At 49.0% G+C, this 143,643-nt stretch overlaps 1 protein-coding gene across 3 annotated transcripts; it reads right to left on the reverse strand.

Annotated features, from left to right (window-relative positions):
- Nucleotides 1–48,865: 48,865 nt before the first annotated feature.
- Nucleotides 48,866–111,892, reverse strand: Fam83b (family with sequence similarity 83 member B). 3 transcript variants are annotated; one of them, XM_070017210.1, is made up of 6 exons: nt 101,769–101,791; nt 100,984–101,157; nt 93,315–93,838; nt 58,423–58,587; nt 57,762–57,886; nt 48,866–51,585 (listed from the first exon to the last, which is right to left on the reverse strand). In XM_070017210.1, exons 3-6 carry the CDS (start codon nt 93,756–93,758, stop codon nt 49,380–49,382), a joined length of 2,940 nt encoding a protein of 979 aa, XP_069873311.1. In that variant the 5' UTR covers nt 93,759–93,838; nt 100,984–101,157; nt 101,769–101,791; the 3' UTR covers nt 48,866–49,379. The 3 variants fall into 3 exon arrangements, with proteins under 3 accessions (XP_069873311.1, XP_069873313.1, XP_069873312.1); XM_070017212.1 differs by lacking the exons at nt 100,984–101,157; nt 101,769–101,791 and adding an exon at nt 111,843–111,892; XM_070017211.1 differs by lacking the exons at nt 100,984–101,157; nt 101,769–101,791 and adding an exon at nt 110,854–110,897.
- Nucleotides 111,893–143,643: the final 31,751 nt, after the last annotated feature.

A 143,643-nucleotide genomic window follows, 5' to 3' on the forward strand; every position in this document is an offset into this window, starting at 1 on the left:
TGCTAACGGCACCACAAGAAGGAAAGTATGCACTCCAAATTGTGTTAGCTTGCCTCAGGCAAGTTAAAATAGGAACATCCTCAGCAGATGTAAGGCTTTATTATATCATACGTAGGAGAAATTAATAAGATTAATATATGTTTTCAGCCCTGCTAATTGCTACACATATTTGCACCTTTAATTTGCTCAGAAAATTCTAATATCAGCACTGTGATGCTTGCCCCTTTACCATTCCAAAGGCATTGCTAGCATCTGAATATCCATCAGCAGCTGCTCAAGGCACATTTGTTCACAAGTCGGACAGCTATTTCTTCAACTGCGTTGTATTTATGAGGCCCCCCTCGACTTCAGTGTGATCTATATCAATACATCTTCTGCAAAGGGTATGTGAGTTCAGAGACACCCAGGGCAAGCTGACAGCATGAGAGGATCAGTAAGTTTATGCTGAGTTATTCAATTTAAAGATAACTCAGTTTTTTTTCATTTATTTTGTGATATAAAATATGCTATAGCTGGGTGCTGTGGATCATGCCTGTAATTCTTGCTACTAGGAGACTGAGATCTGAGGCTCATTTTTGAAAGCTATCCTGGGGAGAAGAGTCTGTAACACTCTTATCTCCAATTAACTTCCAAAAAGCCTGAAGTGGAGATGTGGCCCAAGTGGTGGAGCATGAGAGTCTTGGGTGAAAAAGCTCAGGGACAGCACCTAGGCCCTGAGTTTGAGCCCCAGGGCTGTCTATGTCACTGTCTCTGTCTCTCACACACACACACATACACACACACTCACACACAAAATATATGATTCATATTTAACTAGGCAACTTTTCTAAAGTAACTTAAAGTTTTACCCAAATATAATTGTCTGCATATAAAAGCTTTAAAAACAAATGCTCAGGAAAAATCAAGACCTACTTTTAAGTTTTAGTAACTCCAAATAGAATTGTGGAAAGTATTACATTGAGAAAGCTCCAGTGCTGTGTATACCATGACAATATATGTTAGTGTGTATCCAGAGTTCTAGGAAGAAATGTAATTTCTGTACTGTGATTTGTGCACTGTGATTTCTGAACTATGTACTTCTTTGTAAACTGACTGTTCTACCAAGCACAAAGACTAATTCTGACTTCTGTACCAATGTCTTCCATAGTGTATTAAGAATAAAGAGGAAAGTAAATAAATCTTAAGCTTTAGTATTTCCATGTTTTCTAATATTATTATAAATCAATTGGTATACAAGCATTTCATGAAAAGTAGTTATTTCAATGACGTGTATGCTTTTGAAAATTAAGAAACATCCTATTTTCTTCAATATGACTGTAAACATTGCAACTTTAACCTTTAAAACAATGCTGGATTTGTTTCTGACCATGAAGGAATATCAAGGTACAAAACAGGCACACAGTACGTACCACGATGAGACTCTTTTTTGCAATTAATTTATACTAATAACAATAACAATATCCAGCATCCTCTCTATCTTTCAAACAATTAAAAACAGAACCAGCATCAGTGAGAGAATAGTTTTCCATCACTGGGCAACAGAAAACATAGAGCTGCTCTCCCTGAGGGCCGCCAACCGAATGTCCTGGGGGAAGACTTTGCCTTCCAGCTCCAGCACCGGGCAGGAGAACCGGAGCCGAGTAATGCTGAACTGATGGCAGAGAGATTCAATTCCAGATGGGCTGAAGTATATAGAATTTGGGAGGCAGAATCCCACAGAAGCAGTCACCGAGAGAACAGCTTCAGAGATGACAGAGCATGCTCTTGGGTGATTTGCCTGAGGAATGATCTTTCCAGAATGATCAGGAAAGAAATAACACAGGGTCATCAGGAAGGGTACCCGGTGACAGCTTGCTGGAGCTCCAAGGAGAAAAGCCATGCCCTGCCACTGGAGGGCTCTGGTGTTGAAAACTAGGAACTAGGAATAATCATGTGGAGGAAGAGCGGATCCGAGGAGGGCAAGAGAACATCATGGCAGCTGGGTGGGCAGGAGACAGCTGCCACCGTGAGGACAGATTGCCTCCCGCATGATGACTTGAGCAAGCAGACATCCACGGCTCTGGTTCACAGGGTGAACACCAAATTACTAGGGGGAGGGAGAGAGTCAGGAGCAGCCTCTAGAATGCTGCTCTAGAATGACTGGCAACCCTCCCAAATCATGACGGAAGTTCAGCCCATGATCACCTCAAGCATGACCCCGTGTCTCAAATAGCTGTTACTGTGGTTGTGATGTTGTGCTAGGTGATTCTGATACTAAATGTCACACTCTACCGTTTCCATCACTGATACCTCACCAGCCAGTGCCAGCCCAACCCTGGGTGGTGGGTGGAGAAACGAGACGAAGAGCCTGCTGGTGCTGCTGAAGCCAAGTGTGCAGTCTGCACATCACATCTACCCTGGGCTGTGGCTTAGGACTAACGATAATGATCACACACCTGCTCACCCTTCCTTCCTGTGTCAATCCGCTGGTAGACCAATGGATGCATAGGCCTGAAATAAATCCTGCAGGAGCGCTGTGGTCTGGAGTTGGAGGAGGAGAGATGAAATGACTGTCCAAGGTCAGCTCCCAGACACATAGCCTCCACAGACATACACACAGCCTCCATAGACACACAGCCTCAACAGACACACAGCCATCTGATCCTGAAACGCTCTCCCTGAATGTTTTGGTCCAGGCACTGATTTGGAAAAAGAAAAGAAAAGAAACCATGTGGCGCCCCCAGGATGGGGCTCTAAAGTATTCAGATTTTTTAATCCCATCCATTCACCCACAGCCGCTGGCATTGCTGGGACATCTGTGCGTGTTTCCAAGGAGTCTGTGGTGTGACGCTGCGGAAACTGCTCTTCACTTCCTCCACCAAGCCCCAGCTTCCTCAGATGCCAGTGTGACTCATCCCAGTGGGAGGCCCGGCTACACTCTGCACACCCTCCTTACTTTTGCTTTTGTTTGCTCCTGTCAGCATTTGCACACATGTGCACACACACACACACGTGCGTGCACGTGCACACTGGCAATTCATGATGTTTTGTTCTTTCCTTGTGCACTTCCATTTGTTCTTTCCTTGTGCACTTCCATCGTAGTTGGTAGAGAACATGCTGATGTGCCCAACAGCATGGTCCCTTTACTTGTGAACCCCTCAGCATGATGTGATACTTGCTGTGTCACGTGTTTCTGTACCCAGGGCCCGAGGGACCCCGTGACCACTTCAGACCAAGAGCAAGCAAGAGCAAGCATGCTTGAACCAAGGCATGAAGAGCAAGAATAAGCCGATGGGTGCCCCTCTGCAGAGAGCATCTCAGATAACAATGATGAAAGATGGACCTCGGTGTGATTAAGACACATCAAGAGGCCCTTATGTCTGGGACATGGTGAGCAGGAAGAGCGCAGAGGGAGACCTAATTGGAGATGGAAGTCCTAATGAGCAGAGCCTGTACTAATTGCCTGGAAGTCACGGCAGGATTTTCGAAAGGAAGGAACCATCATCCAATTTCTTTTTTTAGAAAGCTCATTCTGGCTGTCACCTAGAAAATGTCGTGCATGGAAGGCAGCTGGCCCTCAGAGAGCACCAGATACCGCGGTGCCGGGCCACACGGGGTGCCAGGCTGAGGCCCCACATCCTACTCCCTGCCAGATTTAATACGACTTGGATTCTTGCACAAGTGATGTCATAAATGGACTGCGATTCCCAAAGGCCTTGGGGAGAAGAGGATTGGGGGTGAGAAGGAAGGGTTTCATTTGAGCTAGACTAGGTTTGACATACTTGCTAGACTGAAATTAGAGGCAGGAAGTAGGAAGTGGACGTCATCAGCTGGAAGAACAATTCAGTCGAGAGACATACAGTTAGAAGATATTCGCAATTGCATGGCAATTAATGTCATGGGACCAGATATTAGAAGAAATAAAATGATATAGGAGTGTGGGTCTCATCAAACAGAATTTCTCATTTTTCTCTGTATTAAAATGTGTATGTGCACATAATTGTAATGGTTTCAAAGGCATGATGTACAGGGGTGATTCATCCAGTCCTTCTGGGTGTCTCTCCTCCTGCTATTCCCCATGCTCTTCTAGGAAACCACCCTCTGTCCATTGATTCTGGTGTTTTCTATTCTCTCTGAATTGAATGAACATCTGAAATTAAGTGACTTAAACTAAAATCTGGGGATGACTGAACCGGAGTCCTTTAATAAAAACAGGTTTCAAAAGTTTTTGTCTTAAAACCCAATTGGAAATAATAGGATTTATTATCAAGACATCACAGCCTCTGCTCAGCTTGGCAGGAAACTCCTGTTTCCGGGCTGTGCCCCCAAATGCTGGGAGCGGGGCCGAAGTGCATCCTGAGCTTGGATCTGCGTGGGAGCACTTTGGGGAGGCACCTAGAACCGACTTTCCTGGGCAAAGTCTGAGGAAGAGCATGAAGTATTTAGCTCAGACACAGAGGAGTTCCTGAAGAGAAATCTGAAGATTTCAATGTGCTAAGCATTTATGAAGGACTTCAGTCTATCTTCCACCTGACGTTGCACTTTAAAAAAATTTTTTTAAAAAGGAAGAAATAGTGGGAAAGTTTCTGTAAGACAACAATTTTAAGCTTTTTAAAAAAAAGTTATGAGAGAAATAGGATAACGAAGTCAGAAAACTTGTGGTTGGAAAATTGTGACCTAAGAACTGAATTCAAAAGAAAGAGGAAGTTAAAGCACCTTTCTCCCTGTTTTTCTCAGTTCAACACTTAGAAGAGTCACGCATAAAAGATGGTGAAAATAAATAAATTACATTCCGTGAAGCAAGCCCAACCCGGAGAAGCACAGGCTGCATCCTTTCCCCCATTTGTGGTAGCTAGACAGTACCTGTAAGTCTACAAATAAACACCCTGGGTCGTAAAGGAAGGGGTTAAAAATGAGTTAGCCTGGCACCAGTAGCTCACTCCTGTCATCCTAACTATGTAGGAGGCTGAAATCTGAGGATCACAGTTCAAAGCCAGCCTAGGAGGGAAAGTCTGTGAGATTCTTATCGCCAATGAACCATCAGAAAACCGAAGTGGCGCTGTGGCTCAAGTGGTAGAGTGCCAGCCTTGAGCTGAAGAGCTGAGGGACAGCTCCCAGGCCCAGAGTTCAAGCCCCACAACCGACCAAAACAACAACAAAAATAATCATTTTAACTGATGTGTCAAAGACTCCATGGAGAGTGCAAATAGTGCAATTCTTTAAAAAGACTAAATCAAAGCTGGACAAAATAAGTACCAGGAGATGGGTACTTGAAAGAGAGGAGGGTGGTGCAGGGGAGAGGAGGAGAGGGTGATGAGGGAAGGGGGGAGTTCAGGCAGGAACGCATTGCGTGTGCCACAGAACTGAGACATGCCAGCGGAGGGGTGGGTGGAGGGCGGTGAGGACGTTGGAGGGGGGAACAGATCCAGATGCATCGCATACATAAACTGCTTCATTAAGTGGGGGAAAAATCGACGCCTAACCCAGACTTCAGTCCGCGTGGGTAAGGCGGGCAGCGAAAGCCTTGAGTGGAAGCCAGGCCTGGAGAGGCAGGGTCTCATAGCCTGCTTCCGCACCGAGCAATTCCTCTGCACAACTTAAAGATGATACCAAAAAGCAAGGAAGAACAGAAGGAAAGCAACAGTGAGGAGGAGCCACGCTTCGTGTGGCCGCGGCACCGCGCGGTGCGCTGGTGCTGGAAAGCAGAGCTTCGGGAGGTCCCTTCGTTGCCATCGATCAGTCTTCCCCGGGTGATGAGACAGAAGGAAAGCAGAGCCGGCTCTGAGGACATACCCCGGACACCGCAAGGAGGGGCTGTGCCAGGGACCTGTGCCAGGTCCACTCCACCCACACCGTGGCCCGGGTACCTGTCTCAGGAGGGAGAGGAATGGAATGCCTGGGCTTTAGCTTCCCGGCCTTGGGTATTTTCGTATAGCAGCCTGAGTGGACAAGAAGCACCCAGGGAAAAAAATCACCCGAAAATAATAAATGACCCTTCCCATCCTGGTTTTCAAACTCCATGGCTTTTCCTCCAGGCCTTGGCATTTATCATAAAATGTGCTAAGAATAATTTATGTTTTATTCAGCATGAAGAAAACATAATAATAAAGCCTCCAGTCAATGAGTGAACGAAGACAAGGTCATATCAAGTGCATGCCCAGATCTTTAGAACGGCAAACAATCCCCATCCAGATAACGCACAGGCCAGGTCTGTCCTGAGGATGGAGCGGAAGCAGTCCTTCTGTGTGGGTTCATGGTGTGAGGTGACTGAGAAGCCACACAGAGCAATTGCAGAACCATTTTCAAATCATGCATATTAGAAACCAGAAAGAATAAGCCGGGTGCTGGTGGCTCGCGCCTGTCATCCTAATACTCAGGAGGCTGAGATCTGAGGATCGTGGTTCAAAACCAGCCTGGGCAGGAAAGTCTATGAGAGTCTTATCTCCAATAAACCACTAGAAAATTGGAAGTGGCACTGTGGCTGAAGTGGTAGAGTGCTCGCCTTGAGCTGAAGAGCTGAGGGACAGTGCCCAGGCCCAGAGTTCAAGACCCACAACTGGCAAAAAAGAAAAAAAAACAGAAAGAATTATGTAAAATAGAAAACGTACTCTACGTTGCAGCTATTGTTATTATTATTTAAAAAATCATTTTATTTCTAGCATTAAAGATTGAGCCCAGGGACTCAGTGATCCTAAGAAAGTGTTCTACACCTTTAAAAAGTTTTAATTTAATTATTGTATTTGAATATTTCTTTTGAGACACAAAGTGGTGGCCTCAAACTCGTGACCCCCCGACTTCAACCCCCTGAGTAGCTGAGATCACAGGTGTGTACACCCACACCCGGCCGCATGCCCTTTAACAGAAATTTTCATCTCACACATGCAGTTAGTACCACTGTGGACACAGATTCGAAATCTTCCATCGTAAAGGACAGCAGGCTCTGTCCTCACAGGAGTCTAGACACCATCTCCACCTTTCTGCTGCCTTAGACTTCGTTTTGCTTTCTGTTGTTGTTTTTCCCCTATGTCCCCAGGACTAAGTTCCTTTGGCTTCTTAAAGCTCTGCGCCCACCTGACCCCTGGGCTCCTGGGCTTCCTGTGTCTCAGCCTCCCTCGTGGGGATCTTTTCACCACACATGTGTGTCTGCTGCTCATGGCCTGTTATCTACAAACATCTCATGTTGCAGATCCTCAGCTGACCTTGCAGCTTTAATGTCGTTGCTCTTTGTTTGAGGTGCAAGAACATCATCATTCAGAGATGTCTTTGTTCTGAACGGGGGAGATCGGGTCTGGCCGGTGCCATCTTGGCCACACGGTGGCTGGTGAGGCCCCCACCTCCCAGGTGATGGATGAGCCTGAGTCCCAGGAGGCAGGCCGGGGACTTGGATGATAGGGAGCCGGACCCCTCACCTGACCCTGTGTAGGTCTGGGCCGCTCAGGCACCATGCCACGTGTCCCTGTGTTCATCTCCTGTCTCCAGCGGACATGGCGTCTCACTTCAGCTCTCGTTGGGGCTGAGTTGGTTTGTTGGCACTCTGTTCTTTCTTTCCCCTCTGGCCTGTTTCCTAGCCGTGTCAAGTGTACTTGCGCTTCAGGCCTTTGTAACGACTGGCTGCCTGCAGGCCGCCCGCACTCCAACAAACACTCCGAGATTCAGTCCTTCAACACGTGGCTTCTCTGAATTCTCACCTCAACGCTGCCGGTCGGTTGCGCATCTTGTCTCGGTGGTGGATGGAGTACTCTGTGAGCTGCTCTGGATGCTCGTCCTCCCGGGCCATTCTTTCTGTTTCTTGCACCCGTTGTCCTGGTTGAGACAGACGCGATAACAAACACCCAGTCTGTTCTTGTCTCCTGTAACCTGTGTTTAATCGCGGACACTGCCTTCACGGCCAAGGAACATCCATTTTTATCAGCCTTGCCATTCTTTTTAAGCAGACATAAACACCAAGAAGCTGACGCAAGGTAGAGTCCTGCCCTTTGTCCTGTGAAGTCCGCTTTCTTCCTTCTCTCTTCACGGGTTCTTCTTTGCAGTATTTAACGAGCGGGGCCAGTCCTGAGTTGTTTGTGCACAGAAAGAAGGATGGAGAGAGAAACTGGTGGATCTTATTTTTATTCACCCCTCATCATACACAAGTATGCCATGTTACCTTTCATTACAGTCAGACCATTGGCTTCTTAACCAAACCTTGGCGTTAGAAGAATAATTTGAGTGGAAGAACAAACACCAGGGTGTCATGGTTTTTACAAGTGAGCAGCCTGCAATCTCCCTGCCTACCTCATCATTGCATTAGAAATTTGGGTCGTCATCTGTAAGTGTGACGTGGGTGCTTGGGTGCTGTCGGAGGGGTTTCTTTTAAAATCCCCTTTGGCTTTTCCAGGGGGAAGGGCCCCTTTAAGAAAAAAAATGTAATGTAAATATGTAAAATGTAAAAATGTAAATAACACTTCCTGGTATATGTTACTGATGCTATAAAGGTTGAGAACTGGAACGCGGCCAGCTGGAAAATGGAATAAAAAATATACGAGCACATCTGCAGCCCCAAATAAAAATTGTGTGGCATGCTTTAGGTAGCAAAGGGAAGTTCTTATCTCTTCTACCCCAGGCTAGAAAACATGCACGGCATCACGTGTATGAAGATCCCTGTGTGAAGGATGATGCTGTCCAACGTTACATTGCATTTATTTGTTATACTGATAAAATTCCTTGGGACAAAAGCAAGGTGACTACAGGGCAGAAGAAATCTCATCTAAGATTTCCATTTTATATTGACATTGAAGCTACAAAGGTAGTAATAATTCTCATGTGCAAAAAGAAAAAAACAACCCAGGAGTCTCAAGATACATTGTACTCATAAGTTGACACGGTGAACTGAAATCTCTTGGTACAGCTACTTAATGATCATGAAACAAGTTTTTAGACATAGTCCGTTACTAAAGAACTCAGTTATTAAGAAGGTGGAGTTATTAAGAAGGCCTTTCCTCAGTCTTCTGTTAAGCTGTCATTTGCTGTTGAAATTGTGAATGAAGGCAAACAGAAACAAATAAAGCTGGAAAGAAGAGAATAAGAAAAGGCCTGGTCTTTCTCAACACGCTCCAACTCCCAGCGCTAGCCTCTGCTGACCTTTCAGCTCTCCTCATTCTGAACTTTTCTTTGCAGCTCTCTGAGCCTCTTAAAACACTGGTCAGGGATAACTCAGTGGTGCTGTCCTAGATATGACATGTCACACTAAAAAAAGTGTGGAACATACTGAGATTGTCTAGCCATTTATGATACCCCTAAAATAGCAGCAGATAGCCCAATGATTATCACAGGAAACAATGGTAAGTGGTGTGCTAGAGGTAATATTTGAGACATCCAGTTTTCTAATCAATATTCAACACTTTCATAGTCATTCTTAAAAGCATTCTAAATGTTTTTCAAATGTGTTCCATTTTTATTATAGCTGCCAACAATACTTGTATATGCAGCTCACTTCTATATTATTTCAATAGCTTTATATTTTTCCTGGTTTGAGTTCTTCCTGGAAAACAATTCGTAAACCAGATCAACCTGTGTTCTGAGATGCCATCTTGGTCTCCAGGCCCTGCGGTGAAGCCGACGCCCTGGCTTGAGATGTTCACGCATTGCAGCTTCTCCTCTGCCATTGAGCCGGGGCTGGGTGTCCTGAACGGTGCCTCAGCCATGCCATCGCCCCTTTCACTAAGTTGGTGCCAGAGCAGGCTTGGATGTAGGCCCAGATTGTGGCTCATGACTGGTCACCTGCTGCTTCAAACATGAGGGGTACACATCGCCCTGTCCCCTGCTCCCCGGGCCGCCCGGGACTGCAGGAAGTTCAGTGGCAGGTGTGGTGTGGCTATCACATGACTGTCCAGGGATGGAGGGAGGAAGGGCAGGCAACCCCAGCAGCTGGCCTTTGTGTGGAATAAACAGCGAAGCGGCGAAGCACGCGTGTACCGCATGATCTTCCTTACGGACGAGGGCTCTCGGTCTTTTCGAGTTTGCACGTGGCAGGGTTTCTTCTGGGGGTGCCATGGTAGGGAATAGTGATCCTGAAGCCCATTTAGATTGCAATGACATTCGATATTTGCTTCTCTTTCACTTTTATTTCCCAGCCACTGCTTGTAAACTTCAGCTCATCTGTGTTCAAAGACAGTGGGTGGCGGTGGGGTGAAGATGATGGTAAATTCAGCAGTAAACCTTGGGGCAGGGAAAACTTACCAGCAAATGAAACGTTCGCACTGAAGGCTGCAAGGAAGATGTGACAACTTGGAGTAATGGAGTTTAACTCACACGAGATGCAAAGTTGCTTCCTTACCTTGACAGTGTCCTCAGAAGTCTACTTTAGGACTGTAATTTGGAAAAGATATCTGATGTTAGTTGATGCAGGGTACTCAATATTTTAAAAATTAGTTTCTTTCCTGAGTGTTGTGTAGTATTTCCATGCGTCACAATTTTCCTTAGCTTCTCATTACTGTAGAAGACACAAGGCAGAGCACAGAGCAGAAAGAGACAGAGCTTCGAGCAAAACTGAGGACCTGAAATGTTCACATTTTGTGTTTCTGGCTCTTCATCAAACAGACACGCTGCGTCATTGGCTCTACTACTTTCTTTGGCTGCCGTTTAGTAATGCGTTGACCCCGTCTGGGTCTCAGGCTGCTTCGCTCCATAGATGGTACTAATGTTCTCTAGTTAAGATCTTTGGAGCTGGACCAACAAACCTGTGTTCAAAATTTCTCTACACATCACATTTTAGCAAGTTTTTTAGCTTGCTTTTCTTCCTCATTCCTAATTACAAGAACAAGAGCAACAATAATAAACAATATACTTACAAGCTGGTTCTAAAAATAAAACTCGCTGGCTTTGAGACAGTATAGCATTAGCATATCTAATTCATTACGCTTTGTTTGCATGTGTATGTGTATACACACATTGACAGCAAATACACATGAATCATAGGTATTAGATGCTAGAGTGACACCAATGAATGGAAGGGGGTAAAATCCCAGCCTTTCTGGAGTTTATCCTTCAGCATTACCACACTTCCATTCCACACCTCCGCACTTCCATCCGGTGGTTACATGCTCACTTGACAGGTAAGGAAACTGAGGGATGAGCTTTGCTGTGGTGGCTGCCAATCGCTAATCACTTAAAGAAATGATTAGCAGAGTCGGTGATCCAGGGAGTCTGGTGTGGCTGTGGGGCACGGTCACGGCTTCACTCCATGCTCGGTGAGCGTTTCTGAGCCTCAGCCCATCACCAGGAGTGCAGTGAGTCACCCTGGACCTGCAATACAATGTTTCTGAGGCTCTGACATTCCCTTCTGCCTGGCAGAGCCTGGGACACATGGGCACAGGCTGCGATCTCCAGGCTGGAAGCTCCTAAATGAGCTTGCCGCTAGGCTAACCATATCTGTGACTGGAAAGAAATTAATTAAGAAGCAAATGATGTCTGTCGAAATGAGTTGAATGAAGAAGGAGTGATTTCCAATGATTTGAATGAAGAAGGAAGGATTTGCATGGCGAGTAGAGAAAGGAAGAATTAAACCTCAGGCTGAAATTCAAGGGTGGAATCAATATTCCTGGAGGAACACATGAGTTCTTTCACTGCGGTGCTGTGTCTAAATATAACTCCCTCATTTTAATGGGCTGGCTCACACCGGGAACAGAACATGCCACTGATTAAATGAAGCAATGGAGTTTCTGTGGCTCTACTTTTTACTACAACTTAAACGCCTCCTGGGTTCCTACATTGCCTTTCTCATTTGTGTAAAGATTTTAGAGGCTACAGATATAAAAGGAGTTTGTTTATATGTGAATCTCTAATGTTAAAGAGAAGAAAGGAGTTGCTGAAACCCTTATCCAGATTGCTTGGAAAATAGATCATCTATTTAAATGAACATTCTGAAACTGTAAATATCATGCACAACCTTAAAAAATATGTTTAACAAAATGGTTAATACTTGTATAACAATAACCCTACTTGAATTATTCCTTGGTAATTTAAAAGGAAATCCGGGGCTGATAATGCCATAGTCATTGTTGATATGTTTTATTTTGAGGAGATGTAAGTTTACCAAAAAAATGAGCCAAAAAAATATGACAGGTTCCCACATAGGGCCTCAATTTCTCCCCCCAAACACGACTTCTGTGAGGGTAGAATATTTGTGGGAGATAACGAGCCAATGTTGAAACGTTATTAGTCACTCAGTCTGTGATGACTGCATGATCTGCTGCTCCAGCTCCTACTGCAGCCCTAGAACTAGTGAAGACTGTGCAGTGACACTCAGTGATTATTGTACCCACACCTGGAATGCCTTCACTGCCCTCCAAACGCCTCCTGCTCCTCCCTTCCTCCTACTTCCTCTCTGCAGAGCCATGCCAGCCACGGGCCTTTGGTTTGTCCACGGTGCTGTCTTTCACAGTGCCACAGCGTTGGAGGACCGTGCAGCACGTGGCTTCTCAGACTGGCCCTACTGACGTAGCAAAGGGCATTTTCCTCGCTCAAGAGCTCATGCTGTTTGATCACAGAATCATCTCTGTTGTTTGGATCTACCGCTGAGGATCTGTCCACACACGGAAGGTTTTTCTGGTGGCTTCCAGATTTTGTTACTTGCGAATGAAGCTGCTTTAAAAAAAATAACAATCAACCAAATTGTCATGGAGAGTTGCTTTCATTTCACAGTCCTGTCGATGTATGCATAAGAAGCTAAAGAGCTTTCCATAAAACACCAGGGCCTGGCTACAAAGAACAAGTTCTCAGGCCTTCCCACTTTTCAGTAGGTTACATCTTTCTCAACAGAGTGAAGCAATGATAAATTCCTGATAAATGAGGTTGAATAGCCTAGCGATGACTAGAACAATTCAAATCATAATCAATATACTACCTATTCTTCATTGAGTGAGCAAGCCAAGGCCAAATTTGCTCTATGAATCAGTTTGCATGATATAGGATATTAATGTGGTGACTTTTTTTGTTCTGCAGAAGAAGAGTTGTAAAAAAAAAAAAAGCAGGTTTCCACTGGCATGGAGTCTGGCTCATTTTCCAAGGACGCTAGCAAAGGAACTTCATAACAAAAGTGGTATTTTGAGCCACAAAAATATTATGATCACAGACTCATGGTAAATTAACCTTGAAATTCTCCTTAGAGCAATGGTTTAGTATTTACTAAATCACTGTTCACAGTGATTTCATAGAACATAGGTAACATGAACAGTAAGAAAACTGTGTGTATATATTCATATATGTGCATCTGTATACATAAATCTGTATAGATGTACACATATATATGTGTATATAAACATACATAGATGATATATTATCTCTCTCTCTCACACACACACATACACACCAGTCTGTTTCTGTTTCTGACAATTAAGCAATCCTATGAATACATCAACACACAATGTCAAAGATTAAGTTGGAGTTCTCTTCATATGGTTTGCCAACCAGAGAAGGTTATCGGCTTTCATCAATGTATGAATCTTCCAATTTCCTTCTATCATAAAACTTGACACATCTTTTCAATTATATAGACAAGTGGCACATATTTTGTTTTGATTTACATTTCCAGTCAAGCAGCGCTCACGTTCTCTAACCCCTGCTGTGTGAGATTCTCTCTGTGGGGTTGGCTTATACAAGGCACCCTCAGGTTTTATTTGCTCATAGAAACAACTTTGTTGATCTTTTGGGACTTATTCTTCACAATTCTATAGCAATGTTACTTGAACCCTACGCGACTGGAAATATTTAAATAAACCTCACATAGACAATTCATCTGGGTCTAAAAAGTTGTAAACTTCAGATCTTTTTAATAAAATCATAAAGACCATTGCATTTACTGTTTTCATACAGAATTCTGATTTCCATATAACCTCTGCCCTTTAAAACCTTTATCTCCTCCGGCTTTGAAATTCATAATGTTTTTCACTGTATTCTGTGCCTTCTAAAACATTACCACAGCGTGTCTTACTCTCCTTCCTTCCTACCCTACTTCTCTCCCTCCCTTCCTCCCTTCTTTCCTTCCATTTTTCTTCCTTCTACCTTCCCTCCTTCCCGTCCTCCCTTCCTTAATCCTTCTTTCCCTCCTTCCTTCCCTTCTTTCTTTCCTTCTTCAACTTGTTAAGTACTCAACCAGATTAATGCATGCCTTTCTTTTCAATTCTGGAAGAGGTTATTATTTCTCCATTTTCTACTCTGAGTATTCTGTGGGAGCAAACTTGTCAATCATTCTCTTTGCTTCCTAAATTTTATGCTCAAATACTTCACTTTGCTGTGCCTTTTGAGTAAAATTGGAAGGACATTTTTTTAATCCATAATTTTTTTTCTTCACCAGTTCATCCATCATCTGAGTTCATTCTGATATCCAGTCTGTCTGTTGAGTTTTATTTGCTTTCAAAGACTTTATTGCTTGTGTTTTATCTCATTTATTTTTATTTTTTGGCAAGGTAAGGCTCATCTTCTTCCCTTTAGGACCATGGCTTTATCTGTTCTAAAGTTGGTTTCCTTACGCTATATAAATGTTCCATTAGGGTTCATTCTATTCCTTGACCTTCAGACTTCCTTCTTACTGAGTTTAATGCCTGGGGCCTTTTCTTTATGTGCTTGTTTTACTCCCACCCTAGACAAGCCCTGACAAGTAGAAGGCTGCACAAGAGTCTTCATCACAAGATAACTTTCTGATGACAGGGTTTTTCCATTTCCTCTTTGTTGTCTCTAGTCACCCACGGATCAGCCCACGTGATTAGCCTGATTGATTGTTCATCTGTGTCCTGAAGGCTTTGCTGGTGTGATAGGGAGGGAGGAAGGGAGGGAGGGAGGGAGGGAGGGAGGAGGTGGGACTTCCTGGGGACTTCCCAGAGCCCCTCTCTGGGACTCTGGCCTGACAGTTGGCTCACGGCATTTTCCTCTTGCGCACACACATCACACCTAGGTTTGGAGCCCCTCCCACCCCTGCCCCACATCTGCTTACTTCTTCCGTCAGAAATCTTGTGGTGCACAGCTTTTGAGTTGTGACTTCCTCCTTTAATTTCATTCCACTGTCTGCCACCTTCCGGTGATTCATTTCTGGTCCGCCCAGCCGATGCCTTTTCTATTTCTAGTTCCAGTCTAAGCTTTTTAAAAACTCACGTGTTAAAGAGGAGAAGTAAGTTCTGGGGTTCTCTTCCATATGAGGGTGGCTGCAGAAAATAAGGATAGGTATTGCAAAAATAAAACAATAAAATCTGGAAGCCAGGGTCCCAGCTGTTCTCACCACAGACAGAGTGGACAGACAGGCATGCAGGACAGACGCACCTGTACCAACACAAGCGCTACCCAGCGCACGCACACGTGAGCCCGCACGCGGGCGTACATACACACAGGCACGATTTTGTGCGTCAAGAAAAAGACGTGCATGTATGTTATAGATGTGCTCGAGCATTTAATGTGAGAGGGTTTCTAGCGTGTATGTTGAGTGAGCCATCTTAAAATATACCCAAAGCAACATTTCAAGTTTGAAACTATCTGGAAAAAAATAAAAATAAAATCATTTTTAGATGGGAATTTTTTAAGTTAAAAATCAATAACGGAATAGAATAAAAAAAAGTAAAAGGAAGGCAGCAAAAGTTCCTACAAAACTATTATTAGTATAGTAAGGTATAATAGTGAAAGACCCCCTCCCCAACCAACCAGGCCCTGAGCCTCTTTGTAGGGGAACAGAGTTTTGTATCTAACCAAGCTATTTCTGGCTTCTGTAACATGCTTTGCTAAGAAAATTATATTACCCCCACACTCCCCCTTTGATAACTAACCTCACCATTTAATCAATAAGCCCACACCCTACTAACTAACCCCACCCCGCAGTCAGCCCCCTGGTGTGAGCGAACGACAGGCGTTGACTCGGACAAAGGTCAACAGGCGCTGACTCGGACAAAGGTCACTTCCTCATACCAAGGTCCGGAGACACACAACTCAGCATGTACACCGAGGGACCCCCTCGAACAGTGATTGGCCAAAACATATGATTTGTTTTAAAAGGATTGGCTGCCTGCGTGCAGACCAGGTTGTAACACTTTAAATTTACTGGCTGAAAAAGCGCGGGCTCTACTGTAACGGACAGAGGGGTCCCATAAAAGGACCATCCCCGGTACTGCTCGGGGTTCCCAGCCACTGACCCGAACCTTGCGGATCTCGAGGTCACGTGCACCTGGGAACCTGGGCATGCCCAAATAAAACCCTCTTGCCTTTTGCATCTGGTGTCGTCTGACTGGTGCTTGGGGCAGGGAGGTCCTGATATGGGGGACACCCGAAGTCGGGGGTCTTTCATCTTGGGGGCTCGTCCGGGATCGCCCCCTGACCCACTCCAGCTCGGACCCACCAGGAGGTAAGCCGGCCTTTGTCTTTGTCTCTGTCTGTCTGGTGTTTGTCTCCGCGCAGCGTCTGTACTATTACGCGTAATAGCTCTGTATCTGGGCGGCTTGAGAAGGAGCTGACGAGCTCGGACTTCTCCCCCGCCACCCTGGGGGACGCCTCAGGGATTAGAGGGGCTCGATTTTTCGGAGCTCATGTCTGGAGGAAGGAGGGAACGTGGAATCTCTCTCCTTCCCGGGGAAAGGAGGGAACGTGGAATCTCTCTCCTTCCCGGGGATTTTGCTTCCCCGTCTGAAAATCTGCTTTCGGTTTGTGACCGGAGCCGCGCAGCGTTTGTCTTAACCTGTCCGTTTTTGGTTCTTTTTGTGTTCAGTGTTGGTTTAACTCTTGTTCTTTCTAACATGGGTCAGGCTGTTGTTACTCCTCTGTCTTTAACCCTAGACCACTGGAGAAGTAATCTCTCTCTTCCTGGCCATGCCCTGGAGTCCTACTCCAGGGTGACCTGGAGGAAGGAGGGAACGTGGAATCTCTCTCCTTCTCGGGGAAAGGAGGGAACGTGGAATCTCTCTCCTTCTCGGGGAAAGGAGGGAACGTGGAATCTCTCTCCTTCCCGGGGAGTTTAGCCGTGGTCGGCCACTCCCATCTGAAGTTGCTTTTTCTGTTTGGCGCCTGTCTGTTTTTGTCTGTTTCTGTTTAGTGTTAATTGTCTCTGTTGTCTGTTTTGTTGCCCTTAAAGGGATGGGGCAGCAACTAACAACCCCCCTTAAGTCTGACTATAGATCACTGGAAGTTACAGCCTGAGCCGAGATTGTCAGGTTTTGGGAACTTGCTTGTTTGTCAATTATGAAATTGCCACTGACCACCTGCGAGTGGCCCCAGTCAGATCTCAGCCTCAGGCCTTGGCTTAGGGGGTCTGAGCGTGGGGGAGAACCTGTCAGTCTGAGGGGACGGCCGCTAGGGACCTCTTTCCCTTGCCCCAAGATGACTGGGAATTCTCCTCTGCCTTGGAAGGCCCCTGGGTCAACGTCTGCAGGAATCTAAGAGAAAAATTTCTCTGGAATGAGTAGAGGGGGTGTTGAGTCCCCTGGTAAGTGGTGAGATGTCGCCCCATTCACTGAGACCTGATTTTGTCTTTGTGACCACTTGTTTGTCTTGTTAACTTTAGTGTGTTTGTTTTATGTTTTCTGGGGTAGGAAAGTTCTGGGTGAGTGTGGCAGGCTCACCCAGCAGACTCTGGATTCAGCTTGCTGAGTGAGAACAGCACAGAGTTCCGGTAGGGATAAACTGGGGCCCATTAGTCCCCAACTCAGCCTTTGGTTCTTGTCTAGTTCTGTTTTAAAATTGGTACCAGTTTTAAATGTGGATCCTTGGTTTTTGTGTGTATCTGTGTTTTTGTTATTTATTTATTTAAACATCTCTGAGGGAATAAAAGTTCCAACTGGGCTTGGTCACAGACCTGCTATGCCCACCCTCCCTGCGAGGCATGGAAGGTTACTGGGCTAGTTTGGTTCCCTTCAAGCCTCAGGCTGCACCTTCTCCCAGTGGAGGCTGCTGGAGGACAGGCGAGGGCGTAGAAGGCTGTGTGCCTGGTTTGGACTTTTCAGCTAGTTCTGTCTAAAATTGGGTAAAAAAAAAAATAAATAAATAAATCAGGCCAGTTTTGTTTTAGGTGACTCCCTCCCCCAGCCCTCCTCCAACTCAGAAGAGATTCAAAAGCCTTGCTAACAAGCAAGCTCTGTGAAAATGAAGCCCAACAAAGGTACCTAGTTCTAAAAGAAATACTGTCTTAAATTTTTGTTTAAAAACTTTAGAAGGCGTACATACAACTGATTTTGATTTTTGCACACTTTAAGATCTGTGTGAGTGTTTTGTGTGTGTCTGTGAACGTGTTCAAAGATGAAAATTGTCAGCATACTGTAACAATTGGGTGAGTTTAAATTTAAAATTCAAAAGATTATGAGGTTTGGACATTACCAAAAATTTTAAAGAATCTTCACATTGTTTTAAATGGCTTTTTAAAGATTCTTTAACTTGCAAATTAGAAAATCTGGTATTTTAAAATGCATAAGACTGTTTATACTGTAATCAAGTTATCTGGCTTAACAAAAATGCATTGGCAGTTTGGCATTTAATTCCCTTGGCTAAAATTTGGGGATAAATATTAGAAATTTAAATGTAAAAGTTAGTTTAACACTGTCAAAGATGTTACCTGTTCTGTCTGTCTAAAACTGTATTTCATTCGAGAACCAAGAGAAGAGACAGGGGGAAAAACTTAGAAGCCAACAGAAGACCTATCTTTAGGGGTAAGGGGTGAACAAGCAGAAGTGCAGTTCAGCTGGTCATGCATGGTGGGACAGGCCCTGGGAGGAGTCCACCCATGGTGAGGCAAGCTGGCACAAACGCAGTTCATCTAACCCTAAAGAGTCGGATTGGGTGTGTGCCTGCCTATTCCATAGGAGGGGCCAAGTGGCCCATCGTTGTTCTGTCTCTTTTCCCTGTGGATAGCCACTGAAAACATGATTAAAATGAGTGATGTGATGATCTGATTAGTATTGCTAAAACTTCCCCTTGGATGTGTTAACATTAAAATTAGGAAGGCCTTAAAAAGAGGGTTAAAAAGTTATTTGTATAATGTGACTTGCTTTTAATGTTTACAATTAGGATGTTTTTAAAAGTCATAAAGACACTAAGTCTAACTTTTTGGTTCAGTTATGATGATTGTTATTTTCTCATTAAGGAAAAATTGTCATCTGAGTTTAAAAATCTTAATGTATGTCTGTTTTAAAACAAGAAGCCAAGAGGCAATGAGTGACACTTGGCCTCAAGATTTCAAGGGATCTTTTCAAAACGCAAATAATAACTAAAGTATAAAATATTAAAGGTGGTTAATAAGAGGTTTAAAAAAAAATAGGGAATGGATTTTTGGATATAAAGTTTAAATGTAAAATTGTTCTTGACATTGGCCTCAATGTGCACAAAGGAAAAATTAGGATTACCAAAATAATTGCTATTCTAGTTTGCTCTTATAGGTTTTTCGAGTTTCCAGCAAAGTCCAGAGCAAAGCACAGAGGATTCCTACAGTTTGTCAGATGTAACTTTGACTCTTAATAAGTTTCAGGTAAGAGCATGCTTAAAAGCTACTTCTATGTTGACCACCTTGTTGCTTTCAATTGGAGTAAAGTGGCCTTTTATAAGACTCATTGATCTGCAAACTGGTTCAAAGCCAGCCCGGGCAGAAAAAGGTCCCTGTGAGACTGTCACCTCTACTCAGCCAGCAGAGTGCTGAAAGAGCAAGCAGAGATGCTTTGGGACTCACAGTGGCAGAGTACTAGCCCTGGACTGAAGAGTTAAGGGACAGCATTCAAGCCCCGAGTCTGGGACTCAAAGTGGCAGAGTGCTAGCCTTGAGCTGTAGAGCTGAGGGACAGTGCTCAGGCCCCGAGTTCAAGTCCAGCAACCAGCTAAGGAAAATGCCAATGAGGCATTTATCCAGTGTAGAGAAGACACTCCTGGGACAAAAACAATGGAGGAACATCCAGAGGCGGTAAGCCACTGCTTGGATGGCAGAAATGTCAGATCCTAGAGTCATTTGTGCGTGGCCCTTCAAAACTGATCAGAGCCGGGAGGTCATAGGAAGATAGTTTGGAAGCATGCCTAATGTTCATGACTACCTTGTAAGGGACAGGAACTTGCCAGTCCTCTGTGATAGTAAAAAAAGCTAATGTTATAAAATATGGGGGGTAGTTTAAATCTTAACCCCTTTATGTGCCAAAAGCTCTAATTGGCAGTAATATTGAGCTGACACCAGTTACATGAAATTCATCTTCTCAGGAAAAAGTTTGTAAACCTGAGAGTGTGTTTCTATTGATATCTGTCTAAAGGCCTGCAAAGGTAACTCAGGCATTGTGTTAGGGTCACTAGAGATCACATTCCTAAGTCATCCAGAAAGATGCTTTTACAAACCAGAGTGCTAAACAAGCTACACTGCTATAGCTGGAGAAAAGGTCTGTGCAGTTGTCAAAAGTTAAATATTGTTCTTAATGACATCTAACCCTGATGGCCTCTTTGTAAAATAGGCTAAGGTTATAGGCTCCTGGCTAGGTAAGATCAACGCCCCTAAAGTCAGCTTGAAGAAGTTACAGAAGATGGACCTTCGCCCTTCTACCCCCATTTTAAGATCAAGGGTCCAGAGTCAGTTTTGGAAAAATGAGGCAAAATAGATAAAATAATTTTAAAAAAGGGCATAAAAAATAGTGTTAACTCTTGTAGGTGTGCAAGGTGTGGAGACTGCATTTGTCAGAGATGGTTACAAGACTAAGCCTTCTGTGTCTATTTACTAAAATATCTGGTTAGTAAAAAGTTGTGATTTTGGTAAATTGTCCTGAACTATTGTTTAAAAGATCTTAAAAACCAACAGGATCAAAGCCTGCCAAGCCTATGCAATGTATCCTTAACCAGTCTGTGTAGGAATTTACAGCCGAGCATGAGGTGTGACAGTCCCTTGGAGCCACTGAGAGATCCTGCTGTTGCTGCTGCTGCTGCATACCCTAATGGGTAAAGTTCAACGACGGCCTGACAGTCACTTGGAGGAACTCCTGCTTGATTCCATCACCTGAGTCTGCTTCCTGGTTGACTGCTGCTAAATCTAAGATCTTGTGGGACATTCTTTTGGGTGATATCCAGAAACCCTCTCTTCCCACAGTGGATATTGGGGACAAGGATATCACTGGCTTGCTTGTCTTAGGCACTTCAGTGCATAATGACTGGAAATCCACTCTATGGTCACAGCCTAGTTTGGCTCTGGTATGGTAATAACCTGAGTGTGTTATCAATGGAGGTAATACTCTTAGCCTTAAAATCTAGCAAGCTTCTGCATCACAGTGGTACCTTAAGGCTGTTCTAAGATAAAGGTTCTGCAAGCCAAAGGAAAATTGGGCTTGTAACACTGGAATTACCCCGTGTGTGTCAACAGCCGTTTTTAACCCAACTAGGGATTATTGTGTACTAGTGCAAATTTGGCCCCCCATCACCTACCATCCCGATGAATTTGTCCTCCAGTATTTCGAGAACCCTGTATACAGGGACAACAGAGAACCTGTAACTCTCTCCCTAGCTGTTCTTTTGGGCCTTGGAGGAATAATGGCCGGAATCGCCACAGGAACCACAGCCCTGATGAAGGCAGATCAATACATGCTCCTACATCAGGCTGTAAATAAAGACTTCAAGACCCTAGAAAAGTCTGTCCGGGCGTTGACAGACTCCGTAAGCCCCTTAGCTGAGGTAGTCCTCCAAAATGAAGGGGGTTAGACTTGCTTTTTCTAAAGGAAGGGGGCCTATGTGCAGCCTTAAAAGAAGAGTGTTGTTTTTACGCTAACAAAACAGGAGTAATAATCGAGACCCTAGACAAACTCAAAGAGAGGCTAGATAAAAGAAAGCGGGAATTTGAGTCCCAACAGAGCTGGTATGAAGGATTATGGAACAAGTCTCGGTGGTTCACTACCCTATTATCCTCCTTGATGGGACCACTTATACTACTAATGCTAATCCTTACTTTAGGCCCTTACATTGTGAACCGCTTGATACAACTTGTAAAAGACCGCCTATCGGTAATACAGGCCCTAGTTTTGACCCAACAATATCAAGCCCTCAGGCAACAGGAAACTGGTAGTTAATATGAAAAAGGACAACACCGGCCTCTAAGGTTAGAGGCACTAACAAAAGAAATGGGGGAATGAAAGACCCCCTTCCCAACCAACCAGGCCCTGAGCCTCTTTGTAGGGGAACAGAGTTTTGTATCTAACCAAGCTATTTCTGGCTTCTGTAACATGCTTTGCTAAGAAAATTATATTACCCCCACACTCCCCCTTTGATAACTAACCTCACCATTTAATCAATAAGCCCACACCCTACTAACTAACCCCACCCCGCAGTCAGCCCCCTGGTGTGAGCGAACGACAGGCGTTGACTCGGACAAAGGTCAACAGGCGCTGACTCGGACAAAGGTCACTTCCTCATACCAAGGTCCGGAGACACACAACTCAGCATGTACACCGAGGGACCCCCTCGAACAGTGATTGGCCAAAACATATGATTTGTTTTAAAAGGATTGGCTGCCTGCGTGCAGACCAGGTTGTAACACTTTAAATTTACTGGCTGAAAAAGCGCGGGCTCTACTGTAACGGACAGAGGGGTCCCATAAAAGGACCATCCCCGGTACTGCTCGGGGTTCCCAGCCACTGACCCGAACCTTGCGGATCTCGAGGTCACGTGCACCTGGGAACCTGGGCATGCCCAAATAAAACCCTCTTGCCTTTTGCATCTGGTGTCGTCTGACTGGTGCTTGGGGCAGGGAGGTCCTGATATGGGGGACACCCGAAGTCGGGGGTCTTTCAATAGAAAAAATATATATTTCCTGGGCATTTAAATAACAAAAATAAACACAAATCGACACAAAAGTCCGACATTGATTGTAAATGATATACAGACTTTCAAACCAAGTGTGTGGAGTGCGATCTCGGGGTGGGATCGCCTGGGGCTCTCCCTGCAGACCTGCCTGCAGGGCCTTCGCTGGGTGGCGGCCTGTGCTTTGGGAAGTAGGGCCTGTTTGGGAAAAGTGGACCCTGGAAGAGTTCGTAGGCCTTCTACACTCCTCCATTCAAACCAACAGCTCCATGACAATCCCTCCGGCTCAGACGCAGGCTTTCCATTACTCCCAAATTTGGAATCCAGATGCAAAATAAACAAATAAATAAGGAAAACATTCTTCCTTCCTAAAAACACATGCTGTTGGTTAATAAACAGGCTGGTCTGTCTCCAGTGTACCCAAGACTGACGGTGCGATGGACTGTACACGATGCTGTCTGTCTGTCTCTCATCCCTGTCCTCTAGTCCAGTAGTAGGGAAGGAGAGAGGAGGCAGGTTTGTAAACAAGAGCCCATCCTTACCAGTAAGATGTCTCCACCTGACTTCAGGCTGATGGTGGCCTTGGGTGTGGCCGTGGGTGTGGCTATGGAGCTGTTTTTTGTTTTTTGTTTTTTTGTTTTTGTTTTTTTTTAATGCCCTTTTAAAACTTGTGGCTGTGAAGTCCTGCTGGCTGGCATGTGAGGTGGCTGTGCGCATGTGTGGGTTCTGTTCTGATGACTTTCTCCACGCTGCCCACAGCTCGTAGTGACCGCAGCCTCGCTCCGCTCCTCTCCACTCTGCCCCACCCTGCCTGGCTGGGCTCCTCCTCCTCCAGGCTGCTGCTCCTCGTGGATCTGACCCAAGCAATCTCCTCCTTCCCTATCTTGTCCGCCTGAATCTGCTGTTCCCAGACTCCTTGTTTCCAAGCCCCAGATTAGCTCTATGTCAGACAATAAGCTCCTTTTCCAGATGGGGCCTGGCTTTTCTTAGATACAGGGAGCCACAAAGTTGGTTTCTTCCCTGTTGTGCAGAAGTTCCTCACGCTGAATTCCAAGGCTCCGCTCCTCCTCTGCCTGCCTCCTGCTCCTGGTGCTGCCTCGGCTGACCTCCTTTCCCCCAGGAGCCGGGCTGGGGCTCTGAACTGTGTCTGATTTCTCTCTGGTGGTTGCTTCTTTTGTGCCCCCAGGGCTCTTCTCTTCCTCTGTTGGAATGTGCTAGCCCTTGATGAGCAGACTTCTCAGCCCTGCATGTGCACAAGAGCTTCCGGCGTGTATTTTCTGCCATGTTACCATGGAAGTGTGAGTACTTATAATGGGAAAAAAATCCCAGTGTGAAATGAAAGGAGAAGAGCTAAGCAAGCTGCGCTCCAATCACACGATGTGGTATTCTCTAAAACTGATGGCTCTGCAGATGCTCACAATGAGTTGTTGGTAAAATAAAGTTTAATTGTGCATGTATAGTTGGCTTTTTACACCAAACTGTGCATGCAAATAAAGCAAATTAAAAAGACGTTGTGGAACTATCACAGAAGTCTTAATTTGATACATTACTTTAAACTCTGAAAGCATCTTCAGTGAGTAGGTACCACACCAATGAACAGAAGAGTTTGAAAATGAATCCTCTGAAAGCTGTTTTCCTTTATTTCTTGACTTTTATTTTCATGTTTATTATATTCTTTTGTGTGTGTGTGTGAAAATACTGTACAGAGGGGTTACAATTACATGGACAAGATAATGAGTACATTTCTTATCAAGCATTGCAGCCTCCTCCTTTGTTTCCCTTTCCCATCCCATCCTCCCCCCAACTCCCCACCAAAGTTGTAAAGTTCGTTTTTGACATATGACTTGTACGTCTCATTGTTGCAATGGGTCCACCTGTATCCCTATTTAAACAATTTGTTTTTTCCCTTCCCCTCCACAAATTATAACAACATCAAATACAATGAAAGCAGGGGTTATACTGTGGGGGAGGGACATACAAAGCAACAAAGAAATAATCTTATATATGTGTTAGAAACAATCGCATGAAAGAAAAAAACATTTGAATACATATCTTAGGGTTCATTTCCCTAATATCAACTTATCTGACCTTTTCTGCTTGACTCAGACATATACTAGTTATTGCAAATAAGGGAAACCATGGAACCTATGTTTCTTTGGGTCTGGCTTACTTCACTTAATATAATTTTTTCCAAGTCTTTCCATTTCCTAACAAATGGGGCAATGTCATTCTTTCTGATGGAGGCATAGAATTCCATTGTGTATATATACCACATTTTATTGATCCATTCATCTACTAAGGGGCATCTGGGTTGGTTCCATATCTTAGCTATGGTAAATAAGGCTGCAATAAACATAGTCGTGCTGGTACCTTTAGTATGGGCTTGTTTGTAATCATTTGGGTAAATGCCCCAAAGTGGGATTGCTGGGTCATAGGGGAGCTCTATGTGGAGTCTTTTGAGGAACCTCCATACTGCTTTCCAAAGTGGTTGAACAAGTTTACACTCCCACCAGTAATGTAGTAAGGTTCCCTTCTGTCCACATCCCCTCCAGCATCTGTTGTTATTAGAGTTCTTGATTTTAGACATTCTAACTGGGGTGAGGTGGTATCTCAATGTTGTTTTGATTTGCATTTCTTTTATGGCTAGCGAAGTTGAGCATTTCTTCATGTGTCTATTGGCCATCCTTCTTTCCTCTTCAGAGAAGTTTCTCTTTAAGTCTTTAGCCCACTTATTTATTGGGCAGTTGTTTCTTTGAAGATTTGTTGTTGGGGGAAGAAAGACAGCCTCTTCAGTAAATGGTGCTGGCAAAATTGGTTAACTACTTATAGAAAACTGAAGCTAGATCCTTCTATATCACCCTGCACCAGAATCAACTCCAAATGGATCAAAGACCTTGGAGTCAAAGCAGACACTGTGAAAACATTACCGGATGGAATAGGAGAAACCCTAGGTCTCCTTGGCTCAGGCCGAAATTTTCTTAATAGAGACCCAGAAACACAACAAATCAAAGAAAGGTGGACAAATGGGATTGCATGAAATTGCAGAGCTTCTGCATGGCAAAGGACATAGCTAGCAAGATCAATAGAAAGCCCACGGATTGGGAGAAGATCTTCACTAGCCATACAATGGACAAGGGTCTCATATCTAAAATATACCTGGAACTCAAAAAATATTTCTTGACTTCTATTTCCATCTCTGATGCTTTTCTCCCTCTCGCTTTAGTTTCTCAGATGGCTACAACAAAATACTGGTAAAAAGGTGGCTTAAAGTACAGAACTTGATGGCATGAGTCTGGGGGGCCGCTGAAAGCAAGACGGTGGCTGCGGCCCCTTCTGACACCGACGGAAGAACTGTGCCTCACTGCTTTCCAGGTCCTGCTGGGGCCCGTGGGTCCTCCGTGCGCTCTGGCCTGCGACGGTAGCACAGCCCTCGTGTCTGCCTGGAATTTCACCTGGGGCTCACCTGTATCTTCACTAAGTCTCACTTCTGCCCATGTCTTTTTCCACTTACAGGCTACTGCGTTTTACAAACAAGCCATATTGCATGAGGGCCCACCTTAGTATTATGACTTTAACTTGATTGTCCTTAACAATACTCCCCTTTTTAAAGCGAAGTCTACTTCCAAGGTACTGGGAATTAGGACTTGAAGATATGTCTCTCAGGGGACAGGATTCAAACCAGAATCAACCAAAAATTCTATATCTATTTTCGTCTTCAAAAGACTGTTGATTCTAATCTTCTTCCCCCTCAAACCGTATTGCATTTATACATCATATATACATATACATTATATCTACATATATAAAAGTGTCTTCTCAATACATTGGTGATTCTTATAGGAAAGGGTAGAGTTAATGAAGGTACGGTAATATCTCTTTAACATTTTTAAAATTATCTTTAAGTCATTGTACAAAGGAGGTGCCATCGAACAATGCAGTTTCTGAACACAATGCCTCTTCATTAGTGTCACCCTTCAACAGTCTCACCCCCTTGGCCCCATCCCTTCCCTTATTTAATTTTGTGGTAGTTACAATCAATTCTTGACTGCATTCTTCCCCTCTCCCTACTTCATACCTCTTCCCTTCTACTCTTGCATGTTGATTTTGTTGGGTTTTGACCTAGTCTTTCTAAAGGATTATACGTTTGAGCTCTTCAAAGAGTCTATTATACTTCAGTTAATTCATTTGTAACCATTTGCATATCAACATGTTTACTTATAGATTTATAGGCACCTCCTAACTACCACAAAAGAGAGAAACCATGCAAACTTTGTCTCTCTGGTTCTTACTTTACTTAAGTAAATATTATATTAATTATATTAATATATTATATTAATATATTATTTTCTAAGTATTTCCATTTCTTTATGAATGGTACAATATCATTCTCTCTAAAAGAGGAGTAAAATTCCATTGTGTACATATATCCAAAAATTAAGCCCTCAAAGAAACAACAACCCAATCAATAAATAGGCTAATGACTTAAAGAGAGACTTCTCAGAAAAAGAAGTAAAAATGGCCAATAGACACATGAAGAAATGTTTAACATCTCTGGTCATAAAAACAATGCAAACTAAAACAGCACTGAGATTCCACCTCACCCCAGTCAAAATGGCCATTATCAAGAAAACAAACAGACACTGGCAAGGATACATCCAAAAGGAAATGGTACTACAGTGTTGGTGGGAATATAAATCACTCTGGAAAGCAGTATGGAGGTTCCTCAAAAGACTAAACATAGACCTTCCCTATGACCCAGCAATCCCACTCCTGGGCATTTATCCAACAGACACAAACAAGGCCACACTAAAGCTACCAGCACAACCATGATCATTGCACCATTAGTTACCATAGCCAAGATATGGAATCAGCCCAGATGCCCTTCAGTGGATGAATGGATCAAGCAAATGAGGCACAGTAACAACTTATGGGCTCAGAAAGTAGTGACAGACTGGAGTTGTTCTGGCATTTGTCCAAGTCCATCTTATAGAAGTGACAGAATATTTCTGTTTTGGGAAGCAGATCCAGGTATCAATCACAACTTTAGCTCACTAGGGGTAACTGAGCCAGGCAAGGTTCAGGTTCACAGGGAATAGCGGAAGTATCACCTTGGTAACATGCCTGGAGACCCTTCAGTTTTCTTCTTGGTTTCACATTGTGGTATTGTGTTGAAAAGAACCTCTCTTGGAAGCAGTGTTAGTAATTTCAAGGCAGAAAATAACAGCATGAAACCTGAGTCAATTTTACCGCTTTCGTCCCAAAGTCTATATTCAAAATATAAGAAAAAAAAGCACATACAATAAATATGATAATTTAGGTGTTCTGGGAAATTAGGTACTTAAGATTGATACTTGTGTTATCCACTCACTGAATGAGTTATAGGTTTAATCTTCAAAGCAGATCTTTTTAAAAATTTTAATGTTGAAGATGGTAAGTGGGAAATCTGTGAATAGAAAGCTATTATATAATTTTTCTCCCAAACACCTGTTCCTGATGGAAAGAACCATTCTGCTTTGCCTGATGAATTTACATTGAGGGAGATGTTTTATTTTAAAGCTACAGTATGAGTGTCTATTGTTAGGAAGCATGCATTCAATTGCTAAGCACTCCAGCCCATCCACATTGGAAATGTGCATGTTGTCTGCAGTTGCATCTAAAGGCAGACCTGGAGGAACTAATTCCAGAGGCCGTCTAATCCATTACCCCAGCAGGACCCTGTGGCTCGGTTCTAATGGAAAACGTTCTTTCTTTTAGGAACAGCTTTGGCTCTGTCCAGTCAAAGCTGATGGCGGCAGAATGAGTCGCTGTGACACAGCATTATTTAGACCCAATTCCACATCACGGTCTTGGATCTGCTGAGCAGAAACACCACTCTTCCTCCAAATGGAGGGTCTAACCTCGCGCTCTGCTCTCCCAGATCTCAGTACTGTGATTACATTCAAGCCTGGACGCCATTAGACCAGCATCTTCCCTGCTGTTTTATTCTGAGTGAAATGAAGATTTAACATGAAATATTCTTTGGTCTAAGTGTGATTCAAGCAAAACCCAAGTCATAGATAGGTTTCTGAAATTCCTGCGCAGGCACTCCTGCAAGCGGCCAGAAAATCATCCCTGCCACGTTGCCCTCTCGAGACTCTTCTTCCTCTACTTCCCTTCATCCACCACACTGAATTCAGAGAAATGGCACGGGGTTTCTAAGAAAGGCACCAGTGGCAATGCTCCTCAGCACCTGCCCAGCATCAGCTTGTTTGCAGAGCAAGTGTCCTACGGGAGGCGTTGATCACCTTCATCCTACCTTAGCCACCCTCGTAGGTTGAATTCTCTGCGCTTGATTATTCTTCGTAAATAAGAACGTCCCCATGTACTACTTTGTAATCTGAAGAATTCAGAGTTCTTCAAATGTTGTTGGCAATTTCTCTTGTTTGTCCTAATTTATATCTCACCAGAATGACATCCCTGGTTTCCACCCTAATCTATGACAAGACAACCACAAGGGAGATGGCAGAGACTGGGCAAAGGCTTTAGGCTTAGGTTCTGTTAGGCGATGATGTATTGTTTCACACAGTGCTGTGCTTGCTATATATCTTTACATCCAGGAACTTAGAGATAAAGAGAAACGGACAGGCTCAGGGCTAACATTTGCATCTTTAGAACAGGTGGGATAGACGGGAATGGCCCCCAGGGACTCAGGAGACTGGAGTTCCCTAAAATAAACTCTGTTCTGAGAGGGGAAATCTGGCCATCGCCCATTTTCACTCTCGAGGAGGTGTAGCTGTCTAGCCACCTTCCACAGACAGCAAGCTTGAAGGGCCTGAAGATGAAAGGCCATGGGTACGAATCCAAGCACCGCTCTAACCCTGAAACAAGCATTTCTCTTTGGAGTGTCTCCTCTTTGAAAGGATCAGATGAAAATGAATATTCTCTTCTCCTCTCTAGGGATAAACATGCAGTACAAAAGTTGTTGTTATTGTAGTGGCATTTTCTTGCATTTTTATATCATTTCTCTATAGCAATGTTGTGCTTTTACTTCTTCGAGCTGGATATTATCTCCTGGTGAACAAGAACCATATTTTTTACATCTTCATGTCTATGATAGCATCGTTAATTTTAGTAATTTGTCCATCGTGAACAGCTGAAAAGTGACTGTTGACAAAATGGTGCATCTGGAATCTCTTGTCTTTAAGATGTTTTATGGTTCAAGATGTGCTTTTCACGCAGGCAGAACAAGTTCGACAACTGAACAGGGACGTGGATGTGCTGAAGACAAACATTTTGTTTTTTTCTAAACTACAGAGGAGTGGGGACTTGTCAGTATCTAGTAACTGAGAGAATCAGAACTCAAGTCCCAGGTGAAATTCTCCAGGTCAATCCCCGCCACTGCTGCGGGGGTACCCTGGTGGTCTTCAAGAGAGATTTGGGACTCAGGCTCTTCCCTTTGCTAGCGTTGAGCCTCTCTCCAGTGGACGCCGGTGCTCAGCACTTGACGTTAAACTGGGGCTCACCTCCGTCACTGACTCCGGCTCCAGGCCTGGTCCCGAGCCCTGCATGTCCTCAGCTCTGTCACATCTCAGAGCAACACGGACAGCTTCGATCTCAGCTTGGGGACTTTCCTAAAATTAAAAAAATAAAAAGCCATTGCTATTTGGAAGGAATAGCATGAGCCAGAGAAGGCCCAAAACACTATAGATGAAGCGAGGTTATTTGTTCTAGGACATTCCTTGAGACCATCGCAAGGGGCTCTGAGGCCCGTGAAACAGAAACCTCTTTTTTATTGAACTCAGAATTACCAATGTTGAGGTCCGGTTGTGAGCAAAGAAATATCTGTTCTCTTCATCTCCTTGCCCAGAAAACCGGGGAGGGTCTCCTGCGGCCCACAGCCCTCTCGGTGAACGCCCCCAGCTTCTTGTTTTTGAAATCGGTTCATGTGAGCTCAGGTAATTATATTTTGGATCATATGCAGAGAGGAACTTGATCCTCAGCAGGAGCTCTGCTTGAAAGTGACCAAACGCTCCATGGCATCTGCCCGGGGAAGGCGACGGAGGGAGTCTGACGCATGTCTACTTCACAAAGAGATCCTGCTGCCCGGCAGCTGTGGGCAGCCCGGCCGCGTGCAGGCTCGACAGCTCTGTGAAGTCCTGCCAGTTGGATGTGCCCCACTCCAACTATGGGAAGCACCCTGGGCACACCTCCTCTCAGAATTGATGGCTCAAGAAACCAAACCCAAGCCAGGCAAAGCTGCAGGCAGAGCTAATAACTCTGTAATACGTAGACTTACATTTAGTGGAGAATTGAGGAATACGCCATCCCTCTGTGTCTATTTTTCTGACGTTTCTGCCTTCTTTATGCCCAAGCTCAGAGCTGGGAAACACCCTTAATTTTCTTAAAGGAAGATTGATGCTCTGATTCATGCTGACATCCTTTTAATCACTGAATTGCCTTAAACTGTATCACTTTTATTAAAAGTCGGTCCCTGTCCCTGTCTCTTTCCATCTTCTCTAATCCTGGTGGCATTTTTCAAGACTATATAAGAAGTCTACAAGCTCCTTAAAGAGCCCTTTGGATAAAAGGTTCTTCATGTGGAAAATAGGTTTTTAAGATTTAAGGTTTTTTTCCCCCTCTTCTGATGTATTGGTAGTACTCTGCTGTAGCAGTTAGTTAAGAAGAGCTTTAGAAGAGTTTTGAGATCAGTTTCTCTCTCTCTCTCTCTCTCTCTCTCTCTCTCTCTCTCTCTCTCTCTCTCTCTCTCTCTCTCTCTCTCTCTCTCTCTCTCAGAGACCTCAGAGAAAGAGTGGAGATAGAAAGGCCCAGTATTGGCCAAGATCATGCTGATAATCTGTATGCGATCCCAGGGCTCATGTGTCACGCAGGCCCATAGTACTGGGGGCTGCAGGGGTCTCGGTTAAAAAAAAAAAAAAAAGTAAAGGCAGGGCCAACTCAACCGTGAAGCTGACAGGACCCCAGCAGAAGCAACCTCTGGGAACCATACCGGAGCCAGGAAGGTGAGGGACACGAAGGCTAAATCTGTGAACCCATGGGCCCCACGCTGCAAGACAGAGAGTGAAGTTATCCACAGCGGTGCGAATGCGGCGTGCGAATGCGTGGCTCCTGCCCGGAAGGGCGGAACCTAGCGATGCAGGGAACTGTGAGTCTGGAGTAGAAATTGAAGTGGAAGGGAAGTCAGACATGGGATGAAGCTAGGAGCTTAGTGACCGGAACATTCAATCAGCAGTTCCACATGGCTTGCTTCTATCCCAGCGGCCCCATGCTGCCTGGTGCCTGGTAGCAGGTGGGGTGGATTCTTGGGGTTCAGGTGAACTTGAACCCCACCCCCCCGCAGCGCTGGGGTGGCAGTGGAAGTAGATCTGCTTCTCTGAGCCTCCAGGGAAGTGATACTCACAGACCCAACTGCAGCGACAACTTCGAACCCAGTCACCAGCCCATCCCTGGTAACAGTGGCAAAGGACAGGGCAGGCTGTGATACTCACAGACCCAACTGCAGCAACCATTTCAAACACAGTCACCAGCCCATCCCCGGTAACAGTGGCAAAGGACAGACAGGGCAGGCTGCAATGCCACTCAATTTCTGTCACTCACACATCAGTCATGCTAGAATGCCGTCTTCTCCACTAAATCAGCTTTGGTTTTTCTCTCTCTCCTTTCTTTCTCTCCTCTCTTTCTCTCTTTCTTTCTTTCTCTCTCCTTTCTTTCTTTCTTTCTTTTTTCTTCTTTCTCTTTCTCTCTTCTTTCTCTTTCTTTTTTTCTTTCTTTTGTCCTTTCTTCCTTCCTTTCTCTCCTGTTTCTCTCTTTCTCTCTCCTGCTTCTCTCTTTCTCTCTTCTTTCTTTCTTTCTTTCTTTCTTTCTTTCTTTCTTTCTTTCTTTCTTTCTTTCTTCTTTCTCTCTCTTCTTTCTTTCTTTCTTTTCTTTTTCTTTCTTTCGACCTTCTTTCCTCTTTCTCTCCTGTTTCTTTCTCTCTTTCACTCTCCTCTTTCTCTTTCTTTCTTTCTTTCTCTTTCTTTCTCTCTTTTTTTCTTTCTTTCTTTCTTTCTTTCTTTCTTTCTTTCTTTCTTTCTTTCTCTCTCTCTTTCACTCCTCTCTCTCTCTCTCTCTCTCTCTCTCTCTCTCTCTCTCTCTCCCCCCCCCCCTTTCTTTCTTGCATAGGTCCGGCTTTAGGGAGAGCTGCTTGTATACCAGGAATCTAACCCAAGAAGCCTCCAGGGGTCATGGAAGGTATTGTTATGTGAATAAGGCCTTTGTTCTGCTTATTGGAATCCTCTTCATTTATATTTCCAAGGTTTGTGATTTGAAATTTTGTTTCAACTATTCAAGCACTGTTAATAAAAGAAGGGCTATAAAGTAAACACTACTCTGTGCAGGAAGCAGAGACATACTTCACTATTACCTAAAATACAAGAGAAAAGAAGGAAGGGGGTGGACAGCTACCCAGGACTGGAGCTACTCTGGGATGAACGCACCTGTGAAGCCTTCACCGTTGAGTCCTGCCACAGCATAAAAAATGACAGATGTATCTAATTTAGACAGCTGCTCTAGCTGGGGTAGTTTTTGTACTTGATTTCTAGATACCTAAATCTGAATATTAGATATATGGTATGTAAATGGAAAGGTCAGATATATTATTTTAAAGGCAAAGCTTTAAGTTACTCTGAATTTCACAGAAACGATTATCTCTGTCTTTGACACTGATTTGCTTTTTCTAAAAAGGAACATGAACATGGCCACTTCTGTAATGAGGTGTTGTTCCATGTCCACATTCATATAATTAAGATAGGAAAACTATGTCTCTTGGCTTATTGGAGAATGTGTGTGGTGAATGCTGTATTTGCTGTAAAATGTAACTTTTACAAGACATGGATTTGCTAACTTGATAGGCTTAACTATAATTTAACCACTAGATATATATATATTATGAAAACATAAACAAATAATGCCTACATCACCAATATTACTAAGGTATTTGTTTATGCTGTGTGAATGCTGTTACCATTATCTTATCCAATCCCACGGAAGTATTCGTTTTTCATCCTTAACTATGAATTCAGATATAATTTTAAAAATAATACAATTTAATTAAATACAACATCCGTTGCATACAACGCAAGATTGAGATTCATTGTTCTTTTCTATTGTGATCTCAGTTTTAACAAAGCATCGGGAAGGAAGTGAGGTTTAAGGCTGCCCTGAATTTACAAATCAGTTACCTTTCATTTATGGGTACGAGATGCATGTCAGCTGCCTTCTTGACTGAATTCCTTTACAGGCTAAGATGAGCCTCGCAGAATAAATTGTACCCCTCCTGCTCTCTAGCCAAGGAACAAGCAGAACTGGGTGGACTTGCATGAGTTCTGAGCGAGATTAACATAATGAATCTGACCTGCTATGAGACTGTGTTGGTGGAACCTCCTGGAAGCAGTCACCTTCAGAGAACCAACCCTGTAGGAAGCTGTACTTTCATCGAGTCCCTTCGTTGGTAAAGGGTCCACGTCCTCTGCTCTCTTCTCCATACAACACAGCTCTTATTATGATCATCCATCTATGGAATCATCACAGATGAGGGTTTGTGTTGGCACTCGACTACTCAAAGAAGGAAAACCCAACTCCAGTTCCCACCGCCCGTTCAACAGAAATGACGTTCACACGCCTAACACTGGCGAACAATCCGCTGAAAAGCTCTTGTAAGCCGTAAACCGTTCTAAAGCCTTGATCTGCACCACATCACCCAGTGCTCTCCCAGCTCGGTGGGATAGGGGTTGTTATCTTCCAGATGGACGACTTGCAAATAAGATCTCCAGAGACCTCAAGATACCACCATAGCTAGAACAATGCTCCCTGGAGGGGACTGACATCCCTTCCTTCCAGTCATTTCTGAACAAGGCAGGGACGCAAGGAACACAGACACCCTCATGGACTTTCGATGGAACAAATGACAGGCAGAGTTATCCATAGAGAGGATGCGCCCCCTCCCCAACCCTGTCCAAGTGGCAGGAGGGCTCGAAGCCCTGGCATGCCAAAGCAGAGACTCTAGCCTTTGACTCCGGCTGGTAAAGGCTGTGTGCATCTGAGAGCACAGGTGATCTGGAAGTCTACCTCCTTTTTAAGAGAGTGACAAAGTATAACTAAAACAGTAAGAGATGAAGGTGCACACTGGAAACAAGGAAAGACACTTTAGGGGATAGACGGAACGAGAATCAGCCATTCAGCCGCACGGTGTGGAGAAGAGCCGTGCGCAGCTTCTGTTCAGGGCGCTTTGTGCTGCTGCCACGGGGCCTCTCGATGTGGGGGAGCCTGCTGCCTGCCCTGGTCTTCTCGGCTGGACTTTCCTCTGCCACTTTCTGGTGGCTTCTCTGGAGCCTACGTCCCCTGGCGCCACGAGGCCGTCTCCAAAGCCGGGCCAGTTGAGGTCCCCCTCAGTCCTGTTCTCCTCTTGAACAGTGGCTCACCTGCCAAGCTCTCCCCAAGATGGGAGGGCAAATGCAGTCTCTAGACGTTTGCTAAGAGGTTGCACAAAGCCGTCCTCAATGCAAGGCGAGTGACAATTATGCCTTGGGCTTGTTATGGTCTGGATCCCTGTGCCCCCCAAGGGGCTGTGCGTTGCTGGCTGTGCGAGATGCCAGCTCGTCGGTACCTTGATGCTCTGTGAGCTCTGAGATGGAGTGACAGCTCAAGGGCCTCCCTGGAGGAGGGACAGCACGGGGCCGGTCCCTGGCAGGGTCAGCACGGGGCAGTCCCCGGCAGGGTCAGCACGGGGCCGGTCCCTGGAGGAGGGACAGCACGGGGCAGTCCCCGGCAGGGTCAGCATGGGGCCGGTCCCTGGAGGAGGGTCAGCACGGGGCCGGTCCCCGGCAGGTGCAGCTCCCATCCTGCTCCTTTCTCACGCCCCCTCCTCCAGTCTGCCATGTGGCCAGTTGTTACCCAGTGCTGCAACTCCTTTTGCCAGCCAGGGAGTCCTCGCTGGCCACAGGACCACAGCAGAGGACCAGCCGTCTGGGGAGGGGCACCTCTGAGGCCATGAGCAGAAAGGATCCTATCTTCCTTTCAGTCTTCATGTCAGGTGTTTTGAGAGAGGGGCTCAATGCGGTGGACACAGGCTTCCACCATGAGTAGGGGGAGGGGCACGCTCTCCTGGTTAAAATTGTAGGAGTGGAAAACATGCTAGGAACTCTAGTCGCAGTCTCTCTCTTACCCTTCCCTCCTCACACCCTTCAGAACAATGCCCTAAGAGTGCTCATGGTCACAAAATGTTAAATTGTCTTTAATGAGTTGCACGTAGGGGTTTGGATTCCACATCTCAATTTATGAGTACAAGGCATTTAGGGATCCTATTTTTACGACCACTTTCCAGTTCAGATTTGGTGACCCGTGGCACATGGCTTTGGCTTGCTGCCTGTTTCTGGTTGTTCTTTAAGAGGTGAAGGACTAATGCTCTATGAAGTAGAATGGCCTTTGCATTTTAAGTGTTTAAACAAAATCAAGGGCATAATAACCTTTTGTCACATGAACGTTCTATGAAAATTAAAGTATAAAGTGTGAGTTTGTTAGGACATAGCCATGTTCATTTGTTTGCCTACCTTTTATGGCTGATTTTGCTCTACAAGAAAGTTGGGTGGTTGTAATAGAGACCACACAGCGTGCAAACTTATAGTATTTTCTGCTCCTTCTGCACAGAACCCTTTGCTGATTCCATGCACAGATGAAGATGCCGAGGCCTGGAGCATGATCTCAAAGCCACCCCACACACACACACAGAAATAAGTGTTTAGAAGATTCAGCTGCAAGTAGGGTTGATCCGATGGGCCCTCCTCTACCTCTCCTGGTACCCCTGCCACACTCCTACGAAAGCTGTGGATCGCAACATGGAAAGCAAGCCACATTTCAGTGACTCTGCTTTTATTTTCTATCTCGACCCCTGCACAGAGTTTTGGCCGGAGGTGACTGCTCTCCACTGCTCCCTGTTCTGTGGAATGCTGTGCTGCTGAATTCAGAGGAAAGCATTCTACTTAGCTGACATCTGCACAGGGCAGCCAGTCTCCAGTCCCATTTCAAGTCGAATGCCTGCCAACCTTCTCTCCACTTCTAGCCCAACTTGAAAAGCACAGCCCATATGCTAGGCTTCTGGAATTGGATGAGAGGTAGAAGGCCTCTGTCCAAGAAATAATTACAAATGATTATTCAAAATTATACATTCGGTTAATTGCCAGTAAAGAGGAAAAAAAAGAATTCCTTCCTGGTTTGAAAAGCCTGAAATAGTGGCAAAAGAAAATGCAGCTCCTGAAAGGAATTATTTAAACAAATCACATTTCCAGAATAACATGTTAGTATCAAAAATTCACTTTAAGATCCACTTTGAAGGGCCTATATTGTTTCAATTTTTAATGGATATATATTATCTTAATATTCCTTTCCATGCTTTACATTTTAGATGTCGTGGCTTGAAACAACGGTGCATCTGTTTTTTTCTCTTTTCTTTCTACTACTTTAACGAATGAGCGTGCCGTTTCAGGAGGAGAGAAGGCTAGAGGCAGGAGGAGGAGGGAGTCTGCGGGGCACGGGTTGGGAGCAGGCTCAGGGGAGTTCGCGGCTAGCTAGTTCTGGACACCGCGAGGATCATCTGCTGTAGTAGCCGATCCGACCCTCGCCGTCCTGCGACGCACATCACGGATGGCGCTAAGATCTTTAGACAGAAACGTGCCATACGCTCTTCTTGCCAGGCTTCATCTCCCGACTGTTCCGGAGCTGGTCTTAGAAGGTCTGTCTTGGTGGCCTGGCACTGCGCTTGTTGCAGGGAGAAGACTGCTCTTCCTGCCACGGAAGAAGAGCAAAGATGGTACTAGCAAACCTTACAGGGGATGTTTCTTCCTGGAGGATTATAAAGTTAGTCGGATATTTCTAAACCTTCACCTCGCACACCGCCCCCCCTTTTCTTCTTTGGGGTGTCGTCAGTGTTTTCTGGTTGCATGTGGCCTGTTCCGAGCTTCTGAGGACAGCACGGGGGTTTCACCCGGCGATGCCTGCTCCACGCTGTCTTCTTAGCACTGGTGTGTGTCACCCACATGTCTGCGGTGTGAGGTCCCGAAGGCTGACACCAACTCTACGCAGCTTCGCATATAAACTTTGTGAAGGCCAGTCTTGACTCTTCAAAAATGCTTAGTTCTGAGTGATCAATGAGAAGGTGTGAACTTGAACTGGGTAAAACACTGAATCATGAAATCGTGAATGGCAGGCACAGATGTGTCTTTGTTTGACAGGGAAAATCTGGGACAGGGTACATCAGTTTCCTCATGTCCCATTAAAGCGAACTTGTCCATTCATGATGCTTAACTTGTATGGCACCTTTGCAAAGATAGAAGAGAGGTAGGCAGCAATGCGATGAATTGATTGGTTCACTTGTTTATTTGAAGGAAAGCACTGGGGTGAAAGGGAACTTCAGGATGCCAGAGAAGAGCTGCAGCTCCTCAGGCAGAGGGAGCTTGGGAAGTAAACATTCCGAGAGGGAGAGAAGGCTGTCCCTGCTCCGATGTCAGCTCCGCTTCAAAACGGCAGCACTCAGCAGCCTTCTAACATTGATCAAACATTTATTACATGCAGAGCACGGTGCTGGAGCCAGTTCTATGTTCTGTATTATAAGTCCCTCAAGTTATTTTTGGTAAGGTGTATAGATGAGTACAATTCTTTATTTAATTTATGATGATATATCAGGCTGAACAGACTTTGTGGTTAGGACAGTGAAGGACACATAATGAGTTCTGAAATAAAGTAAGTTTCTCCAATGAAAGATGAGTCTGTTTCCAAAACCTTGTGTATGGGCCTTAAATTTCCTCAGTTCCAGTCCTAACTTCTCATTTACTAGCTGCTCCCCTCAGGTGAGATCATTAGGCCCTAAGCTACTGTTTCCTCATTGGGTGAATGAAGATGTCAGAAAAAAACAAAGCTCTGGCAGGAAAGTCCATGAGACTCTTATCTCCAATAAGCCACCAGAAAACAAGATGCGGTGCTGTGGTTCAAGTGGTAGAGTGTCAGCCTTGAGCTGAAGAGCTGAGGGACAGCACCCAGGCCCAGAGTTCAGGCCCCGCAACCAAAAAAAAAAAAAAGCCAATAAAATGTCTACGAGAACGCATTACGATAAGGCATTGGAGGTGTCGCACATTGTAGGCACTCAGGATCACTGGTGATTAGCACCGAAGACACACATTCCTCTCCCGGGTCTCCTCTGCCGGGAAGACATTGTGAATGGATGATTAATTCTACTGTGGGGAAAATTCATGAATTGGTTTCAGTATACAAGAACTTGTGCCCTTGGGTAACTTCAGGAAAAGAAAACTCCACCCAGGCCCCAGATCCAGTACATGCTCACCAGTTCTGAATATCTTCCCAATTTTAGTCTTCGATCCAGCTCTGAAGAGTGAGGGGTATTCAACTACATCTACAATTATTTAGTTACTTAAAATTCATCTGAACAAAACACACAAAACCAAGGGTGTGTCAATACAACTGTGCAAAGTGACTTTCCTACGGTTTGTACAATGCCAGTCCAACACAGGTCCGAGGGGCAGCTGGCAGATGGCTGGAATGGTATTTTTAATGGTTTTTTAATGGTTTTTTAAAAAACAAAAACAAATGAGGCTGTTGCAAAAAGTATTTTATTGTCTTCTACTCAAGCCCGTTCAATGTTTAGTAGTATTTTCCCATTTTAGTTATTTTAGTGTCATTGCTTCTTTATGGCTAGAATTTTCTCAGAATTTGAAAATTCACATGTGATGAGGTCTCTCTTCCTGTAAGGTGCTCAGCTCAGTCACTGCAGACAGAGATGAGGAGAGGCAGCGAATCTGACCATCAAATACAGCTCCTGTGTGTACGCGAAGGTCTGATACAAGCTTGGGAAGAAGACAAAACCTGACGAGAGGAACGTTTCATATTTTAATACTGCTGTGGAACTACCATGGTAAAATGCTATGCCTTGAGCAGGCTATTCCTGCAGTACGGTGTTTTCTAGAATTAAGCATCATTTTCTTGGCTTCACTGAGAATGTAGCACTCACACTGCTGGGCTGGCTGGGAGAGTGCTTCTGGCCTCCGGCCTGCAGCCTCCAGCCTCCGGCCTCCAGCCTCCTGCCTCCGGGGCCGCACCGGCCGTGGGTGTTCTTGGATTGTCTCCAGACCAACTCCAGCCTCAGGAGCCCCGCTCGCCTCCAGCGGAGCACGGGGGCGGCTGAGCCCCAGAAATCTCTGCTTGAGTGAGCTCTCCAACAGCAGAGGCAGGCTCCAACGTCAGGGCCTCTGGGCTAAACCAGCTCCTCTCGAAGAGAGAAACGTGGCGTCTGTGCCCAGGCTGTCAGGAGCGGTCTGTGGAGATCATCAGCGACGTCCACATTTCCAGGTGCTTGGGAGTCACCTGCTCCGCTCGGCTGGCCCTGACCGATGAGCGGCTCTTCTGCTTCCATCCACTGTTGCTGTCGGACACCAGGACTGATCATGTGATGGGATGTTCGACCCCTTGAGACACAGCATCACGACAGTCACTGCGCGGAGGCATCGACCCGCTAGAGTTTGGCTAAGGACCCAAGTCCTTATTTCTGGAAAAGAACAAAACTTACGCCCTTCCTTCACGGCACAAGCCCTCTCCCGCAAAGCTGTGCTCTAGGGTAGACTGTTACTAAGCCAATTTGTCAGGCACCAAAGGACACTGGGTTCGACCAGAATTCTGGGTGTTGGTAAGTAGGTAAAACGAGGCCAGCCAGAGGGCAGGGATGTCACAGGAATCATCCCGTAGCGTGCGGGGTCTAAGGTGAACACTATTCCAGCTATGCCTTGCAGGCGGTGGAGACATAGTGGCCGACAAGCAAGTCACGTCCTTGTCAGAAAGTTCCAGAAGGTGGAGCGAGTTGTATGGTAAACGGGGTCCGGGCAGAACTGTGCCACGGTGCCACTGCTGAGATGACCCGGCAGTCCACGGGCTCCATGGCCAGTGGAGGACGCAGCCTTCGTCCGTGCTGCGAGCGTCCGGTGCTGCTTTGGATCATCTGCTGCGATGCTCTACGCAGATTCTCTCTCATCACCAGGGCTGAGGGAACCACTTCCCTCTCCTGGTTCTCTATCACAGATCTTGCTGTAAAACTCTGCTCTTGCTACTCTCAGCTAGTCCTATTGTGATGATCTATCTATCTATCTATCTATCTATCTATCTATCTATCTATCTATCTATCTATCTATCTATCTATCTATCTATCTATTCATTCCTGTACTCAGCAAATACTGTTAGCTAAACAGCTTTTTTTTCAAAATGTTACACATCTGTTTGTTTTCCTCATGAAAAGCTGGCTGGAGAGAGAAATTCTGACAGACGCACAGGAGCGTCAACAGGCTCAACAGACGGCCCAGGAAGAGCTCAGCAACCGCTGTGGCTGGTCCCTTCAGGCAAAGGCAGTCTGGTGGTCACCACCATTTTGAGGAATGTAGCTGCATATTTGTTCTCCTTTCTAACTCCAGCATAAATGTAGAAGCAGTATTTAAGATGCGCAGACAGACTCCTGGATTTTAATCAGGAGTTTCAAAGCAGAGGCTTCAGAACTGGCTTGGACTATTTAAAATACACAACAAATCTTCAGCAGGGAAGACCCATTTATTTTGTGGACATGAGCGGAAAATAAAAGGGCTGGAAAAGCACTGCTTTCCTCTCTTCTCTCATCTTTTGTCCTTCTTTCTCTTCTCTCTCCACCTGCCCCTGGGCCCTGTGTGCTGGTTCACGTCCTTTGCCTTCTTCAGCGCAGAACACGCCCATGCCTACCGCATTCTTCTCCCTTGCGCTTCAGGTACATACTGGTAAAGCAAACTTAGAAATAAGTTTCTCTGGACATCTGACCTGCAATGCAACTGAGAAAGACTCATCAGTGGCCTGGCGCGTGCGCATGCATGCGTGTGCGCACGCGCACACACACACGCACACACACACATATGCACACACACACACATGCATACACACACACCAAACTTGGTTCTTTTTCGATGCACGTCAGTAAGGATGCTATGAACTTCTCCAAGCCTATAATCTCTAGTCATCTAAACTCTGTCCCTGTTCTGCAACAAAAGTAAATATTGTTAGCTAGACCCACCCTGACCCAATCAACACACCTCTGAATCAATCAGTCCATCAAGCAATCAATGTTTTCATGGTTATCTCCCATGGGGGAATCTCAAGCCTAGTTTAACTGATCCGTTAAATAGCGAAAAAGTGGGGACCAGTCAGTTCTTACAGACAAGCCACACAGACATCTAAATATTGACATCCTAGCTTTTGAACAGTCTGAGGTCTTCATACACATTACCACATTTAAGAACCAGAAGACAAGAAAAACAAATATATAAACACAAATTGCTAGAGTCTACTTTTTCAGTGTTCTTGTGCGGTTACATGATTTTCTCACACGTATTTGTGAGAGCCCCGAGTTCTGGTGGAGTCTTTGATCTGTGCTAGGTAATTTAGACGATGCCTATTCAATTAAACTCCCACTTCATTACTCTTCCATAGTGACAAGTACAGATAAGCTCATTTCTAGGTGTAGAAAATGAAGCGTTTGGTGGTAACAGATCAAAGAATATTATGGGAAACATTCCTTGTGTAAATCGGATGAGTCAGCATGGATGTGTTCGTCGAACCTGTACTCTGCACCTCGGTGATTGTAATCGCCGGGCCGGCTGCGCCGCTGTAGGAACTCCCATGCCGCTGGCCACCCTGCGGGTGAGCTGTCAGAATTAGAAGCATTCTTAGGATTCCCACTGACATGAGAGAAAGATAATATAAAAACAGCTCGCCAGGCTTCTCCTGTCTCTGTCTGGTGAATGATGGACACCCCGCCCCCCCACCCCAGGTCACTGCACTGCGGGTGTGGCTGGGACCCCCGGGCAGAGGGGGCCCTGGTGAGCTCGGGAACAGCGCCTCTCCCTCTGTCCCATGCCTGGGCCGCTCCGGTCCACCCAGTCTCAGGCCTGGGGTTTTATCCACCTTGGATCTCCTACAAAAGCACTTTAAGCAAGATGACATTTAAAAATACATTTTGCTCTCCAATACTGGAACTTTTAACTCCCAGCCTCTGAGAAATCTTTCTGTCAAACTTTGAATTCACTAGAGAGGGCAACTGGGAGTTTAAAAATTATTGCTACCATTTCCTGAGTAGAAATCAATGAAATAATGCGACGGGACGTGAGGCTCTCCTCCTGTTCATATGTAGCTTGTGCCCTTATTTCCAGGGGACTCGGACTACAAGGTGATATTCGCACACCCCCTGGAATAGAGCATCAGTTTCAGTTAATAGGGAGGAAGCCAAGCACAAAGAGACGCCATGTCAGAGCGGCTTGTCAAAGATGAACGCGTCCCCTTGCTCTTGGTTTTTTTGTTCTATTTTTATCTAATTTTATTTTAACGCACTGTCTTTCACCTTCCCGTGATTAGAATGGGAAACGCAGCTCTCAGGTTCTTCCTCTGGAACCCGCTGAGCTGAGCGGAAGCTGTCGTTCCCAGGGGCCAGGCAGGTGAAGGCACAATCCGAACCCGCTGCTTTTGTATCACACGAAACTGATTGTTACTAATGTTTGGAAAAATTAAATATTTATTTTCATACTTCAATTAGTAAAATATAGCATAGGATTTTTTTTCTGTCTTTAAAAGAGCAATATCATATTTTGCCTGGAAGAAAACTGAGAAATCAAACCAAGAATATGAATGCTCCCACTTAGGGAACCTACAGCTAATTTTGAGTGTGGTTAGCTTCTTATGAATTGGGATGCTTGTTTTCACTCAGTATTTAATTTATTAAACAAGTATTTAATTTGATTAAAATGAAAGTTTGGTGGGTTGCAAATCAACCCAACAATCAAAAGAACTTAACAAAAACTAAAGAGACTTAAAAAAATCACTAGCTTATCAGGAAGGATTTCACTGGGTTGTAATTAGTCTTTCCCCATCCCTCACACTCTTTTTTTCCAAAGATTCTTTTTAAAAAAAAATTGCAGGTACTGAGTGTAATTGAATCTTCCTGTTGATTAAGACAGATGGAATGAATGTTAGTTACTAATGTTATAGCTAGAAAAGAAAATTAGAGACAAAATAGGCTCAATAGCAGAACTCACGCAGAATGCTATTTTTCTGAAATAAATTCCTGTTAGTTTTCTCGTTACCTACCTTTTCTCGTGAAAGCACACGGGCCTCGCTCACATGGTACCTATGGCCTGCATTTCCTCAGCCATTCGGCCTTGGAAGAGCCGAGGATCCGGTACACTCCCCCCAAGTCTAGCTGTGATTTCTGCACACGACCCACCCAGTGCCAGGATGCATGTCCCAGGTGCTCTAGAATGAAGTCATCTGAAGTTTTCTTCCTGCCACAACAGTAGACTCTGGGGGTCCTGTCCTGCTGGACCCTTGAAGACGTCCAGACTCCAGATGGCTGAGATGTGGAGCAGGAGCCCAGATGTGTTTGTGGCTGTCGGCAGAGTCCTGGGCGGTCATCTTCATGTGTGGATATTAAAGGAGCTATCCTTTTCCTGACCGCAGCTGGGGAAACACCGGGCTCGCCACACCAGGCCTGGGGTCTCTGTGCGGCCCGCGTGGCTCTAGCAGCACACGCGCAGGACACACCGATTCCCACGGGAGATGGGGGTGTGCTGCTAGTACAGGTCCTTTTAAAAAACATTTGTGGAAAGCTGCTGGCAGCCTGTGGGTAGCCAGGCCTTCTCCTCTCCCCACACCTAACATACACTACAAAACACAGTCTCGGTACGGAGTAGGTCTCCATGAGTGTTGACTGAGTCAAGGAGCTGAGCTGTTGAGGCATGAATACCGGGAGAAAGGTCTGAGCGGACACCTCGTCCTTACCTGGGCTAACACAGGGATCCTCGCTGTCTCACCTCTGCTCCTCAGCGCTTTCAGCTCGGGAAATGGCCGCATCTGACCGATTTCCCCGGGAGGATGCGCAAGCATCGCTTCCGCGTCTTCCATCTTCTCAGGCTCAATGCGGAGTGCGGGCTTGGAACCCAACGGCCGCCAGGGCGAACGCACGCGTGTTTATTACACTGGTTGAGTCAGGGTTTTCCGAAACATTGCCACTTAGGATAAATTCATTTTTATCATTGTATGTAAGTGGTTCAAAAATCACATTCGCCTTTCACGGGGCATTGCTCTTCATTCATGGGAGACAATATCTCAATGATGCCGTCGTATTTCCCTTTAATGTGCAGTTTCCAATCGTCTTCACGCCGCAGGCAAAGGTGGATATACTAAAAACACACCTTTAAAATACTTTACTCAGAACTAAATCCTGTCGAGTTCCATGAAAGTTAGGTTCTATGTTTTCTTACAGAAATAGGTCAGTTTGGAGGAAAACGTGTTCAGTGCAACTGCTTTGTCCAGTAGAACGGGAAGCAGCACGAATCCCGAGTTGTTCCATAAAGGGCCTACCCACTACGAAGTGCGTTGCTGGGGGTTTCTTGGCTGAGTGAGCAGCATGCAGGGGCCGCCCGACCCCCCACGGTCCAGCTAACTGCACACCCCTGCCGTACAGCGCGCGGCCACTGGCCCTGGGCTACAGTCTGCGCACATGTCACTCGCAGTACCGTAGGCAGCTGTAGCCCAACGGTCTGTGTGTGTACACACTGCTGAGCAAAGAAAGGTACAGTGGAAAGACCAGACAATGGAACTGTCCAGTTCCATGTATGTGACTCACTGTTGACCAAAATATAGTCATGGTATAGAAGAAAGTGCTGCTTCCCTTTTTACTGAACAAAACAGTAGCATTAAACACTTTTTCCTCCAAACTGACCTAATTCTGTAAGAAAACGTAGTACCTAACTTCAATGTAACTTGGTAGGATTTGGTTTTGAGTCAAATATTCTAAAGGTATATTTTTATTACACCCACATTTGCCATATTGATATATGGATAAAATAGAATTATAGAGTGGAATTGCTAATCAAAATAAAAGTGTTTTAGCTAAGATTTCAAAGTTTATGAGGAAGCTTTTTTTGGGGGGGGGAGGGGTCCAGTCATGGGGACTGAACTCTGGGCCTGGGCGCTGTCCCTCAGCTCTTCAGCTCAAGGCTAGCGCTCTATCACTTGAGCCACAGCATCACTTCCGGCTTATTTCTTTTTTCTTATGTGGTGCTGAGGAATCGAACCCAGGGCCTCATGCATGCAAGGCAAGCTCTCTACCACTGGGCCACCTTCCCAGCCCCTGAGGAAGCATTTTAAACTGTGTAATAATCTAAATTATTGGCTAAAATTTCTAAGTGCAGAAGTGCTTGGAGAGCAAAATAAGGAGTATTAAAATTTAAAAAGAACTTATAGCATATGAATTTTTGTACAAAGTCATTTAATATTCATTAAAAAATCTAAAACCAAAAATAATTTGGAAGAGCATTTCTTTACCTCATTATGTATGTATAAAAAGTTAACAAGATGACTCCCCGGCCCACTATTTCCTCTTTTGGTTTTAAATATTTTAGAACCAAACTGAATCTCATTGTTGTTCTTAATGGGATCACATATAATTTTCTGGCATCAGTAACATGATGCTATTTTATATCCCTTAGCCAAAGCTGTGTTGAGAATTAGGGGATATTCACAAAATACAAATGCCGCGGAATAGTTGAATGCTAGGCCTGGAATGAGGACCCGGCCCTGTTCCCCATTTACCTAGGTCACCCTGGACATCATTTTGGAAGCGTTCCCTTCTACAAATGAAGACACACCTCTCTTGTCAGAATGGCAGGCACTACCCCAAAGCCATTGACAGGAGCTATTCCAAATTGTCCTGAAGTTCTGCTTATACAGCAATGTACTTTCTAGAAAACAGAAACCATATCACCAAACTTTACCATCAAAGTTCATCTAAGTGATTAATATTAATACGGGGAAGAAAATACAATGTCTGAAATGATTACATCTCCAAACTTGAGTATTAGCTATTTAAAAAGTGTTTTTTTGTTTGTTTGTTTTTCTGAAGTATTAGGTGTTATCCCAGCCTTCACTTTGGGAAGTTTCTCAGCCCAGTTTGGAAAGATATTTTGTATGGGTTCTGACATGTATGTGTTTCTGGGAAAAGCTAGGAGGAAAACAATCAAAGAAAAAGGGCAGAGGAGAAATCTGAAGTAGATGAAATAAAGCATCCTGTTTTCCCCAATTTCACCAGGAAAAAGACCACAGGGTCTATGTGAAAGGATTTCCCACAAGCCAACTGTTTCCAGAAGCTATGGAAGTCTTGGTACAAAATGGCAACAGGCTTTTTCTGATGAGGACATATGATTGAAGATCTCAGTCTTTACATTGTCTCAACTTAAAAGCTACATTGCAGGGAACTTTCTAGCTTTCAGCTGCCAAACAACAATGTGTTCATTGTTCTCTCTGCTCTGAAAGATTCCTGGGAGGAAGCTAACAAAATCCAGGGTAACTGTGAAGTCATTTCATGGTGCTTAACCATGAGTTCTAGGTATTGGAATGCAGGTAAAGAACTCTGGTCCAGGATGACTGAAGGGAATTTTGCTAAGGGCAAAATGAGTAATATCTTCTACCACTGAGCCCCAGTTATAATTTTTTAAAATAATCTGGTAGTTTTTTTATAAAGACTCTAGAGAACTCTAAAATTAACCAAATAATAATATTTCTCTTAGAAGCAGAATGCTTCATCTGATTACAAGAAACTATGTATCCCTAAACTTTTTAAGAAAAAAAAATCTATGAGCATAATTGACTTTCTTGTGATCAGACAGTTTTCTCTTAGTGTGTTTTTAAGGTAATCAACTCATTGGGGAGTGTGCAAAATTTGAGGAGATTCCATTTATGTCTCCCAAATAAGAAATGCCTTACGTTGCAGCACTAGAGAATTTCCTGTTAAAATGGTAACCTTAAAAATGCTCTGTGAGTGATTTTTAAGTGGGTATATATTTTGAATTTGTATGTATTAAGTGCAATTTCCATACAGTTGATGGCATATTCCTGCAGTTTGTAAAGAGAGGCAAATTACTTTCAATGTGCATTCATCAAGCAGAGTAGAAGAGAAAATAGTAAGGTATGGTGTGGGAATGATACCAAAAATATTATCTATATTTGTGTTCAGATCCCGCTCTTACAGCTCTGGAAACGCTGGATCTGAGCTGGTTTTCACATGGTCATTGGACATGCTTGCTGAGATAATAAATTCAACATGGTGCTCCACCCCCCCTCCCAACTTCCAACTCACTCCCGGCTCCCTGCCCCTGCCTCTCACTGCTTCAGGAAAGCTGGGGGGCGGCTTCGCTTTCAGGACTAGAAGAGTTCTGGTCCATGCCATCTACCCTCACCTCAGCCCCAGTGTCTGCACCTTGGCTGGCTGCTTGTTACTGAGTCAAGCGGTCAACGCTGAATGTGACAGCGTGGTACAGACAACTTAGCACCCTTACTCACTATGCAGTGATTTGGAGCACTCTCTGATTCAGTGCCTTCATCAGGGGACCATGCTACCACAAAACACTGCTGCCTCTCAGGTGTCCACAAATAGAGCCCGACACTCAGGCAAGGTTGTCGAGCTCACGACCTGGTCAGCCAATGTAGACCACCTCTCCACGCATGCTAGATTTTCTTCTTCCTCTTCCTTTCTCCATGCCACTTGTCATGGAACTTAAATAACAAGAAAAACATTTTTGTGGTTATGGATATTTTAACTTAATGGTATACTCAACTGAATCTTACTCATTACGTCCTGTCTTGGACGGCCATCTAGATGTTAAATAGTAGATCTGCAGTGTTGTAATCACTTTGCTTTTCTCTTGTGATCCACTGCTCCTTCGATTCTGGCCTTTGTGCACAAAGCAAAGCAGCCAAGTCTCTACACTGAATGTAAAACTTTTCTTTCCTTACTCACGGGAGGGCAGGGGGCTGTTTATTATCTGAACACCACCATCAAACTAATCTAGAGAAAGACTTAAAAACCAACCAGGACCTAGAGCAATGGAAAAGCCAAGCCTAGATCTCAATTTCAGCCTAGGAAAAAATGACCATTTCGAACTTGAAACAAAATTTACTGAGATGCCTCAGCATGGCTCTGCTACTCAAATGCAAGCATGAGGCACAAGCAGCCTTTTCTTTAAAGTTTGTATTTTATTTTTTTGTATAGACAGGAGAAAAGACCTTCCTTACTTCGGATCAAGTAAGGAATGGCTGGCTGAGAGCAGAAGGCAGGCTCGCTGGCCCCATTCTGGAACACATCAGATTCCAGATGGTTCTTAGAGGGCGAGCTGTAGGCGTGCAGCCGCGGCACAGGTGGCTGAGAGTGCACGCGTGGCAGGTCCGGCCCGAGGGCGCGCAGAGCCGCGTGGTTTCCGCGAGGCTCTTCTTGCTTGAGTTGTTCAGGGCTTCCCAGGAAAAACAGACTCAAGAGGCCGAAGTCACAGGCGAGGGGCGCTCTGAACCCTCCACTTTCCTGGAAACACCACGAAGTGGGCAGGCTTTGCTCTCCTTTTCATTGAAAGGAGAGTGTCCAGAGCAAGGTCTCCATGTTCCACTTGGAGCAAGGGGACCGAGGGCACGGGGAGGCCTGGGGCTGTGCGGGTCCCCGGGCTGTGCGGGCCGGGGCTGTGTGCACGGCTTCCCGTCCCCAGGGCTAAGGGCCCAGGCGGGATCTCACTTGTTCTTGGTGATGAGGTTCCCGAACCTGTGCATGAAGCCCCGCAGCTTGTTCTCGGGGGGCGTGTAGGTGGGGAAGGTGCCGGCGCCAGCGCCATAACCCAGCCCGGGGCCGGGCCTGCCGAAGCCGCTCCCCGCCGAGGCGGCCGCGCGCTCCGGGCGCAGCGCCTGGGCCCGGACGGCGCCCCCGGGCGCGGGCATGGCGCCCTCCAGCTGGCAGAAGGGCTCGAAGCGGCTGTAGACGCGGCGCTGGGCCGAGTGGGAGCGCAGGAGCTCGCTGGGCCGGGGCCGGGGCGCGGGCGAGGCGGAGGGCGCCGCGGCCGGCCGGGCGTCCCTGGCGTCCCGGTACTGGATCTGCTCGGTGTTGAAGCGCGGCGCCGAGGCGTCCCCGGGCCTCTCCAGCGGCGGCCGCTCGCCGGGGGCCGCGCGCACGTCCTCGCGGCTCCGGTGGACGCTGCCCGGGGAGGGCGAGGCGCGGGGCGGCCGCGCGGCCGGCGGGGAGGGCGCGTCCGCCCTGGGCTCGGACCTCCGGGGCGCCGGGTCCTCGCCGCCCTCGGAGGCCAGCGTGTCGGAGCTGCTGCAGAGCCGGTAGAAGGCGGGCGCCTTGCCCCTGGCCAGGCCGTCCTTCCGCTCGGGCGCCAGGCTGAGCAGCGAGCGCAGCTTCTGCGAGCCCTTCTTCAGGAAGCTGGGCGAGCCCCGGCCGTCCTTGCGGGGGCTCGGCGCCCCGCGCGCCTCCTCCTTGGCGTCCAGGAGGGCGGCGATGGAGACGGACTTGGTGGCCGGGGCGTGGCGGCCGGGCGCGGGCCTGGGCGCGGCCCCGGGCTCGCCGTCGGCGGCGGCCGGGCTCAGGGTGACGTCGAGCAGGCTGCGGGCGCCCGTGAGCGGCGGGGCGGCGGCGGCGGGCGCGGGCGCGGCGGGCCGGGCGCGGCTGCGGGTCAGCGTGCTGTAGGCGCCGCCGTGCCGGGGCTCCGCGCCCGCGCGCGCGTGCTCGAAGGACGGGAAGCTCCGCCGCTTCAGCAGCTGCGGGTCGAGCGGGGCGGTGGGGGGCGCGAGGGTGGCGGCGGGGATGGCGGTGAGGATGCGGGGGTTCGGCTCCGCGTGGCCGTTCACGCCGCGGTGATCGGGCGTGGCGGGCGTCGGGGGCGCCGGGGGCGCGGCGGGCTCGTCCTCGGGCGGCCCCTGGGGGGCGGCGGGGCTGTCGGGGGCCCGCCCCGGGGTGTCGCTGCTCTGGGAGCCGATGATGGTGGAGTTGGAGGAGCCGGTGGTGCAGCTGCTCACCTCCTTCTGCTCGGGCAGCGTGGGCTTGAAGACGAACGAGGCGCGCAGCCGCGAGTGCGCCTGGAGCGCGCCGGCCTTGCGGCCCGGGCCGTCGGCGGCCCCGTCCGGGGCGGCGGCGTCGCCGGGGTCGGGCGCGGCGTCGGCGCGGTCGTTGAGGTAGGACTCCAGCCGCCAGGTGCGCAGGAAGGACTTGGCGGTGCGCTCCAGCGTGGGCATGCGCAGCTGCAGCGCGCGCACGTGGCTGTCCGTGCCGTGGAACGACCTGCGCACGGGCGCGCGCCGCTCGGCCAGCGGGCCGCCGGGCCTCCGGGCCGCGCCGTCCAGGAGGGTCAGGCTGGGCGCGTGGTGCTGGCCGCCGGCCCGGGACGACGCGGACGCCACGCTAAGCGCGTCCGAGGGCCGGCTCCAGGCGGGCGGCGCGGGCCCCGGCCGGGGCGGGAACCGGCCGGGCAGCAGGTACGGGGCCGGCTCCGACGGCTCCCCCGCGTAGCTGTGCCGCTTCCAGCCCTCGGGGACCGCGCCGGGCCGCAGCGCGCGCGCCGCCGCCAGGCCGGCGCCGTTCAGGGGAGGCGGGAAGTGCGGTCGGTACTCGTGGTTCCGCGGGCCGTACTTGTCCGGCTCGAACGGGGCGCCGAGGCCCCGGTGCGGGAAGCACCCCGCGTCCAGGCGGCGAGCCGGGTCCCGCCCGCCGAGCGCGCTCCTCTGGCTGCAGACCGAGGCCAGGGAGGAGAGCGAGCGGTGGCCCAGCCCGTTCTCCCAGCGCGCCCGGCCCGGCCGCGGCCCGGCCGGCTCCGCGGCCGCCAGCGCGCCCGGCACGCAGGAGCGCGCGTACAGCGTGCGGAACTCCTCGTCGAAGGACTCCACCAGCTGGCCCGCGATGAGCTGCGCCATGCTCAGGTGCGCCTTCTCGAACGACCACATGTAGCTGCGGGGAGACAGACGGTGAGAGCTCAGAGGCTGGCCGGGAGGGCGGCGGGGAGAGCGGCGGGAGAGCGGCGGGGAGGGCGGCGGGGAGGGCGGCGGGGAGAGCGGCGGGAGAGCGGCGGGGAGGGCGGCGGGGAGGGCGGCGGGAGGGCGGCGGGAGGGCGGCGGGGAGAGCGGCGGGAGGGCGGCGGGGAGAGCGGCGGGGAGAGCGGCGGGGAGGGCGGCGGGAGAGCGGCGGGGAGGGCGGCGGGAGGGCGGCGGGAGGGCGGCGGGGAGAGCGGCGGGAGGGCGGCGGGGAGAGCGGCGGGAGGGCGACGGGAGGGCGGCGGGGAGAGCGGCGGGGAGGGCTGGGGAGAGCGGAGGGGAGGGCTGGGGAGAGCGGTGGGGAGGGCTGCGGGGAGGGCTGGGAGGGTGGCGGGGAGGGCTGCGTGAGAGCGGCGGGGAGAGCGGGGAGGGCTGCGGGGAGGGCTGGGGAGGGCGGCGGGGAGAGCGGCGGGAGAGCTGCGGGGAGGGCTGCGGGAGAGCTGAGGGAGAGCTGCGGGGAGGGCTGGGGAGGGCTGCGGGAGAGCTGAGGGAGAGCTGCGGGGAGGGCTGCGGGAGAGCTGAGGGAGAGCTGCGGGGAGGGCTGGGGAGGGCTGCGGGAGGGCTGCAGGGAGGGCTGCGGGAGAGCTGAGGGAGAGCTGCGGGGAGGGCTGCGGGAGAGCTGAGGGAGAGCTGCGGGGAGGGCTGGGGGAGAGCTGTGGGGAGGGCTGGGGGAGAGCTGCGGGGCGGGGAGAGGGGTGTGTGTACACATACTATTACTTATGTATATAGAACATACATACACATATATAAAAGCAAACACAAAAGCGAAAACTCGAGTTCTGGACTTAAATCTGCTCACCATTTCCCCCACTAGTTTCCAGAAACCCAAAGAAAGTCTTCTGCCTTTTGTTCCTGCTCCTAACAAGACTGTACAGGGCGAAACACAGCATGATGGGGGCGCTGGGAGGAGCCCTGCGGGTCCGGTCCCCGCAGCCCGGCATCCGGAGGAGGACGCGGGAGGTTACAGTGACCCACGCCCCTCTGGGGCTCACGTGGCTAAGGCAGCCCCGGACCGGGGTCACGCCGGCTCCGAGGGTCCCCGGCCTTCCGACGGGGACCCCGGGGCACGCACAGTCGGTGCAGTGCGGATGGCAGGGCACGCAGCCCTGGGGTTCGTGTGGGCCTCGCAGACCTCGTGTGCACAGTCGTGTGCCCGGGATTGCACTATGGCTCCTCTGGCCTAGACATTACCGGTGCCACCGAGGAACCTTCACCATGCATAACTCAACTTCTAGAAAACAAAAAACTGGTGGTGACACCACAGCCTGCTGGGGTCTGTCCGTGCCTTTCCTGCAGGGGACAGTGGCTGCTGGCCTGAATCATCATATCAAAACTTTAAATCTGACTTTTTAATGTATAAATGAGAAAATCCCTGAGCTGGAAAATAATACATGCTAAGTAAGCTTAGCAAATGGGTTTAATGCAAAAGGACAAAGAGACAAGAGGAAGAGACAAAGGATTGTACAAGGCATACAGGGAAAACAAACAAATACAATTTTTTACTGTGCCGAGTAACAATTTACACGAAATTTATATAGAGCCGACACATATAGAATGTTCCATGAAAGCAGAATATACACCTTTCTCACCTGGACAAAGAACTGTCCAGGACAGATCATAGTTAAGTCAACATGGAGTCTTAATGGAAGGGAAGGCTGGATTCTGCTTACAATGGAATAAAGCTAGAAATGAATAGCACAGGAGGAAGTGGGAGATTTACATGGTTTTTTAAAAATTAAGTAATAAAATGTGAAAGCCCAGGGGATCATAGAAAACCCAGGGAGACAGGAAAAACAGAAACATGCCCAGCTACAGTTCGTGGAGTGCCATCAGAGGCCGGCCAAGCAGCCATCCCCATGATCATTTTCTTTCTAAAGTAGAGCATACTTGAGAGATGGGGGGAATGGTGAAAGGGAGGACGCTGATCAGAATGCATTGTGCTCACAAACTGACATGTTGACTTGAAAGATAATAACAAAATAAATTAACTTGAAAATGTACTCGAGCAAATTTTGGAAACAAGGAGAGACATAGAAAATAAAACAAGGGGGCTGGGAAGGTGGCTCAGTGGTAGAGCGCTTGCCTTGCATGCCTGAGGCCCTGGGTTCGAATCCTCAGCACCACATAAGCAGAAAACGAAAAAAGCCGGAAGTGGCGCTGTGGCTCAAGTGGTAGAGCGCTAGCCTTAAGCTGAAGAGCTGAGGGACACCACCCAGGCCCAGAGTTCAGGCCCCACATCCAGACCCCCCCCCCCAAAAAAAGAAGAAAAGAAAACAAGGAAAGATTGTAGATAATTGGATCTAAAATTAGGTACTATAGTTTGAGACTTTAATCCTAGCTCCCCATGAGGCTGAGCTCTGAGGATCATGGTTGAAAGCCAGCTGGACCAGAAGAATCCATGAGGCAGTCATCTCCAATTAATCAGCAAAAATCCAGAAGCAGAGCCTTGGCTCATGTGGTAGAGCACCACCTTTGAGCAAAAACACTAAGGGTCAGAGCCTAGACCCTGTGTGCATTCAAGCCCCAGTACTGATGTACACATGTGCGGACACACACGGACAAAGATTTACGTGATCACTGATTAAACCACCCAGGAAGATGGGATACAAGCTTTGCTCCTGGTGCAAGTCCTGCTGGTGCAGACCGTACACCTCAGATAATTTGTCAGCAAATGAGCTTATGGAAAAGTCATTCATGCTATAAAATCTAAGTGGCTATCTAGACAAAAAAAGAGAAATAGATAAAAATGACAAAAGCAAAAATAAAATGGCTATTAGATTTTTATAAGAAATAAAAAATATCGCTGTGTGCTGATGGTTCACATGTATAATCGTAGCTACTTGGGGTCTGAGATCTGAGGATTGTGATTTTCAGCAGGCACGGCAGACTCATCTGAGAGACTCATCTCCAACTGACCAGCAGAAAGCCCGAACTGGAGGAGCAGCTCAAGTGGTAGAGCAGCAGCTGTGCGTGGAGAAAGCTGAAGGAGAACATGAGCCTGGGTCTGTGCCCTGGAATCAGACACACACTGTTCACACTTCCAAAAACCTAAGCCTGGATTTCTCATTGTACAAAAATCTGTTATAAATTTATATCAGGACAAAAAAGGATAGTAGATCTTGATAAGAGCGTTACAGACTTCTTCAGTTACCACATTGAAAAGCCAGGGACAGCAGCCAAAATCGATGCGTTGAGAAAGAACAGTATGATCACGTTATTTAACAGAATGCGAGGTATTTCAGAAGAACCAGCCAAAAGAATTGAATCATTGCATCCAGAAGTTAGGACCAAGGGTGACTGCTATTTCAAACTGTGTTACTGTTTAAATTTCGAGCCATGTGTGTATATTTACTTGTATTAAAAAACATTCATTCCCAAATGCAAACTTATGTATTAGTCATGAAGTTGGAAAGCCAGGACTCATGAAATCTCCAAAAGAGTGGTTCAGAAACTTCCGGATTCCTTTCAGGAGGTTAAAATTCAAGCACAAAGGCTGTATGTAATTACCATCCAGGGGTTGTAGCATGAATCTCAAATATGATTACCTCCTTGTCTGATCAGATATGGCTCCTGAGAGGCAGTAACTTAAGCGCAGCTCTTTAAAACATAAGATTTTAAAAAATCAGATGTCTATAAAAATTTCCTCCTCAGTTCAATTTGTACAAAATGCTTTATTTACTGTCTTCTAGATTTTCATATGATAATGTGAGATGGGGTTATCAAATGGGCATTATTCATATATGCTGACTGAGAAGCCTGAGCTTCATCTGCGGGGGTAGTTTCGTGCTGAGGCTGAAAGCCATCATCACGTGCCCTTTCACACGAGGCAGATGAAATAAAAGCTTCAGAAATGATGAGAATTTAGAATCTAATCATGTCCCTGTCAGAAGATTTGAGTGGAAAAGGGTACTTACCTGCGGCCCCAGGGCGCACAGGGGTAGAAGGAAAGCCATGAGCCCAGCTTGAACTCTGCGGCTAGTTCAAGGCCAGCTGGAGTCACACAGCAAGACCCTCGCTCAAACTCAAACCAACCAGCCCAGCGGCAGTGGGCATCGCTCGGGGCAGAGCTATGCCTGCCTGTGCCGGGCCCTGGGTCAAACCCCAGTGACAGATAGCATTTTTTAATAAAGTCAGCTTTCCCGTGTGGTAAACAGTGGAAATCCTAAAGTATGAAGGATGACGGCTGTTTGTGACCAAAAGGAAATTCAGCCTCCATCACAGTTATCAGAAGGATCTCACACACAACCCAGGCAGTCCTGGGCCACAGTCCACCTATTTAGCTAGGATGACAGGGCCCTGTCACCGTGACACCGTGGCCATGACACTGTGGCCCTGTCACCGTGGCCAGCTCCTTCCTGATTAAGATCTAGGGCTCATGCCGAGCCTCCCAATTCCAGCCTCTCGGGTGGCCAGGATGTTAGGTGTGATGCCCCAGGGCCCAGCAGATAATGGGAGTGGTGAGCTGATAGATTCTGAGCGCAGGGAATCCTGTGTGTTTCTGAGTCACACCCGTGACTGAGGACACAGACATGCTGCTGCCGCTGCTTGTTTTTCTCTGCCTCAACCTAAGTCATTGAGCTGCCTTCACCACACTTAGCCCCTGTAAAACACCAAGGGGTGCCAAAACAAAGTGGAAGTCCATCTACTATGGAAAGGAATGGTACAAGTCTAGCTAAATAATAAAACAGAAAGCTTCAATTAAGCTAAGCTTAAATAAGGAACATCTTTTTTATAAGTCAAATAAATGCTCCATTTTAATTAAACTTTCCTTTAAAAGTCCTTACACTAAGCGTGTCTGAACAAACATATACACACAAATGAGACTTTTAAAAAGACTCATTAATTCCAAGCAGTAGTTGTAATTTCTGCTCTTAATGAGTTTCATTCAACATGCCAAACAGTACTTACCAAAAAGAATAAAAACTTCCGGAATGTCAAGGGAATGTTAGCAGAAAATTACAACTAAAGAAAGACACAGTCAAAGTTCCAACAAAATGAAGAGCAGGAAGCAGGTGCTCGGGTGGGGTGGGGCGGGGCGGGGCGGAGTCCTCGGCTCATCTGCACAATCTACTGCAGACTCATTCACAGCTGAGGTCAGGGATTTATGAAAGACCACCGGGCAGGCTGCATCCTGCACAGCCTCCAACACCGGGAAGCAAGTGCTGATTTGATTAGGTTGTGACTAATCTTTTAAGAAGGAGGCTTCAGCAGACAGGCTCTTCAAAGCATTAAATGCACAGTTTCTGTTTTTATGGATAATTGTTTTAAAGTCCAACCTGTGTAGTGTTTTTGTAGGAGACAAACCACATTTAGGATTAGAGGGTTGTGGAGAGCCTTCACCATTAGCCAAGCCCTCGTCTTTAGGATGAGGAAGTAGAGGCTACATAACTGATGTGCTTTACTTCCGGTCCAGAGATTTGTCTAAGGACCATAAAGACTTTCTTCAGAAGTAGACTCATAACTAACACCCAGGAATCTAGTGCCTCTCTGTCTGTCTGTCTGTCTGTCTGTCTGTCTGTCTGTCTCCCTATCTTTGTCTCTCTCCCTCTCCTTTTCCTTGTCCTGGGCACTGTCTCTGAGCTGTTTTGCTCAAGGCTCTACCACTTTGAGCCACAGTACCACTTCCATTTTTTGGTGGTTAATTAGAGGTAAGAGGGGTTGGGAAGGTGGCTCAGTGGTAGAGTGCTTGCCTTGCATGCATGAGGCCCTGGGTTCGATTCCTCAGCACCACATAAGCAAAAAGAAAAAAAGCCGGAAGTGGTGCTGTGGCTCAAGTGGTAGAGCGTTAGCCTTGAGCTGAAGAGCTGAGGGACAGGTGGCACCCAGGCCCAGAGTTCAGGCCCCACGACCGGACCCAAAAAAAAAAAATTAGAGGTAAGAATCTCATGAACTTCCTGCTCAGGCTGGCTTTGAACCTCAATTCTCAGCTCTCAGCCTCCTGACTACACTAGGACTACAGGCGTGAGCCACCAGCACCCCACTTTCCTTTCTCATTTTTAAGACATGACTCAACCAATTGTATTAAAATGTTTACATGAACAAAAAAGTCAGCTAAATGATTGACAATCCTAGAAACAAACCCAGTGCTCTTACCTGTAAGAACCATACATCACTTTCTGGCAGTCAACCAACAGAAATTTCTGCTCCAGTTTTCCATGGAATTTTGCCCCAGTTTTCGAAAGGTAATCTTGGCCTTTTACTGTCCGCACTCGAATATTCTAAAATTTTATGTAAATATAAAATTAATAAAATTATGTCTGAAAGGGAGGTAATGTCTCCTAATTCAAATAGTCGAGAAAAATAACCACTTGCAAAACACACTTTAATGCAGCTTAAGTAGGAGATCTTTACATTGAGCCACGTGGGCTCCTAATCCACTTAGGATCCTGCCACACGAGGTTCTTCAGGAACACATTGGCCTGGTGACTGAGTTGATAAACCTGTCTTCCCTCCACCAGCCAAACGTCACTGGGAACACTTGGCCAAATGACTTTGACAAAGCAGGGCACAGAATCACAGTCCCTTGTCACACGGTTCCGGGTCATCTGTGCAAAGCTGGGGCGCTTCATTGGCCTGGCGGGCAAGTCTCCTCAGAAAGGCACGGCCAGCACCCGGGAGGATGCAGCCGTACCATGGCGTTCTCAAAAGCCCTGGCTGGAGGCCTGCCACGGCCTGGGGCTATCTGAACATGACTTACACTTGGCTCAGACGAAAATGGCACCGAAAAGCACTTGAGACCATAGGGAATTCTTACCCGGAGACGTTGAATCTGGCAGCCCTGCCGCTCGGTCATCTTTAGAAAATGACAGAAGTTGGACTCGTCGAGCAAAATGTACACGGATATGCCTCGCGTGGACGCCTCCACTATTTCTTTGAAAATGTCCACGTCCGTGAAGATGTCCATCACTAAAGCAATGACCTGTTAGAAGATGAAAATGTGGAACGGTTTTAGCTCAGTGGCTTCGGATTGGAGACGATGGAGTACAATGTGTGGTGGGGGAGGATCGCATCGGACGCAGTCCTCATCCTGGCCGAGATGCGGCCGAGGAGACGGACAGGCAGGCGAACAGGAGCAGCGTGTAAGGCAGAGGGGGTGAAATGACTGACCACAGAGAAAGGAGAAAGGAGGCTAAAAACATGCCAGGCAATAAATGGGGTGAAAATCAGTGAATTACTGGTGGTCACTCTAGGGTCACTGAAAAGTAAGATACAAGAGAATTGTGAATACCTAAGGTTCAACATGCGCCTTAATGCATTGACATCACACCACACGCATTTACTGATAAAAATGTTTCACCTTATGTTTACCCCACATTAGGAGATGAGGACAGATTAAATGTGAATTGATCATTGCTGAAGCTGGCTGGCTATTCACAGGGCTTCTATGTACTCTACACATTCTGTACTTCTGAAACTCTCCATCATATAAAACTAAAAAAAAAAAAAACCACAAGGGACAAAATATTTGGCACTAGCAACTGTCAGATGCAGTACACAGCAAATCAAAGCAGAGCAGCAAGCAGATGGGGCTGTGCATTCAGTCAGGGGGAATCTGCGTGTCCTGGCACACTTTACAGGACACGACTGGAAGTCCATGGCCAAGCTAAACTAAAAGTTCATGAGGAGGACAGACAAAGAAGCATCTTTTGGAAGATCTCTTACATTAACTTACATTTCATGGAACTGAGACTGGAAACAGAAACAAAGACATAGAAACAAAGCCCAAAATGTCCACAAATGGGAGAAGGGAACAGGCCCATGGCAAAACCTCAGCACATGTGAGGGATGAATGAGAAAAAGATCCAGTCATGGCTCAAACAACATAACTGTGTATCTATCCTAACACAATGTTTAAAAAAGCACTAGAGCAGATCCAAATCACTTCCGCTGATGACATTCTTCTAACTAGCTGTGAGCCATATTTCAACCAAACTACAGAAAAGAAGAATTTGTCATTCTAGTGGTATCTTATTCCTATATTCCACAGGATTTGGCAGGAGGTTCTAGAAGAAGAGAGCCCAGTGTTTTGATAATCATCTTCAAAGATCAAATATGTGAATTCTTTGAATCATGTCTCCAATTAATTAGACATTTATTCTGCACTCATGAATGGTATAATGAAGATGACAATTGAGATAAATTCATTAGTTTATGAAATTCATAAAATAAAATGTGTTGATAATTTTATTTATAAGTGTGACTTTAAAATACATATTGGGCATAGTCTGGTGCTAATGTTTTTTTACTAGAAAGAATTTTTTAAGTAAAGAAACATTATTGTGCAAAATGATATTCTTTAACCAATCTATCTAAGGCTCCACTTCTAGATTACCAAGTAATATCGGGGAACAAACTATTTTAGCCTCTGGAAATGAACAAAGCACATTACACAGATACGTCCAGGTTTTGTTTGCAAAGAGTCACTGAAGTTGCTCAGCCAGTGGCTGGGACTGCCACCGCAAACGCAGAACAGATGGCAGGGGCGACACCCTGGATCAAGACCGGGGAGGCCAGACAATACATTTCTAACACCCTGATGTCATGTCAGCCAAGTCAGGCTGCTACTGGAGGCCATGCTCTCTGGAAGCTGACCTCGTATGTGGAATGTTCTAGAACACCCATAGCAGGTTTCAGCTGTGGTACAACAGACAGGAGCAAGTGAGCAGCTCTTTTTCTTTTAATGGTGCATTTATCTTGTGGATAGAAGCAAGGCACACCAAGCCTGACCTGAAGCTACCACAGGTCCAGTTAGTAAAATCACCCTGTGGTATAGAGGGGACCCTATCACTACAGATAAGAAACTGTCTTTAGCTGGTTTGAATAAGGCTTTTTAAGGACACGTTGAAAGATCATGAAGTGATAGCCACTAAACTGCCACAGCTCCCATAGTTGACTTAAATTCTCCTCTTGTTTCTGTGTTTATTATTATTTCACCATCACAATTGTATAAATTAACAAACAAATGCATCTGTCATAAACATTACATGAAGAAAACAGGAAGACATCAGAATCATTTATAAAATTCGAAAGAAATCTTATGGTGTCTGGTTTTGAAGGTTGCTGGTTTTCACTTAACTTTTTCATGCCACAGATAAATTCTTCCTGAGGCAGCCAGACCCGGGTGCTCACATGGTACTGAAAACTACCAGTGTGGACAGCCAGTCAATACAGATAGGTTCATGGGCATAGCATGAGTTAAGGCCATTCAAGAAAGAGGTCAATGAAGTGTCAAGCAATTCAGTATCATAGCAACTCAGAGAACCAAAAGTCAGTCTGTACGTGCGTGCGTGCGTGGATGTTAGGGGTGGGTAGAGAAAGGTGAAGTGGATGGCAGGATAGGCCGTTAATAGTAAGTAAAGATGGCTTTTGTTTTTTAAATTTTGTTTTAGCTATTGAATCTGGAAACTGCATCACAAAGGTATGCAGGTAGAATGAAGATGACAGCAATAATTTCACAAATGCTTCCTCAGTGAGAGTCAGACGCAAAGCAGGGAGACCACGAAGCGTCCCCAGCACAGGGTGGAGCGCACCCAACATTTTGAGAAGACAGTATCTGTAGAGTACGAGGGAATGGATATGATGACAGATATGCAGAAATCACCTGCCTTCTGAGGCATCATTTAACAAGAGGATGAGCAGCCTTCTTGGCAAGTTTCAAGGTGATGTTTATGTGTGAAGTGCATGGCAATCCCCACACAAGTGTAGCAGACATGAGTGACAAGGGAGCAGAATAGAAACTTCAGGGCAGCACTCAGCACGGTGCTAATGTAGATCACTGGCATTTGCTCAGAACTGAGCTTCAGTGTCTTGGGTGCTCTATGCCCGAGTCTTGTGTTATTTCCCCTTTGTCATCTATTAGGTACAAATCTACTAGCTTTGGTCTGCCTTGGATGCTCAATGAAGTGGAGGTGAACCTGGAGTTGACATTCTACAGTCACAACGTTCATCATCCCCCTCAGAATGGAATGTTACACCTTTCATGCTTCATTTGAAGGGATCCAGACAGCCTTGGCCAGTGTCTGAATAGAGACATGAGGATTCAGTTTTTTTCCAACAACAACAACAACAAAAAACAAGTAGGGAGCTCAAGTTATAAAAAAAAAAAAGGAGCTCTATAATAACTGTATTTATAATAACACTGAATGCAACCAGAAAACGTTTAAGAATTGAGTAACAGAAATAAATCAAGGGAAAATGATCACTGTATTTCCAGGTCTGTAAAACTCTGTCAAAAATAATGTGCCAAATGGACTCAGGGGCTGATCTGAAGAATAACTGCCTTTGGCCTTCGTTCAGATTAAGTAAGAAACAACAGCTATAATGATCTGTCAGCCAGCCTGGCCTGCCCTCGGTGAAGTGATCAGGGAAAGTCAGAGGAAATAAATCAATTAAGCAAGAGGAGACCTCATAGGTACCAGATTCTAAAACTCTACCTTGTAATAACTCCATCTCACTCTTGATGATGATGGCTGAATTGACCTGAGGGAGGGAATCTCAAGCTCTATCATATCAGCATGCCAGGAAGCTCCACTTTCAAATAGTAAAATATGAGAACTGTGTCCCCTTACACATCTTAGTATCTAATTATTCAAAACTGATTTATATATTAAAACTAGGACCTACTTCCTCTAATCTAAATTCTCTAGGCTATGAAAAGAACTAGATTACATTGTTCTCCAATAATTGGGCTACCGAGTATATCACACATAGCTTAGAAAAAATTAAATAAGCCGGTTGCCAGTAGCTCACACCTGTGATTCTTGCTACTCAGGAGGCTGAGATCTGAGGATCTCAGTTTAAAGCCAGTCCGTCCAGGCAGGATTGTCCATGAGACTCTTATCTCCAACAAACTACTAAAACAAAACCAGAAGTAGCGCTGTAGCTCAAGTGGTAGAGAACTCACCTTGAGCAAAAGAAGCTCAAGCACCATGCCCAGGCCCTGAATTCAAGCCCCAGGCCCAGCTAAATAGGAAATTTTAAATAAAAAAGTAAATGCACGATTTAAGGAAAACTCAATAGAAGATGTGAACTGGACTGTCAGTCCTGTGTGATGGCCGTACCATGAATTTGTGGGTCTGCTGTGTGTTTGTGGCATGCAGAGGAGACTTGAAGGAACGATTCCCAAACTGCTGAATCAGCACACAGTACAGCGGCGTTCGCCTTTGACCAAGTGAAGCAAACTTTTACACTCATTCTGCAGTTAGGCATCTTTGCTTTTGGAAAACAGCCTTCATACAAAGGGAGACATGGACATGGTATTAGGGAAGATGGAAAGGAGAGGAAGCGGCCACAATGGAACTGCAAAGACCAGCCCGGGCCTCCTCCCTGCTTCAACACTTCATTCTTGGGAGTTCTCACTTCTCCATTTCTTTCACCCAAACTGACTTCCCTTGAACTTTGGCTTGGTAGGTGTCCCTAGCATGGGTTCCAAAAACCATGTCAGAGGGTCGAGACAGAGTGAGCGTCAGGGGTGTAGACAGAGTGGGCGTCAGGTGTGTAGACAGAGTGGGTGTCAGGTGTAGACAGAGTGGGCGTCAGGGGTGTAGACAGAGTGGGCGTCAGGGGTGTAGACAGAGTGGGCGTCAGGGGTGTAGACAGAGTGGGTGTCAGGGGTAAAGACAGAGTGGGTGTCAGGTGTAGACAGAGTGGGCGTCAGGGGTGTAGACAGAGTGGGCGTCAGGTGTAGACAGAGTGGGCGTCAGGTGTGTAGACAGAGTGGGTGTCAGGTGTAGACAGAGTGGGCCTCAGGGGTGTAGACAGAGTGGGCGTCAGGGGTGTAGACAGAGTGGGCGTCAGGGGTGTAGACAGAGTGGGTGTCAGGGGTAAAGACAGAGTGGGTGTCAGGTGTAGACAGAGTGGGCGTCAGGGGTGTAGACAGAGTGGGCATCAGGGGTGTAGACAGAGTGGGCATCAGGGGTGTAGACAGAGTGGGTGTCGGGTGTAGACAGAGTGGGCGTCAGGGGTGTAGACAGAGTGGGTGTCAGGTGTAGACAGAGTGGGCGTCAGGTGTAGACAGAGTGGGCGTCAGGTGTAGACAGAGTGGGTGTCAGGGGTGTAGACAGAGTGGGCGTCAGGTGTAGACAGAGTGGGCGTCAGGTGTAGACAGAGTGGGCGTCAGGGGTGTAGACAGAGTGGGTGTCAGGGGTAAAGACAGAGTGGGCGTCAGGGGTGTAGACAGAGTGGGTGTCAGGGGTGTAGACAGAGTGGGCGTCAGGTGTAGACAGAGTGGGCGTCAGGGGTGTAGACAGAGTGGGCGTCAGGTGTAGACAGAGTGGGCGTCAGGGGTGTAGACAGAGTGGGCGTCAGGTGTAGACAGAGTGGGCGTCAGGTGTAGACAGAGTGGGCGTCAGGTGTAGACAGAGTGGGCGTCAGGGGTGTAGACAGAGTGGGCGTCAGGTGTAGACAGAGTGGGCGTCAGGTGTAGACAGAGTGGGCGTCAGGGGTGTAGACAGAGTGGACGTCAGGTGTGTAGACAGAGTGGGCGTCAGGTGTAGACAGAGTGGGCATCAGGGGTGTAGACAGAGTGGGCGTCAGGGGTGTAGACAGAGTGGGCGTCAGGGGTGTAGACAGAGTGGGCGTCAGGGGTGTAGACAGAGTGGGCGTCAGGGGTGTAGACAGAGTGGGCGTCAGGGGTGTAGACAGAGTGGGCGTCAGGTATAGACAGAGTGGGCGTCAGGGGTGTAGACAGTGGGCGTCAGGTGTAGACAGAGTGGGCGTCAGGGGTGTAGACAGAGTGGGCGTCAGGGGTGTAGACAGAGTGGGCGTCAGGTGTAGACAGAGTGGGCGTCAGGGGTGTAGACAGAGTGGGCGTCAGGTGTAGACAGAGTGGGCGTCAGGTGTAGACAGAGTGGGCGTCAGGTGTAGACAGAGTGGGCATCAGGGGTGTAGACAGAGTGGGCGTCAGGGGTGTAGACAGAGTGGGCGTCAGGGGTGTAGACAGAGTGGGCGTCAGGGGTGTAGACAGAGTGGGCGTCAGGGGTGTAGACAGAGTGGGTGTCAGGGGTGTAGACAGAGTGGGCGTCAGGTATAGACAGAGTGGGCGTCAGGGGTGTAGACAGAGTGGGCGTCAGGGGTGTAGACAGAGTGGGCGTCAGGGGTGTAGACAGAGTGGGCGTCAGGGGTGTAGACAGAGTGGGCGTCAGGGGTGTAGACAGAGTGGGCGTCAGGTGTAGACAGAGTGGGCGTCAGGTGTAGACAGAGTGGGCGTCAGGTGTAGACAGAGTGGGCATCAGGGGTGTAGACAGAGTGGGCGTCAGGGGTGTAGACAGAGTGGGCGTCAGGTGTAGACAGAGTGGGCGTCAGGTGTAGACAGAGTGGGCGTCAGGTGTAGACAGAGTGGGCACCAGGGGTGTAGACAGAGTGGGCGTCAGGGGTGTAGACAGAGTGGGCGTCAGGTGTAGACAGAGTGGGCGTCAGGTGTAGACAGAGTGGGCGTCAGGTGTAGACAGAGTGGGCGTCAGGTGTAGACAGAATGGGTGTCAGGTTAGACAGAGTGGGCATCAGGGGTGTAGACAGAGTGGGCGTCAGGGGTGTAGACAGAGTGGGCGTCAGGGGTGTAGACAGAGTGGGCGTCAGGGGTGTAGACAGAGTGGGCGTCAGGGGTGTAGACAGAGTGGGTGTCAGGGGTGTAGACAGAGTGGGTGTCAGGGGTGTAGACAGAGTGGGCGTCAGGTGTAGACAGAGTGGGCGTCAGGGGTGTAGACAGAGTGGGCGTCAGGTGTAGACAGAGTGGGCGTCAGGGGTGTAGACAGAGTGGGCGTCAGGTGTAGACAGAGTGGGCGTCAGGTGTAGACAGAGTGGGCGTCAGGGGTGTAGACAGAGTGGGCGTCAGGGGTGTAGACAGAGTGGGCGTCAGGTGTAGACAGAGTGGGCGTCAGGGGTGTAGATAAGAGTGGGCTTCAGGGGTGTAGATAAGACAGAGACTGGCCTGCTCTCCTTCCAGCAGGATAAAGTAGCCAGCGCACACATAGCCCACCTCGCAGACAATGAGAGAACGCGGTGGAAGGCAGCAGACTCTGTCCAACCCTCCATTAACACGTCCCTACCCAGGAGTGTGGGAGTGAGGGCTGTTCTCGCACTCAAGCAGGCTGGCGGAACAGAGAGCGGTCACCTCCCCACTGCCAGAGCCATCTCTATGGAGAAGACGGGAGAGGAGGAAAGCCGGTCTTGCACAAGGCCCAGCCTGTGACTCGGGAAGCCCGGCCAGGCATGACCTCACTCACCGAGGCAGCTGGCCGCCCAGAAGCTGTGGGCGGTGCGCGTGGCCCTGGGCACTGAGGGGGAGGCCGGCGAAAGGCGGCCACAGGTGTCGCAAGTCTCAGTAGACAGTGTGGGAGTCTGTGCCGTGCCGTGGTGTGGAGGAGATGGTTCCCACCACGGCAAGGTCACGGCGTTCAGCAGGAACGTTTAATCTGGATTCGCAAGGCACGCAGGTACAGAGTGCCTGACACCCTTCCCCGCTCACAGGCTCCTGTTTGTGCTGTGTGTGTTTCCGTTAAAATACACTTAACTTTTAGGTTAAAATGAAAAATTGCTTCTATGTCATTACAGAACTAGATAGAAATGATGCTCTTTTCAGAAGTGTTGCTACCCCCAAATCAGGACCACGTTGTAATCAAATTCTAGCAATATCCCTTTACATTGTTTTTTTTAACCAACAGGAGAAAATTAAATCTGTTTATTCATCAAGGGGTAAAGCCATGACATACCTATCATTCTTCAGAGATGATGTGTGTGCTCTACGGCTTTAGGATGAAAAGACTTCTGCGTTTGGGCAGGGTGAGAGGAGTATTACCTCACTGGGAATGAATGTAGGAGGCTGGGGTCATGTTTATGTGTGACTTCTCACATTTCATTTTTACTTTTGTTATTAAAGTTTCCAAACCTATAGAAAAGGTGAAAATAAATAGCCAGTTGTCAATGCTTTAAGATGCTCGAATCTTGTAATATTTGATTTCATTTTTGCAGGTCTATCCTGTGTGCCTTGAGATAAAAATTCAGGCTGAGATGGATGTGCCAGCGCTGTGGTTTCCGCCAGAGCTGGGAGAGGGCACAGAAAGGGTATTTGAGGACAGATGATGAAAAGGAGGTGCTTTTCAGCAACCAGAGACGCTCATTAGAAGAATAAACATTTTGCTGCTTAATTTCTTAATAGCTTGCTATGAACCTTTCAATTTTGCATCTAATTGTATGGGTAATTGGTTATTTTTCACTGGTGATATTTAAAAGAAAACTTATCACAGAGAAAATGAATGTATTATAATACTCATTATTTTAAATCATTGCTTTGAATGAATTTTCATTAATCATTAGAAAAGCAAGGAAGTAAAATAAGAAACAAAGAATTATTTCAAATAAGAGAAGAAGCCAAGGGAGAGAGAGACTTGAAGTGGAATTATTGTAAAAACAAAACATTTCAGAGTTACATGAAGATACTTGGTCTAAAACAAAAAACACAAAACCTCTTGAGTTAGAATGAAGCATATCTGATCATTATGATGCCTGGGCTGTTATGTAGATTTTCCTGTATCTAACTTCTCAAAACTCAAGTGCATTGACTCAGTTACACCCAGTTTCAGAGGAGACTTGACAACAGATGGTCAATAATAAGAAACTGCTGCCGGTGCCGGCAGCTCACGCCTGTAATCCTAGCTATTCAGGAGGCTGAGATCTGAGGATCGCGGTTCAAAGCCAGCCAAGCAGGAAAGTCTGTGAGACTTTTATCTCCAATGAACCACAAGAAAACCAGAAGTGGAGCTGTGGTTTAAGCGGTAGAGCGCTCTTTTGAGCCAAAGAGTGCAGGGACAGGGCCAGGTCCGGAGTTTAAGACATTGTTGTTGGGAAGCAGTGTTTGCCTGCTGTCTGTGCAACATCACGCGCACATTCATCGAACAATGCACCGAAGTGAGGGGCTTGCTCCTACTTACAATGAAGCGATTGCGAAGGACACCAAGGGAACAGCTGCCTCTGACTGAAAACCGTGTCCTCAGGGCAGCGTGTCCCTTTCTGTCCAGGGAGGAGCATCTTCTAAGCCCTGGAACACAGTGTCCTTGAGCGAAGGGCCTGGTAGGAAACATAGGGCCACTGCAAAGCGGATGAGATCGGTGTTTGCGTGTGGACGTGTCAGCAAGTGGGGGTCGCCGGTGGCAAGGCCCTGGAATCAAGCGGGAGCACCCATCCGGCCTGGACCAGGGCTGCGGTCCTCACCACCCCTGGGGAGGGCGGACGCTGAAATCAAGCAGAAGCCCCGGCATAAATAAACCAGAGCCACGGGCACCACCATCCCCAGCGGAGAGCGGACGCCCAACGCCATGAACTTGGTCTTCTGGTCCTACAGGCCAGGCCAAGCGCACTTGGTTTAATAATGGCATCTGGGCCCGATGTTTTGATTTTAAGGCCCCAGGTATGCTGGGGGTGCACATTTATGGCTAAAACAGAAAACGAGCCAGCTAGATACAGAGCACTGAGCCCTCCCAGGACACTGGACAGCCAGGCTCCACTGTCAGACCCCAAGGCTCCGGGCTTAGCCTCCATGAATTCATGCACCCAGCTCTCCAGTCATAATTCCCAGGTCCAGAATCTCCAGTGTGACAAAAGAACAAAGATCAACTTTTCCTGCAACATCTTTGGAGGGAGCTAGGCTTTTCCCCCTCGGACAGCACCATCCACAGGCCTGCATGAGCTAAAGGCCCTGTCTCTACCAGCAAAGGCTTGGGGAACCCTGCAGATGGTGGGGGGGTGCGGGGGAAGTGCTGGGGAGACAGAGGATTCTGCGTGAGGAAGGGGGCTGGGTAAGAGCTGCGGAAGCCCGGGGAAGGCTCCGGGCACTCAGAGCCCAGAACTCCTGGCCCAGTTTCACTGAGGAGCAGAACTTGCTGTAATGTAAGGCCAGAAAGCTTATACTGCACATGTAGCCCAGATGGTAGAGGGACGCCCTTCCATCCCAGGCTAACTATGAGGCACTCAGCAGACAAGAGGCTTTTAGTTTAAAACTGCAAAGCCAAAGAATTATGCGATGAAAATAATACTTCAGAAGGTCGATGCATTTGCACACTGGAAGCTGTGAGCTAGGGGATGGATCCGGAGTCTTCTGTGGTAGTGTGACATGAAATTCAGATGTGGACGGCAGAGGCTGGACGAAAGGTCAGGGGTCAAGCTCCTGAGGAAGGCCTGACAAGGCTCACCAGCCGACTGCCGTCAGGATGACAGAGGACGCCAGGGCCTGGTGGCCTCCACCGAGGCTGTATGCACAGCCGACATTCAGGAATACTGCTATGTGCTCATGCACAGCGAAAGCCATCAGACCAGGTGAACAAGGTACCGCAGCTATCTATTTGGCCGTTCTTTTTGGTTAGCTACCAAAATGAGGATTTTCAGGCACAGAGGAAATGGCAATCAGGCAACAAAAGATGTGGGAAAGAGGAGCCACCCTTGACTGTAGAAGATCTGCATGGCAAGAACATGAGATGCGGTGAGCACAGAAGGGATAGTTCTAGAAACGGGCTGTGCAGATGGAAGACAGGGAAAGCAGGCCATCATGGAGATGGCTTGGTAGAATGTGGGACCCATGAGAGACAGAACGACAGACAAATGAAAGGACTGGCACTCGATGTCCCTAATACAGAACCTGGGCTGTTTAGACCTGGGGACTGGCAGGGCTGGCCGTGGAAATGATTCAGCAGGAAGTTTAGGTGACACTGAAGGACTTCAGGAGAGGTAGCAGGGAGCAGCTGGACTCCTGGAAGAGGACATCCCCACTGTCTCCACAGCGGCTGGACTGATGGAGCCAGCAAATAGAGATGGCTCCCCTACCTGCTGTGCATGCCATGGTCTGTTTTCTGGAGGACTGCTATTGGGACTGGGTGGAATGGAATCTAAGGGTAGGGTTGATTCTCATTTCAGTAGTGGCTGAAGATGGTGGCCGTTCTTTCCTGTATTTATTGGCTATTTGCAGTTCTTCATTTGAAAAATGGTTCCATTTATCTTTCCATGTATTGGTTGAAAGTCTACGATCTCTTGTGTTTTAAGTTCTTTCTGTATTCTGCATATAAATCTCCAGTTGCAGTTTCATTATGATCCAGTTATACCACTTCTAAATTTATGTTGACTAGATACATATGTTCCCCAATATACTAGCCAAATACATTCTCAAAATGACAAAATTAACGATGCAAAACTTTCTATCCTTGCTTTTAGACAATGCTTCCTTTACTTGGGAAATAATTTCATTTGACCTCAACTATAAACATTTGATCTCAACTATAAATAATAAGTTTAATTTGTTGTTAAAGTCTAGTTGGGTACCGGTGGCCCACACCACTGAGGATGACAAGGCAAAGAGTCCAGGAGACTCTTCTCTGCAGTTAGACACTGGAAAATAAGAGGTGAAGCTGTGGCTTAGAGTGGTAGTGTGCTAGACTTGAGCATAAAAAGTTCAGCAACAGTGCCCAGGCCCTGAGTTCAAACTCCATCACAACAACAACAAAAGTCTAACACGTGCATGAAAACTAGAAGTCCTATTTATTTTATGTCACTTTTTACTTAAGTGAAAACTTAATTTAAAAGGGGTTCATTAAGGTCCTGAAATGGTGAGGTAGCAAGTTTGAATTAGTGTGACACATTCCTATAGCTGTACTCAATTCAATTTACATGCACACTTCACCGCTCCTCTTCTCTCCTCTCCTGGATTATTTCTAATCCACTGGTAAGTTTATGTATTATTTTTCATTTTGCAGGTGTCTTCAAAGCTAAGAAATATGGAATAATTTTCAGGACACCATTGAGCTACACTGAACAACTGTAGTGATGGTATAAGAACATTAACTGAATAATATTCCCTCATACATAGTCCGGTGCTCTTAATCATTCTCAGTGCTAATAAGAGTTACTATGTTCAGATACACAGTACAAAGACACAAGACACAGGGCTGGAAATGGCAGATTTTGTACTTTAATGGACAGTTTGTATGTATGTTCAAGTCTTCAAAACTTGGATTAAAATCTCCCTGTTAAATCATAAGTTTCTTCCACTAGGAAAATTATAAAATATTGTTTACTTTCCTACAGTTGGGCAAAAAGAAACTTAGTGCCCTGGGGGAAGATGTTGTTTGGGTTTATTACATATTTTAGAGGTAAAAATTGATGTGTTCAAAATTGAGACTGCCCCTAGCAAAAGCTATTCATGTCAGCGATTTGTTAGGCTACACTGTGAAATGAAAGGAATCACATGTCTTTGGGTATTCCCTTTCCCGGCTATTTTTACTGGATAGATTACTTGAACCTGGAATAGGTTCCAAATAAATCTATTCTGCAGCAGAGAGTCAAGCTTCCCAGCCAGCAGACATGGAAGAGAATGGGATCATTAGAATAAAATGGAGGGGGAAGTCTAAGCCTTCTCTTAGAGCAACTCATTAAATTTGGCTACTGTACCAAAACTGTAAAATGGCATTTTAGCACCCTCTTAAATTTCAAGCATTCCCCAAGGCCGATAACTCCATCTTTCATACATGAGGACACGAATATAACGCCAAGAAGGCCCTCCGTTCTGAAGAGCAAACTCCAAATCAGAATCTCAGTTTGGGCAAGCAAAGTATTTCTTTTCTTTCTTTCTTTTTTTTTTTTTTTTTTTTTGGCTGGTCATGGGGCTTGAACTCTGGGCCTGGGCGCTGTCCCTCAGCTCTTCAGCTCAAGGCTAGCGCTCTACCACTGGAGCTACAGCGCCACTTCCAAAGAAAGCAAAGTATTTCTGAGAGAACTTTACTATGCCTATGGTCCAAGTTACTTTTGGAAACAAATCAAATGGCATAAGAAGATTGCACAAACAGGCACTGAAACACTTATGGACGTCACAGTAGAAGAAAAACAAATCCAAATTATTTGAATATAAGACAGTGCAATAAGAGAGCTAACCTTGGGCTGGGAAGGTGGCTCAGGGGTAGAGCGCTTGCCTTGCATGCATGAGGCCCTGGGTTCGATTCCTCAGCACCACATGAGCAAAAAGAAAAAAGCCAGAAGTGGCGCTGTGGCTCAAGTGGTAGAGTGCTAGCCTTGAGCTGAAGAGCTGAGGGACAGCGCCCAGGCCCAGAGTTAGGCCCCACGACCGGACCAAAAAAAAAAAAAAAGAGAGAGCTAACCTTTGGCTTGATTATTGAGTTGCTCGCGTGCAGGGGGCCTGACCATGGGTAGAGGGCTCAGTCCTGAGAGGAAAGGCAGACAGAGCCATGCAGAATGCGTGGCTACATTTACCGCCCCGCGGACGGCACCACTGTCAATAATATTTACACCTGAACTAAACTACAGTTCACAAAAGCCTCTAACCCCAATCCTGAAGGGAGCTTTGGCAGTAAGGGCACTTCCTGTAATTCTAAAATCTGGATTAATAAAACAAAATAGACCAATGGTAACATTTTTAAGCCATGAAAAAAAATAAAGTATCTGTCTATCACACAGGAATACGGAAAGAGAGAAAGAAGGAGAGAAAAACTAAAGGAAAGAGATCCTCTGCTATTCTTTTGTGCATGCTAGGGGAGGGAGGGAAAGCGACTGATTTCACAACCAAGAGCATGGTTCTTCGTTTTTGTTTTTCCTTTCACTGTGGCATGTGGGGTGTTACAGAGCTGAGATGATTGTATTTACTTGATGGCTTTGGGACAGAGGGCCTTCCTCATTACAGACTGTTGTCATAGTACATTCACAAAAGACGTCTCCCCACCACCATGTGAAGATGTTACCCCAACCCCCTGCGAGGAGAGGAACCCCGCTCTCCAGGGGTCTAACTTCTCTGGTGAGGGGATTGCATCCCTGGGAGCTCTGGAAGGAAGCCAGGCTTTAGGGATAGAAAGGTGACGAGTATGTGCATTATAAAAGGAACCAGGGAGAGCCAGAGATCCTGCACTCCAACAGGAAGAACAAACAACAAACATGAAAACAGGTTCTGCATTCCCTGTGACAGCTCTACTGGTCAGAATGGACTGGTGTCGGATGGCAGCCCTGGGCGGGGGGGGGGGGGGGGGGGGTGGGGTGGGGGGAGGGGGGGTGGTACATGGCAGCCCTGGGCAGATGGGGGGTGGAGGAACATGGCAGCCCTGGCAGACGTGGGTAGGGGTGGGACACACAGAGCAGGCTTGCTCTACATTTCTTGCATATGGTACTGTTTTATACCAGCGTGGACAAACCAAATCAGCTTCAACAGAATATGAAATCATTAGATGGGACAAAAGACAAAATGTGTATTTTAAGTCAGATGTAGAGCTACAACTAAAGAATCCTTTTTTTTTTCTTTTGATATGACCTTGCTTGCAGTTTTTTTTGTTTTTTGTTTTTTTTGGGGGGGGTCCGGACGTGGGGCCTGAACTCTGGGCCTGGGCGCTGTCCCTCAGCTCTTCAGCTCAAGGCTAGCGCTCTACCACTTGAGCCACAGCACCACTTCTGGCTTTTTTCTTTTTTCTTATGTGGTGCTGAGGAATTGAACCCAGGGCCTCAGGCATGCAAGGCAAGCGCTCTACCACTGAGCCACCTTCCCAGCCCCGCTTGCAGTTTTTGAAATACTTCCTTTTTTGTCATTTGGTTCTGTTTTGTCAGTTTGGAGAGGTGCTTGTGGATGGAAGGCAGGGCATTACATAGCACAAATTACGTATTACATTTGTGAGGCAAGAGCTAGCATCTTAGTCCTTTAGAATTCTCACAGAGGAAACACCTGGAGAAATCAGTCACACGATGTCCACTTTATCCCTTAACCCCACGAATGTCGTCTTTCACAACGAGTCAGAATCCACTTCTTCTATTTCTCATTTTTGATTCAGAAACACGCCGGCCACGTTGCCTGCTGGAATGTCTGTCTCCCTGCATGGCAAATGCGACAGAAAAGGTGCCCGTGGGGTGCTGCGCAGGCCTGGCATTGCAGGGACTCCAGCGGGAGAAGCAGAGGGGAGGGGCAGAACCAGAATTTGAATGCAGGACCTTGAGCTGGCGAAGCAGGTGCTCCACCCCTGCACCCAAGCCCTCGGTCCTAAGAAACGTTCCCTAAAACTTGAAGAACACCACAGGTGCTCTTCTGGGGAAGGGGGGGTGTCCCTGAAATGGTGCAGGTGGGGAGGGGAGGGGAGGCTCGAGGCATACCGGGCGCGGGCCTGACCCACGCCCGGTGGGGATTTGGATGAGTTGAGCCCTGGTCGTGGTGGGGCCATGCCCTGTCAGTGCCGTTTGGAGGCGGGCAGCAGCGAGGAGCTCACTGGGGAGGGCGGGCGTGGGGTGTGTGGGGCGCTCCGGGGGTGGGGAATGTCCTGGAAACGGTGGTTATGAACGGGGGACACAAGGACCAGTGCTTCGTCCTTTCTAGTCTGTTCAGATTCTCAACGCACAACCGGTGTCTATGAAACCAGCGGTCGCCCTGTGGGAGAGCAGAGTGCTGGGCCCGGGTGCCTCCCGCCCGGCGGTAGCCCTGCGCCCCACGGGGCTGGCACAGGCGTCGCCTGTCAGCTAGAGAATAAAAGCAGCAAGGACGCCAGTCCTGTCCTCCTCTAGACACTCATCATACGGAGAAAGGGAGGGGAGCGGACGCCGGACCTGCACACACCCCGTCTATGATAAAACTGTAGCTACACATCCAAAAGCGGGGAGGAAAGATCCGTCCTGAACCACCTCAAGAGAGACCAACCTGAGGAGAGAAGGAAAACAACTGAAGTCCGCAGGTGCACACCCCCGAGTGCAAGCCGTGGCACGCTCCTCGCAGGTTTGGGGAATCCTAGTTAAAACTGTACAGGAGTTCAGCTACTTCCTCATCCATTCAGATCATCCCTTTTGTCCACCTCATCGTTTGGGATGATTTTAACTATGAAGGTCAGCACACGCTTCGGGCGCTGTTTCTGTCTTCCCCTGGCCCCGTCCCCGGCGGTAGCTCCAGGCTGGCACGTGCCGCCGCTCTGCTCCAGGCCCGGGCACCGCCTCTGAACCCATGCACAGGCTCAGAGCCACCGGGAAACCTCACGATGCAAATCGCAAATGCACCGAGCCTCGGGCTGAACCGGCCTCCTCGCGTTGACAGCCCGACTGCTTTGTCTTTATTCCACGCCCCCCCCCCCCCCAAACAGACATCCTCAGACATTTTCAGATGGAGCCTGTTAGGATTTCTGCCAGTGAGACCAGGAAAATGTCCTGAGCCTTCTGCCCTGTGGTCCATCTCTAGAGAATCCAGTCACATGGAAAGAGAGTTTGAAATTTGGACCTCACGGAGGGGTTTCCCAGCTGGTGATGTGTGAGGTGCTCAGAACAGATAACAGTGCCATAAAGACTTTATCAGGGAGGAGCGATCACTTGAGATTAAATTAATCCTGTACTCTTGACCCTTCTCCACCTGTGGTCTCCCCACTGGCCAGATGGCATTTATTTTTCCTATCAGATTGCAACAAAAGCTACAGCCACACCAATACAGCACCGGTGCTAGCCGGCCCAATTCCCCCAGTCTGCCAGAAAACCGACTAACCCAGCCCGCGAGGGTGCACCCGTGATTACAGCAACGGAAAGGATTCCAGCAAAGGAGGCCCGGTGCGGGCTCCCAGTGAGATGCTAACAAGGAGGAGCTACACACGGCCTGCCTTCGCCAGCTTCAGCAAGACCAGCGGCAGCCCAGACCCCCCATGATATCCAGCCACGTTTCATCTTCAAAAGGCTCATCTTTAGGAAGCCTGCTGCTCTCAAGGATTTGGGTGTGCACGCATGCATGCGCACACACACTCAAACCAGGTAAGCTTCCCTGACAGTTCAAGAAATGGGACTTCAAGAACCCACATATTATTGTCATTTTCATTGCCCATTTTAGATGAGGGGAAAAAAGCCCAACTTATAAATGTAGGATATAATTCCCTGACTTCTCAAAAACAAGTCTCCAGAAATAAGCGTGGTATGACATAAATGTATCTGAGGTTGATGACGGCTACAGACTGTGGGCAGCGACGAGAGTTCTGTCTCGGGCCTTGTTCACAGACAAAGTGTGTGGCGCACACGCCACAGGCCGGGGGAAGCCCAGAACGTGAGCTCCAAACGATCATGCGGAGCACACGTGTAGCATGAGAACACGCGTTAGAACTCCCCAGCAGAGCAGGTGTGTTTGAACACACATGGCTGGCGGGGTTTGGAAACAAAGGAGGCAGCAACACCAGCCATCGCCCGGAGGATATAAAACCACACACAGGAGAGAAATAAACACAGGCCTCTGAGGAAGGGAAGGGACCTGGGACTGAAGGGCCTGGTGCCGTCCGTTGCCCCTCCACCGTCCCAGAACAGAGCCCTCCCAACACAAAAGTCCACGCGGAATAGCGCTAACTCTCGGCATCGCTCTCCGCCTCTCCTACCCCCAGACACAGGTGTTATTTCCCCATATCCCTGAGGAGCCACAGGGTCAACTTCTCACACAGCTTCTTTGTTTTCCTCCCAGTGCTGGGAGTGTTTGCACTTGCGACCTCACAAATACTACCAAGGGCTTCCTTGCTCAGCTGGTTTTGTACTGCTTGGCTTTCTGCTGTGTTAGTTTAGAGATGAGAGTCTCACAAATTCCTCCTGCCCCAGGTGGCTTCAAACTGTAACCCTCTGGAACTCAGCTTCTTGAGTAGCTGGGACTACAGGCGTGGGCTGCTGGTGTCCAGCTGAAGGTTCTGGTCACCGATGATGTAAAGAGCATCACCTTTGGAGACCTATTTGGGGTTCAGTCTGAAATCCACTACATTGCTGACAGTGATCAAATTGCTTCACATCTTGAACTCCCATTTTGGTTTCTAACCAGAAGGAAATACTGAATAAGCAATAACTTACCTCACAACGGAAAGGTCGACAAGTGCTTCTAAGCACCAAAGCTGCGTGGTAGCGCAGGGTTCGAAGCCAGGCAGTCTGGCTCAGATCTTTGCTCCCAACCACTACCCAACTCTGCACCTCTGCGTTCTGCAGGCTCTTTATAAAACACGTGAGATCAGCTGGGCATCCACGGCTCTCAGCTGTTGACCTAGTCACTCAGGAGGCCCAGATGTGGAGGACTTCCTCAAAGCCAGCCCAGACAGAAAAGCCTACTAAGCTCCGTCTCCAAAATAGACAGCAAAATGCCAGACCGCCAGCGTGGCTCCAATGGTACAGCATCAGCTGAGGCAGCCAACAGAGAAGAGCAAACAAGAGCAGACTTTGGTCTGTCACTCCTAAAATACTGGGGCCCAGCGACGGTATCTTTCTTTGAAGTCCAGATTTGAAGGGCCTGTTTTTTTTTTCTACCGTGTCATCCACCAGTCTGAGCAGGTTTTATATTCTATTCCAGTAACACACAAAGACATGACCCGGAACACCAGATGGCTGAGGACAAATCCCTTTGGAGTCCCCCTCTTCTGTTCCCCGGGATGATGCAGGCTCTTCTTAAAATCTCTTGGAGTCTGCTTTGTCCAGGCTCAGCCACCTGCGGACGGGACTGCGCTTGCACACGCCGTCCAGCGTCCAGCACGTGTGGACGGTTCCCTGGCAGACGACAGACACTTGCGTTACACGACAGAGGGCGGATCGTATTTTCTCAATCTGGCTAAGCTGGCTGTTGCCCTAAATAAAACCCAGGGACTTGTTGGAACCCAGCAGACCACGCACACACTGTCTGCCGCGTTCTCCCCGGACGAGGAAGGGTTTCTAGGGCCTGTATCTGCACACCTCCGGCAGACACCCGGCTTGCTCGTGTGGGCTGTGGCACGAGGAGGAAAAGCCACAGGAACCCGTGGATGGTGCGGCCTCGGAAGGCCACGCTCTGTGTATACCACTGCTGCGGTGAGAGCCCCGCAGGCACACGCTGAACGGCAAGCCTGGGCGCCCAGCTCCCCTTCCCCCCAGCCCCCGCATCGGCAAGCGGAAGGGGCAAGAGGAAGAGGACGTGGGTTCGCCAGGCCGGGGCTTTCTTTGGCCACCCCAAGACGCAGAGATCAAGGCAGCCATCTTTGGGTGTGTATAGTAGGTGAAGTAATTTGAGTGCCAAGTAACTTCCAAGACTGTATTAAACCCAGGGTCCGCCTCCACATGAGGCCAGCCCTCTGTCCCTCAGGAAGACCCCAGCTCTGGTCACAAACGCTGAGGCTCTGGCGCAGGAATGGGGGTACGCGTGCAAGTGCGCTTCGGAGCTCCTTTGGTATTTCTGTGTAGAGCACAATCTCATGGGAGACCCTGGTGTTCACGCAAAATACAGTGCCCATGGATATTTGCCCTTGGATTTAATTGAGAAACCGGCTTTGCGTAGTGCTTTCATTGTTTTGGACATGTATCAAAATCGAAAATGTAAAATTGAAGATGCTCAGTCTGTAGCTTCGTTCTTGTGACTAGAGCTACTTATACAAGTATGGTTTTGGCGACCCCTCTAGTGTATATGTCGTGTATACATGCGTGTATACGTATATGCATACACACATATGCACATTCATTAAAAGGTTTTGACAATGGCTTTTGAGAATAGCTAGATGACATTAGACCGACGGAGTGCCAAGATACCGAACTGATGGCAGAATTGGGGCTTAGGATACAAAAAGTTTATGTTTGCTCAATCTGTTCAATAAGTTAGACTTGCAAAAGCCTGCACAGTAAGGCAAACTACAAAATGTATCTGCAAATAACCGCAGCATGAGTGGAACATGACTTAAAAAATTAACCGCAGCAGAGGTGCACGTGAAGACTTCTCAGGAGGTTAATGTCGTCTCAGCCATGAAGATGAGCCCTGGCAGCAGCTACGCTACTGCACTGCCTCACTGCGGTGGAGTGACCCCCACCGCACTGCACTGCACTGCCTCACTGCGGTGGAGTAACCCCCACTGCACTGCACTGCCTCACTGCGGTGGAGTAACCCCCACTGCACTGCACTGCCTCACTGTGGTGGAGTGACCCCCACTGCACTGCACTGCCTCACTGTGGTGGAGTGACCCCCACTGCACTGCACTGCACTGCCTCACTGCGGTGGAGTAACCCCCACTGCACTGCACTGCCTCACTGCAGTGGAGTAACCCCCACTGCACTGCACTGCACTGCCTCACTGCGGTGGAGTAACCCCCACTGCACTGCACTGCACTGCCTCACTGCAGTGGAGTGACCCCCACTGCACTGCACTGCCTCACTGCGGTGGAGTAACCCCCACTGCACTGCACTGCCTCACTGCGGTGGAGTAACCCCCACTGCACTGCACTGCCTCACTGCGGTGGAGTAACCCCCACTGCCCTGCACTGCCTCACTGCGGTGGAGTAACCCCCACTGCACTGCACTGCCTCACTGCAGTGGAGTGACCCCCACTGCACTGCACTGCACTGCCTCACTGCAGTGGAGTAACCCCCACTGCACTGCACTGCACTGCCTCACTGCAGTGGAGTAACCCCCACTGCACTGCACTGCCTCACTGCGGTGGAGCACTGTACTGCACTGCACTGCCTCACTGCGGTGGAGTAACCCCACCGCACTGCACTGCCTCACTGTGGTGGAGTGACCCCACCACACTGCACTGCCTCACTGCGGTGGAATAACCCCACCACACTGCATTGCCTCACTGCGGTGGAGTGACCCCACCGCACTGCACTGCCTCACTGCGGTGGAGTGACCCCACCACACTGCACTGCCTCACTGCGGTGGAATAACCCCACCGCACTGCACTGCCTCACTGCGGTGGAGTAACCCCCACTGCACTGCACTGCCTCACTGCGGTGGAGTAACCCCACCGCACTGCACTGCCTCACTGTGGTGGAGTGACCCCACCACACTGCACTGCCTCACTGCGGTGGAATAACCCCACCGCACTGCACTGCCTCACTGCGGTGGAGTAACCCCCACTGCACTGCACTGCCTCACTGCGGTGGAGTAACCCCCACTGCACTGCACTGCACTGCCTCACTGCGGTGGAGTAACCCCACCACACTGCCTCACTGCGGTGGAGCACTGCACTGCCTCACTGCGGTGGAGTAACCGCACTGCACTGCCTCACTGCGGTGGAGTAACCGCACTGCACTGCCTCACTGTGGTGGAGTGACCCCCACCACACTGCACCGCACTGCCTCACTGCAGTGGAGCACTGCACTGCACCGCACTGCCTCACTGCGGTGGAGCACTGCACCGCACTGCCTCACTGCGGTGGAGCACTGCACTGCCTCACTGCGGTGGAGTAACCGCACTGCACTGCCTCACTGCGGTGGAGTAACCGCACTGCACTGCCTCACTGCGGTGGAGTAACCGCAGTGCACTGCCTCACTGCGGTGGAGTAACCCCACCACACTGCACTGCCTCACTGCGGTGGAGTAACCACACTGCACTGCCTCACTGCGGTGGAGTAACCACACTGCACTGCCTCACTGCGGTGGAATAACCCACTGCACTGCACTGCCTCACTGCGGTGGAGTAACCGCACTGCACTGCCTCACTGCGGTGGAGTAACCCCCACCGCACCGCACTGCACTGCCTCACTGCGGTGGAGTGACCCACTGCACTGCCTCACTGCGGTGGAGTAACCCACTGCACTGCCTCACTGCGGTGGAGTGACCCCCACCGCCAAAGGTGCTGGGTGCTGGGTTCTCAGTTCTCTTCCTCCGTGCCCTCTGTACACATCTCTGAATGCTTCGTGACACACCACTTCCTTGGGAAGGAGACCTCCAGAGACAGCATGTTGTAATCGGATTGAGCCCCCACACCTGGCATTCTGTTTATTCCCAGGAAGCTACCGATCCCATCCATAACCAGCCCCACTTCCGAGAAGGGACCGGCTGTGTTCAGAGGCGGACGGAAGTGGTCCAAGAGCTGGCGGGCGGGGAGGGCAGGGAGGCTGCCGGTGAGCAGGAAGCAGAATCGGGCAGAGACACTTGGTGGAGGTGTGCTTCTCAAGAAATAAACTCTGGCGGCCTGAGGGGAGAAGTGGACCGGGCGAGCTACTCAGTGCCAGAGGCCTCAGCCGGTGAGCAGAGCCTTAAGCACAAATACTAATGAACGTTACGAAAACGGCCGTAAGGAAACCTCAGAGGCTCAGCCTCACAGGCTCCCTTCTCCTCTCTGCAGAAAGGGGACTGGAGGAGAGGGCAGCTGTCAGGAGGCCTGCAGGGGGGTGGGGAGGGGAGGTCTGCGGGGGGGGGGGGGAGGGGGACGCCCCACAGGACAGACTGACCGCCTCCAGCCTGGAAGCATCCACATCCATCCAGGAGAGGAGAGCAGGCCATTGGATGGAAACTTGACTTTCAGACAGCCCCTGCCCTGCCTCCTCCCCGGGTGGCTCAAAGTCCACTACTTCATCCACGCACTACAGACACAGGTGTCATCAACAGGAATCAGGGGAAGATAATCATCTTGTTCTCCTCCCAGGGCTGGGCGGAGGATCTCCTATGTGTCACTGATACCTGCGTCCCATCCGTGGGACACATTTTCTGGGGAGTAATTTCAGAACAGTGTTTTGGGGTGTTGGTTTCTTTGATCTCACCAAGAAAAAAAACCCCACAAAACACTGCAGTCAGGAGAGAGCAGGGAGCCCTGGGAACACTCACCGCTCCAGGTGTCTGTTTTTACTGAGATACTACATCAGTCAGCCCTAAAACCACTGCTGATTGAACCAAAATTGTGCTGCTTTCACACAAATACAGAGAGACAGCAAACAAGGTAATCTTTGATTTTAGAAAATGAGCTACCTAGTGGTATTTCAAGTCAGTGTAGTAACAGATGAAATAAGGCAGGAAAGTCTGTGAGACTCTTATCTCCAATAAACTACTAGAAAACCAGAAGTGGTGCTGTGGCTCAAGTGGTAGAGCCCTAGCTTTGAGCTGATGAGCTGAGGGACAGTGCCCAGGCCCAGAGTTCAAGACCCAAGACTGACCCCCCCCAAAAAAAAAGGGCTAAAAAAATAAATAAAAGCTACACATAAAAAATTTACTTATAAGTCAAATTGTACATGTTTGTGTGGTATATACTTCCACTTAATATATATGCAGACAACTGAGGGCTGGGTAAATGTGGTGAAGTTTACTGTAAACATTGGTAAATGTATCTTCTCTTAAAACTCTAGGAATTAGAAGTGAACTCTGAGCTTACATACTCATGTGTACACACGTATTTCCATCCTGTACAAGCTATCTATAGATTCACTTGTGCCTGTCCTTTTCGAATAGATTTAGATTGGGGATTTATCAAATGTAGCTTAGATAGACAAAACTTCACTATGATAATGTCTCAGAGAAGTTTCTTGACAGCGAAGCATGGAGAAATGGAAAACTGAGGCCCAGCTAAGGAAAAATAAAGTATGGGACAGTTCCCATCCATTTAAAAAATGTTGGAAATGAGGCTGGGCCCAGTGGCTCAGGCCTATAATCCTAGCCACACGGTAAGCTGACTGCAATTCAAGGGCACTGAGACAGAAATGTTTACCAGACCCGTCTCAAACCCTAGCTGAACGCAGTGGCTCGCCCCTCAGTGGTAGACGGGTTGCAAGGTCTGGGGTTTGGGTTCTAGGACAGAACACGACTCAGTCTCAACACAGGAAACTGGGCAGGTGGCTTATGTCTGTCACCCTAGTGAGAACAGGGAGCCTGAAATAACATGGATCACTTGGGCAAGAAGCAAGACCCGATCCCCAAACCAAGCAGCACAAGACAGGGCTGGAGTTGTGGCTCAGCAGTAGAGCACCTGCAAGACCCTGAGTCCTTCTAAGAGAAAGATGCGGGGGAGCGTTCAACATCAGAGTAAATAAGCAGAATCCTCAACGGATTCACAGAATGGGCAATGTACCATACACAAATCTGCATGTGTTTTCTGAGGAAGAAGATGAGACGTGGGCTGCTCTTGTTGGCAAGGTTTGCAGCCCTTCAATGTCTAGCGAAGATAGGAGTGAATTTTTCTTCAATTCACGTGCAAGCTTTTTTTAACATATTAATAAGATGGTATTCGACCAAGTGTCCTGCTGAAAACAATGACAGGAATGGCAATCAACTCTGAAAACAAACGTGGCAGCGGTCAGGACTGGAACCCAGAGCACGGCTTGGCGCAGCCACCGTCTTTGCCCATCTGCTAGTTCACAGAGCAGGATGCTGAGCCCAGCGGCCAACTGTGGTCCTGACCACCCACCCCTCTCAAAAGCACAGCGGCCACAGCGCAAGGAGCGAAGCAGACCAGAGCAAGAGAAATCAAAATAAACACAAGAACCTAAGTGGTATTGCTCGGAAGGTATTTACCAAATCCGAAATTGCTGAAGGAGCAAAGGAGGGAAAAGCAGAAGGTCTGTCGAGAAAGTCTTTTGACAACCACGTGGGAAAAGCCCACGCAGGAGCTTAGGTTCTGCTGAGAACGGCGGGAGGGTGGGTGATGGGTGGCGGGTGACTCGGGCCCTGTCTGGAAGAGGTGAGGTCTACTACCTCAACTCAGAGCAGACCAGGCCATTCCTCCACACTCGCCCACACAAGATACCCTCCGGCTTCACCAGAACCTCCGGGCCGAATCACCAGGAAAGAAAAGCAGCAAAGGGGTGGAAGAGAACTGAAGCAGGAAGAGCTTCTGACATTCCCGGGCGTCGGTTCCAGCCCTGGGCAAAGGGCCAGGAATCAGCAGGGGACCTGGAGGAGGCCGGCTTAGCGCATGCAGAGGTCAGAGCCAGAATGGAAAGCCGAGGCCCAGCTCAGCCCAGTGTCCGGGATCAAGTGCCAAACTTGCCGCTTCCCACTTCTACAGCCCAGGATGAATTATTTACTCCTGTCATTCTTCCCCCTCTGAAAGGAGAAGGAAGATGATCCAGCAGAATCTTGGGGTAGAGGCAGAGATGTCTGGATATGCCTACTTGTAAAACTATAAACACCAGATATTTTCTAAAAGTACTCATTGCTCTAGAATTTCAGCGGGCTTAACTATGACTGCTGTGACTCAGACACTAATTCTCTTCCACAATTATGGATTTTTTCCAGTGGCACTTATTGGATTGATATTTATCCAAATGGCAATGTTTCTGCCTTACACATTTATCTACTTGCTTGAAATATTTCCTGTGCTTGAATCCGTGGGAGGGGGGTGAAATAGAAATACAGTTATTAATAAGAAGTTAATATAACCTAAAGGGAAATTTTCACTTGCGAAAGTGAAAGTAGATGCCCAGCTTTCAGAGCTGCAAGATGGAAGCGATTATTTCCTCTCCAGGCAAACAACTATGACGTTTACTTCATCTCCAAAAAACAAAAACAAAACAACTTTACAACAGGAGTCTCTACATGAGCACCGTCCTACCGTCCCATCATGGGGACAGCAGTGATTGCAAGCTGGGTGGAGCAGAATGATAAAGTCTGTTATCACTGACAGCATGTGCAACAGACCGCAGATGCTGTCATAAAAGGCTGGCAGCCTTTGCTCCACCAGAGGAGCAGGGGCCTGGGCAGCCCTGGCTCGCTCACCCCCTTTGTACAAGGCTCCTTTCTGTGCAAGGAGCCATTGCTTCGTTTCAGGAAAAAAATCGTAAATGAAAAGGGGAGTTGACTCAAAATATTATCTACAATGCTTATATATATATATATATGTATGTATGTATGTATGTATGTATGTATGTATGTATGTATGTATCAGCCATACTGCAAAGTAACATTCTTTTCAGAGACCTACACAAGGCATTCACACACACATATATACATATATATACATATATGCACATAAAACGGTGTATGCGTGCACACATTTCTATAAATGAATCTTCAACATCAGCCCACTGGTGGAAGCAGTTGTTTGCCAATAATTATTTTGGCGGTGTTTGATTCAGGCCGTCATTTTTCTGCTTTGAATTCTTCACTCGTGTCTCTGTGAGCCCACTTTGTGAGTTAAAAGATGGGGAGAAGCCATCGGACACTGGGGGCACAGGGCACACGCCTGCCTTGAATCCCCCCGTGCCCCACACCTGCTCCTCCAAGCCATCCGCAGGTTTATTTCACACTCTGTGGAGGACCTCCCGCAGGCCCTCCGCAGCACCTACGCCTAACATGGATACGACTGGACCTTCTTATTCAGATAATAGTATTTTCCAGTATTGAAAAATATAAAATAAGAAAACAGTGCTTTCACCCAAAGGGCCACGGAGCCTGTGCCGCGGACACCTCCTGGCTCCCCAGGGACACCTCCTGGCTCCCCAGGGACACCTCCTGGCTCCCCAGGGACACCTCCTGGCTCCCCAGGGACACCTCCTGGCTCCCCGCAGCGCTCCTCCGCCCTGGGCGCTCCTCCTCCTCCGCCCTGGGCGCTCCTCCTCCTCCGCCCTGGGCGCTCCTCCGCCCTGGGCGCTCCTCCTCCTCCGCCCTGGGCGCTCCTCCGCCCTGGGCGCTCCTCCTCCTCCGCCCTGGGCGCTCCTCCGCCCTGGGCGCTCCTCCTCCTCCGCCCTGGGCGCTCTCCGCCCTGGGCGCTCCTCCTCCTCCGCCCTGGGCGCTCCTCCGCCCTGGGCGCTCCTCCTCCTCCGCCCTGGGCGCTCCTCCGCCCTGGGCGCTCCTCCTCCTCCGCCCTGGGCGCTCCTCCGCCCTGGGCGCTCCTCCGCCCTGGGCGCTCCTCCGCCCTGGGCGCTCCTCCCCCCTGGGCGCTCCTCCGCCCTGGGCGCTCCTCCTCCTCCGCCCTGGGCGCTCCTCCTCCTCCCCCCTGGGCGCTCCTCCGCCCTGGGCGCTCCTCCTCCTCCGCCCTGGGCGCTCCTCCGCCCTGGGCGCTCCTCCGCCCTGTGCACAGAGCGACGGCTCGGACCCGTGCCAATCTCAAACCTCACCCAGGCCTTTGCATCTGCGGTCCCGCAGCTTACTTCTCCCGAAAGCCGGGACCGCACTGGCCCCGAGCGCGGGCCCTGAGGTGGACTCTCGCCCCTGAACCTAGACGCGTGACGCGGCCGCCCCAGGCTGCGCCAGCCGTCCCCTCCGTCCTGCCCGCCTCCCGCGCTGGCGACCGTGCCACCAGCCGACTGGTCTGCGCCTCACAGCGGCCTCCTCAGCTCGTGTTCCACGTAGGGCGCACCCCGCCTTTAACGGCCAGCAGTGCGTGTCCTCCTCTAGCCAAACCTGACCTACACACGGACCGCCCCACCGTCAACACGACACGGGAGGCGTCCTGGTAAAACGCGGCGTCCTGGACGCCGATGGTGCCTTCCGCTGCCCGGCATCACCCAGTCACACGGGGCCGAGGCCGGGTCGCTCGGGACGGCCAGTGTCCTTCTCTCTGCCTCCCCCGAGAGGCCAGGCGGGAACAACTCACCGATGAGCTGCCCGGAGCTGCCCGGAGCTGCCGCAGCGTTCTAGCCGGCCGGCCGCGGCCAGGCGGTGGGCTCACCTCCTCTCCACCCTGCTCCTCCGCCCCTCCCCCCCAAATCAGGACACTACCACCCTCCACCTCGGCAGCCGGCTCTGACTTCTGGCTTTGCTTGGAACCAACTGGGTTCTGTTCCCAAATAATTGAACTTTCCTTAGGAAAGCTCGGGACGTCAGATGGAGTTTTATCCAGACGAATTCGTCTGCCATTCCCACTAGCTGCTGCGGGTGTGGCACTAGCAAACCATGACACGTTTCAGTAAGTGACGGGAGGTTTGGTTGGGTTTTACGCCTGTGATGGGAAAGAAAATGAGCAAGTATAAATAATCATAAAAATAGTCATTCTGAACTCCAATAGCTGAAGTAATATGAAGGAGAACTGACAAATGGTATTGCATTAAATAAAAAAGCATTGGCACAGCAAAATAAACCATCACCAGAGTGAAGAAAGCCTGCAAATTAGAGAACATCATTACGTGGTGTGTGTCTAACAGAGGATTCATAGCTACGATATACAAAAACTCCAAAACACGGAGCCTCAAGAGATAAATCCAATCAATAAATAGGGAACTGAACTGAACACACACACACACTTTTCAAATGAACAAGTATAAACAGCCAATAAGTACGGGAACAGCATTCAGGATTTAGCTATCAGGAAAAGGCAAATCAAAGCTGAATTGAGATAAAGTTTCAGAACGGCTGTCATCAAGAAAATGTGAACAGCAGATGCTCAGAGAATGAGGGAGAAGAGCTTCGCCCTCCCGTGGGTGGGAATGTAAATGAACCCAGTCACCAGGGAAATAGGTGTGCATGTTCTGAAAATTAAAGAAAAAAAACCTTCCACATGACCCAGCTTAATCCTTTCTGGGTACATACCCCAATGAATCATTCAGCATACCAAAGAATTACCCGGGCACCATGCTTGTGGTGGAACCAGTCACAACAGTCAGGTTCTGGACTCAGCGGAGATGCCCCTGACTACAAGAATGGGCACAGAACATGTGGTTCTGCATCATTATTCAGTGTATATGCATCATTATTCAAAGAAGGAGGAAATCATCATATTGTTTGCAGGAAATGGGTAAAACAGGAGGCCATGATGTGAGGCGAAAATAAAAGACAAGTCTGTGTGTCTTCTCTCACATTTAGCCTGGGGCAAGGCGGGGTGGAGAGGGGGGAGGAGGCCGTGAAGGTACACTGGGTAAGCTGAGGCAGCGGAAGAAGGGATGGGAAACTCAAGGGGGGGGACAGGATGTTGCCCGTGTTGGCAAGTGCTCTACCGCTGTGCCGCAGGAAAGCAGACTTTCCTTAGGCTGAAAGGCTGAATTTGGGTAAGCATTACACAGAATCTGTATTTCCTTCTGAAACATTCAGTAGCAATACTTCCCAAACGGAGTCACTGGGGCAGGGAATGGAGCTTCGTGGTAGAGCTTCATAAATCGAGTTAATTAAAGCACTTTTGACACCAAGATGGCAGGTCTATAATGAGTACAAACATCAGAAATTCATAAGCCCTGTTTATATATACATATATATCTTGCATATTTAAAGAGCTAGTATATTTTTTAACTATTTAAAACTTGCATGTGAAAATACTTTTTCCTTCTGCTCAGTAGAACATTACATCCCTTTCATTCAAGCTTTCCCTCAAGGTTGTCTGTCTTCTTAATATTCACAAGTTTATGGGAGAAATTATTGTTTGCCAATTTTCTTCTTCAACAAATGCTTCAGAAAAGCATTTGCGCCTTGTTTGTGAAGGCTTCTTCCGCAAGCCACCTGTGAGCTGATGTTCCTAGCGGGACACCATCTCATTCCTTACCAAGTGTAACAGAAGTTGTCCTCATCTTCAAAGAACAAATGCCAAGCCGGGCACCAGTGGCTCACGCCTGTAATCCTAGCTATTGGAAGACTGAGATTTGAGAATCATGGTTTGAAGCCAACCAGGGTAGAAAAGTCCGTAATACTGATCTCCAATAACCTACTCAGAAAAACTGGAAGCGGCACTGAGACTCAAGTGGTGGAGTGCTAGCCTTGAGCAAAAGAAGTTCAAGAACTGCACCCAGGTCCTGAGTTCAAGCCCCAGGAATGGCACACGCGTGCCAAATTAGAGATACAGCAATGTAAGCTGGGAGATTCCTCAGGAACCAGGTTTTGGAGTAATGGAACAGGAGGGGAAATAAGGAGGAGGAGGAAGAGAAGGAGGAGGAGGAGGAGGAGGAGGAGGAGGAGGAAGAGAAGGAGGAGGAGGAGGAGGAAGAGGAGGAGGAGGAGGAGGAGGAGGAGGAGGAGGAGGAGGAGGAGGAGGAGGAGGAGGAGGAAGAGAAGGAGGAGGAGGAGGAGGAGGAGAAAGAGGAGGAGGCGGCGGCGGCAGCGGCAGGGCCCGCACACCAGGGCCTGAACACCACACAGGACTCTAAATGCATGGAAGTACCATGTGAGAAACATCAGCTAATTCCTCCAGTTCTCACGTATCTGTGTGCCCGTGCCACACAGAGAAACAAGAATGGAGACTTCCCATCTGCAATGTGTAATGCGAACAGCTGGCTGAGCAGGTGATTCCAGGCTAGGAGCCACCCACCACCCAGCAGGCCTTATCTGAAGGTGAGCAATCACCAGCAGGCTGATATTATCAAGTGATCAAGGAAGTAAAAAACTCTTTCCATGAGGTCAAAAGTTCTCTCTAAAAGGTACTTACTTTCCTCATCCTCTCAAGTAACTATGGACAATAATGCTCTTAACATCTTCATAGTTAGTGATCATAGTAGAGGAATCAAGTGGGTACCCAGTGAAGAAGAATGGACGTGTGTGTGTGTGTGTGCATGTGTACGTGTGTATGTACTACCTGGAATTGAACCCAAGATTCTGTGCATGTTAGGCAAACTTTATACTGAGCTACATCCCATTCTATATCAGTGTGTTCTCCTCCTCCTCCTCCCTCCCCTTTCCCTCTCTTATCCTCCCTCCCTCCATTTCTGTCCCTTCCTCCTCCCCTCTTCCCCTTCCTCCCTCTTTTCTTCTTCTCTAGCAGCCATACTTGAGCATAAACATGTATTAACACATCATGTACTTTAGTCGGAGGAAATATGTTCAACTTAATACCACGGAATAATGTCATTAAATCTGACTCAGCAACCTATATTTCCTAGAAGGAACTCATTTTGAGTCAAACTTAAAAAAAAAAACAAAGATTCACGGGTGGTGTTGGAAGGAAGATGCAGACAAGAGGAAATCCTTAATGAAAAACACAGCTGAGACGATCGGGGAGATGGCCTTCGTGACAATCGAACAAATGTCACACGGCCGCACGCTGGACAGGCAGGTCCAGTGCCAGGTGCACCACCACGCTGGGATCCTTCCGGTGACGATGCACTACTTTGGCAAAGCAAACGATACATGAAGACTGGCTGGCACACACCATTAGAAGCCAAGATAAGGGTGCCCAAAGGCTTTTGCTTCATTTCTAAATGAAGACACCAGGAGGGATGGGAAGGGCGATTTGTTCAATGTCATAACTACAGTGTGCAGAGTCCGGGAGACCAGGCCTTCAGCTCCGAGCTGTGTTGGTATCATCACCAGGACGCCCAACATCTGTGCACCTTCCCCCACCACCCTGGCATCTGTGGAGCTGAGCGGCTGTGTGTTCTGCATTACTAACAACTCCGCAGGCCAAACAGAGCCCAGCCTGCCCAGGACAGTGACTCAGGGACCCGAGCCACTCCCGCAGGACCCGCCCTGGACCGGCCCCCTCAGCAGCCACTCTGCCCCAGTTCTCACTGGGGATTTTGCTTCTGTCTCTTCTTGATTCCCTATTTCACAAGACAAGATTTTTATCTCACCCAAGAAGCTAGGCTAGAATTAGGAAAGAGAGATGCAAATAGCATTCTGGTTAATGAGATTTGCATATTCAATACAATGGGAAGGAAGAACTCCGTTAATATGTACCACTGAATGCTATGAAGCAAATGTTTTGATGCAGCAATCCTGGGCTCTACTGCTAAGCTGTACCTCTGTTGTTATTAGCCAGGTCTCACTTGTTGCCTGGACATTCACCTGGACTCTGATCCTCCTATTTCTCTCCCTCCCTCTCCCTCTCCCTCTCCCTCTCCCTCTCCCTCTCTCTCTCTCTCTCTCTCTCTCTCTCTCTCTCTCTCTCTCTCTCTCTCTCTCTCTCACTGTCCCTCTTTCCCTCTCTCTCCCTCTCTCACTGTCTCTCTTTCCCTCTCTCTCCCTCTCTCCCTCTCCCTCTCCCTCTCCCTCTCCCTCTCCCTCTCCCTCTCCCTCTCCCTCTCTCTCTCTCTCTCTCTCTCTCTCTCTCTCTCTCTCTCTCACTGTCTCTCTTTCCCTCTCTCTCCCTCTCCCTCTCCCTCTCCTTCCCCCCCCCCCCAGTGCTGGGTATAAAACACATGGCCTTGAGTATTCTAGGCAAGTGCTCTACTACTAAGCTATATCCTCAGCTCCCCCAAAAACCAATTTTAATGACAGATGACTTTTTAAAGTAATTAGGGGGGAATGTTCTCATAAGAGGAGTACACAGTAATTAACAATAGATGCATACATCATCTTGGAAAACTTGAGAGACAAATAATTACCTGGGAAAAGTCGTGCCAGACATTATCAGTTTACAAAGCAGAGCCAAATGAAATTATGTCAACCACACAGAGCAAAATAGAAAGGGGTTTAAAAAAATAGGCACTAAATTAAAATATATCCTTTTAGGGCACATGTAAGATAATGTTTATAACTGAATTTCCTCAGTGGTAAATTCTCAAACTATGAAGTTACACACACACACACACACACACACACACACACACACACACACACACACACACACACACCACGGAAGAAGTGATTCAAAATGACTTCCAAATGATAACTGCAAATAAATAAAATATGTGAAATCATATTCTACTTAGAAGGCAAAGTGACTGAGAGGTCGCATCATTTAAATAAGAAAGAAGAGCACAATGGTTCAACTCTAAAACAAACTATTTGGGGAGTGATTCACTCATAATGTTTCTAGCAAAACTGAGCAAGATATAACACCGTTTTAAACTTCTTTCCCAAGTTATGGGAGGTTAATTTGGTATTTCTGATCATACTGCTTCATAGATTGCATTCTACTTCTTTTCCCTGGTTTAATTTTTTTTCATAATATGGCACTTACTTTCCTCAGTCCTTTATCTCAACTGCAAAACAAGCAGTGGCAGTGGCTGGAAGCCCTTTGCTGAGCCCACTTCTTCAGGTCTGTTTGCTAGTTTCTGGCCCTACTTGCTTGGCTGCATATCTCCACATAAAGTTTTATAGTGTTGATTACCAAAAGAATTTCCCTGAGGAATCTGGTGACAAGAAACCTTTATTCTATTCATCCATATCCGACTATTCACACACTTTATGAAAGAAAAGGAAGATTGTCTCTTGATAATGCTGTGACAATTCACTGAGGTACCAATAAGGAGAATTTACCCTCTGAACATGGTTGAAAAACTCTGTGTTCCTAAGGACAGATACACTTCCCTTGTAAGGGAAGGGTAACAATGCAGCCTTTTGAGTACTAATACTCAGGCAAACCACAGTTATTCTTTACAGAGCAATGTGTTCTGACAAGTTTTTATTTCATAATAATATTTGCTTCTTCTTACTAACTTTGGGGGTATTTGTGTGTTGTTTTGCTTTTTTGCTTGAAACTGAGACTTGCAATGTAATCCAAGCTAGCCTTGAACTCACAGTCCCACTTCCTGATCGCTGGGGATAGCAGGTATACACAATGCCGGACTACTAATGGCTCTTATTTTAAAATTTTCATAGCATTTCATCCAGCAATGGGCTAAGTAATCTTAATTTTTAAAACCTGATTTAATAAAATTTTGCCAGAGTAATAGATTCTTCAAAATTCTTTAAGTAGATATAATAATTCATAAAGAAACTTCTAAATATCTGGGAAATATATATGCATTTCATATACATACATAACCCACTTAACCTTAATATTTGCTGGCCTATTCCCTGATGCTTTTGAAACTAGAACCAGCAGTGTTACCTGTTAGGATTTGCACTCAATTACTGTTAACTTGGTTTATAAGATCAAATAGTTCTCTTTTCAGCCTTAAATCTGTACATTCTGCTTTGATTCTACAAGAGAAAAGCAGAATGTCTCATTGTTTTATAGCGTGGCCTTCAACGTCCTCTGCTTGCTAATTCAAACGAGTTTCCCAGGAAACAATGACCAAGGAGAGGATATTGTTGTTACACACTCGTTAAACGCATAGTGCTACACTGGGAAGAAAAGCTGAGCAAGAGGTGGCCACCGAGTCTCAGGTGCCACCTGAGCCTGGCTGGCCCCAAAGTAGGATGCCAGGTGATTCACGTTCACTGTTGATATCGGAGCCGCAGTGCACCAGGAGCCCAGCTCGGAGCCTGGCTCGGGGACAAGGCCCTAACTCCAAAGGCTCCTCTGTGAGCATCGTCCCCTCCACTGATGCAGTCTCCAATCTGCCCTTATCACCAAGGCTCAGCAGCAACGTGCGTTTCCCTAACAGAAATTAGCTAATGTCCAGGCATCTACAGCGTAGTCTCTGTAACCAATAGATACTTTACAGCTTTCTAAAAATCCCTAGTTTTGTCCAAACAGTATAAAACTTGAGCTTGCATTGGAGAAAACTTTGCGGTAGTTTCCTGGGTTCTTTCTACCAAAAGGCAAAACCTGAAAGCAATACCAGCAACAGAAGCCCATTCCAAAAATCGTCCATTAACTGACTGAAAGAGTATTTTTTAGTTTTAACTGAGCTCTAAAATAGAATTGGTGTGATGTGTAAGCCAACATAAATATTTAATCAAGAATACCAAGGCCTCAGAATGCTAAGTACTTCAGGAACTTTCTTTAGCACATATGACGCTGTTGATTTTCCGTATAACTCAGAAAACAGCTAAGTGAAATTGTACCACTTCATACCCGAGTATGAACTGTTATCTAGACCAAGAACCAACCCTTAGTTCTGTTAGAAGGAAGTAGACTTCATCTGATGCAGTTCCTTTCGGAGATGAAGAAGATTTTAAGTGCCGCACACATAAACGTGTCCAGTCATCTTGGTCCCTGTCCACACACTTTCCCGCCATTATGGGGAGAGCGTGTGCCACACTGGCACAGTTTTGAGATGGGAGCAGCTCATCCTTCCTTGAGCGCCTAGAGATCTACTTCCTGTGAGCACCTAGAGATCTACTTCCTGTGAGTGCCTAGAGGAGATCTACTTCCTGTGAGCGCCTAGAGATCTACTTCCTGTGAGAACCGGCGTGGCCCACGTGCCCAGATTCTCATTAACCCAGCTACGCTCCCGGGCACCTTGACCCGGCTGACATGTTCACCCCAGAACGGACGCGGCATTACCTTCCTGGCGTCCCTGATCATCTTGCGGACGGTCTCCTTGATGGTGAGCAGCTGCGCCCTGGGCGGGTGGAAGAGCAGCTCCACCTGCGTCCCGCCCAGCAGCCCGGGCATCACGTAGGGCCAGCCCAGGTCCAGGTCGGGCGCCTCCACGTCCGACTCCAGCGGCCAGTACGTCCCCGACGACGACGTGTCATCGCAGGAGCCATCGGTGCCCTGGGCTGGGCTCTGGACCAGCTTCTGGACGTGTCCTAGGATGTAGCTGACCTCTTCCTCGGCCAGGAAGTCAGACACGCGCTCCTTGGTCAGGAATTCTTGGTAGGCTTCGACGCCATGCTCGATCAGCGTGTCCACCGCCACGCGGTACCACTCCTTGTAGTGAGGCTCGATGTAGTGGTCCGACTTGCACTCATCGTTCAAGGAGGACAGCAGCGACGAGGTCTCCATGCTGCGGGCACTGGGCGTGCGTGCTCACACACGCGCTCACACGCCCATGCGGGAGCAGCCACGGGGCAGGTGCCTGAGAGCTGGAGGGAAGAAAACAGCATCAGCTAGAATTCTGCACTCAGGTGCTCCATGGGGCTGGCCAACCCCCGTGTCCACACGTCTGATCCTTCCCATCCCCGGCATGCAGACACAGGGCAAGGTGCCACACAGAACTCATCACCAAGAATCACTTGACCTCGCACACTGCTGATGAGGTGGGTTTTTTGTTTTGTTTTTGCTCCTCTAAGACCACATGCCTGCCTTCTCTGAAGGCCAAGAAAACGTCTTCCTCAACCCAAAGCCTGCACCACACAGCAGCGCGAGTTTAACATGCACTTTTGGTTCAGACTTAGAGAGAGAGAATACCCGATCAGCCTTCAGTATGTCTCTGCTGAGTAGCCGTTATTGACTGAACAATTCTATCATAATCCAGTAGATGAAATGTAAAAATCAAAAAATACAAAACACCTGTCTTCCGGGAACTCACCAATTAGTTGAACTAGGCATCAAAATGTACACACAAAACTGATAGCTATCACCTTGACCAAAGCCATGTATAATTAATGGCCACATGAATAGGCATCCGCCCTCATTAATTGATGAGTGCCTGTAGCCACGGCTTTTCAAATAAAAGCAAGTGGACGTCTCTGAGGAATAGAGGGACTGTGGGTGGCCTTGTGGGGGAGGGCGGCAGGCACTGGGCCGATAGGACGGAAGGAAGAAATGCTGTCACTCCCTGCGAGAACAGAAAGGAGCAGAAAGGAGCGGGGCACCCCGCAGGACGGGAGGACACGCAAGCCTGCTATGCTGGAAAACAGGTTCCCCTTACTTGGTAGAGGAGATAAAGTTGAGCAGACAAAATGGCAACCAGTCCCCAGGGCCAGGAATCTGCCATCAACAACCATGGGTGCTGAAAACTCTCCGACAGCTAGATAGAGGTTCCAGGGTTGAAGCACACAGCGGGGAACCCACAGACGGGCACTGGGGGCTCGAAGGCTTGGAGATGGGCAGTGTAAAGACCACAGAGAAGCCGGAGGCACGGGAGGTAGCTCAGACATAGCGCTCTGGGATCACAACCTGCCCTTCTGAACTCATGGTTCCTAGTCACTGTGCGCACATCGTCAGTTTTGTTCAACCACTCCTGGCAGATGCCCTGCGTGCAGGGATGCTGGGCTTCCTGCTGGGCACAGGAGGGGCTCCAGCCCGAAGCCCTGCTGCTGGGCTCCCGGGAAACACAGCCCCACGTCCTGACACTGGCACTGAAGTGACATCTGAGCAAAGGTCGGGCCCCATTTCTAGCCCTCAGGGAAACTCATTCTGCCGACTTCAGCTGTGAACATTCCCGCGTGACTTAGGAGGGAAGCCTTGACATTTGTAACTCCTGAACTCAAAATGCTCCATTTGCTAGACATACAGAGCGTTAGGGTTTGCTGGGGTGCAGGAGTCACCCCAGTGTTCACATGAAAAACCCTACTGCCCCTTTCCATTGTTCAGGTGGTAACTACTGGGTGTTCATTAATTTTTTTAAAAAGTCCTAATTTTCTGGGCACTTATTTTTTCACTTACCCTTTAAAACTTAATTTTTAATTTCCCATAATATGTGATATCTGACGTTGTTTTGGAATTTTAAACATATAAAGTGCTTTAATTATGTTATTCATTCTGGAAGGTTATCTATGCAAATACTTGGCAAGTATAAAAATTTCAGCCCTAAACTACATGTACAAATTAAGAAATCAGAGATGAGAAAAGGATGATGAAAGCAAAATATGGAGCTGGGAAGATGGCTCAGTGGCAGAGTGCTTGCCTTGCATGCATGAAGCCCTGGGTTTGATTCCTCAGCCCCACATAAGCAAAAAGAAAAAAGCCGGAAGTGGTGCTGTGGCTCAAGTGGTAGAGCGCTAGCCTTGAGCTGAAGAGCTGAGGAACAGTGCCCAGGCCCAGAGTTCAGGCCCCAAGACTGATCAAAAAGAAAGCAAAATAAAACCATGCAATCTTATGAAAAGTTAATTGTGAAGAAAAACAAAGAATTTTTTTAAAATGAAATTCTATGGGTTTAGTGAAAGAGTCAATCCCAGAAGCCCTGCAGAAAACGTGTGTGATAGGAAAAATGTAAAAGCCAAGAACACAGATGGAGGATCTCATGAATAAGGCTGGAGACAATAAATGTCCTTGGCAATGTCCTGCGTGCGCAGTGGGCAGCCTGGGCAGCCTGGGCAGCCGTTTAGAGACTCTGATTTATCATAGGAGCTGTTTACAAGAATCACTTATGAAAGGAACATCTACCAAGAAATTTTAACAGAGAATGACAAGCAATATCACTGTCATAAATAAAGAGTTCAATAAAATAGAACCTGTACTTAGCTCCAGAAGGGATTTCAGCGTCAAGAGAGCCACTGAATATTAGGAAAGTTTTATTAGAGGACAGAATTAATTAGGTGTGGTATTAAACTTATAAAACCAAGGAGTCATCTTATTAATAACTATTAGTTACTCCTAGGAAGAATATATTCTTTTAATGTGGAGTTAATGAGAAGAGAGAAATAAAAATCTCACTCTAATAAGAAAGCTGAGCAGATCACTTTCCAGATGTGACTCATTCCAGGAAAAAGGAAACTTGCTATGAAACTCCGTGGCTCACTCAAGCGCCAGTGACTAACGCTTTGTTCCTGGCTATCTCTGGAGGCTGAGGTCTGGAGGATGGTAATTCAAGGTCAGCTTAGGCAAAACAAACAAAAAACAAAACATTCCACTAGAGTCTATTTCTAAAGTATTCAGCAAAAAGCAGGGCTGGAGGCAGGGCTCAAGGCCTAGAGTGTCAGCTGAACAATGAAGCTAAGTGAGTGTGAGACACCGAGTGTAATACCAGTACTACAAACAAAAAAATCAGTAACGGGACACTGACAGCTCACACCTGTCATCCTGGCTACTCAGGAGGCTGAGATCTGAGGGTCAAGGCTCAAAGCCAGCCCAGGCAGTAAAGTCCGTGAGGCTCTTATCTCCAATAAGCAACCAGAAAACCGGAAGCGGCGCTGTGGCTCAAGTAGTAGAGCTGAAGAGCTGAGGGAGAGCGTCCAGGCCCAGAGTTCAAGCTCATGACCCACCAAGTGCTGTCTGAAAAAGGAGGGGAGAGGAGGGGGAGGAGATAGATTTGTTCAAAGCACACCATATGCATGTGTGTAAATATCACAATGAACCCCTGCACAGTGCAAATGTATGCCAACCGGTATTCATAAATACCCTCAAACCAGCTTAGTGATTGTGAAGACTACAACTTGGACACAGCCGGATGGAAGCGAGGCACAGGATGGGGTGTGGGGGGGAGGGGGAGGGGGAGGCACAGGACAGGGTGTGGTGGGGAGGGGGAGGGGCCACCCTGTCATCTTCCAGGCCCACAGTTGTGCTTCTAGCCAGGCAGGACCAGCCTCACTACTCTGCTGGTGTGTGAAGGTTAACTAAGCGATATTAAGCACACCCACAGCCAAATGCAAAACGAAAATGAGAGGGCCCACGGCTGCCGCCACCATCCGCTTTCACACCAGGAAGAAATGCTTGCCACGCGCAGACCAATAAGACCAAAGGGCCAAGTCCTAACCAGAGGAAATTCTACCGAAAACCAACAGAAAACGAGGACGCCTTTCCCCAGGAGCTATTCCACCGGTGGGGTCTTATTTTCCCATTCTTTACAATTTTCTATATTAAAAAAATGTGTCTGAATAAATACATGAATATGAAACTGCAACAAGGAAATGATTTTTAGAGAGAAGAACGCAGTAGTTATCTTTTAACCTTTGCTGGCTCGCCTTGCCCTCAGGCACTGGACCCACGTCGTGGGTGACTCAGAGTGCCACGTAAGATGCTCAGTCCTACCACAGAGGAAAACACACATGCAGCCCAGCCAGACACTGGATATCGGAGCCACCAAGGAAAATGGTTAAAGTAACTGGACATTCTTAATCAGAACCTAGTGCAAAGCTCAGCAATACACACGATCAGCCCTAAGACTTCAAGCTCTTGCTCTGCCAGGCTTATGGAGCTGACATGGTAAGCCCTCGATAATGGCCGCCGTGCAGGCCCCGCCCTCAACCAGTCCTCGGGCTCCTTGAGGGCTCTGCTGGTGTCTCTCTAGCACAATTCAAATTGCCCCGCACAGTTATTAAACAATAATCCAATCATGCACCTGCTTAGCAACTCAGGATAGGCAAGAGAGTACTGAAGAAGACATATAAACACGTCTAAATACCAGTGCAGAACTCTTTTAGGATCTAAGCACATATCTGCGCTCAGTCCGTATTCGTTGTGGAAGTTGGTCTTTTGGAAACATAAAACATTACTCATTCGTAAAGAGCTTTCGAATGAATAATTAGAAACACATTGAGTAATGTGAAAGTACTTGGACGGATCAATAGAGCTGTACCTAAAATAAATATTAGCTTCCAGTCAGAACTTGTGAGAAGAATAGAGCTATCAAGTATCTTTTGGGGATTCTCGTGAATTTTGCATTTTTCATTTCTTAATTATGCTAAAGTCATCTCACAGTTTTTATAGAATGAAATTAATCATGATGAAATAAGGTTTTAAGTCATGTTTTGCAACACAAGTAGAGATACAAATTAGCTCAAAAGCATGACTCATTTTTCTTGTTTCTGGTGCTGGTTTTGTTTTTATGTAAACTTATTTCAAAAGGAAGATGATGAATTGGGTTTTTAAATTAATTATGAATATGGATGCGGTATATCATTAAGGTAAAAGTGGAAAAAGCTCTAGAGTATTTCCTGGAAAGTCAAGATTGTTTTACGGCATGTTGAACCTTAAGTTCATCCCCTAACCCATCCAGATGTGACTCTAGATCTGGGCCTTGACAAGATCTTCCTCAGCAGGTATGGTGGCTCACGCCTGTAATGCTAGCTACTCAGGGGGCTGAGATCTGAGGATCAAGGTTCAGAAACCAGTTGGAACAGGAAAGTACATGAGTCTCTTCTTTCCAATTAACCAGCAAAAATCTGTTCAAGTGGTAGAGTCCTAGCCTTGGGAAAAAAAGGAGGGAGGGAGGGTAGAAGGGAAGGAGGGAGGGGAGGGAAAAAAGAGAAAGGAAAAGGAAAAAGTGTCTTCCTCTTGGAGAGCTGGGAACGTGTGTGAAGGCTGGGGACTGCCTGCAGTCTTGTCAGGGTGTGTAGGTGTGTATGGTGTGCAGGGTGTGTAAAGTGTGCACGGGAGCTCTGAGGCATGCCTGTCTTCAGTCTTCACTTGCCTCCCTCCCCAGAATGACCCTGTCTAGTTCACAAAGAACTCCAGAATCCTGGAATTCTCACTGCTTACTTTTAAACACTCATCCCCAGTTGCCCAACTGTCAGAGGACGGCTGGCTAAGCCATGTCCAAGCTCGCTGCGAAAGACTCAGCGCAATTCAGAACAGAAGTGTATTTAGACAACAGCGCCATGTTTCCCCACACCTCGAGTGAGCGGACCATCCCAGGATTTCTCTCTTTCCATTTTTTTTTTCCAGTCCTGGGGCTTGAACTCAGCCTGGGCGTTATCCCTGAGCTTCTTTTGCTCAAGGCTGGTACTCTCCCATTTGCGCCACAGCAGCACTTCTGGCTTTTTCTGTGTAGGTGGTACTGAGGAATCGAGCCCAGGGCTTCGTGCGTGCGAGGCGAGCCACCTTCCCAGCCCTCTCTCTACGTTCAGCATCGCAGTTCATGCCCGCGTCGGCCTTCCCACCCCCGGCTGTGTGCCTGGGGCCAGTCCCTGCTCTCCCTCGCTTCCCTACGCTGCTGGACATTCGTCTCACCGAGAGCCCCGGCCACCTCTGCGCCGCCTGTGGCCCTCATCACCGACTTCACTTTGAGTCTTTGCTCTGTGAAAAGCTGGCTGGAAAGGGGGCCTGCTCCTAGCACCCTCGCTGCTCTGAGATGGGGACGGCCTTTCCTCTCCTCCACCTCCCTCTCAAACACCCATCCGCAGGCGTCTGTGGCAGTTACCACAGGATGCCTGGCTAAGCGACGTTCAAGCTCACTGCGAGACTCAATGCAATTCAGAACAGAAGTACTTTTGGACAAAAGCGGGAGTACCAGCCGCCCTCAGCCTCCCCCACACACACCCCGTGCTGTGCTGAGTGCCTTTTGACCTTTATGAAGCTAAAGCTATAGGAAAGCAGAACAAATAGATGCCAGATATGAATGATTACATGGTGGTTCCGGACACTCCACGAGAGTGGAGCACCTCACCCAGGAAAGGAGCAAATGGCCACAAACAGCGCAAGACAATGCGCCACCAGAGGGCCCAGGGCTGCCTTGGGGCAAGGCGGAGAGAGCCACGTCGGGCTATTGAAAAGAAGTCTGAACACAGGATCGATCGCTTCATGAAAAGTGTGTAAGGCAGCAAAACGTATGAAGTTGGAATGCAAAAAGCATGTAGTCATGGGCTAGCTGGCGTGGAAAGGTGTTCTGTACCCTGGGTAATAGTCATGGGCTAGCTGGCATGGAAAGGTGTTCTGTACCCTGGGTAATAGTCATGGGCTAGCTGGCGTGGAAAAGTGTTCTGTACCCTGGGTAAAGGAGGAGATTAAACTAGGAGGGATCTAACGCAGCCTCAGCACCTCCCACTTCCCCGTTGTTTACTTTAGGACTCGCTTTTTAATCAAGGTGCTGAGCCGGCTGTGCCATAACGGAAACGCATGCTTTTTAGTCCTGAAAGGAAGTAGCTCACTTCAGCTCAGGCATTTTTTCTGAACAACCATCTTCCTTGGTGCCCCTCACCCACGCCAAGGCCGGGACCCACGTGGAAGTTAAGAAAGCACCCGTCATCTGGGGCCCTGACTGGGCTCAGCTGGAGTCGGCCCTGCACTGCAGAGGCAAATCCCGCACAGAGATGTGCCAGTGTGTCAGTCCTGCTTATTTGTTTTAACTCCTTTGCAGTGTCAAGTTCTGAAGGATTTCTAAGACAAGTAAGTCTCCTCTCTTACCCCTGCACTTGCCTTTCCCTGAAGAAAGGAGGCTACTTTGTAGCAACTGCTAGATGGAGGTCTACTCTAGGGCTAAATGCCCTCAATGCCTGGGCCAGCTTCCCACAGTGTGCTGATACCTCCACTATCCACGCTTTGTTTAAACCACCTGCTACACAATCAAGAAAAGTGCTCATTAGAGCTGGGGACCTGGTGGCTCATACCTGTAATCCAAGGTACTTACTTAGGGCACTGAGATCTGACGATCATGGTTCAAAGCCAGACCGGGTTTTAGAAAAGACTTTTATCTCCAATTAACCCCTCAGAAACCAAAGTGGCACTGTGGCTCAAAGTGGTAGAGCGCTCTAGCCTTGAGCAAAAGAGATCAGAGACAACTCCTAGGCCTTGAGTTGAAACCCTATGGGCAGAAAATAAAATTAAAAATAAAAAATTAAGTGAATTATACAGCAGAGCATGCTGGTGCCAGGTTGTTACACTGAAATTAAACATGACGATTAGTTTCAAAAAAATAACATAAAATATATTCCAAATAGAAAAAAATGACAATAGTTTCTCTAACTCAAATACCCAATGATTTTTATCAAGTCACTCAAAGTGAGTGCCCGGTGGCTCTGGGGAAGGAACAGGGGCTGCTGGCCACAGCAAGGGCCTACTGACCTTGGAAATGTTTAACTTAAAAACATCCGAGCGTAAGTCTTCTCTATACAGATTTAACAGGGCCCCCAGCGGTGATTCTAACTAGAGAACAGATTTCTTAGCGCTGTGTGCTCGGGAATGGACCAGGACACTCAAGTAAGTGCTTGTGGAGTAAGTACTACTGCACTGTGTATGTCAAGTTTTTTCCTTGACATGGTCAGACACAGAGATTTTAGACATGTACTGAAATTCTGACTTCCTCCAGTCCCTGTTGTCCCACTGAGATACTGGGTTAAGAAGGCTCAGATACGTGTACAAAGCAATCTCCTGCTTGTCTAGAAATCATCTGCACTTTTCCACACAGACACTGACACTCAAAATGTAGATCCTTTGCCATCCCAGTCTTTCATCCATTCACTGTATTTCCATTTACATCACACGGGTGGTCAGCGTGGTCTGTTGTGATATCATTTCCATTTTGTTGCTTTAGGCAGACACATATTTGAATGTTGTAATACAACTCAAGTGTCTAAGTTTTAGGGAAATGGAAAAAAATCTTGATTTTCTTATGTTCATAACCTGAACATAATTTAAGCAAAGACAGAAATCATTAGACAAGTCAAAATATGCACACTGTTCATTTCAATCAGATAATCATTCACACATATTCTATTTGGGACAGAAAAATTTTAAATATATAAAATTCTAGATACGAATTGCTCAAAATTGTACTATACATCCAAAACATGATTGTCCATCTTATTTATATTTTAGATACGAAGTTTTCCTTGTAGTAGGTTTGTTACTTGATTTTCTACAATTTTATAAACTGGTAGAGATATATAATGTACTAAAGCAAAATGTTCCCAGCAGACAGAAATAAATCCATACATAAGTAGTAGGTGAATAAATGGAGCAGTACACAAATGCAGGTACAGAGTGGGAGAAGAGGAAAAAGCAATGGACCATAGTCCAACCAGAGAAGGTAAGAGAAAGGATGAAAAGGAGAGGAGTGCTAAGAAGAGCAGAGCATGAGCAAGGGGGAGGAAGTAGAGGAGTGGGGGACAAAGAAGAGAGCAGGCTGGGAGGGCAGAGGGGGAGGGAGGGGGAGGGAGGGGAAGCAGGGAGAGAGCAGGCCAGGCTGGGAGGGCAGAGGGGGAGGGGGGAGAGGGAGGGAGGAGAAGCAGGGAGAGAGCAGGCCTGGAGGGCAGAGGGGGAGGGAGGGAGGGGAAGCAGGGAGAGAGCAGGCCAGAAGGGCAGAGGGGGAGGGAGGGAGGGGAAGCAGGGAGAGAGCAGGCCGGAGGGCAGGGGGAGGGGGAGGGAGGGGAAGCAGGGAGAAAGCAGGCCGGGAGGGCAGAGGGGGAGGGAGGGAGGGGAAGCAGGGAGAGAGCAGGCCGGAGGGCAGGGGGAGGGGGAGGGAGGGGAAGCAGGGAGAAAGCAGGCCGGGAGGGCAGAGGGGGAGGGAGGGAGGGAGGGGAAGCAGGGAGAGAGCAGGCCAGGCTGGGAGGGCAGAGGGGGAGGGGGAGGGAGGGGAAGCAGGGAGAGAGCAGGCCAGGAGGGCAGGGGGAGGGAGGGGAAGCAGGGAGAGAGCAGGCCAGAAGGGCAGAGGGGGGAGAGGGAGGGGAAGCAGGGAGAGAGCAGGCCAGGAGGGCAGGGGGAGGGAGGGGAAGCAGGGAGAGAGCAGGCCAGGCTGGGAGGGCAGAGGGGGAGGGGGGAGAGGGAGGGAGGGGAAGCAGGGAGAGAGCAGGCTGGGAGGGCAGAGTGGGGAGGGAGGGGAAGCAGGGAGAGAGCAGGCCAGGAGGGCAGAGGGGGGAGAGGGAGAGGGAGCAGGGAGAGAGCAGGCCAGGAGGGCAGAAGGGGAGAGGGAGGGAGGGGAAGCAGGGAGAGAGCAGGCCTGGAGGGCAGAGGGGGAGGGAGGGAGGGGAAGCAGGGAGAGAGCAGGCCTGGAGGGCAGGGGGAGGGGGAGGGAGGGGAAGCAGGGAGAGAGCAGGCCTGGAGGGCAGAGGGGGAGGGAGGGGAAGCAGGGAGAGAGCAGGCCAGGAGGGCAGGGGGAGGGAGGGGAAGCAGGGAGAGAGCAGGCCAGGAGGGCAGAGGGGGAGGGAGGGAGGGGAAGCAGGGAGAGAGCAGGCCAGGAGGGCAGGGGGAGGGGGAGGGAGGGGAAGCAGGGAGAGAGCAGGCCAGGAGGGCAGGGGGGGAGGGAGAGGGAGGGGAAGCAGGGAGAGAGCAGGCCAGGAGGGCAGAGGGGGAGGGAGGGGGAGGGAGGGGAAGCAGGGAGAGAGCAGGCCAGGAGGGCAGAGGGGGAGGGAGGGAGGGAGGGGAAGCAGGGAGAGAGCAGGCCTGGAGGGCAGAGGGGGAGGGAGGGGAAGCAGGGAGAGAGCAGGCCAGGAGGGCAGAGGGGGAGGGAGGGAGGGAGGGGAAGCAGGGAGAGAGCAGGCCAGGAGGGCAGAGGGGGAGGGAGAGGGAGGGGAAGCAGGGAGAGAGCAGGCCTGGAGGGCAGAGGGGGGAGGGAGGGAGGGGAAGCAGGGAGAGAGCAGGCCTGGAGGGCAGAGGGGGAGGGAGGGAGGGAGGGGAAGCAGGGAGAGAGCAGGCCAGGAGGGCAGAGGGGGAGGGAGGGAGGGGAAGCAGGGAGAGAGCAGGCCAGGAGGGCAGGGGGGGAGGGGAAGCAGGGAGAGAGCAGGCCAGGAGGGCAGAGGGGGAGGGAGAGGGAGGGGAAGCAGGGAGAGAGCAGGCCAGGAGGGCAGGGGGAGGGGGAGGGAGGGGAAGCAGGGAGAGAGCAGGCTGGAGGGCAGAGGGGGAGGGAGGGAGGGGAAGCAGGGAGAGAGCAGGCCAGGAGGGCAGAGGGGGAGGGAGGGGGAGGGAGGGGAAGCAGGGAGAGAGCAGGCCAGGAGGGCAGAGGGGGAGGGAGGGAGGGGAAGCAGGGAGAGAGCAGGCCTGGAGGGCAGGGGGAGGGGGAGGGAGGGGAAGCAGGGAGAGAGCAGGCTGGAGGGCAGAGGGGGAGGGAGGGAGGGGAAGCAGGGAGAGAGCAGGCCAGGAGGGCAGAGGGGGAGGGAGGGAGGGGAAGCAGGGAGAGAGCAGGCTGGAGGGCAGGGGGAGGGAGGGGGAGGGAGGGGAAGCAGGGAGAGAGCAGGCTGGGAGGGCAGAGTGGGGAGGGAGGGGAAGCAGGGAGAGAGCAGGCCAGGAGGGCAGAGGGGGAGGGGGAGGGAGGGGAAGCAGGGAGAGAGCAGGCTGGGAGGGCAGAGTGGGAGGGAGGGAGGGGAAGCAGGGAGAGAGCAGGCCTGGAGGGCAGAGGGGGAGGGAGGGAGGGAGGGGAAGCAGGGAGAGAGCAGGCCAGGAGGGCAGAGGGGGAGGGAGGGAGGGGAAGCAGGGAGAGAGCAGGCTGGAGGGCAGAGGGGGAGGGAGGGAGGGAGGGGAAGCAGGGAGAGAGCAGGCCAGGAGGGCAGAGGGGGAGGGAGGGAGGGGAAGCAGGGAGAGAGCAGGCTGGAGGGCAGGGGGAGGGAGGGGGAGGGAGGGGAAGCAGGGAGAGAGCAGGCTGGGAGGGCAGAGGGGGAGGGGGAGGGAGGGGAAGCAGGGAGAGAGCAGGCTGGGAGGGCAGAGTGGGGAGGGAGGGGAAGCAGGGAGAGAGCAGGCCTGGAGGGCAGAGGGGGAGGGAGGGAGGGAGGGGAAGCAGGGAGAGAGCAGGCCAGGAGGGCAGAGGGGGAGGGAGGGAGGGGAAGCAGGGAGAGAGCAGGCCAGGAGGGCAGGGGGGGAGGGGAAGCAGGGAGAGAGCAGGCCAGGAGGGCAGAGGGGGAGGGAGAGGGAGGGGAAGCAGGGAGAGAGCAGGCCAGGAGGGCAGAGGGGGAGGGAGGGGGAGGGAGGGGAAGCAGGGAGAGAGCAGGCCAGGAGGGCAGAGGGGGAGGGAGGGAGGGGAAGCAGGGAGAGAGCAGGCCTGGAGGGCAGGGGGAGGGGGAGGGAGGGGAAGCAGGGAGAGAGCAGGCTGGAGGGCAGAGGGGGAGGGAGGGAGGGGAAGCAGGGAGAGAGCAGGCCAGGAGGGCAGAGGGGGAGGGAGGGAGGGGAAGCAGGGAGAGAGCAGGCTGGAGGGCAGGGGGAGGGAGGGGGAGGGAGGGGAAGCAGGGAGAGAGCAGGCTGGGAGGGCAGAGTGGGGAGGGAGGGGAAGCAGGGAGAGAGCAGGCCAGGAGGGCAGAGGGGGAGGGGGAGGGAGGGGAAGCAGGGAGAGAGCAGGCTGGGAGGGCAGAGTGGGGAGGGAGGGGAAGCAGGGAGAGAGCAGGCCAGGAGGGCAGGGGGAGGGAGGGGGGGAGGGGAAGCAGGGAGAGAGCAGGCCAGGAGGGCAGAGGGGGGAGAGGGAGGGGGAGGGAGGGGAAGCAGGGAGAGAGCAGGCCGGGAGGGCAGAGGGGGAGGGAGGGGAAGCAGGGAGAGAGCAGGCCGGGAGGGCAGAGGGGGAGGGAGGGGAAGCAGGGAGAGAGCAGGCCGGGAGGGCAGAGGGGGAGGGAGGGAGGGGAAGCAGGGAGAGAGCAGGCTGGGAGGGCAGAGGGGGAGGGAGGGAGGGGAAGCAGGGAGAGAGCAGGCCGGGAGGGCAGAGGGGGAGGGAGGGGAAGCAGGGAGAGAGCAGGCCGGGAGGGCAGAGGGGGAGGGAGGGGAAGCAGGGAGAGAGGACAAGCCGCTGAGACCCCACCTCTGGAACCAGCTGAGTTGTGCTGACACTTTTCTAGCAAGTGGCTCAGATGTTACACTCCTTTGGGGAAAGCACAACTCTTTCAAAGTCTGTGAACAGTGGCTGCTGAAGGACAATGTTTGCGGCCCTGCTGTAAGAACCAGGCTCACAAATGGTGCCCAGGAAAACCTCCCACAACACACAGCCGTGAGGGCAGAGGGCATCCGCCCAGGCTCGGTGCTTTGGAAACCATCCTTCTCCAAGTGGGCCACGTTTGTACAATCAGAGAAGCAACCCCGTGTTAACAAGCCAACTCAAGCTCTTTGAAACGGAGACAGGAGGATGGTAGTTGAAATAACGGGCTTTTGCCAGTGATGGGGGTGGGGTGGAATCCTAATCAGGATTATTTTATTCTCCCCTGGGTGAGAAGTGGACACACCGTGAGGCTCAGAACGACCAGGGTACAGGTGCGATCAAACCATCCAAACCATCCGCCCCAGGGGAAAGCCCCAGAAGGCCGGTATCACCTGGGTATTTTATCCAAACCCTTGGCCAGCTCTGCTAAAGTTCAGTTTCACGAAGGCCCAGGAACTGACACAGTAGCTGCTGAGGTCTTCGGAGAATACAAAGAAATCCAGCAAGGAACCAGAGGCATTCGTTCATGTGTGCGGACAATTATCTTTAGGTCCATAAAGTGCTAGCCTCTTGAGTGTCTGGCTTCTTTACTATGCTCAGAAGGGAACCGACTGTATCACATACAATAGTGAATATTGTTCCTAAACAGACCGCATGAGAGAGCACACACTATAGCCATCTGACAATCACCACGGCAAGATGGTCATCTAGTTCAGATGAAGTCTTGACAGCAACCCTGCCAGCAGTGGCGGTGGAGGCCAGGCCTCTGACTCCAAACCTCCCTCAGGGTGAGGGCTGAACACTGCTGTGCCTAAGACTTAAGTGGTGAATGTCCTGGGCCTTTAGGGGATGTGTGGTCCCACTCCTAAGGACAGTGTAAAAATAAAGCAAAATGCAAACCGCCTAGTGCCTGAAGCCCCCCGAGGAAACCCTTTCTCATGTCAGCCAAGACGATGATAAACGTTACGGGCTGTCCAGCCGCCCGCCTGCCGTGAACCCCTGTGTACTCAGCTCACCTCCGCACCCCCTCCCTGCCTCAAAGCCCCAGAGCCATGCAAGACGGAAGACTGTCTCTGCCGGGCCCCCTCAGCCTGTGTATTCCAGGCACCTCACCCCCCATCCTACCCTGTTCCCCAGTCTGGGCCACTGAACCCCACTTCCTGGCTCCTGGCTCAGCAGGCCAGGTACTCTGCCCCACAGGAACTGGCAGTGCTCACCTGTCTGGGGGCCCATTCTACCCCAAAGGCCAGGGTACTGCAGCACAGCGCTCAGTAGGCCAGGGTACTGCAGCACAGCGCTCAGTAGGCCAGGGTACTACAGCGCAGCGCTCAGTAGGCCAGGGTACTACAGCAATGCTCAGTAGGCCAGGGTACTGCAGCACAGCGCTCAGTAGGCCAGGGTACTACAGCACAGCACTCAGTAGGCCAGGGTACTACAGCACAGCGCTCAGTAGGCCAGGGTACTACAGTGCAGTGCTCAGTAGGCCAGGGTACTGCAGTGCAGCGCTCAGTAGGCCAGGGTACTGCAGCACAGCGCTCAGTAGGCCAGGGTACTACAGTGCAGCGCTCAGTAGGCCAGGGTACTACAGCACAGCGCTCAGTAGGCCAGGGTACTGCAGTGCAGCACTCAGTAGGCCAGGGTACTACAGCACAGCGCTCAGTAGGCCAGGGTACTGCAGCACAGCGCTCAGTAGGCCAGGGTACGGCAGTGCAGCGCTCAGTAGGCCAGGGTACTACAGCACAGCGCTCAGTAGGCCAGGGTACTGCAGTGCAGCGCTCAGTAGGCCAGGGTACTGCAGCACAGCGCTTAGTAGGCCAGGGTACTACAGTGCAGCGCTCAGTAGGCCAGGGTACTACAGTACGGTGCTTAGTCAGCCAGGGTACTGCAGAATAATTGGCCGGGGTACTGCAGCACAGCGCTCCTGGCCTCCAGCCCACCTCCCCAGGAAGAAATCTTGCTCAGATAATGTGCTGCTTTGATTCCGGTGGAGCCTGGGTGCTATTTGCACAAAGTGTTGCCCAGGCGCCCTGAGCGGGGCTCAGCCTCACCGCCTGTGCTGACAGTGCATAGGGATGGACGGGGACCACTGTGTGTGTAACACACATCCCACGTGCAGCCTGATGACAGGTGTGCACCACTGTGTGTGTAACACACATCCCATGTGCAGCCTTATCACAGGTGTGCACCTAGCGTGTGTGTGTTCATGTGTGCTAACACGCATCCCATGTGCAGTCTTATCACAGGTATGCACTGTGTGTGTGTGTGTGTGTGTGTGTGTGTGTGTGTGTGTGGTAACACGTATCCCATGTGCAGCCTGAGGACAGGTGTGCACCTGGAATTTGTGTGTGTGCATGTTGTAACATGCATCCATGTGTGCGCACGTGTGTGGTAACACGCATCCCACCTGCAGATGCAAAGTTCATGTCATGCCATTGGATGTAACACATCTGAATTGTGAAATATCTCTGTGTCACTCAAAGTCTGCACAGTGTGAAGGGGCAAACGTGCAAACCTACCGAGCAAGCTAGACGGGACAGCTAGTAATTCACCAGATAGTTAATTAAATGGTGCTAAGTGGGGCCTTTAAAAAAAACTCTCCTCCAACCACATGTGTGCTTTAGAACAACTGTGACTTACTGGCATGGAGAGTCTACCGATAAATGTAACAACGTTGTCTTGTAAACCCAGGGCTGTTCTGGGTGTGAGGAACACCAGCGGGCTGCGGCCCTATTCCGTGTGCCAGGAGAGGCGGCTCTTCCTGTCACCCTGCCGGCCACTGCGCACGGCTGTCCTGAGCAAAACGTCAGCAGGAGCCTGACTTGAGCAGCAGGTAGAGAATGGCCATGCGGATCTGTCATCCCAGATACCCGGGAGGCATTTGGTATAGAGGATTGTGGCCTACACTTGCTCTGGGTAAAAATAAGAACCCAACCAATAAGACCCCCCCCCCAAATCACTAAAACGCAAACCGGGCTGGGGGTGTGGCTCAGACGGCAGAGATCCCGGGCAGGCAGGCTGAGGCCCTGAGTTCAAAGACCACTGTGCCAATCACAGCGCAAACTGCAAACGAACCTCCACCCAAGGTGCGGTGGCTGGGGGCGCAGAGACCGAGCAGAAGGCATCGAGCCCAACACAGCTGCAAAGCATGAACCCCAAACCCCAAACCCCGGTGCTTCCTGAGCAGCCCCATAGCCTGCCAGACCAGATGGCCCTCCCCTGCCCTCCCCATCCCCTGCCCTCCCTCCCCTGCCCTCCCCATCCCCTGCCTGCCCCTCGGGCCGGCTCCCAGGGGTGCAGCCAGCGCCCTTCCCTAGCTGCCCGTCTGGGCAGGCCGGCCCCAGAGCGCAGGGGCTCCCATTATGGAAAATGCATGAAGCCCACAGACTTGGTGGGGGAGGAGGAAGGGGAGGAAGGGGGAGGGGGAGGGGAGAGGGGGGAGGGAAGCTCCCTCTGCTGTTTGGTCCTCACTGCCCCTTCCAGCCCGGAGCCATTCCACCCAAGACCATCTACCTCCTGGGTGCGCATCTGGGCAGGCCCTGGGGCAGGGAGGCCGAGGCCAGGGAGAGGGAGGCCAGGCAGGGAGGCTGGGGGCAGGGCAGGGAGGGGGGGGGCAGGGAGGCCAGGCAGGGAGGCCAGGCAGGGAGGCCGGGGGCAGGGAGGCCGGGGGCAGGGAGGCCGAAGCCGGGGAGAGGGAGGCCAGGCAGGGAGGCCCGGGGGCAGGGAGGCCAGGCAAGGAGGCCGGGGGGCAGGGAGGCCGGGGGGCAGGGAGGTCAGGCAGGGAGGCCGCGGAGCAGGGAGGCCAGGGAGAGGGAGGCCAGGCAGGGAGGCTGGGGAGCAGGGAGGCCAGGGAGAGGGAGGTCAGGCAGGGAGGCCGGGGGGCAGGGAGGCCAGGGAGAGGGAGGCCAGGCGGGGAGGCTGGGGGCAGGGAGGCCAGGGAGAGGGAGGCCAGGCGGGGAGGCCAGGGAGAGGGAGGCCAGGCGGGGAGGCTGGGGGCAGGGCAGGGAGGCCGGGGCCGGGCGCGCCGGAGGCCCCGCGGCCTTCCCACCAGTGCTGGGTCGCTCGCGTCCGGCTCTCCACCCGCAGCTCACCGACTCTGCGCCCTAAGACGGCCCGCGCCCCGACCCCCGACCCCGGCCCGCGCCCCTCCCTCCCTCCCTCCCTCCCTCCCTCCGCCGCACGGAGCCCCGCCGAGTCCGCGGCGCCGCCGCCGACCGAACTTTTCAAACTTTCCAACTCCCTGAGCGGGGAGAACGGGGACGGGAGGACGGGGCGCCCAACGCCCTCCCCGCGCCCCGCGCGCCCCGCCGCCCTCCGCGCGCCCCGCGCGCCCCGCCGCCCTCCCCGCGCCCCGCCGGTCCCGCCGCCCTCCCCGCGCGCCCCGCCGCCCTCCCCGCGCGCCCCGCCGCCCTCCCCGCGCGCCCCGCCGCCCTCCGCGCGCCCCGCCGGTCCCGCCGCCCTCCGCGCGCCCCGCCGGTCCCGCCGCCCTCCGCGCGCCCCGCCGGTCCCGCCGCCCTCCCCGCGCCCCGCCGCCCTCCCCGCGCCCCGCCGGTCCCGCCGCCCTCCCCGCGCGCCCCGCCGCCCTCCGCGCGCCCCGCCGCCCTCCCCGCGCCCCGCGCGCCCCGCCGCCCTCCGCGCGCCCCGCCGGTCCCGCCGCCCTCCCCGCGCCCCACTCACCGCAGAGCCGTCCGGTCCGCGCAGCCGCGCCCGCCCGCGGCCGGGATCGCTCCCAGGAAGCCGAGGCGGGCGGAGGGGAGGGCGGCGGGGCGGGGAGGGCAGGGGCGGCACCTGCGCGTCAGGACCGCGCCCCGCGGCGCCGCGCAGCCCGCGAGTCCGCACAGGTCCACGCGCGGCCGCCCGCGCCTGAACTCCGCGCCCGCTGCCCCCCCGCGGGCGGGGCCGGCACGGGAGGAGGGCGGAGGGCGGAGGTGCTCACCTGGGCGGGCCGAGGGGAGGGGAGGGGAGGGGAGGGGCGGCTCACCTGGCTGGGGGAGGGGAGGGGAGGGGCGGCTCACCTGGCTGGGGGAGGGGAGGGCAGGGGCGGCTCACCTGGCTGGGGGAGGGGAGGGCAGGGGAGGCTCACCTGGCTGGGGGAGGGGAGGGGAGGGGAGGGGAGGCTCACCTGGCTGGGGGAGGGGAGGGGAGGGGAGGGGAGGCTCACCTGGCTGGGGGAGGGGAGGGGAGGGCAGGGGCGGCTCACCTGGCTGGGGGAGGGGAGGGGAGGGGCGGCTCACCTGGCTGGGGGAGGGGAGAGGAGGGGCGGCTCACCTGGCTGGGGGAGGGGAGGGGAGGGGAGGGGCGGCTCACCTGGCTGGAGTTGAGCCGCTCCAGCCCCTCCCCGGGGTGGGGGCCGGGTGGGGTGGGGTGCGCGCTCCCCGGGAGCTGCGGGCGCCCTGCAGACAGTGAGGACCCCATGGGCGAGACCCGTGGGGAGCGCGGCAGGGCCCACGCCCCCAGACCCCGCCAGCGCCCCCAGTGGCCCCCGTGACCCTGGTGACCCCGGTGACCCCGGTGGTGGCCCCATGACCCCGGTGGGGGGGGCGCGCCCCCATGCTATCCTCCTGGCCTCCAGCTCCCCCAGTCTCCCCTGCGCCCCGCGTCCTGGGAAAGAAGAGTCTCCAAGTTAGGTCTGAGCAGAGCAGAGCCTCTCAGCACGCCGTTCTCACCAGAGAGGCCCCGGACCCCAGGAAAACTCGGGGTCCGGCACTGGCTTGATCGCCACCGGTGCCGGGAGCTCAGGGTCAGGATCACCAAAGCGGCATCATAGTGCCTAAATCCCCACCTTCCCACTGGCAGAGTGACACAGTCACAAAGGCCTCTGACATTTGACCTGATGTTTAAATGGTGGTGGAGCCTGGACGGGATTCTGCCTTTATAGAGCACTTGGGGGAAGCTCAGCTGTTCAGACCTGAGTCCAGACCGCAGCTGAAAGTGACCCCGGGCAGTCTCAGCAAAGGCCAACAGGGGACAGAAACCAAGTGCCAGGACTGGCAAGTCCCAGCTCCCCGCGTGGGAGGGGCGGAGGGCTTGTCCTTTGGCATTATCCGAAGGAGTTGCAGAGAGAATTTATATCCAGTTGTGCTGTGAAAAATACAGCAAGGGCCGGAGTAGTGGAGGAAGATCCATCTGAGAGGCCAGGAGGGAACAGCAAACAGGGCTGGGGTCAGCCACATGGCCTTTCAGCCGTCCAAAGAGTGGCCAAGCAACACGGCCCTCTGCAGAACACATAAATACAACAAACGCAGGGGCAGCCAGAGGGGATTGTCAAGGTGTCAGGAAGGCGGAGGGGGTGGGAAGGGACTATCATAAGAGAATGATGGGAGTGGAGCAGGTGTGGAGGGAAGGCACACGGCTTCAGCTTTCTATATGGGAACGGGACCTGACATTCTCACACGTGCTGGCTTTTTCAGAGAAACCAGCCACACTGAGACAAGAAATAACGCCAGCAACTTTACAACTGATATGCCAAAGGCAGCTTGTCAGTCAGTACCGTGAGAAGATGGAGCTCATGATGCCAGCCCTGCCAAGAAAATGTCTATTAATAATATAATAGGAATCAAACCCCAGGACAAAACAACAACAAAAAATCCTCTGAGAGCTTGAAGCTGGAGACTCCCATGTTTGAATACGGTCTGAACAACAGCTTCCATGAAGACATAAAAAAAATAACTACTCAGGAACAATAAGAGAACAGACAAGCTCGTCAGCAACACCGTTCACAAATTAGCCAGCGAGTTTCCTGTAAGTGTTGGCAAAACCTGCTGGTGGGTGAATCATTGCGTTGGTTTAGTCATCTGGCTGCCTAAGACCTCTCTGAGATTACCAAAAGGAACACCACCGCCACTTTCCATGTCTGTCACCTTGAAATGACTGCACAGAGCGCGCCATACGCGCCGTGACTTCGGCAGGCTTACGGAGACCACGTTGCCGTGGGAAAGGAGGCAGAGGAAGGACGGGACACAGCGCAGTGGCCAGCAAGCACCCGGAACCCGCCCGGCCCCGACTTCGTGTTGATGTCTCGTGTGTGTAAGGACAGGGCCGTCTGGATACCACTATGACACGAGCATTGGTGAAGAGACTTCTGGAGACCAACGCGATTAAACAACAGGACGCACAGATGGGAGGTGGAGAGCGCCTTTCCCCGTGGCGGAGGCGGGAGGGAAGCACACTGGAAGCCTTGGCTTCCTCATGCTCCACAATGATGGCGGAGTCCCGGGGAGCTGCTATTTTCAGCCTGCCTGCAGCTAGAAAGGGTTTGGTGGTTGTAACACATTATTTTAGGGGATAGAACTGTGTTAAAAAAAATGACTTAACTTTCAGTGGAAAATTATGGTTTATTTTTAGTCTTCATTTTTACACATCTATACTTATTTGAGCTCAGGAATATATTTCTTTCTTTCTTACTCTATTTTAGATAAGACATATTAATACTTTTTAAAAAAAGAATATGATTAGTAAGAGGCAGAGCACAGAGACCAAGATAACAGAGACGGTTAACTGCTTATTTGCTGCGTCTGAGCGGGTGCCCAGTCCTGAGTTCCAGTGCCAGTACAGAACAGGAAGAAGGACTGGACAGAGAACACCCACATTCCAAACAAAATTACCTTTACCTAGTGGGGATCGAGCCCCCTCCAAAACACTGAACGCCACTTAAGCAGATGCTTGCCAGAGCTCCGACTCTAGCTACAAAGGTAGGAAAGCAAAACCCCTAACAGGTGCTATCTCTGGCCAGCTTTGAACTGCCGTGTCCCAATCGCAGCCTCCTTCATAGCCCCGATGACAGGCCCAAGCCACCAGCGCACCGCTGAAAGAATTGCGTTACAACCTAAAGCTCAACTCTGAAAAGCAGCAAGGCTATGACAGTGCACAGAATGAGAAGTAACGAGAAACAGAGAAAACAAAGACGTAGATGGAATACAACTTGAAGTCTAATACCATTACTAAATCCAGGCCCAAACGTAGAGCTTATTGATGGAAATTCAAATCCTCTTTTGTTCAGGATTGGCTGTGACTCCTTTGAGTAGCCGTGGGGTGCTCCTATCCCTAAATCTGACATAATCATAATAACACCTGTCAACCTCAAAGAGGTGCTGCGCAGCCTAGAAAACCTGCAATTAGCCACCCATACAGCACCGCCGCCGCTCTCATGGGGCAGACCTTCCATGCTGATCCCAGACACCGGAGCTTAGACACTGAGCCGCCATTGCCCTGAACGTGGCAAACTCCCATTCTGAAGGGTTCACTAGAATCTCGCTCCGGAAATCCCCTTCTCCAGGTGTGTTCACTGAGCACAACCACAAGCAGGGGTGACATCTGTTTTAACATCACTCATCAGCGGCTTCCTCCCCCTCCTCATCTTCCTTTTATTGTCTTTAAGCAGCTGTACAAAGGAGAACCATTTGTGAATATCATCCCATGCACACCCTGCAAAATCAGGAAGAGTGGGGGGTGTGGAAAGGGCGACACTGACCACGCACACTCTCTTTTGGAATTTGGAGGCAAATTCTGCACACACCTGGAGCTGTGAATCCACCCATGGAGTCTTCGCCCTGCGTCACGCAGACAGACTACAAAGAGGGACAGAAGGGCAAGACGAAGGGCCAAGTCGCCATCGACGCGCAGGAGGGACTCGCTCGAGTCGTCCTTGTCCTTTGCGTCCCGGGTCCAGGCTCTGTGGGCCGGAACAGCGCCGGCCTCGCACACACCGGGAGCAGGCACCCATGCATCCCTCCCGAGTATTTCCTGTTCTGATGGTCGCAGGTCCTGCACAACCTCTACTACCTGTGGTGCAATGGATTCTAACTAATCACCTGTTGTAGTGTCAGGGATGGAGATGAGGAGCTGGGTAAATCAGGGAAGGATTCGGCCCAGGGAGAGTGTGCCCGCCCACACGGGGGGGACTGAATCCCTAAAGCTGTTTCCACTGCCCTTGAGCATCCGACCAGCCGACCACCGACCACGCAGCCTCAGGGCTGAAGACAGGACCAAAGGCCTCTCAGCCCGGGCGGACACTTCTGTACCCAGAGCTTCCGTTTTCCATGAGTTATGTTCCTGCTCTGTGCACAGATGTAATGAAGGAAGCCGAGTCACTGATTTAAAATATTTGGGGTCAAAGCAGAAAGATGTAGCCATGAAGCAAAAGGGTTGCACAGGGTAGATTCAACAGGGGCTGCGAGACTGCTGTGGACAGAAACACTGGTGAATCACAATGACTGTCTGTCAAAAGTCAACCCCATCGTCCTCTCTGATCCCAGTCCTGAGGTCTTCAAAGCCCAAGTCCGGGAGGGGTAGGGCAGGAGGGGGTGCCCTTGTTCTGAGTGCCGGAAGTTAACCACTTCCCAAAGAACTACAAAGATGTGATCCAGGGGACGGCATGCCAGCAGATGTCACCGGGGACCTTGATCCATTGCCCTGTGGTGATCACTGGGCGTGTCTTTGGTGGTGTTTAATTACAGCGCAACCCTTGCTTACAGTGTGAATGTGATGGGTGTGGAAATATAGCTATGCCGTGAAAAGTATTCTATAACCTATCATCGCCCCTTCTTATGGAGCTGTGTTTTCCCCCTTGGTGTGGTTCCAGTGATGCATCCATCCTACGCATTACCTCATCCTTCTCCTTACCTCTGGTCCTCAGCCTCTGGGGTCCGCAGGACGCAGGGCTGACCACACGTAGGGCTCCATTCCTTCCAGGGCACAGAACCGTGAGAGGAGGAGGCAGAGGGGCCGTCGACACCGAGCTGGGCCGGCGGGACGTGTGCAGACAGACGGAAAGGAGGACGGCTGGGGACACAGTACGCTGGCACATGGGTCTTCTCTGCAGGGCTGAAAAGAGCATTTCTTTCTGGAAACAGTCTCAAGAATCGTGAGCAGAGCTGGCTGCCATTTCTAAGTTGCATGAACTCCTCGCACACAGCTGCGAGTCCACCCTGAGTCTCCTGGGAGACTGAGAAGTGGGGAGAAGAGCTTCCGAGACCCTCTCAACTCATCGCTGGGACAGTGGCATGTGCACACGTGAGAAGCTGGCGTCTGGGCGTCATGGGGCCAGGCCAGCCCAGGCAGAAAGTCCCCATGGAAGGAAAGGTGGGCACTGCAGCACACTGCTGTGAGACCAGCCAGCACAGGAAGCCTAACTGTAGGCCGACTGGAGTCCAGACAGGTGTGTAGATGGGAAGATAGACAGGAAGATAGACAAGGATGCAGACAGGAAGATAGACAGGGATACAGACAGGAAGTTAGACAGGGATACAGACAGGAAGTTATAGACAGGGATACAGACAGGAAGTTATAGACAGGGATACAGACAGGAAGTTAGACAGGGATACAGACAGGAAGTTATAGACAGGGATACAGACAGGAAGTTAGACAGGGGTGCAGACAGGAAGTTATAGACAGGGATACAGACAGGAAGTTAGACAGGGGTGCAGACAGGAAGTTATAGACAGGGATACAGACAGGAAGTTATAGACAGGGATACAGACAGGAAGTTAGACAGGGGTGCAGACAGGAAGTTAGACAGGGATGCAGACAGGAAGTTATAGACAGGGATACAGACAGGAAGTTATAGACAGGGATACAGACAGGAAGTTATAGACAGGGATACAGACAGGAAGTTATAGACAGGGATGCAGACAGGAAGTTATAGACGGGTGCAGACAGGAAGTTAGACAGGGATACAGACAGGAAGTTATAGACAGGGATACAGACAGGAAGTTATAGACAGGGATACAGACAGGAAGTTAGACAGGGATACAGACAGGAAGTTAGACAGGGATACAGACAGGAAGTTATAGACAGGGATACAGACAGGAAGTTAGACAGGGGTGCAGACAGGAAGTTATAGACAGGGATACAGACAGGAAGTTAGACAGGGGTGCAGACAGGAAGTTATAGACAGGGATACAGACAGGAAGTTATAGACAGGGATACAGACAGGAAGTTAGACAGGGGTGCAGACAGGAAGTTAGACAGGGATGCAGACAGGAAGTTATAGACAGGGATACAGACAGGAAGTTATAGACAGGGATACAGACAGGAAGTTATAGACAGGGATACAGACAGGAAGTTATAGACAGGGATGCAGACAGGAAGTTATAGACGGGTGCAGACAGGAAGTTAGACAGGGATACAGACAGGAAGTTATAGACAGGGATACAGACAGGAAGTTAGACAGGGGTGCAGACAGGAAGTTATAGACAGGGATACAGACAGGAAGTTAGACAGGGATACAGACAGGAAGTTATAGACAGGGATACAGACAGGAAGTTATAGACAGGGATACAGACAGGAAGTTATAGACAGGGATACAGACAGGAAGTTATAGACAGGGATATAGACAGGAAGATAGACAGGGATACAGACAGAAAGTTATAGACAGGGATACAGACAGGAAGTTATAGACAGGGATACAGACAGGAAGTTATAGACAGGGATACAGACAGGAAGTTAGGGATACAGACAGGAAGTTATAGACAGGGATACAGACAGGAAGTTAGACAGGGATACAGACAGGAAGTTATAGACAGGGATACAGACAGGAAGTTAGACAGGGATACAGACAGGAAGTTATAGACAGGGATACAGACAGGAAGTTATAGACAGGGATACAGACAGGAAGTTATAGACAGGGATACAGACAGGAAGTTAGACAGGGATACAGACAGGAAGTTAGACAGGGGTGCAGACAGGAAGTTATAGACAGGGATACAGACAGGAAGTTATAGACAGGGATACAGACAGGAAGATAGACAGGGGAATGGACAGGAAATTAGACAGGTTCATGTATAGGAAGTAAGACAGGTATATGGACAGGAAGTTAGACAGGGGTGCAGACAGGAAGTTAGACAGGTGTATGGACAGGAAGTTGGACAGATGTATGAACAGGGAGTTGGACAGATGTATGAACAGGGAGTTGGACAGGAAATTAGACAGGTGTATAGACAGAAAGTTAGACAGGGATATGCTCAGGAAGCTAGACAGACACTGACAGGAAATTAGGTTCATGTATAGAAGTTAGACAGGTGTGTGGACAGGAAGTTAGATGGGTATGGACAGGAAGTTAGAGGTATGGACAGGAAGTTAGACAAGGGTATGAACAGGAAGATAGACAGGGGTATGGACAGGAAGTTAGGGGGATGGACAGGAAGTAGGACCTACCCTAAAATCACCCATTGTTAGAGGGCTGAATTCTTGGCCAGCTCCACCTCACTCATTCCCTAGTGCCATGAAAACCTCCCCCAAACTCTGCTGTCCAGTTGTGCCAGCCAGGTGAGAAGAAGACCAGACCAAGTGCAAGACCCCTCCCACACCCTCCCCCCCCCCCCCAGGTAGACAAGGAGAACTCAGAGTGAGCAGCTGGTGACAGTGTGTGGCTACAGCCACCACCTGTGCATGCAGGGGCTGTGGCCACGCCATTCTGATGGATACAGGGCAGAAGAGGCGGCAGTGCGGAGAGGGAGAACCGCAGCCAGGGCACAGAACTGCAAGAAGAGAGGAAAGAGAATTCCAGTGGCTCTTCTGGTTCTCACCGTTGTCTGTTGAGGCATTGTGTCGGCCCTCTGTCTCTCTAAATCCACTTCCGATTCCATGTGTACTTGCATTCTGACTAGTTGTGTTTACTCATAACATGTTTCAAAATAAGACAGCTGTGTAGTTACCATGATTATCAAAGCACTCATGATAACACGAGTGTTGGCTAACAAGTATTATGACTTTACATGGATTTTTCAGTGTTTGCCTTAGCTTTGAGATAATGGTAATCTTGTCATTATTCAAATAGGACAGAAGTGATTATTATCACACATTGTCACTAGCTTAGCTAAAAACACTTGGCAAGCAAGTTACCACTGCAAGTAAAGAACCAATAGATACTAAGTGTGAGCAGTGATGTTTTAAAAGATTCCTAATCAAACAGGTGAGGAGCAACACCCAGGAGTTAGTGAATCCTGTTTTTGACATAAGCTAGGGACTAGCATGGTCTGGGCTGGCGTAATGAGTCACTGGGACAAATCTCAGTGGGCCAGAAAATTCTACCAAATCCCCTCCCCAAACCCCAAACCCATGGAAAACAACCCAAACTCTGGTACTGTGTTTTCAATTCTCAGAGAAAAACCTGTGAGTGTGTGCAGAGAGATAAAACTAGTACACTTTCGCTTTCTTTAGCAGTGGGCTTTGCTTTCCGTGACTCAGACATGAAAGAACCACTTTGTTCCCTGGCTGAACAGAACTCACCGGCCGCCTAAGTAAAGCATCTGGAAAAATATTAACCACCAGGAATTTTAATGACAACATGGCCCACCCTCATGTAATTCAGAGACAGGCAGGATTGCAGAGTGGATCATTTTATCTCCCCATGCACTGTGTCCAGCGGTGTGCCCACGCACCCCGTGGACGCCTGTCAGAAAACCAGGGCCTGGCGGCACCGTGTGGAGCAGCGTCTGGAGGAGCAGGGGTGGGGGCAGCGGCCTCAGCCTTCACGGTCACCGCATGGAGGGTCCAGGGTGAACGGTTCACACGGCATGGAGATGCCTTCCCACGTCTGTCTGTTCTGTTAGACTGACTTCCCATGCATCTGGACATACGCTGCCTCCAGGCACCTTTCTGTCTTTGTTGCCGGCCTCCCTGAGCGATCCACGCACACGGAAGAGGATCAGCGCTGTGAGGAGCAGGTTACCTGGAGGGGCCCAGGCATCCGAGGGGCCCAGGCATCTGAGGGGCCCAGGCATCTGAGGGGCCCAGGCATCCGAGGGGTCCAGGCATCCGAGGGGTCCAGGCATCCGAGGGGCCCAGGCATCCGAGGGGCCCAGGCATCTGCGCACCCAAGGCAGCAGGAGTTAAGGTGCCTGTGAGGAGCCTGGCCCTCAGTCCACTTCTCCTCTGGTCACGGTCATCTGCAGACTTCCAAATCTCCCTCCATTCCTTGAGTCTAATACCTAGCCTGCTTTCCAACAACGCCAGGACAGCACAAAACCACACCTGGGCACCTTTCAACCCCTACCCAGTATCTCCTCCCTCCCTCCCTCCCTCCCTCCCTTCCTCCCTCTCTTCCTTCCTTCTTCCCTCCCTCCATTCCTTCTTCCCTCCCTCCCTCCCTCCCTCTTTCCCTCCCTCCCTTCCTTCCTCCCTTCCTCCCTTCCTCCTTTCCTTCCTTCCTTCTTCCCTCCCTTCATTCCTTCTTCCCTCCCTCCCTCCCTCTCTCCCTCCCTCCCTCTCTTCCTCCCTTCCTTCCTTCCTCCCTCCCTCCCTTCCTCCTTTCCTTCCTTCCTTCTTCCCTCCCTTCATTCCTTCTTCCCTCCCTCCCTCCCTCTCTCCCTCCTTCCCTCCCTCCCTTCCTCCCTCCCTCCCTTCCTCTCTTCTTTGAGTCCAGGTTGTATTACCCTCCCAGCCTCCTGCCTGTACCTCATCAGTGCTGGGATTCTATGTGCACACCACAAAGCCCAGTTTTATGCAGCAATCTCAGCCTCCAACACTGCTCAGGTGGCCACTTCCACCATCCGATTCTTGCCATGGACGCTGTGATTCTGCCTGGGCCTCTGGCACCGAAGCCGTCGACCCAGCAGACCTGGATTTCTCCATCCTAACATTCTCTCAGTTCTCCCCTGCACAACACAGAGTCTCTCCACACACGCCCCTTCCAATGGGGTCACATAGAGTTGCCCCAACCCGAAGCACAAGCTCATCTGTTCTGTAAAATCGGAATCGCTGCCCAGGCCCGCTGACGGATGGCCTTGCCTCAGTGAGACAGGTGCTGATCATTCATGTTTTCAGGGTGCTTTCCAATTCTTCATCTCTCTACCCACCAGATATTAATGCCTCACATGCTGGCCCACTTACAACAAAAATTCATCCTTCATCTATCCAGGCAGATTTCTGTCACTGTAATGGATATACTTTTTTTGTTAATTTCATTGCTAAAGTATCTTGCCTTCAGAAAAGAAAGTGATTACAACACTTCAAGTGTCAGAATAAATCTCCTGATTGAATGTATCAAGTTTGGAAGATGGATATGAATTTCTCTAAGCTTTATTACATTGAGAAATCTAGTGATACGCCATTAATTATGGGAAGGAACACACTCTTTACTCTTTACCATATTCAAACCTTCTAGAGACAGAAATATTTTTTCTAGTGTCAATATGGATGAGCTGGAAATGTTAAAATATTATATTCTTAGACATTGTGATTCATCTGACCGAGGTGTGATGCCTCAAACCCTGTATTTCAATAGACACACAGTTGACCACCATCTTCTATATCATTTTTGGATCACCTTTGAGAAACACTGCTCTATAAACACAAACTATGCCTGAAAGCATCTTCACACGGAAGTCATGATGTTTCCCGTGAAGGCATCGTGATTTCAGAATGTGGGTGACACATCTCCCTAAACAGGTCCACACCACTATATTTATAGCACCTTTACAAAAGATATCGGTGATGGTACAATGCAGCACCAGGTGTGGTGTAACTTTTGGTTTCCTCCGTGATCGCTCGCAAATGTGTGTTTGTTTTCATTCCTTTCCCACTCCAATCAGGACAACGTCCACATCAGTAATTGGTAGGAACGGACACGGCTCTTACAACCCAGACAAAATTGAGAATATTGACAGAGAGGCTGCTTTAGGATAAAGTCAGGGAAAGGAATCTCTATTGGTATCCAGCATCAAATGGGGTAAAATCTGAAGGAGCTGAGCAGTTGACGCACTGGATCCAGAGGGCCGCATTTCAGAACAAACATTTATGTCCAAAAAGAAAGGTTTAACTACAAAACGCCTGCTCACAGGGTGTGGGAGAGACAGATGGAGCATGAACAGACCAAGGGGTGGACAAGCTGACCAGAACTGTCCAGAACAGCCTCTTCCATTCCTCGCACGCCGCCCCTCCCAGAATCACGAGAAGGCTCTGAACCCGCCCTGCCATGGCCCACCTTCGAGACTCCTCTAACTACCTAGGGGTTGAATTTTTCCAGTAATATAATGCTAGCAAATAATATTAGGAAGCTAGTGTGGACACATTACTTCAGACTAGGGGGGTACTGTCTAGCTTCCTGATTTAAAATCACCTTACCAGGTGGCAGTGTCAGGGCTGCCCTTTCCTCCTAGTGGAATCTACACATTTCACCACAGTGTGGTTTTTGTTGTTTAACTTGGTGGTTATTTTTATGCCAGGCTTGAGGTTTGAACTCAGGGCCTGGGCACAGTCCGGAACATTTTTGCTCAAGTTTGGCTCTCTACCATTCGAGCCACACCTTCACTTTGGGGGTTAATTGGAAATAAGAGTCTCATGGACCTTCTTGCTCAGGTTGGCTTCAAACCTCACTCCTCAGACCTCAGCCTCCAGAGTAGCTAGGATTACAGGTGTGAGCCACCGGCCCCTGGCCAGTCACATTTCAAAACATTTATATTAAAAGACTGAAGCAGCAGGGTGTCACTCAGGTTATGGGCCACAGTCCCCTGTGGGTTCTCCACGTCTTACTTGAGAAGGGGGCCCATTTTGTTGATGGACATAAAAGCCACCGTCCTCAAGTTATCTTAGAGCAAGTCATGTCCATACTGAGTGACGCTCGGGACAGAAGGAAAGTTCATCTGGCAGAGGCACCCTTCCGTCTGCTTACCTCAGCCTTCTGAGGACTGAGAAAAAGAAGATCCTCTAGGATTACATCATGACATCCGAAAGCCCAGGATTTCCTTCACATAAGAAACTTCCATGGGGGCTGGGAAGGTGGCTCAGTGGTACAGCGCTTGCCTTGCATGCCTGAGGCCCTGGGTTCGATTCCTCAGCACCACATAAGCAGAAAGAAAAAAGCCGGAAGTGGCACTGTGGCTCAAGTGGTAAAGCGCTAGCCTTGAGCTGAAGAGCTGACAGCGCCCGGGCCCAGAGTTCAGGCTCCACCACTGACCAAAAAGCAAAAAAGAAACTCCCACCATGTTCAAACTACTCTTAGTTCTTGTTTTCTCTCATTGGAAGCTTTACCTAAAGCTTAAAAATGTAGCTTTCTAGGCAAGGGAGTCAGTTAAAAACACATTATTTAAAATGATGCAACCAAATGGAAGGATCCTCCCAGTTATTGGGTGCTAAAGTTAGCTGATGATCGCTGCTCAGTGTGAGCTTTCTGGCAAACACATTTTCTGAAAAATGTAGAAAACGTTCTATTCGTTATTGACAAAATGGTTCTGCCTGTGAAGCCCTTCAAAATTCCTGGGCGTGAAAGAACGGTGGTGGTTCTCCGTCTCCCAGCAGGAGATTGGGCAAATTGGGGCCAGTGGGCCTCCCTCCTACCCCTCCCCCCTCCCCCCCCCCCCATGGATCCCGCTCAGGACTTGGTTGTAAGGCTTCCCTTGAGCCACTGGCTCCTTTATTTTTCCCTGGCAGAACTGCTTCCCAGGCCAGCGCAAGGCACAGGGGTAATTCTGGAATCCTGCCTCTGGGAAGGCTGCGTAGCTGTCCATGGGAAGAACTGTAGGCCACATTTCAGACATTGAGAAATGTGCAGGAGATGGAAAACCCCAAGAGGACTCATCTCAGTCTTCCACAATCGTAAAATTAATGTTGACTGGCAAGATCACGGGGCTGTCCTCCTCTTACTTAAAGCTTACTTATATAATAAGTTCATAAACTGTGCTACTCACATTTCAAGGCCCTTTTCAATGCGTGTAAATGATACATAAAAACATAACCATCGTACACTTTGTGGGGTACCAGGAAATGCCTCCATACAATACACTTGCATGAAGGTTCATATTTCTTGGATATCCTGACAAATGTCAGTAATTTTCTTCCCTGAGATGTGAAACCCTTACTTATGTTTACAAGTGGTGTATAAAAGTTTCCCATCTCATTCTTAGAATTATTATTGGCAGTATTAGTTTTTCTTTAGAAGGACGGATATTCTCTTTTTCAAATGTTCCTTTTAGAAACAGATCTATTTAGCCCTTTTATTGCATGCATGTAGAAGTTCCTCAAGAACTGTTCACGAAAGTGACCTGATGAAGTTCAAAGTTTACAAACAGGACATACTCCTGGCACTGCTGATTGATGATGATTTCAGTGCCAGGTGTGGAATGGCTTTCTCACACGCACACGGATTTTGGATGCACGTTTCCCAAGGGCTTCAGTAGCAGCGTTCTGCAGGAGTCTTCCCCCTCGGGGAAGCGGGTGAGGGGATCTGGCATGGTGGGTGTGCAGCATAGCCCGGCGTCGAGAGGACTGCCCCTGGGTTGTGCTCCGTGACGTGGGTGAAGAGCGGTTCACGTCCGTGGCTGGTTGGTGCACTTCCATACAGAAGACACACCTGAAAACAGTGCCATTATGTGACATCAGAATGGAGCGGCATTTTATAGACAAGTCAATAGTGATTCACTGGGAACCGACATCTTACGTTCTTCTGATAGCTCGTGGAAAGTATCCTGGGATTTTGTTTTTCATTACTCTGAGCCCCTTAAGAAGGAACACAACTCGTGGGTGGAGATGGGAGTGGGGGAATGGGAGAGAGGGAGGGAAGGGCTGGCACTGTGGGAAAGGAGAGGTGTCTGTTACCTGACGAATGTAACACTGCTCTATCACCTCTGAAATAACGGTAAAGTAAACTAAAGGAGGAGGAGGAGGAGGAGGAGAGGAGGAGGAGGAGGAGAGGAGGAGGAGGAGGAGGAGGAGGAGGAGAGGAGGAGGAGAGGATGAGGAGAGGAGAAGGAGGAGGAGAGGAGGAGGAGAGGAGGAGGAGGAGGAGGAGAGGAGGAGGAGGAGGAGGAGGAGAAAGAGGAGGAAGAGGAGGAGGAGGAAGAGGAGGAGGAGGAGGAGGAGGAAGAGGAGGAGGGGGAGGAGGAAGAGAGAAGAGCTCTTCTATTCAGCTGCTCAGACAGGCCGCTCTTCCTTGGAGTCTGGGGTCTTGTTCGTGTCAGGATGCCAGGGCGCCCCGGGTTCGTGCTTTATTTGGGCTTGGAGAGAAGTTGCCAACTATGCTTTGGAACTCGAGAAGCCAGGCTCTGTGACCTTTGGGCAGAAGAAGCATCAAGAAGGAGAAGGAGGACCAGCCCTCGCGTGTCCTTGCCTTGTGTGTGCAGTGGGGGTGTAAATGTGCAGCGGGAAAAGTCACTGGGGACATTCAGAGACAAAGCTTATATTCAGTGTCTTTCTTAGGAAAAGACGTGTCAGAAACATCAGCACTGCTACCTGGAAGGCCGGAGGCACAGTGGGGGTCCAGGCCAGCACGGGGCCGGGCACTGGGGTGCGGGGGTAGAATGTGGGCCTCAGGGAAGGCCGGAGTGAGGCTGAACCCACAAACCCATTCCTTGTATGGACAGGAAATTGGTAAGGAGTGACGATCACTGGGGCTCGAGCAACGAAGAGACAACTGGTGCTCTGTCAAGATCTTCTGCATCCACTAGGAAACGGGGTTGCTATGGAAACCATGGACCTTCTCTGGCACTCAGTACACACGTGACTCTAACATGACTGTACAAATTCAGAAGTGGAGAAGAACTCACAGGAGCAGGTGGACAGCAGACACTTGCCAGGACAGACACACTCTTAACCAACTTTAAATGTACAGAACACTATAGCTAAGCACAGATCCAATGTGGGAGTCTATTCATCCCGCACCACTGAAACTTAAATGTGTTCAATTTTCCCTTCTCACCTGTACCTGGCCAAGTTCTGCTCTCTGCTTCCACATCCCAGACTACTTTATACACACCCTCTAACTAGATTGCTGCCATCCTTGTCTTTATGCGCTTACCACCATGTCCTTCCTGCTTCTCACAGGGCAGAATTTCTCTTTTTAGGGTGTGTGTGTGTCTGTCTGTCTGTCTCTCTCTGTGCTGCCATTTCTTCAATCATCCATTGTGAGACCTTTACATTGCTTCCACATTTTAGCCATTGCCAGAACACTACCATAATCAGGAGCCCGCAGAGGAGATGCACATTTGATTTTTCTGCAGAAATAACCCGAAGTCGACTGTACGGGTTACATGCCATCTCTGAGGCACACTTCTGAGAAGGCTCTACACTGTTGGCCATCGCTGCAACATCAGTTTAACGTCCAATTCCTGCACGACTCGACAAGGTTGTCTTTGGTCTGTCTGACGGCAGCCGCCTGGCAGCTCACGGTCACGGCTCATGGTGAATGTCTATTTCCATAGCGAGTACTGACTTGATCGTTTTAAAATATGACTTCTGGCCATTTTTATATCTTTGGAGAAGTATTCACATATTGGTAGATTTAAAAATTAGATCTTGTGCATGTGTGTGTGGTATGTGATTCAGGTTCTTTATGTCTTCCAGGTATTGATCCGTTATCAGACTGTAAAGGTTTCTTTTTTCTCATTTCATAGGTTTTCTTTTCATTCTGCTCACTGTTTTGTTGTTGCTGTGGTTATAAAGAAGCTTTACATTTTCCGCAGTCCTCTTTGTGTACCCTGGCTTTGGTTTCTTGTGTTGTTGCTATGGTACCCACCTCCTGTCACCGGTTAAGATGGTGCCTCATAAAGTTTGGGTCCAGACTTGTCTGGAATTTCGATCCAAATGATCTCTGCCGCCCGAGTCCCTGGATTGTATCCCAGGCCACCTCCACCAGCCGTCCCGGGAACACGCCCCGCCCAGCAGCCTTCCTCTTCCTCATAGTCATGCTGCTCTCCCAGATGCTCCCAGATTCCCACTTCCGTTGATTCCCTCTAGAGAAAGTCTATTATTCTTTAAACCAATATTCTCATTGCTGCTTACTGCTAAGCCAAATCGGCCCACCAGAATTACTATAAAAATACATGTTAAGGATCGGTCTTTATGGATCCTTTGTCTCTGAGAATGAGTGGGCAAATGAACACGTGTTTACGGAACAACTTACGATGCCTTATGCAGTGGTCTCCGTGTTCATGATTCAGTGCCCAGGGAGCCCTCGTTCCCACCCTGTGCGCTGACACTAAACTGGCTCCCCAGGCACAACACAGAGACCCGCGAAGGTTTAGTAATGACACAAGTGCTGCAGGAGGATTCAGCTCCACTGAGGCATGTGCACTGCCCAGCCTCCATTGTGGCAGAGAACAGAGACTCTGGCCTCCACTATGACAGAAAAAAGACTCTGGCCTCCATTATGACAGAACAGAGACTCTGGCCTCCATTATGACAGAACAGAGACTCCGGCCTCCATTATGACAGAGAACAGAGACTCCGGCCTCCATTATGACAGAACAGAGACTCCGGCCTCCATTATGACAGAACAGAGACTCCGGCCTCCATTATGATAGAGAACAGAGACTCTGGCCTCCATTATGACAGAGAACAGAGACCTGGGCTTCCACTATGACAGAACAGAGACTCTAGCCTTCATTATGACAGAGAACAGAGACTCTGGCCTCCACTATGACAGAACACAGACCCCGGCCTCCATTATGACAGAGAACAGAGGCCCCGGCCTCCACTGTGACATAACAGAGACCAGGGCCTCCATGGCCGGGGAGGAGAGCGAGGTCCGCCCACCATCTGCAGGCCCCAGCCCTGGTGGCTCCATCCTGCTTGCTTCCTCTCGGTCTGCAGCAGCCAGGCAATTTGTCCGGCGGCGCTCCCACCCGCCATTCTCCCAGGCGCTGGAGTGACCGGCGGCCTTGCAGGGCTCCGCCAGGCCGGCCCACGGGGCGCTGAGGTCTTGGCTCTCCTCCATCGCAAGGACTTCCCCCAAACTCCATCTTGGTGTCCCCAGCGACTTCCTCTAGTGTCTTACAGCCAGTCCACCAGCAATCCCCCAGCGGGAAATAGCAGCAACTCCTTCCACTTGTGAAGCCGGGGCCCCAGGCCGGCAGCCGCCCTACCGCCCGCCCCCCCCCAGACCTCGCCCACAAAGCTGCCCGGCCGGTCCCACCGCTTCCTGCTCCCCTAGCATCACCAGGCCCAGCATCCTTCCAGTGAGAAAGGCCACGTGGCGTCACGGATCCACCCCGCATTGCAAGCCCTGACTCTCCGTTACCCACCCTCCTTCCACTCCCGCTTCACCTACGCTTGGCCATCTCCACCATGCTACAGGCGGCCCTTCCGGAAGAATCCTAGGAACGCAAATAGTTCCTATGCAAACGGTTCCTGTGACACCCTAGGCAAGGCTCTGAGAAGAGCAGATGCCCAGGTGTGCTTTGAAATGTCACTCTGCACCCAGTGTCCAAGGACTTTTCTGGTAAGCCAGTTTTAATATAAAGTATGTTGCAAATAGGACCTCAGGGACTTTTCATTGAGACGCTGTCTGGAGTTCAAGTTTAAGTGGCTTGGCTTTTATTTTACCCAGAAGCCCTACCTGGCCCTCGTTTCTCCACTGGCCAAGTTCCATCCAGATCAAGGCAGGAATGTCGGAGGGGTGAACGGAATGATCAGGCATCCTTTGTGTGAATCGTTGCTTCCGGCTGAGGGTCTGCTGAGCATCTGTCTGTCCACTGAGACAGGATCTGTGCAGCCCTGAGATCTGTTGGATACTTCGCAGTTGCTCTTGTGAAGTCCGGTGATGTCACCTCGGCCTGCGGCACACGGAGTGGGGCTGGCTGCTCTCTTGAGGTGAGGGTTCGCGGTGTAGTTCTCAAGCCAGGGCTCTGGAAGCGGCTGGGCGAGGAAAGCAATGTCTTCATGGTTGCCCTGGCTTCAGAGATTCTCCGTCTCAGCTGGTCACTGAACAGAGGCCTTGCAACATGCAAATCAAGATGGCGCAGGCCATCAGCAGGTTGCCAGAAGTAAGAAACATTTTGTCTTTATTTCTAAGACATGGAGAGCTCTGAACAAAGGAATTGAGAGGAAATCTATCATTTTCTAATTGCATAGGAAGATGACTACTTTGGCAAATTTATTTCTAACAGCACCTAGACTAAAAGACCCACTTCCAAACTGTGAGGTTTTTAAAAAAATTTTTTTATTAGTCTCCACCATTATTTTTTATTTCCTGTGATTTTATCTTGTTAACAAATTGCTTTTTCCACCTCCAGATTTTTAAAACTGAGCATTCCCAGGTCTCAAATAATGGCTAGACACTGTTAAAAACAAAAGAGACGTTCTCTCCCACCTCAGAGAATTCATCCCTTCAGCCTTCCCAAGAATGGGAGCAACCGCAACAATGGCCCCTCAGGTTTTCTGTTCCATTTCAGCCCCATCCCTGGCACAATCGCTGACTGATGGAATGAATGGAATGTAGCTGCTGCTTGTACATGTGTGTCTTTATCCGGGTCTGCTCTCTCTCCACAGCTTCAGAAAAGGATTGTCAAACACTGCCAGGATGCCCTCCAAGGGGTGGCCAGTGGTCTCCTCACACGTGAATATACCTAATTAGCTTCAGGAAGGTCACCGATGAGTGGACAGCTCACCAAAGAAAATGCCATCGCTCTTCCACAATTCTCTGTTGCTTGTTCAGAAGGAAAGAGGGGATCTCGTGACAGGACCACAGAGGAAGATGGACTTTATTGACATATTCTTGATTGGTACAGCAGGAGCGAGGAGATTGGCTGGGTTAGAAGGTTGATGGAATACTTGTCGTCATAAAATTTCCTTTGAATCAATAACCAATCTAAACCCGCCCTTAGGGTTTGCTCCATACACATGGGAAAAAGGAGTCTTTGTCTAGGAACTACATTGGGAGTGGGGGAGAATGTGAGAATGTGGTCACAAAATGCAATGCCCGTCGGTGACGCCAGGACAATTGAGGGGAGGGGTGGGTTTGGGAGGCGCGGGGCGGGGGGTGCCTGTGACCAAGATGGTCCTCACAAACTCAGTTACCGAATGGCAGCCCTGCTGTACAACCCCCTGAAGACAATACAAGTACATTTTAAAGAATTAAATTGGCCATTACAGACTCCTCCCGTGGTCTATTAACCTGGTCTTCCAGAGCAATATATTTCCCAAATACGACTGACAAGCTCGAACCTTCACATCTTATGCTCTTAGTTTGCTTTTATTATTACCCATAAATTCAAGGGAAAGGTACTAATTATGAGGAAACTGATATTATTGCTCTTAAGTGTTGCACATGTTAAAAGCAAAATAAATCACTCAAGTCCAGTCAACTATTGATTAATATAAAGATTCCTAGTGGGGCTGTACATCCTGAAACACTGAGTTTATCAGGGGAAAGCGCACACATTGCATTTCTGATGCATGTGCTTTTTGTGTCTTTTGACTGGCTGTCTCCCAGAGAGCCTCCCCACCCCGCCCCGCCTGGCTTACTATGGATTCTGAGTCACAAGGACCCGGCATGTGACATCATGACATCACGTGACTCCGCGGGCAGGCTTCTGAGGCTCTGGTGTCAGGATTGTCTTCTTCGAGACAAGATGGGTGGGGCCTCTGGTGGTTTCAGGGCTTTGGGCACATACCAGCTGTTTCTGTGGTGATGTGCATAGGTAAGGTTTCCTTGCTGAAGAGACGATTGCATTGCTTTGCCTTCTCCCTTGGCTGCAAAGTTCTATTCTGACTTCATGCTGGTTGTACTAGTGTGTTATTTGCATACATGCAAATATAGGCAAATGCCACTCATCCTTCTCCTCCCCAAGATTCCCCTTTCCTCCCACGCCCTACAGCCCCCTCCCAGCCCCTCAACAGTTACTTGCTTCTTGTCTTTCTCTTCCTTACACCTCCCAGTCTCTAGATTCTACTGTTCCATGATGCAATCATTAGCTTGCATAAATGGGGGAGAACGTGGCACGGTCCTTCTATCTACAGCTTGTTTCAGCCCACAGAATGTTAGCCAGTCATCTACATGCCCGCAAATGGCAAGATTGCAATCATTTTTCTGCCTTATTAGGCCAAGTACAGACGATTCTTGGGGCAGTGGCTCCATGTCATGTATTTTCCTAGACCAATCAGTGTACAACACAGCAAATTCAATGTAAACTATATGTTTGGGTGACATTTGTCACCCAGTATTGGCTTATTAATCATGCCATGTACAGTATACAAAGACAACATGTAGCATGGAAAAGAGCAGAGGGAGAAAAGATTGGGTGTGAAGGAGGAACTACGATGATGTGTATTACAGTGCCAAGGTATTTCCCTTCTCCACAGTTGCTCCCGACACTGTCATTTTCATTTTTTTGATATTAAGTATCTTAAAAGGTATCCAAATTTTAATTTGCATTTCCCCGATGAATATTGGCCAGTAGTTTGCCTTTAAGAAATGTCTCTTCAAATCCTCATATACTTTTTAAAGCCAGGTTGTTTCCTTGCTGTTGAGTGGAAGATTTCCTGATGTATCTTGTATATTAAGCCCTCATCAATTGTACAGATGGCAACTGTGATTCCAAATCTGTAGGCCATCATTCAGTCTGCTGATTTTTTTCCATCATGGTGTAGAAGGTTTTTCCGATTTGAGGTAATCCTCTGAGTATTTCTGCATCTGAGGCTGGTGCTTTAAAATCCTATGGCTATAAATATTTGAAAACCTTTCCTAAGTCTAGCTGTTCCATTGCTGTGTCTGGTTTTTCGTCACAGCCATGATGCTTGGTTGTTATGGCTTTGTGAGATATTTTGAAATCAGATCACAGGATGCCTCTGGCTTTGTTCTTTGTCTCCTGGGACATTTGATAGCTCCAGGTGAATTTCAGGTTTGACACAGTTACTTGAGCTCAGCATCACTTTAGAGATGGATAACACCATTGTACATTAAGATTCTTGACCGACTTTCTTAGCTAATATAGTAATGGTCCTGTGGCTCGACTTGATATCTAAGCTCTTCTAAATGCCTGCAACAAGTCAACACATGAGTGGTAAAACATGATTTGCTGGTTGTTTGAGACTCGATTTCTAGAGCCCATGAAACAAATACCTACTTCCAAGCATTCTGATATTTGTTGTTCAAATATTCAAGAATGTTTAAAACCCTCAAATATTTTACACTAAAATGGCACTACCTATGGTCTTCATATGCAAAAACAAGAGCATACTGCCCACAATCACACTTGATGGTATTGTTATTGCAATTCAAGCCAAAACATTCTGCGTAAGTGATACGTGTGTTACATGGCATAAGGAAGAATATCCGGGCCACGTGATGTCACACTCCTGGTCAGCGCTGGTCTCCCGAGGTTCCAAATACAGTCTGGGAGATAGAGGAAGAATATCTACATCTCTGATTCTTGACACAATTTTAGAGGAAACTGGACAAATGGCTCATGTGGTAGAGATCTAGCCTCACAAGAATGAGACTGTGAGTTCCCACCTCAGTACCACCGAAAAACAACACATCGCAACAACAACACGATTTTACACATAAGTAATTCTGTGCTTTCTCTCCTTTTTAATGTCTTCCATACCGAAGGGAAACAGGACGCAATTCCCAAGGCTGAAAAAATATTTGTCAGTTGCTAGCTTTTATATTGTATGCGGTAGTTTTATTTAATTGTTAAATGTCATTGCCAGAAACGAATTACACGGCTTAATGATGCACTACTCTGAAAAGAAGTTTCTGGAATGTTGTTAATGGCATAAAAATCTTTCTTGATTATTTGTATGAGAAAGGACAAAGCAAGGACAAGGAATCTCAGCCTACCCAGAATGGAGAGGGCAAAGATGGAAAAGCAACACTTCAATTGATATGTTTATAAAAAATTTATATTCCCAGTTGCAGTAATTCCATTATTAATTTCCTCATAAATTCTAAGGAGTATTGGAAAGATATGTAAAAAATATAGTGAACAGATTGTTTCCTTGATTAATTGTATCTGGAAAGAATTGACTGGTAACTTCTGAAAATTAAGCATATTTAAGTAGCATTTACATCATTCTGATTTATACAAATAAAAAGGTATTTTTAGTATGGCATGCTATTTAGTCCTAAGAATTATTTTGTGAACCTATACATATATTAAATAATTTGAGACACAACTAATCGATGTTTTTCAGCATCATTAGATTTGAAAGTTGAGTTTAAAAACTTGTTCATTAATAAGCAGATTTATTGTTGGGCTTGGAATAATGTTCAAGGTTAGATGTGTGATACAAATAAGGCTACATTTAATCACTGTGTTAATTAAATCAACAGAAAACAACTTGATTTATGATAGTAATACTTTTCTGGAAACATCTTTCCCTCATCACAAGAGTGCCTATTGCTACATCACACACTTAATTTATGTGAAGTTTTTTTTTTTTTCTTTGTGGGGTTTTTTTTTTTTTGTAATGTCCTTGGAAAAGTTCAAATTCAGAAGATTTTTTTTGGTAGATGAAAGCAATATGATTTATTAAATCGTGTAAGTGTTTGAGATTCAAAGGACAAAAATTTGGATAAAATTTAAAGCAGCCCAGATCCAATCTTTGTCAAGCTCCTGGGGCTGCGGTCTTGCAGCCAGTGAAGACATGCCCCAAAGCTCACCAGTGGCTGAGCGCCAGGGGCCACCAACAAAATCCTTGTTGTAATTATCCCATCCTTGGAAGACATGTTTCCCCTGAATATGTCCATCGAACAACCAGTCTCAGTACCTACCGTCTTCTCTGGGGTTTCTTGAATATATTCAGATGGAGACAGAGAGGCATAGTGCAATTCAGGACCACATCTCTGCTTGCCAACCCATCTCTGTAAGGTGGAAATGTTACAATAAATGATATCCTGGGAATGCAAAGAGGCCATATGAGAAAAAACCACAGAGATGGTGGTGGTGGGAGGGGGAAGGTCAGGGGGAGGAGGAGGAGGAGGAGAGGAGGGGAGGAGGAGGAGAAAGAGGAGAAGTCCCCCAGTCAGGCCAGCAGTCCTGTGCTGACCACGCCATCAGTAGCTGTGATGTCCTGGGCTTTGATTACCTAGAGAGGAAAGTCACAGCGTTGCTCAACTGTGTTTCCACCATTCCAGAACTTGGGAAGGACACATGTGGAGAAATGCCACTGAAACCACTGGGAACACCTGGAAATAAGCACATCTGTTCCTGACTTTCATTTGGAGAAGGAGGAGAGTTACCTTACATAAACCTTGAGTTGAAAAACTGGCTTTTCAAGACTCCGGAACATAAGAAAATGGCTGCATTGTCAGTGAAAATGAAAATGTAGCCAAATTTCTTTCTTTCTTTTTAAAATAGATGTGACTGCCTCCATGTTAATAATTTAAAAGCTAAAAATAATATTCTTAGTGCTCATACTAGTTCATAGGTTAGTAACCTTTGTTTAGAAATAAGAATTGACTTATAATATGGTATGAAGGTATAGTATAAAACATTAATATGGTATGTTAGGCAAAAGTACCTGTTTAGTACATGCATATGTGTTACATATACATACATGAATCATAGGTATGTATGGAGCAAGTACAAACTATAATTTAAAATTTTAATGTGAGAAGGTCTTTAGATTTCTGTTCATTCCTTTTCCTGCTCTAAACTGATAGGTAGCATTGTGCATGGCAACATGAGTTAAGGCTCTGAGTCTTGGTGTTCAAGGTGAAAAGTCATCCATTAAGTACACACTAAAGTTTTCCCAGCACAGCGCTCCCCTTATCTGGCTTTGATACTTTGTTATTTTAGTCCCGCAGTCAGGCCAGCCTCCTGGGTTTTCTTTGCACAAACATAAAGATACAAGAGGAAACAGACTTCTGTTTTTGTTGTGGGCATTTTTTTCTCACACTGTAATATATTTGCTCAAGGAAAATAACATTATTTCCCCACCACATATTAATTCTATCAGCAAAGAGAATAGATAATCACAAACCAACAGAAAAGACCGACTGTCTTCTAGCTCGTTCTTTATCTGCTGTGTGCTCTCTCAACCTGAGCCTCCTCCAGACAGGAGTGCAGACCGGCTCAGGGTCCCCGTGTGCCTCACCCCTTCCCGAGCACTCTGAAACAAGAGCCTGGTCCCATCCACAAAGAGAATAAGGATGACCTGGTTTTGTTCGGTTTAAAGTTTAAAATAATACATTTTGCATAAACATGACTAGGTGATTTAAAGTTATAACTGGAAAAGTGAATCAAGAAGTCATTTCCTCTTTCAAGTACTTCCTGTCATATAAAAAGTAGTAATGCTGGTGAGCAGATTATGCCACATAGAAATCTGATGATTTCGGCTATCTAAGCATTCTTTAATTTACATGAATTCTTGAATATTCTTCCATTATGACGCTCATCTTCTTCAGAAGCTGTAATGTCTTTCTTTATCCTAGCAGGATGGGCTAAATCCTCAGCTTTGGCTCTTCTTGTTGTTGGCTATTGATCTCTCACCATTGCCTCTCCATGGTGGATTGGTGATTGGATTGGTAATTAGTGGTTGGTTGGTTGGTGGTTAGTGATTGGTGATTGTGGTTGGTGGTTGGTGATTGGTGATTGTGGTTGGCCGTTGGTTGATTGGTGGTTGGTGGTTGGTGGTTGGTTGATTGGTGGTTGGTGGTTGATTGGTGGTTGGTGGTTGGCGATTGGTTGGTGATTGGTGGTTGGTAGTTGGTGATTGGTGGTTGGTAGTTGGTGATTGGTGGTTGGTGGTTGGTTTTATGGTTGGTAGTTGGTGATTGGTGATTGGTGGTTGGTGGTTGGCGATTGGTTGGTGATTGGTGGTTGGTAGTTGGTGATTGGTGGTTGGTGGTTGGTTTTATGGTTGGTAGTTGGTGATTGGTGATTGGTGGTTGGTGGTTGGCGATTGGTTGGTGATTGGTGGTTGGTAGTTGGTGATTGGTGGTTGGTGGTTGGCAGTTGGTTGGTGATTGGTGGCTGGAGGTTGGTGGTTGGTGGTTGGTAGTTGGTGATTGGTGGTTGGTAGTTGGTGATTGGTGGTTGGTGGTTGGTAGTTGGTAGTTGGTTGGTGATTGGTGGTTGGAAGTTGGTAGTTGGTTGGTGGTTGGTGGCTGGTGGTTGGGCTAGACTCCTCTGTTCTTCCTTCTTCACCCCACACTGATGGATCCACACTGATACTCATTATCACTCTCTATATTTTGACCATGTCCTTCCTCTCCTTTTGTACTGTGCATAAGTTAACTCCTGTTCTTCCCATCCCAGTCATCTCCTTCCTCCTCTAGGATCTACTTCTGCCATACCTGACACCATTACTTTCTCTTTATGTGTGGTAAGATGTTGGGGGCCTGAACTCACAACAATTTATTTTGCTTTCTCTTAGGAACAAGAATTATAAAAGTTTCTGTGCTCTGGGCTGGGAAAGTGGCTCAGTGGTAGAGCGCTTGCCTTGCATGCCTGAGGCCCTGGGTTCGATTCCTCAGCACCACATACACAAAAAGAAAAAAGCCAGAAGTGGCATTGTGGTTCAAGTGGTAGAGCACTAGCCTGGAGCTGAAGAGCTGAGGGACAGTGCCCAGGCCCAGAGTTCAGGCCCCACGACCAGACCCCCCCCCAAAAAAGTTTCTGTGATCTTGTTTCCAGTTGTTACAGGATGACAACTGACCTGTCTCCCCCCGGGACAGGGATGCCCTTGTGTGTGATTAACACATCTGTTCTTTAACCAGAAGCAGGACTGTCCTGAGAACAAGCATGGAAAGATCCAATCACTGCCTTAGAGTCTGTTAGACTCAGGGTTTAGTATTCAGATGAACTTATGCAAAGCATGTTAGGTTGCACTCACTCAATGATGCCTGGAGCGAAAGAAAGGACATAAACTGTACAGAGGTTCAAAGATGTGAACAGATTTTTGTACATTTTATAAAAAATAATTCCATAGGAATAAGAGTTTGGATTGGTGTGTGTGCATACACGAATACACATGTGTGTGTGTGTGTGTGTGTGTGTGTGTGTGTGTGTGTGTGACAGAGAGAGAGAGAGATTGAGACAGAGACAGAGACAGAAAGAGGGAGAGAGAGCACTTTCTGTTACTGCAACAAAACCCAGAGACAGCTCAACATTGAGGGAGGAAGTAAGCGTTTGTTTGGGGTCATGCTTTGGTTGAGTTTAGGCCATGCTTTCTCCTCTCAGGTTGAGTTGATGCAGGGTGGACGTGGAAGGACTCACCTTGTGGAAGCAGGCAGAGGCCTCATTTCCCTGTTCGGAGGCAAGGCCCCAGGCCCTAAAGACCGCAGGCCCTGCCACGAGTCCCCACCACCCTGACATCTTTATAGTAGGCTTCAACCTTTTTTCTTCTTAGAAAGTTGTTTCCTATGGATAATTAATGAAAAGTTTGAAAGAAGAAACAGGTTGTTGGATTTTTTCCCCCACAGCAATGGTGTGAGTGAAGAAGTGATCTTGTGCCTAGACACAATTTCCCCAACTCTCCTGAAGAGGACATAGTGCATCCCAAAGAGTTTGGCTTCTTCGGATGCCAGTACCTTTAACTGCTCAAGGTAAGGCAACAAGGGCTTGATGCGGGACGATGTGAGCACTGAAGATGCATTTCATTATAAGGAATAAGCAGAGCTCGGGCCGCATCCCTCTGCAGAAGATAATAAATAAGACCATGCTTGTCCTCAGATTGGTTTCCTGGTTTTCAAAGGGGTGACTGAACATGATCCGTAAATCATGTGATCTTTGAAGGAGGACCTCAGCTAGGAGCCGTCTCTGGAGAATACAGAACGCTCTGCTGGAAACCATCCCTCCCAATTTTCTTTTCAAATAGTGACTTGTGTCAAGAGTCATTCTGACTGGGTCACTGCTAAACAAGACTGCGTCTGTCTGACATGTTACTCTGCATTATATTAAACCAAACCTTGGTCATACTTCATAAAATTCCTGACAGGCCCATAATGCAATGACTCTTTTCCCAGTAAACAATTAAATGTGGTCATTAATGATGTCCACAATGTGATCTCCAGCCTTTTAATTTGCTTTGAATATCCACTCGATAAAAGTTTTTCTCCAGATCTTGAAATTATTCCACACCTCACTCAATATGGTAAACAGGTACTTAGTTTAGTAAAGTTGTAATGCAATATTACCTATCTACATTGTGAAGTTACTTGGCTCTATCAATAAGTTAGGAAGTATAAGGTCTTGTTATTCTTACTAAAATATGGGGTTAAGATGAATTTGTTCTTCAGATTGGGTTTTGAGTCTACTAGCATGAGGGGAATTATTTAAGTTGTTTTTATATTTTAGTTACATTAAGGAGGGAAATACATGCATGTTCTAAAGCACTGGCATGTTAGTGCATTAATGTGATTGTTTATAAGGATCTTCATGGCTCAGGATATGCTTTTGAAAAAATTATAGAGTTTGTTTTCTCTCTTTATGTATTGCTTTATACTGTTCACACTAAAATTTCATCTTTAGCATGCATTCAAGTGTAACGGGTTTTCCTCTCCCAAACAAGCAAATCCAACAAGATTTTTAATATGCAAATTAACAGAGAAGCGTTCCAGCTCATACAAAGGCCACGTGAGCAGCATCTCCATCCTCAGCCCCAACCACGAGAGACAAGACGGCCTTTTTCTTTCTTTCATTTTTCTATCTCATGTTGTTTCCCTCAGCTGTGGAGTGTTCTAGATTGTATCAGTCTACTTTGTTTCTCTGATTTCCATCTGGAACAGGACCAATTTTTCCTGAAGCCCAGACAGATGACATCACAGACATAAATCACGTGAGTCTGACATAATTGTTTCTCATGCAGGGTTTGCGTGTACGGGGGAAAGGGTCATCTCCATTAGCGCATGGTCCTTGTTTCCTCCCTGCCTCCTCCCGCTGCACGGCATTAGTGTGATCCGCTACGTGGCTCTGAGGAAGACGCAGCTCCTGGGGGAGCTTGGGTTCTCACCGGTCCCCCAGTCCCTGACACACGTTCCTTCCAGACTCTTCTGAGTCATGAGAGTCCCATATTCTAGAACTCATCGTGCTTCCTCCGGTGAGTTCCCGCGTGGCTGTTCACCCCACACCCCTGGCTTTCTGGAGTCTCACCGTGGATAATGCTCTCATTTACCTTACCAAAAGACATCGCTTCACAAAACACTCAGCTCAGAGAACACGGCCACAGAGTCTCTGCGGCATGTTAGCCACGGTCACCATGACCAAAAGGTCTGTCTTGGTGCCTGAGGACCGGCCTGCCAGATGGCGAGCTCTCTACCACCAAAAAGGGAGAATTGTAGGGATTATAGTCTGAATATAAAACCAGTTTCACAAAGTATGAAGTGGAGCAGAGCTGTGGTTACCGGCGTACCGACCGCTGGGAGAAAATACAGCGTTTGTGAGCCTGAGAGCCAGGATCTTAGAATGGAGGGAGAAATAAGCAGAATCTTAGGGCCGTCCGTCCTAAAGGGCCATGAAGAATAAACATAAGAGTCACTTCACACAATATAAGCTGAGGAGAGCTGGCTTGGGAGGTGACAGAAAAGGTCCCTAGGGAAGCCCTGGTTGAGCTAAAGGATCATTCTGCTATGTAAACAATCCAGCATTCAAGTATTCTTTCCTGATAGTTCATTTTTGTTGTCAGTACTGTGGTTTGAACTTCGGACCTTGTGCTTGCTGGACAAATGTTCTGCTACTTAGGCTGGGCCCCCAAGCCTTCAGTGTTATTGGAATTACCCCCTTCCTTCATTTTCATAGCAGTGTTATTTATCTTTAAACCTGTATCTCCAGGACGAAACCTCAAAACTTCCTATCTGTTCTCCAACATTTCAAAGAAACCTAAAACCCCAGGTTCCCACCTTGAGTCTTACTGCTCACCCTTTATTCTTCTGAAAAACACACAGCAACAGTTTGACTCATGAAAGAATCGAATCTCCATCTTCTCCAGCATTGGTACCCTTTGCCACATTGTCCTTGATGAAACAAAAAACAAACACAGTTGATTTTGTACAAAAACTGGAGAATGGAAGGGGAGAAAAATGTAAAAGTGGATTTGTGAGTTTCACTCTTCTTTTTATCGGCCAGAAGCGTGATCATTCTCCCCCTCTTTGGCTTTTATGGTGTCCTGTGGTCATTTCCACTTTCCAACTTCTCTATCCTTTCCCAATCTCTCATCAGCTACCCTTCTGACATTTTTCTCCCCTACCCACCAATGCTCTCCATACATCTGCATAAGTTAAAGCATAGCTGGTCATTGGGAGTTTTCAAATCTCTACCATTGGTCATATAAATCAAATCTTGTAGAATTATTTTTTTCTGGGTCATTGCATTAGAATTAACAAAGATACAGGTACCTTTTTTTGCCAAACAAAGCTATGACCTGAAGTTAATGATTAATTTTGTATTCTTTGATTCCTCATCTGAGGTTCTAAAGAAAACAGACCCAGTGATTCATCAAATGGAAGGTGAGGGACAGTTCCCTACAGGTGTGGATGTTGTATTGCTCTTTTATTGTAGTTTTTAGCAATCTAATAAATTCTGCTTTCTTAAAAGCTGGAATGGAATCATGACTTTCGATTTGGATTTGTGCAAAGAAACTTCAGGACAAGGGAAGAAAACAAAACCAAGCAGTAGGTAGGTAGCAGGCTTATCTCCTGGCAGACATACCTGAGGAGGGAGGGGCCGGCCTTTCTGCACTCTGAGATGCCTTCCTTAGTGCTGCTGCATGTATGGAGGAGAAAATTCAGTGATCGTTCAAACAGGGTCCTCCCTTTTAGGTCTCTTAGTACTTCTGCCCGTTATCACGAAAGCAGCTCTGAGCCAATTCCGAAGCTGCGGGCAGTGCTTCCGACTGGGGCTGCAGACGAAGGGGTGGTGGTGGCCGTGAGCGTGCGTCTGACCCCGAGGTGCGCGCTCCTCCGCTCAGGGCCATCGTGGAGCGACAGGCCGGCCAGGTCTGAACGCCAGTCGCTATCTACACATTTACTATGGCGTCTGGGCCATACTCTGCTGTCCCCATCTGAAATCCCCCCAGGCACGGGCGCAGGGGCTACACACGTCCGGTCGTCACACGGGCAGCTTGCGGACTGGACGGCACAGCACCACCCTGCTCTTCCTGCTCACATCTGAGGCTCCCGGCATTTTCCTCCTGAAAGATTTCAGAAGCATCCGTAAGTGTTCTCTCCGGATCTGGCCTCTGGCATGTGTCATGCCGTCTTGGCAGGTTTGATCTTTCCAAAATACAAATTGGATCAATCACTCCTCTTCTCAAAAGCTCGCAATGGTTCCGTTCCACCCTGCTCTCAAAATAAAGCCCAGGCTGCACGCGCTGGCCCCCACGCCCTCTGACCCCGCAGCCACGTCCTCCAGAACCTCCCTCCCACAGTGCTCCCCTTCTCTCCCCAGCCAGACGCGCGGGAGATGGTGCCCTGGCTTCGCGGTGTGCCCTCATCTCTACATCCGTGGTCTGGCCAGCGACTCTGTTCTGATTATTTCAGATAGAACTCACCCATCCCGTTCTGACGGACACGTGTCAGACTCTCGCCGGCATCCGTTTCCTTCTTACCACCATCAACCATCACACACAGCATCAAACATTTTAATCATTGTAACTTCAGAATTTTCTATGGAAAGTGGGTTGTGTTAATGTGCGTGGACAGGCGTGCGTGCACACACACGGCTGGCATCAGCTCCGCGCTCAGTCCATTCGCCCATCAGGGTCCAAACTCATCCTCTCTCAACCAGAACTTTCCACTTCCACCTCCTGTGACCCGGGCCCTTGTGCTTGTCAAGAGAGCATTCGTTCTTTTTGTCCTCCGGGATCAAAATCGTGCCATTTGCTCTGATTCAACCTTCTTCTGAATTCGGTGTCCAACCAAAAAATAGGCCCACTTTTCTAAGCAGAATGTGCAGCTTCTGGAGTTTTTGTGTCAGAGGAGAATATCCTGATGGAGTCATCAATGATCTCCGAGTTGTGCTATTTCCTGCTCCTGTTGCCATGGAAACAAAATGATGCCTTACCATCATTCTAACCTGAGCCACTAGCATAAATACCTCTCCTGATTCCATTTAGGGCAAATAGAATAGGTTAAAATCTTTTTAAAGGTTTAACTCACAGATGACTTTTCAAAAACATAAACCTACTAATTTAAGAAGCATATGAATGTGGCATGCTTTATTACATATATTTATAGAGAGATTTTATAACATATACGTTTATGTGGTATTCTCTTCATGTAACCTATGATGTTATGTGTCATATAAATAGAACATGGCCTGCACAGCACACATCTCTGCGGCTCCTCAACTACTTTCCTCCTTGGAGTTCTTGCTTCTGTCACCTTTTACATTCACTCCTAAAATATCTCCATCACCTATCAATTCTTGCCTTCCACGCCAGGAGCTTCCCAGAGCTGCTCCCCTCTGAGTTCCGGCCCACGTCTACCGATGAGCCTCACACTATGCAACAGTCCACAACATGCTCTTCACCATGTCACCAAGATTTCTTCCTTTCTATTTTTTTTTTTTTTTTTTTTTGTCAGTCGTGGAGCCTGAACTCTGGGCCTGGGCACTGTCCCTCAGCTCTTCAGCTCAAGGTGAGCGCTCTACCACTTGAGCCACAGTGCCACGTCCAGTTTTCTGGTGGTTTATTGGGGATAAGAGCCTCATGGACGTTCCTGCCCAGGCTGGCTTTGAACCATGATCCTCAATCTCAGCCTCCTGAGTAGCTAGGATGACAGGCGTGAGCTACCAGTGCCTGGCTGAAGATTTCTTTATAATACACTTAAATCACTCCTCTCTTTCTCTATCTACCCCACCATATCTTACCAGTGAGACCCCGTCGCCCTTCACTCCCCACTGGCGCGGTCTGAGCGAGTGCCCCACGGTCTGGGGTAAGCTGCTGTGACATGGCGCTCTCCTGACAGCACTGGCCGTCACACAGCACGGGACGCCAGGGTACACCAGGAACTTACGTAGCGAACTTCTTTGACCCAGCAGTTTAAATGCAAGTGCAAAAGTCAGAGATTTTCCAATCAATGATCTAAGGAAAAGGTTACTTGTTTTTAATGTATCTGAATATATGGAACACGAACATGTATGAAATGTATGAAGCACAAAACCTCTACAAACACCCATTCCACTTTTCTCAAAGACTGCATATTCTGCAATCCCATGCAGAATACACGCATGTGGTTTGAGGAGATGAATCAATATGGTTTCATTTCCCTTTTATCCAATTGTTACCTATTGGTGCTTGAACTCAGGGCCTAGGAAGCACTCTTTAACTTGAGCCACACCTCCAGTGTATTCTGCTTTTATTGGTGGCGGGGGGGGGGGGGGGGATTATTTTTCAAGTAGAGTCTCTTTGCCCAGGGGAGACGTTGAACTTCATCCTCTCATTTGTACCTCCCCCATGGCTGGGATGGCAGGTATTTCTATCCCATCAGTTTGCTTTAGAGAGATGGGCTCTGACTAACTTTTATCCCTACCTGACCTCAAACTGAGATCTACCCTATCCCTGAGTCCAGAGTAGCTAGGACTACAGGTGTGCATCACCATGCCAAACTAACTTTTTTGTTTGCTAATAAAGCAAACTAAAGGCCCAGGGAGGTGGGCAGGTGGACACCCACTATGAAATGGAGATCTCTATGGGTGAGCTGTGGGGATGTGCTGACCCTCCCCCCGCCCCAGCATAGAGACCTCCCCCCCCCCCCCCCCCCCCGCATAGAGACCTCACTGTCAACACCTGCTTGTGCAGGGGACAGGCCGTCCATAGATTTGATGGACAACCTTCTACATCAACTCATTAAAAAAGAATACTGTATGTAAA

This window comes from Dipodomys merriami, unplaced genomic scaffold (genome assembly GCF_024711535.1).
Source record: "Dipodomys merriami isolate MVZ:Mamm:240054 unplaced genomic scaffold, mDipMer1.0.p SCAF_122, whole genome shotgun sequence".
Taxonomy (NCBI): Eukaryota; Metazoa; Chordata; class Mammalia; order Rodentia; family Heteromyidae; genus Dipodomys; species Dipodomys merriami.

Excerpts from the sequence above, each read along its gene's own strand:
- Fam83b (XM_070017212.1), bottom strand. The coding sequence starts at position 93,758 with ATGGAGACCTCGTCGCTGCTGTCCTCCTTGAACGATGAGTGCAAGTCG. Across the intron at positions 58,588-93,314 it reads TGATCAGGGACGCCAGGAAG|GTCATTGCTTTAGTGATGGA; the intron begins GTAATGCCGCGT and ends ATCTTCTAACAG. Across the intron at positions 57,887-58,422 it reads GCCAGATTCAACGTCTCCGG|AATATTCGAGTGCGGACAGT; the intron begins GTAAGAATTCCC and ends ATAAAATTTTAG.